The sequence below is a fragment of the Filicampus tigris genome, chromosome 12, assembly GCF_054856515.1.
Source record: "Filicampus tigris isolate MCC_2025a chromosome 12, RoL_Ftig_1.0, whole genome shotgun sequence".
NCBI lineage: Eukaryota > Metazoa > Chordata > Actinopteri > Syngnathiformes > Syngnathidae > Filicampus > Filicampus tigris.
The window spans coordinates 9855677-9999855 of record NC_141228.1 but is presented as its reverse complement, the minus strand read 5'-3'; the positions used below and the strand labels follow the sequence as shown (position 1 = coordinate 9999855).

The window sequence follows — 144179 nt, the reverse complement described above, 5'->3', positions numbered from 1 at the left end:
GTGCGGACCAACTCTGTTCGTTCAAGCCATGCAAACGGGATTTAGAATGCGCTAAATACTCCTTTGCGTCTTCTAAGAGGTGGCTTGTCAGACTAGTCGTCTTATAAGGATATGAACCTCTGGTGACTTTTTGAATGTGCTTATCACAAGTGTGTTGGATTAGCCACCACGTGAAGGCAGATGGCGTCAGCACAGTGCCTCCCTCAGTTGGGCCGCGGTAGCCGCACGGCGCCACACTCTACGGTTGGCTTTACTACGCTGCCCGTCTGTCCGCTTGCCGCCTGCTCTTCCTTGCCAGCCTTAATGAGGCTTAAATGCAAGTGTAATAATCGGTGAAGTCACGCAGAAGTGTTACTGTCGTGGCACGGGGGCCATCTTTTGGCAGCAAAACCTGGCTTCTAATGGTTTACACATTAAGGAATGAGCAATGCGCGGGTGAGGATGAGCCAGATTGTTTAGTGAGCCCAGTATCTCACACGTTCACACGTACTCCATCCCGCAATTCCGCTGTCTAATTGTGTTATGGCAGGGTGTGGAGGTGCGTGGTGGAGAGGACCTTATAAAGATTGTAATCCCGGTAGTAGAGTGGAATAAGGAACAGAGGGGAAAAAAAGATTGGAGGGGGATTATAAAAAGAAAGCGAGGGCTTTGAGGGTAACTTGAAGAGTGATGAGTTTTGATCAGTGGCAGAGAGCACTGAGGAGAGCAGATTTCTGCCAAAGATGAACAATCCTAATTTTGATGAGCACCATTTTACATACCATCAATTCTGACCACCTCCTTTGCCATGGAGATTGAGAATAGGTTACACAACTACAGTTATCACCTGCTATATTGCAGTTCAGACTTTGTGGCACCGACATGGATTTCTAGTCGCAACGATTTTTATTTCCAGATTACCCTGCTATGTCGCAGCATCCAAAGTCCACCATCTAAAGCTTTTAGTCAGTTTTATTCTTCTGAAGAGCTGTAAATGATCATCTTTACCATGCTGCACAGTGGGAATATATCTGTTTTTACGGCCGCGAAAATGTAATGTGCCAAATAGTTATTGCTGGTGCCGCAGTATGCGGGCTTTCCGCGTTACAGATATCCCATTACACCGGACAGTGGCGACATACAGCCCTCCTTAAATGCGATCAAAAAATGCTGAAAGTTGTTCAAACAAGTGTGCAGCAAATTGGCCAACAGAGCCGTCTTTTAAATGACAATGTGACGACAAGTTTCACTGGATCAGTTTGTCGTGTCAAAATCAATTACGGTAATGAATGAGAAAAGAAGCAAAAGAAAACACACCTGAATGAGAATTCCCCCCGCTGTTATGGGAACCAATTAAATTAATAATCTGAGATTCCACAGCATATACAGTAAATAAACTAAGTTGTTTAAATAGATATATTACTCCATCTTCTGATCGCATCGATGATCGGTTTTCTGTTTTTATTAACTCTGTGATCGGCTCCAAAATGCCGATCGCGTAAAACCTACTCTCAATTGACAGAGGTCCTTTACAGGCATGTGTGGTTCCCACAGTTTCCATATGATGGAGAAGCCATCTAGTAGTAACAGGTAACACTTGAGGGGAGAGACAGCAGCCAGGTGCAGCCTGAAAAACCTCCGAAAGGGGTGGGCTGACGCAGTTCACCGCCGGAGACCTTTTTTGCAACATGAGCGTGAGAAAGTCGTTCAGGCAGAGAGTGTCTCAGAACACGCACTCTGTCTGATCCACATGGCTTCATTTGTTTTGGGGGCCTTGCTCAGCCTTTGTGCAGGTGTGCAGTCTCCAACAATGAGACCTGCTGATGATGTGTTTGACAGAGGTAGCATTGTTGTACATGAAAGATATGTTCGGTTTACAGGCGCTTTGGACACCTGTACGTAGGACTTGCAGCCATACATAGACACGCTGTATGACACGTGTGTGGTTTCTGGTGTTTGCTCGAGCCTCTTTTGATGGCAATAGAGTCATATCAGAAGACAGCATTTATTTGGCATTACTTTTTACACAGAATAGATTTGAAAGAAAAGTTAATACATTACCATAAGGGGCAAATCAAGACTTGCTTTTTTTGGGACTGTTCGCATAGTCTCATCAATGATGCCAATAACATCAGTGATCTTTTGCTTCATTTTATGTACACTCATGTATTTGTTAATGCCTTTTTATAAATACAGTTTGAGTCTTAGAGTGAGAGTCAACCCAAACATATTTTTTTCCTGAATATGTTCTATGCAAGCCCAATGGTTGAAACAAGGCATTCTGATAAATATTGCGTTTGTGGGATAAGAGTTAATCCACCCGTTTTTAGCCATCTCTGGGGGCGGCCATTTTGTCACTTCTGTCGACTGAAAATGACATCACAACTGTTCAGGGCTCAGGTCACGACCTATTACAGCTCACCTGACAAAATGGTGACATAATTAAAAAGAGGTGGATTTTGCTGCTTAACTCATATTCCACAAACACAATATTAATCAGAACGCCGACTATTTCAACTAGTGGGCCTGCATACAACATATTCTTGAAAAAAATATGTTTGGATTGACTTCCCCTTTAAGTGTAGTACCACAACATGCATGCGGGCAGCACAGAGCTCTACTGGATGATTTGCGTTGTAATTAAGAGCAATTGAGGCAGAGACACTCTTATGACTCTCAAGTCGTTGTTCCCACCGAGCAAAGCAAATGCGTATACACCGGTGACTACATTATTGTTGCATCCCATCCATTCATCACTTATTCGAGCCGCTTATTTTCACGGCTGTTTGTATATGTCTTTGCTCTGTGTGTGTTGAAGTCGCAATACTTGGAATTGGAATTTTTAAAGTTACTATCAAATCTATGCACATTTCTGTTATCCCGTCTTGGGTGTTTTGCATTGTGTGTTAGCAGACATTTGTTAGATTAAATTGTATGCTGGTGGTTGATTATTTGGCTGTTTAATTATACAGTTTAATTTTATTATATGTGTCAGTTTTGTGGTAAACTTCAAATGGGAATGTCAAACAGCTTGAGGCAAGTACCTATTGCATGAGTGAGAGTCTTTTTGTTCCCTCAAAGTGATGTTATACAATAGTGTCCTATTTCTTGACAGTGAAAGAGTGAGAACAGGTTTTAAGGAATACTTTAAGAAGTGTGTTTTAATATGTTTAATTTTGTGAGAGTGGGAAAAGTATTTTTAAAATCACATCTTCTATTCAGTTTTATGGTCTATGTTACAGGAATGTACATTGTAGTGGTGTGTGATACTGCATATTTTGGTATCAATCGGATACAAAGTAAAAGCATGGCCGGTATCGGCAATGCCAATATTTTTGTCATAATAAAGCAGAGATCGTCATTCCGTCCCAGGGACGGAATGGTGGACAGACGGATGCCCATTTTGGGGATGGAGGATGAGAACTTTTTTTAAAAGGTCGGGCTAAGCAAGGAGGGAATTGGGTTTTCGGTCGTCCCTGTAATCATCCCTAACCGGGTCAAGTACCAACTAACGTGTGGTGTTCCCTGTTCCCTTCTGCAATACCACTGAGCCTCCTTTACCGTATTAACTGTATAGGGCGTAGGAGAAAGGCGGATAGCAATTTAGTTTTGTTAAAGTGGAAGTCAACCCATCAATTTTCTTTACAATAATATGTTCCAATGCGCCTCCGCTATTCTAACCGCAGCATTCTGATTAATATTGCATTTGTGGAATATGCAGCAAAACCCACCCATTTTTAGCCATCTCAGGCGGCTGCCATTTTGTCACTTGCTGTCACAGAAAATGACATCACAGGTGCTAGGTAATGACTAGGGATGTAACAAGTAATAGATGCTTTTGCGCCAAACATCATTGCGTATTGCGTTTGTGGATGGCTGTAGAACCACACTAGTGCACAGAGACAAGCATGGTAGCATTTTTTCTCAAATCGAATCGAATCGAAAATCGGGAACTGAAAATCGAATCGGGGCTTGAGTGAATCGTTACATCCCTAGTAACGACAAATGTCGGCTCACCTCTTTTCTAAAGCTAAACCATGCATACTTGGTTATTCTAATACATCTTAGTATTGATATTATCTATAATTGGATCGATCCTCCAACCACCAGTAGATGCCTTTTTCAAACGTCACTAAAGAATTACACAGACTCCTCTAGCTTCAAATGTCTACTTCAAATGACTAGTCCTTCCTTCAGTATTTGCGGTGACAGAACAAGCAGCGATAATTCACCCTATTAGCTGTGTGAATGTTAGTGGAGGGGCGAAGTTGTCATTTGTCTCTCCCCCTCCCCTCCAGAGCCACAGCCGCGTGCGCCAGGCGATCAAATCGGCGCGGCGGCGGGCCGGCGGTCGGCGACGCCCCGCGGACGGAGGCGGCAAGCCGGCGAGAGGCGCGCCTTCCCCGCGGCCGCCTGCGCGCCACGTGTCGCGGTCTCTGCGGCGACTGGAGGTGCGCTGAGAAGGGAGTGGGGCAAACCGTTCTACGTTGGCGTCTTTTCGATCCTTTTTATTACAATCGAGATTAGAATCTACGCGTTTGGAGACAAAATATACACGAAGTAACCCTGAGAAAGAGAAGCGATTAGAAAAGCTTCTACTTCTTCCAGCCGCCATAAAAGATAAGCAAATGGAATTATTAGGAAGGCTGTCTTGACGGGTGGCTGTGTGGTGGCCACAGGCGGGGAGGAAGGCGGCATCTGCGAGCAACAAATCTCTCTGCTTGCTCTGGCTCGCATTCCGATAAGGAAGCCCGGGTCCAGCTCGCTCTGGAGGCGTGGTTTTCCCAGGCTTTTAAAACAGCAGCTGCTATTTACCTTCCCCTCTAATGTAAACCACCGCAGCCGACGCCGCCGCCACCGCTGCTGCCTCAGCCACGCACCCCACCCCCTCCTCACCTCTCCCCTCCTCTCGGGCTCCCCCCTCCCCACCTCACCTCACCTCCCTCCCCTCGTCTACGGCCCGGCAGCCAAATCTCCACGCACCGTGCTCGTAAAAACAGCTTGGCACGTGCTCCAAATGCACGACTCCACGCGCGATTAAATGACAAACATCTGTACAGGCTCGCACACACAGTGCACAACTTGATTTGATTCCAGTCTACTAGTAGGAATAAAGACGCACTTGTTGTGCAGACCTGCTGATTTCACTTTATCTCACGTGTTTGCAAGTTGAATTCTGCACTTAAAGAAGCGTTCTTTTCATTTTGGGAGGTCCTTGTTTGTTTAGCAGCACATCCTCCTGTTTTGTCATGTTCTCATGGGGGGCAAAAAAAAACTTGACAGACAACACCACTATAGACAGTCACTGACTGCTGTTTAAATTATTTTGTTGATTGCATTTGATTGTATTTAATGTATTTTATGGTAACATGTGATGTGATAGATAGATAGATAGATAGATAGATAGATAGATAGATAGATAGATAGATAGATAGATAGATAGATAGATAGATAGATAGATAGATAGATAGATAGATAGATAGATAGATAGATAGATAGATAGATAGATAGTTAGATAGATAGATAGATAGATAGATAGATAGATAGATAGATAGATAGATAGATAGATAGATAGATAGATAGATAGATAGATAGATAGATAGATAGATAGATAGATAGGTAGATAGACGGATAGATGGATGGATAGATGGATAGATAGATGTAATCATTTGCGTTTAGTTGAATTAGACAGAAGACAACTTTTCAATGTTTTGACAATCAAACTAGATAAATATGTTGCCCTTTCAAGTTGTGGTTGTGTTGCGTTTGCCAAAGTTGGACAAATGACTACTTTTCAATGTTTGAAATAAAGTAGCCTGAAAACTATTTAAAATCCTTCAATTAAAAATTAAGTAAACATTAAGTTTAGTGGAACGTGCCGGCGTGTTTTCTCATGTCAAGGCCAAGTGAGACGCAGCGTGGGTGCCTTCATATCGTGTACGTGTGCCGTAATTGTTTATGTTTGCGCTCCGGGAGCGAAAGGGTGTCTCGCCGCTCGCGCCTGCTCCCGTGCGGGTGCCCGCCGTGTGATGATTGAAGACTGGAAGGCAGTTTCCCGGCTGCGCCCTCAGCCCGGGCGGCGCGCCATTGGCCGCCAGCTGCGAGCCGCCACGCAACCAATGGGAGGGCGCCGACCACGAGCCGTCCTCCCCCGGGCCGCGTGCGCCTCGTCCTGATTGGTGGGAAGTTAGTGTGGGAAAGAAAGTTTGGGAAGTTTCACACGAGCCGTTCGCGTGCGGGGCAAGATATAAATACACGCCACACGCAGACGCGCCGACACACGCAGACACACACTCGCAGCGGCACGTCGCCCTTGGATTCTAACTTGGTGCACTGACGCGGGACTTTTTTTTTTGGGATCACTTCTTTGCATCGGTGGACCATATTTTGCAGCGTTTTGAGGGATAATTGATTTTGCCGTGAAGATGCCTGCCGACATGATGGAAAAATCGTCCTCTTCTCCGGTTGCTGCCACCCCGGCAAGCATGAACTCGACCCCCGATAAACCTAAAACAGCCTCCGAACACAGAAAGGTGAGTTTATTGACATGATCCACTTCCTTATTTAGACTCTTAAGTACGCCTTTTACGCACACTTTGATGTTTATTAACACATTGCTCGTCATTTCCTAAAGTCTTCCAAGCCAATTATGGAAAAGCGGAGAAGAGCTCGAATCAACGAGAGTTTGGGCCAGCTTAAAACGCTCATCTTGGATGCTCTCAAGAAAGATGTAAGTACTCTCACGCTCGTGAAGTGGAGTTGGGAAGAAATCCCAAAATCGGACCAAAACGTGGAGATGATCGCTTGGATCCTAACTGTGTGTTCGTGTGCCTTTCTCAGAGCTCCAGACACTCCAAGCTGGAAAAAGCAGACATCCTAGAGATGACAGTGAAACATCTCCGGAACCTCCAGCGAGCTCAAATGACCGGTGAGTTTCGCTTCGACTCTTTAATCTCACATGAAAAGAAAAAAGGTGTCGGAGCACAAAGTAATTGCCCTCATCTTTTTGTGCAGCTGCTCTCAACACCGACCCCACCGTGTTGGGCAAGTATCGCGCCGGTTTCAGCGAGTGCATGAACGAGGTGACTCGCTTTCTGTCCACCTGCGAGGGTGTCAACACGGAGGTCCGAACGCGGCTCCTCGGCCACCTCGCCAGCTGCATGACGCAGATCAACGCCATGAACTACCCCAGCCAGCACCAGATCCCCCCCGCGGCAGGGCCAACGCACCCGTCGTTCGGCCAGCCCATGGTGCAGATCCCCGGGTCCTCCCCACAGGTGCTGCCCATGAGCGGCGTTCCGTGTAAGGGAGCTCCCTCTCCGGGCACTTTACCCAACTCGGACGCCACCAAAGTGTACGGCGGCTTCCAGATTGTGCCTGCCACGGACGGACAGTTTGCCTTCCTCATACCCAACGCGGCGTTCGCCCCCAGCGGTCCCGTCATTCCCGTGTACGCCAACAGCCCCGGGACGCCGGTGCCAGTGCCGGCTGCCGTCTCCCCCGGAGCCCCGTCGGGAAACACAGACTCGGTGTGGCGGCCCTGGTGAACACAACCAAGGGGCGTAAAGACTCTCAAATGACACTTTCTAGTTCTTCTCTTTTTTGCTCCATGTTAGATTTTTTTTATTATCAAATGGAAAAAGAGTATGCACTATATTTGTACAGCTAACAAAGCCAGTAAAGTTCATATTGAAATGAGATTTGTATTGTGGAAGTCCGTTCACTGCATTTTGAAAAAGATATATATACAGTTGTTTTTCCTACTTTTTTGAAGCCAAAGATGTTTCATGCGCTTATGCCGTTCTTCGTTTTGGAAGACAAATAAATTTGTTACTTCATGAACACCCTTGTTTGTTTTTGAGCTTGATTTTTTTTTTACAACTTTAACAACAGTATTATTATTCATTAGAGACGGACACGCTTGTTTTGGTCAAGTGCTTGCGAAAAGCTAAACATGCACTACGAAATGTACATGTTTAATTCATCGATGATGTGAAAATCTTCACGAGTTGGCATTTTACTTTCGAAACAAACGGATGCTGACACAAATACGGTATTTGTATATTGCAGCAAAAGTAGTGAATCATCCAAGTAAAAGTGTTTGAAATCTTAAAAGATCAGAGAGCACAATAGTCTGACTTTTGACTGGGCTACTTTGAAATGTGAGGTGTTTTTCCAGTGGTCACGTACGACATCTAGCAGCGTAAAGGCGCATTGCATCCTGGTTCTTGTGTGGTAGATCAATGTCCTCCGTAGTATCTGCCTGTGAAGATGTGTTCTCTCGATTAAGGAGTGCTCAATTCGGACAATATACTTCCATTAATGTCATATTTGTATAATTTTATTGTAGATGGTATTCTGCCCCCCCTGCCCCACGTTCTAAAAACATTCACACATTGAACAATCCAAATTGTCCATAGGTGTGAATGTGAGAGATGGATGGAATTTAAGTAGCTAAAGCACACTTAATGTAAATGCTCAAATCTTGGCAAGTGTCTTGATATGACAACATTTAACTGTCATGGCCAGATGACGTTATTATTTTCATTTTATGTTGATTTATTAGTCAACTATGTAATTGAGGCTAGGGGATATTTTTGGAAATGTTTCCACAATAAAAGGGGTAAATGGGTTGCACAGTCTAGTGGTTAGCATGTCTTCTGCACAGTTCTGAGGCTCAGGGTCGGATCTTGGCACTTGCCTTTCTGTGTGGAGTTTTCAAGTTTCTCCATGTGCTCTGACTTCCGCACACAGTCCAAAAACACGCACACAACTGAAGACGCTGTCCATAGGTGTGCATGCGAGTGTGAATGGCTGTTTGTCTAAATGTGCTTGTTTGGCTGGTGACCAGTCCACGGTGTGTCCCGCCTATATTCACCCAGACTCAACTTGCTTCAGCTCATCTGCAATCTTAATAAAGTCATTTTCATTTGTTAGGCATGCTTAATATTAATGCTGACATTTCGGCCCTTGCGTTGATATGAAAACATTTTGCTGTCTTGGTCGAATGACATCATTATTTTCATTTCATGTTGATGGAGATATATTAGCTAATAGTATAATTGAGGCTATGAATATATGTGGAAATTTTTCACAGTAAAAGAGAAAAAGCTCATCGTAAGCCAAGACTTCAAATCTGTCTCCACTGGATAGACTGTATGGAGAAAAGTACTTTTAATCTACTTGTCTGTCACGAGTTGGACGAGACTCATTATTTTCAATCTTTTTGGGAAAAGTTTAGCGAAGGTCCCTTATTTTCTGTTCCAATAAGTACTCAAAGCGAAGTCCACAAAGGCATACTTGGATGAGTGGCGTGGAAGTGTCCCTGTACTTTTGTCTGCAGTGTGTGTGAGTGTGTGTGGCATTGAGGTGACAAAAAAAAAAAAGCGGTGACTAGCTGTAGAAATGCTGACCTTGGTGCTGAATGCCAAATTGTACCACTTTGGGGACGTTCCACTGTAATCCACACAAATGCGAAGGCAGACAGAAGCATTATATTACTCTGGATATCCTATTAGAGAGGCATTCTTCAGCCTTCATGTGGCTAACAGCATCCTGACATAGTGCGCCGCCTATTTAATCAGAGCTGTGGCTGCCGTGTGATGCCAGGGAGGTTTCATGTTTAACATCCAGCCATGTGGTAGCTCTCTGCTTTGCCCAGGTGTGTGTGCCCCCTCCAGCTATCCCGGTGTGGCCCGTCTTCTTTGAAGCCCGTTTGTGTGTGTGCGCGTGTGTGTGTGCAGGTGTTTGCAATTATCAACGCGCTAAGAGGCACAAAGTGCGGATAAGTGCCATCATTTTGAATTTCCATCACACCTTTATGCGGGGGGCCATGCATCGCTGTTTGATTGTAGCCATGTGTATGCGCCGGTGTCTTGTGCTGCGTTTGAGGACGTGCCTGGCCAAAGGGCACAGCGAGGAAGGCAGTGGGGAGTTGACTCCCCAGGAGGAGGGGGGTTCAAGGAAAGGCCTACCACACAGGATAGCAATGGGCCTCCTGTGAGCGCGAGCGTCTCCGCGCAAGCAGTGACTCGCGCGCACACACATTCAACCCCGTTCCCACAGCGGCCCAGCTGCGCTCGAACGCAGCGTCGGGCTTCCTGCCCCACGAGCCCCGGGGCCACAGCTGGACACAAGACGTCTGGGAGGCACGTGGTGTGACCCGGACAACACCCAGCTGCTGAACGCCCTCCCACCCGCCTCCCTCAACATCTTCATGATTCCTTGCCGTCCGCAGAACAGCTTTACGAGCCTCTCCAATTACCCGGCGCAGTGGCCGAGCTGCCGCACTGACCGCACACATGTCACAACACGACCGGGGGGTTAGCCGCCATGCGTGTCCATTAAGTTTTCCCACACTCCGCGTGCGTGCAGGGAGCAAAGCGAGCTGGGGGGGGGGGGGGGGGCGGGGACGGACTCCTCTGCTTCCTCTTTGGCTGCTAAGTGCTACCATATGGTCCTCTCTCTCTCGCTAACTTATGGTTAGGCTGCCTCTCTCGCTCCCTCTCTCTATTGGCCCGTCACTGGGGCTGTCTTTGATTGCGGCCCAGACAAGCGAGAGCTTTATGATTTAAGCCCTGGGCTTGCTGTACCAAGCCCTGGACTCATTTCGAAGACAACCCCTCCCTCCCTCCCCCACTTTCTGCCTCCTCCTGCAGTTGCAGAGGAAGGCTGTTTTCTGGCAGGAAATGAATAGCTCCCAGATGAGCGCAGGAACCTGAGAGGTCGTGAGAAAGAGGCGAACCCCCTCCCCCCTCCGCAAGGCCCGGCCTGCTGCCAGCCGCCAGGGGAATGTGGGAGAGCGCCTCTCTGACACACGCATCAACCCCTCTGCCGTCCACCGCACCGCCTGACTGACTGGCTGCTTCCGCGCCGGGCCTCGCGCCCACAATACACTCCAAGACAGGGCGAGCGCCACCGAGGCCGGCAGCGCGGCTCGTCGGACAGCCAGCCGCCACGGAAAAGTGGGTGGGAGCGGGGAGACGGAGCTGCGTGGGTGGAGGTGGATCATCGTGTTTGAATCCCGCCCCGTGTCTGAAATGCCGCGGAAAGTTAGGAGTGTGTGAGTCGGGTTTACGTTAGCCTCATGCGTGACCCCCGCATGCACACTTACACGGTCACTCACAAGCCTTCCTCCCGCTCTCCCAAAGGCAAACACTCAGTCCCTGGCGCAGGTGTTCCTTCTCAGGAGCAAAGGGTTTTCCCCTTCACCTCCCCGTGTGCTACACTAACATTTATTCCTCGCGATGTTGACACTGTTATGCTTGGATGTGCTATGATGTTTAGCTGCAGCTGCACGGGACTACTTGAGGGTCTTTTTGTGCGTGTGTGTGTGTGTTTGAATCAGCTTACCTCAGCTTTAGCTTGACACGTGAAAGTAAAGTAATTACACAGTCAGTGACATTTTATTTTGCGGCCTTGCGACCACATTTAGGGTGGTGGTTCTGAAAACAATTAGTTTTAATAATAACCCATGGCAGCAGCATAGTGGACTAGTGTTGGGGGTAATGCACATTACAGTAATATACAGTAGATTCATGCATTAATGAAGTACTTTGTAATATAATGAGTGAATCACATTTTTTAGATATTATTACAGTTACCGAGTCCAGTAAAGAATTTTAAAATTGGGGCCACTAGTCAAACGAGAAAAGAATTTACTTTGTCGATTGCTCACTGAACTACTTACCACAAATATTGTATCCTACTGGTCAAAGACAATATGGCATCATAGCTGAATATGTATTTTAAAGAAGTTCTCTTTAGAATGTCTTTATTACTTCCATACTTAAATAAGAGTGTGATGGGCTTGTTTATTTAAGTTAGTTCATTCGATTCACCTCGACACATTTGTCTATGTAGTAAAGATAATTACAACTATTTGAAATTTAAATTGTGTTTTGTTAATTTTTTCAATGGAAAAAAAGTTGTACTCATGTCGGATCTCTCTTTATCAATAGATATTTTTGATTTTATTACACATTCCCTGTCGATCAATGGATCCATCCATCTATCTATCCATCCATCCATCCATCCATCCATCCATCCATCGTTTGGTGCATAAGCACAAACAACAGTCAAGGCCCTTCTCCCCACTTAAAGGCAGAGGGAGGCAAGCCTCTCATCCACAAGAGTGAACCCCAACAGGCTTCGAGTCGGGGACAATTACACTCTAAAAACAGTTGGGTTAAAAATAACGCTATTTTGGGTAAAGAATGGAACGATCCACTAATTGGGTCAACTTGACCCACTTTCTTGCATTGTTTTGTACAAAACCAATTTTAGGGGTTGTTTTGTACAAAACTACCCATTCTTTGCTTTTTTGTCTGCATAAACAACCCATAAAGTTGGGTCAAATTGACCCAAGTAGTGGATTGGTCCACTTTTGACACAAAATGTGTTATTTTTATGCCTACACCTGTTAGAGTATGGGTAGAGGCTATCCCGACTACGTCTAGTCGAAACCTCTCGACCTCGCACTCCAGCTCAGACCCCTTCCCTGCCGGAAAGGTGACGTTTCACTAGAGCCAGCTTTTGTCGCCGGGGATCAGGCCGCCAAGGTGCCTGTCTTCTGCTGCCACCCGGATCACATTTCACCCGACCACTATGGCCTATCTCACAGTTGGTGAGCCCATGAGAAGGATGACCCACGTTGCCCTTTGGGCCTGAGTCCAGCCACCAGACATTCTCCTTTGAGCCCTACCTCAAGGCCTGGCTCTAGGGGGCGGTCCTTGGTACCCCAGATTACTCATCATAATGGGTGTGTGAGCCATTCTTTGTCTGGTCACTCACCTAATTTAATTAATTGGTTAATCCCAAAGGTTTGTGAAGTATTTGGATATAGGATTCCCAAGTTGTCCCGCAGCTACGTCATCCAGTTATGCCTTTATGAGCCGTGCTATATCCACTAAGGCGCAGCCATTACTGGAACAAAAAAGGCCTTTTCCCAACTGTTCCCACAAATGCGTCCAAAATTATACAGCCCAGTGGATTGATCATGATTTACTGATTAAGAGGTTTTCCCTTACATGTATAATGCCTTTGCATCCACACAAAAAAAGTTCATGATGCTAACAATACTCTTTCCGTCTTCTCTTAGCAGCGGTTCGAATGACTCATTGCCCATATGCGTCTTTTTCCCAGTATTCCCAGTCTCACACAGACACACACACGCACACACACACCCCTCCACACACACACACGTTTCCTTTGTCTCACACGCTCTCATGCACGCACGCACACACAAGCGCACTGTTTGTGTGACGCTCCTATGGTAACCTGTCGAGCCAGTAAACAGGGCAAGCTGTCTATACTCCAATCCCACAAGTCGGCTTGCCCATTTTCTTTGGCTCACCCTGCAAGGCGACAAAAAGCCCAGCAGAGGCTCCCACCACCAGCAGCCCATTCAAATGTCAGCCACCTCGTTTGAAGTCGCACACTGCTATGTAAATCCACTGTTTTTCTCACCAGCACAGCCCCTTTACGCACACGCACTTAGGCGGAGGTGGTCTGTGACGTCCACGGATTGTGTCTTTATAGTCAGCAGCCTTTGCAAGTAGTCTGTATAGCGTATCCCCCCCCACCCCCCGTCCCCCAGGTTAGCGGTACGTAGACATGTTAATGCGGGCATGGTAACTTCAGCAGATCAGGATGTGGCAACCATACCAAGCTGTCATTTACCAAGTTGGCACAACCCCCAACTTTGAGCGGTGACAGTGATGACCCCATCACACTGCGCCTTTGTGTGACCTGTCCTCCAGTTACTCTAAAACTCGGGGCCAATTGAGTGGGTGGGATCCCTTTATACCTCCCTTCCTAAACCTTCACAATAAACAAACAAACCAAGCAAATAAGTTCTCACCATACCAACATCCAAACTCTCGGGCTGGTTATATTGTACAAAGCGTTCGCTTGTGAAACACGCTCTCTTTCATCTTTTTTAAGGTTTCTTTTCCCCAATTTGGCATCAAATCAAAGAAAACGATCAAAATTGAGCATATGTGGAGACCTTATAACATTAAAGTTTTAAAGCTTGCCATATTTGGATGCAATAGTGGGGTTAATATATTAGAGCTGCACCTTTTCATACAGTCATTATGCCACTAGTCAAAGGTATTCAAACTATTGCATTACAACTGTATAAAATATATAAAACAGATCCACCTGTGATTGACTGGAAAGTACCCAGCCTCATACCCAAAGTCAACTAGGATAGGCTCCAGCTCCCCCGTCACCCGAATGCGGACAAGTGGTCCAGAAAATGGATGGATGGACATTTACCTCACTTCAGGATAAAAAAAAATAACAATCTGGCCACATGAGGAAACATTTTCAGGCTGACAGTCACATCCCAAAGAAAACAACAGTGCACCAATATAGCCAAACACTCACATTTATGGAAAATGTATAATTAATAAATCAAACTGAGGTAAAAAGCAACTCATTACAAGGACAATGAATAGTAAATCTAATAAGGTCCTCAGTTTGACGCGCAATGAACTAGTTTGCTCGGGGCGTAGGATACAGAGTAATGCGGCACAAGAAAGCACGTTCAGTTACTGCCATTCTAACTGTTTGTCATTTGGCTATTCAAGATGTATGTTCCACTGGGGTTTTTTTTCGCGGACATCACCACTGCATTTGCGTAGCTAGTGATTCTTGCGTTGTGACTTAAGTATAAAGTTGTTACGTCGCAGCTGCGGATCGTTTAACCAAGCAGATTTGTATTTTAATGAAACTTGATGTACTTGTTGATCATGATGGCACAACGCTAAATCTCAAGTTTTAGGTCAATCGGAGCAGGGGTTTGGAATCTAAGACCTGCTGAATTTGGATAGTTTGAGCAAAAAGGGGCGTGGCCGCCTTATAGCTCAGAAAATACTGGTTCAATCTTCACAAAATTGCTATTTTACTCCTATGAGTGAAAACCATGACCAACTCCACAAAATGGAAAAAATTTGTGCTGATCGCTTTTTTTTTTTTTTTTTTTTTACAGGTTGCATCATCTCCACCATCTAACATATAGAACTTTTGAATTTTGAGGTTCTGTTGTATCTCCCGTGCGTGAGTGTGCTGCATGTGGACCCATGCACGAGTTTGTTAGGTCCGCCGAGGTCACGTGCTCTCCTGGCTGGCTTGACAGTAATGTTTTAAGTGTGTTTGGTGTTTGTTTGCACATACACGCAGGGCTGAGATCAATTACCATGGCCTAGGGCAGCAACACACTCAACTTACCGCGTTTGGCTGTATGATCTATGAAGCCTGCTCTCGCGTGGCCGCTTTTATTTTACTCCAGGGGCCCCTTTGAGATGAAGGAATGGGGAAAGCAGATTTTTTTGGGACTCTTGAATACATCAGAAGGTCTGATGTTCGGTATTCTTCTTTTGGAAATGAGCTGGAGGGTAGCCAGCGATGTCAGTAAATCAGATACTGACTTGTAAAATCACCCTAGTGGTGTTTAAGGTGTAACGTGGACCAAACACTCGCATGCACACATGCACCCACAGGATGCTGAGGGAAGTTTCTTCATAAACCTGATGGGTTTATTGATTCAAATTAAGAACAGATTTTCAGGCCATGAACAGCACACAATCAATTATTTTGTGCAGCGGCGCAAGAAATACTGGTACTTCATAATATGGTTGATTTTTCAAGTATTTGTACTTTACTTGAGTATTTATGTTTTTGATGACTTTTTTTTAATTGACATTTGCTGCCTACAACTGAAAATAGATTTATGTACTTTCTACTCCTTCCGTGGTCAAAATAAGCTCGTTACTTTTTTCATCCTCTACAAATGTTGAAATAATGTAAAAAAAAAAAAAAGTCACATTTAGAGCCAGGTAAAGTCAACCACGGTTGAGATCTTAATTGATTGAGATCGTAGTAATGTGGGCAGGTGCTTCAATAATAAGTAGCGAATCTCTGTCGCAGCAATGACAAAATCTGCTCTCATTTTTGTAAGCCTTTGTTTTTTATATCACCGATTGCAAAAAAAAAAAACACAAACCACACAGATGTCAAACGTAAGCCATGTCACAGACTCATTTTGATCTACGTTATGCATAAATAAGTGGTTGGAAAATTGGGTTTTAATGGCTCGGCACATTTAAGTACATTTTAGAGTGTCCTTGTTTATGTTTACTTGAGTACAGAGGTTGAATCAGTACTTGTAATTTTACCAGACTTTTTTTTAGCAATATGTTATATTGTAACTTTTCTATATACAGTATATTCTTTTTAATAATCCAAGACAGATTTTACTTTGAATTTGTTGAAATTGTTCATTGAATAAATAAATAAATAAAAACTCAGATAAAGAAAGCAAATGTAATACAACTCACATAACACAAGTCACTATAGACGTCATGTCAGCCAGCAACAAACATAAACCTAGCATGTGTTTTGTTTTTTCCTTTGACTATTGTTTAGCAACGTTACTCATTATATTTAGTTAACTGCTAGCTGTTGTTTGCGTCCCACTCCCATCATTTTTCTCAATGAGAACTCCATTTTTGAAAGATGTCTAAATAGTCAAACTTTGAGGTGCCGTTTTCTCCAGTTGTCAGTTTCATCCCAAAATGCTGCCGTTCGTGCGCATCTTTTGTTTTATTTTTTGCTTTACTTTGGACGCCGTGTGGTTCACAGCAGACATTTGTTGCATCACTCGAGGGTTCAGGGACTCAAAATGGAATTACGCCACCGCCCTCGGGTCCATCCACGCAAACGCAGCCTAAAATGTGGCGTGGACCTGCGCTTAATCCTCTTTTAGGTGTTAGCGCCACAGTGGAGCTGGTCGTCGAGATACGACCACTCCGTACAAAAAAAAGCAAGCTGCTGGTGCTCAGATTGTGTGAGGCTATACAATGTAGTCAGTCCATGTCGTTTAGCATTCAGAAAAAGCTCAAGTGTGGCTTTATGCTATCCCGTTTCTGTTATATGCCTCCCACCTCATGACTCTCTGTTGCCTCACCTTTGTGGTCTTTGTTCCCAAACACTCCCACAAAACCCTCTTTTTACAGTTTGCGTCAGAAATGTGTGTTTGTGCGTTTTGTGGTGCAAGCCTATAGGCTAGTGTCTTTTTGTCTGGGATATAGGTCCAATGAAATTAGCTCCAAGGTTTTGGAAAGCCACCAAGAGTGGGTAGAAGAAGCAGAAGAACAATTCTTTGCTGTGTGGTCAGTTCTTTCTATTCTTTTCACGTTCCTGTCCTAAAGGGGAAGTCAACCCAAACATTTTTTTTCAAGAATATGTTCCATGGAAGCCCACTAGTTGAAACAAGGCATTCTGATTAGAAAAAAACAGAAAATGTGACCCTATTTCCGCCATAATTACACTTTTTTGTCTCATATCTATGAGCGGGAAGTGTTATTCACATTTCACATCACACATTTTTACTGGTTAATGAGAGACAAGGGTGTGTTCAGACTTGGGTACAAATTCAGTTGTACATTGTTGCCGTAGGATCGGAACTTCATTGTAAAGTGAGGACCCTCATGTAATACTGTATGCATGCCCTATATTTGGCAATGGCACTTGTTAAAAAGAAACATATGCACACCAACTGCTTATCCTCAAGCACTAAACCGCATGTTGAATACCAGACATTGTGGTTTTTGTCATTTGTGAATGAGGACTTTGCTAATTTATGTGACTCCACTGGATGCAATCGTGGTATACAGTGAACCCCCTTTTACTTTGGATGAAAATCTGGGATATAGAGACCATGTAAAAAACTATTTTATACATACATATATATGTTTATACATATATAAAATCGTTTTTTACAAATCCACGTTTTAGCTAGGGTGTGAACAGTGAACTGCAATTTAGTGGAGGAACATTCTTAATGTTCATAGCGCTGTTTTGACTGTGATGCACACATGCATGCATTTACAGACTACCACGTTAAATGCTTAAATGAAGACTATAACATTTTTGTTTTCAAAAATGTAAATGAAATGGTGCTCTTTCCAACCGTTTTCAGTCAAGGCAATCTTGTATAAATGGCCGCAAACTTGTGTGTCATTCAGTCGGAGTGATTGTGATGAGCGTGTGGCATCCTTTCTTCCACACTAGCGGTTGCTGAGCGGTGTCGCTCGGCCCCCGAAGCCGTGCCTGTGCCTGACCCTCCACACACGATGTCAGAGTAATTGACAGTGACTGGAAATATGCGGCATCATTGAGCGGCGACCTGTGTGACTAACAGGGTTAGGGCCTCCCTCTTTGAGAGTGACCCCTCCTCTGAAGCCATCAGTGATATTCAATTTGTGTTAAAGCTCCCTTTGAGGAGCCCCCAGGGGCCCGATTTGATTAACATATTTTATGGAGAGCCCCCGGACGCCGGCAGTGTTTCGCTGCCTGTATTAATGATAGTCAGAAATCATTACGGCTGCCTACGTGGTGACGGTGACAGCCTGGCAGAGGCGTATGAACGCCTCTGTCGGGAGACCCGAGCGGGCAAAGCTGAGGTTGATCCCGATTTCGCTTGCGCGCGACCACTCGGCTTTAATGACGGCTCGACCGTGCCCGCTTGAAGCTAATCAAAAGTGATTCATGTCGGCGAGTCACAATGCTGCAGAGAATCGAATTTGTTTCATCTACGCTTCTCTCCATCGCTTATCAGTGGAATGAGCCCACAAATGGAGGCGAGACAATAGGCGCCGTTTGTAAGGGCACTTTTCCCACAGTTCTGTCTGTCACCAAAATGGACACACACTGACATAAGGACAAAGCGTCAGACAGACGCACACTCAACCTCGACTTCCGAGAGCTCCTACTGTAAGGGGCATTCCTGTTTTCTTCACGCCTCCATCATTGTCTGCTGCTACCGTGCCACTAACAAAAGACGCGTCCTCGCTCTCTCGTTGCCTCAGCGCCACAGAGCAGTAAAATGTAACCATGTTGCCCCATAAAGGAGAAAACTTTTTATAGCCGGTTGGTGGGATCTATATGTGTGTGGAGTCTCTTTCATTGTCTCTTGTTAAAATCACAAACTTTTTCACTCCCCGCTTCCGTCGGCCAGATCATTTCAATGCAGGGAGCCTCGTGAATCTTTGCTTTTGTTTCCAGAAAAATACTCACCCGGTAATATTCAGATGCAGCGGGACATCCTGCAACTGTAAGAACTCCATGACCACACTTTAAAAACAGTTGGGTGAAAAAATAACACAATTATCGGTCAAAAATGGACCGATCTACAAATTGGGTCAATTTGACCAACCTTCTTGCGTTGTTTTGTACAAAACAGACCAAAATTTGGGGTTGTTTTGTACAAAACTACCCAAAGTTGGGTCAAATTGACCCAAGTAGGGGGTCGGTCCTTTTTTGACCCACAATTGTGTTATTTTTAACCCAACTGTTATTTGAGGGACTATAACTCTTTAATTACTCTCACATTAAACCAGACACACGTGGCCCTGTGAAACAAGAATGTATCGGCTCACACAGTATACGGGGCCGCAAGGGTAAAATTAGAAAAGGTAAGGTTTGGCCCCCGGCCCGTAACGGTTTGAAAGACAGCCGTGACAAAAGCGAGCACAAGGAGAAAACGAGAACAGGTGGTCATTGCGACGATCCTGCATTGCTTCACTCCCACTCCCAGACGTGAAATCAGACAGAGGGTTTTAGATTTCACTGATAAAGACCACAGGTTTGTTTGCTCTGTTTATCTGCAAGATGTGTGAAAAGATGCCCAACCGCCAACTCCTCCGCAAGTTTGACTCCAGCCCAGCAAATAAAACATGCAGGAATTATTCGTCTGGGAAGACCAAACTAGTGAGAGACGTGTTTTTTTGTTCTTGGTTTCGATCTATTTAATGACAGTCTGCCTTTTACCTGAAGTCAGCAAAGATAAGCTCCAGTTCCTTGTGACCCTGAACAGTAGAAGCAATGTAGAGAAGGAATGAATGGATGGCTATATGAAGACAGTAAATTGTTAAAAATAAAACAAAAGATGTACCGAGGAGCATGCATTTTGGAGTACATGCCCACTGTTATCTTTTCCTGTTCGTCTGATCGGTCACGCAGGATGTTGGGTCTGTTTGTCTTTTTATGCTGGAACAGTTTTGCAATTGAAACAGGGGAGTTTGATGTACCGCTACTTCTTCTGTGGTTATTTGCATTGCGATGGCTATTCATTGGGCATCACCTGTCTGGAACTGGTGGCCATTTTCATAAACATCCCTTGCCATCCATCCCCAAATGTTCTCTATGGGATTTAAATCAGGGTAACATACAGGATGGTCCAAAAGAGGGATGTTATTCTCCCTGAAGAAGTCCTTTGTCAAGCGAGCATTGTGAAGCGCAGCATTGTCCTGTTGAAAAACTGCTGTTACACAGACGAGGGTCCTCAGTCTAGAGGGATGCCCGCTGCAATGTGACCAGCTCCCGTTTGACGACCCTGCGCCACCTGAAGGTTCCGATGTTCCACAGAATGGAAAAGCACCCCATATCATGATGGTCCTATGTGCCTAGTAGAAAACATCTCAGGTGGGATCTCCTTGTCATGCTAGTAACGTTGGAAGCCTTATGCACCGTTGAGGTTACATTTTGTTCTCATCAGAGAACAAAACTTTTTTCCACCTTTCAATATGCCATGTTTGATGCTCCCTAGCAAAGTCTAAAAAATACAGTTGGTCCTATTCTGCTGTTGTAATAGCTTCCACACTTCTGGGACTTTAATAGTCTCTCAGCCCGAATATTTTTGGTGGGGTTGACGTCAGGTCTCTCAGGTTCTTCCACACCAGGGGTGTCAAACTCATCTTTGTCGTGGGTCACATCGTAATGATGTGACTGTAACCAATATAACTGAATAATCACCTCATATTACTACATATTGTACAAATTGATGGACAACCACAGAGTAGTTTTGAAATCAGAAACCGTAAAAAAAAAAAAAAGCTCAACTATTACCATTATTCTATTTTAAAAGGGAGACTGTAAAAAAAATAAACGTGAAAATAGACGAATATTCGTAATTTCTATGTGTTAGCAAGAAACATGAAGCAGCCATGCACAACATGAATTGCCTTCGCGGGCCACATAATATGACATGGCGGGCCAACTCTGGCCCCCGGGCTTTGAGTTTGACACCAACCTCATGTGGACATACCTTTAGGGCCCTTACATTGTGCAATCTGGTGCAGGCTTGCTAGTAGAGCAAATTATCTTTTTCAAAACTTGGAGTCATGGTTGCATTTTAAGTCCTCCTGTGCGATATGCATCCCTCATCCCTTCATCTTAATCAAGCATAATATACTTTTTGAAAATGATGTGAAAATGCGAAAAGCAGTTTGTTGATTTGGGGTTTTTCTTGACCCGTGTTTTTGGAAATTGGTTTAGTTCTTCCTGCGTAATCACGGTGACACACGCCAACTTTGTTAATGAAGTTTACTGGAATTGTTGCTTCAGTGCGTCACTTTGGGCTGCAGACAGAAACAACAGTGAGACAATGAACAATGGTAGGCTGCAAAGAGAAAGTGATGTAGATGACTTCTGTAGTAGTCTTCTGGGGTCGGACGGTGTTAAACCGAGTATGCACGTATGTCATATACTTCTCTGTTTTAATATGAGTTTGTTTGTGTGGGGGAGGGCCGGTTGGGTATCGGCATGATGTAACTGTAGGAGCATGATGACAGACGAGTCAAAGGGGGATAAGGCTAACAGCAGGAATTCAGGTGTTTGATGATGCTGCTGATGTGGGTAGTACGTATGATTGACGGTTACTAAGCTGTTTACGTGTGTGTGTGTACACCCGTGTGAGTGTGTTGTTAGGGTTCTACTTGGGCGAGCTTGATGAATGTCCATGTGGTGGTAAAAGGAGACCCTTTCATCACGTGCAGCCCCCATCCAGTTTATTTCCCCGGCTCATTTCCTTCATTATTTGCAGGAAGCATTCTTTAGAAGAAAGTGGACACACACTTTCCAGTTAATTTAAAATTCACCTCTACCTCATCAGCCCCCACCACCAAACACCCGCTCCTGTCTCCCTGCTTTTGCAATACAGCTGTCAGTGGCATTTCACTGACACACACCGAGACCCCCGGCAGCAGGCAGGTCCTGTTGCTTTAAAGGGCAGCGTCTAATTAGTCATAATGACTTCCATTTTGTCCTGGCCTTGCGTCACTTCTTTGATGCCAAGCGCTTGGGGGGAATAACAAAGTTTTCCCCGTGGATTTCTTTGAAGGGATGGTGGGCGGGATAATGGAATGATAGTATTTTAGTTTGTTTCCATGAGTGGTAAGGGCACTATCCTTGTATTCCTGACAAAAGCACAGGAAATTGAAAGTTATTCACTGTCACTTTTTTTCTGTCAACTTTTTCCTGGAAAGCTTCAATGTAAAACTATGAGCTGCTGTAAAACATGTAACCCACCTTTAGTTATGTCGTAGACCTACCCGTGATATAAAGAGACCTTTTCAAAGATAGATATTGTTTTAGTTTTACCCTTACCACTCACCTTAAGCACATTTGAACTTATTATAACACGCTTGTTGTTGAAGTTTACCGTAAAACTGATTTAAAACAAAATAAGAATTAAACTCTATGGGTTAGGCTAACCCTGTTTTCGTAGGCAGGAACCTGTGCGCACGGCGGTAAAACGGGCGCATCTTCATTTTGGTGCATTTTGGTTCTAGTGTACTGTGTTTAGTGCCGTGTTGCGCCTCTCTGGGTGTTCCGGCACACGGAGCTGCATCGCCATCAACGCACCTGACAATTTGGTCACAGAAAGTAGATTATACTTGCCGTAAAATTGGGCGCATCTTAATTTTCGCCTCAGTACAATAGTGTGTTTGTGAATTTGGTAGATTGCGCTCGGTGTCACTGGGCGTTCTGGAGACCCAGGCTAGGTTCACACCGCAGGTTTTAAAACTCAATTCGGATTTTTTGAAAAAATGCGTTTTTTTTTTGTGTAAGCGTTCATATTACATTATAAATACGACCTCTGTCTTGTCTAGTGTATGAACACATGCGTCGTCAAAGTGGCCCGCACGTGCAGAAGAAGAGACAACGTCACACCCGACGTGTTTGCAGAAGTAAATGTGGTTCAGCTTGTCGGGGCATTTATAAAGTCAAGTGATTAGGTAGCAGGTAGAAATAAATACAGTATTTGTGGGAAATTTTGAGGTGAGGCTTTAATTTCTCATTTCATGGAAGCATCACTAACGATGACGTGGCTAAATTACTACGATCTCCATAAATGTCCACTTTATGCTTCATGTTTCAAGGTGGATTAAATTAAAGTACAATATAAAGTCTATAGTGATGCTCAAAACAACTTTGCAGATTCAATCCCCTGCTGCCTGCAGTTTCCCTCTGCCTGCGCGGAGCACATTTTGGGCTCCGGATGACGTCAATGTCGGCTATATGTGACCTGGCCGTTCAGACCGCAAATGCATTGGAAAAGATTGGATACGTATCCGATCTAGGACCACATATGAAAGCGACCCAGGTCGAATTAGAAAAAATTGGAATTGAGCCGTTCAGAATGTCCTAAAAAAATCAGATACAGGTTGCATATGGGCAAAAAAATTGTATCTGGGTCGCATTTGCCTGCGGTGTGAACCTAGCCTATTACACACCCTAGTGCATCTGCAAATTTGGTTACAAAAGGTAGACCAGAATTTTAGACTCGGTAAAACAAGGTCTGCAGGTGGTGCAATGCAATTTTGATGTATTTGATCAAGGCTCAGGCAGACAGATTCACGCTCCGTGGACGTGTGTGATGGATGTCATCAGATCTCATTCATAAATTTGACAACAGCGTGGGACAATCACTCTGAATCACTGTAGAAATGTATTCATTGAACGAATTATAAAAATGATCATCTTTCAAATATTTCCACCTTTTCAACTGCCCCTTAATGTCACCCTTGAGCCCCATATGTCCCCTGAGGATTGGGTAGATGGGGTTCATTGGCGGCCTAAAGAGGTAGATCCCTTTTAAACCTGTGAGCACGTACGCACACACACGCCCACACACTCAGGCAACAATCCTTCTACCCCCCCCCCAAGAGGGGATGGTGGAGACGAGGAAAGACGAGGCAAGAGGTAAAAGGTTGGTGAGTTTAAGGGTCCCCCTCCAGCATCCCTAAAATAGGTTTATCTCTGCCAGGGAGGTGTCTTTTTGTGTTGAGGAGGGAGAGGATGCAGGCAGAGAAAGAAAACTAGATGATGGATTCCGGGGAGGGGGGTGGGGGTGATGGGACCACCTGCGTCGCTCCCTTTGCCGGGAGATTATGCGGGCACACAAAGCGGCACAGGGAGGAGGGCAGGGGCGTCGGGAGAGCCCAGCCTTGGGAGTGAGCAGCGTGGAAAGTGGAGGTGATGTGTGTGCCAGGGGTCGGCCACATACTGTAACACCGACCCCCCCCTTCACCTAATCTCTTACCCCCCCTGCTGCATCCACTTGTAACTGCCTCCCCTTCTGCGTCGGTCTTTGCATACACAAAAAGCCAAAGAAAAAGAAATACCCACTTGCAGAGTTTGTTTCTTTACATATTTACTCAGGCGAAGTCTCTCATCTCTCGTGAGGTTTACGTTTTTGCGTGCAGTGATTGAACTCATTTTTTCCCCCCTCGAAATTTCCTGGCGTATATTTTTAGGTCAGACGGAATTGTATGTCTTCCGCACTAATAATGAAATGTTCATGTCTGTGTATCAACGATAATGCATATTTCTTGTAATTTTTTTAAATCTCTTTTTTCACATTTTGTTTTTTTATTTATTTCATATTTTATTTTTCATACTGATTTTGATTATCTGAAGCACATCTCCCAATCTGGAAACATGTATCCGATCATACTTACCCAAAAGGCCTCACATGTTGAAGTCATACGTCTTACACACGGTGTCCCCCAAACACACGACTCACTCTTTAACTGGCCATTAAATATATATTCCATTTTAATTTAGGTTGTTTGTTGAAATAGATAGAAGTGTAATGAGTTAGAGATTGTAACATTAAATTTAGGAAAACTTAATGGCATACAAGTTTTCTTTCAGTAGTCTAAACAAAACATTAGTAATAGTAAAAGTATATGGGGAGGTATTTGTCTCCAAATTATTCACACAAATATATCGGTGAAAAGACAACCGTAAATTGTTTCTCTTGAGCTTGCTTTGCCTTGACACGGAAGACCTTCTTCTTCTGCTGCTACCTCGTCCAAGAAAAAGTAACAGCAGAAGAAGAACATCTTCAGCTATATATCAACAAGCATTTGCACTTATAATCACACCATCACTGATTGGGATCTGAATGTAGGAAAGTCAGGCGAGTGAGCCACTACACACAAGTCACTTTTTTTTTTTTTCTAAGGAAGAATGGAGCTGCATTGTCAGCAAAATGAAGAGTTTCCCACTAGTTTGATGTGTTACTTGATCAGGCATTCAGTCACTTTCCTCATCCATCAGGGTACCCAGTAAAGTTGATGCATGGTGGTTAAACTACCAGGTCCCTCCTTCCCTGCGTTAGGCACAGCTGTGGATCATGATCCCCGGAGTGGACGTTGCCATCAATGATTGGTCAGGCGCCTTTGTCTTTGGCACTGTCATTGGTCAAGATAAATGGCTGTTTCTGGTTAATTATTCCATAACTGGACATTGGACTGCATCTGAACCTGCATCTAACCGCTAACTCCTTCTAGACACCCCCATTCACTGCAGCCTGTCCTGGAGTCTAATAATTGACTTAAGTTGCCTTTGTCTTTCTGCTGATGCGGGCTATTAGCAGAGCAACAAGAGCATCTTGGGCCAGGTCTGGGCCACGCCAATTTTGATGGAACTTTTAGGTGAAAGTACCCACCCCTGTCTTGTCACTTTACATCAACCTCCTCAGGGATCTGTGAGGAATCTGCTTTCCTCAGCAAATTGTCAGGGTGAAAAAGGGAACAGATGGAGGAAGAATAGAGGACTACAGAGGCAAGCTGTGCTTTTTAGGTTATTCTTATTTGAATATATATATATATTTTTTTTTATTATATCGTGGTTAGGTTCTCAGGTAAGAATGGTAAAAACATTGCCTGAACTGTTAATAAAGTTTTGATTTATGGCCTGGAACAAATGAACTTAAATTTGTATGGGAAAATTTGTTTTGAAGTTAGTACAACTTGGAAGTCAAAGAGCATCATGGAGTAGATTGTTGTTGTCGGATGTTCCATTTCACTCCAAGGGAAAATGACCAGTATGCACATCAAAGCCTAAAAAATAACAACCAATAGCCGAAGAAGGAGGCAGAGAATTTATTGACCTAGACCTGGAATAACACATTTCCTAGGCTGTTAAAGCTTTGGATTTGGTCCAGGTTTACTTCCCACAGACAAAATAGACATATCCTGTACCATCACTGCATACGGTTGCCAATAAAAAAAACATTGACATGAATGTCTCCGTCAGCCAACAGTACAAACTGATGAATACATTAGATTTTTATGGTAGGATTACAATACATTGCATTAAAGTGAAAAACTGTGACAAAGATATGATTAGAATATGAATAATACTGTTTAAAATGTTTGTGAATTTTACATGACACCAGTCACAATCTAATGGCCTTTAAAATGTCCTCACTATGGTGTATTTGTGTGCCACATGTAATGTAATTACGTATAATCCTCATTGAAGTGTGAGCATGAAAATGACCAAATTGGTTGTTAACGCCACTATGCAAGTAGATCTCCGTTCCTAATGCCCCGAGTGAGTTATCTTCGTAGCATGTCCTCATTTTAGCTGGTGCGTGTGTGAGGAGGTGTGTGTGTGTGGTTGTGACACTGACAAAGTGTGCGATCATAATGATGAGGATGAGCCCGCATTCCTCTCCTCAGCACGCTTCCCTCTCTTTCACATGGCCACCGCGCAGACCTCCTGCTGTCATGTAATAAATATTTAGGGCCATAATCAATTTGCAATGCTTGGGGAGCCTCTCTCATCATTTGGCCTATAAAGAAGCGGGAAGAGGGAAGAAGGGTCCCTGTGAATGTAGCCGGGGTCCGAGGCAAAGATGGGAGAACAGGGGGGCTATTAGGAGGAAAAAAGGAAAGTGGCTTCCCGCGGCGTAAATAGTATTCATGGATTGACAGAGTGGTCATGGAGCATAGACGAGGCTCCTCTGCTCTGTTGAGCCGAAGCTTCGTCATTCTCCGGCTGGCTTTTCTTCCCGACGCGCCTCGCCGAGGCGCTCCTTTGTGGCCGAGCAGCAGGTAGCGCTGGAGTGGCAGGTCATCTGTTGGGCCAAGCCTGCGACCCCTTTCTCCCACTGAATTCCTGCTGAGCGTTGCTGTCGGCACACCGGCCACGGACGTGGGAGCAGGAATTTTCTACTACCCAACAATTGTACTTTTAGAGCATAACCTTGCATGTGTGACTCTTTAATTTGATGTGTTGCTCCCCTTGACTGTTTTGTCTCTCTCCTGCCTGTCTGTCTTTGGTTGAAGGACAATTCAATCTTAACATTTAAGAATTAAACGACATTTGGACGACACTTTGCAGCCACTGTCCAGTATAAACCATCAGCATATTCCAACACTTCTCGACTTTGAATGGTTTCCACCTTTTCTCTCCAGTGTTTTTCTCAGTGGGTGGCTTGTAGGGGCCACCGGGTAGCAGAATAGGGTTGCCCACATAACTGGAAGCCTAAATGAATAACGCCCTCAGCGTGGTGCCCAGCGTGAGTGTCACTCCCAGAGGGGAGCTTGACCGAAGGCCACAGGTACCTTTCATTGGCGCCTGGCAGGCCAGTGCCTTTCTCTCAGTGTCCTGCTGCTCGAAATTTGTTATCCCCCTCGGAGTCTCTTTCTCGGCAGTGTCAGCCACTGGGGCCCAGGCGAGGAGATTTGTTGATATGATAACTTGATTAGACGACAAGATGGATAACGCGGCGGCAATCGGCAGCAATCATCCTCGCTTCTGCGAACGCCTGTTTGGATGCAGAGGTTGAGACTTGTTGCTCTGTAGCCCCAAGTCACCCGAATAACTTTTACTCAGCATCTCTCGATGTGTTTTTAATTCTCTCTGAATTGACGTAAACCACAAGGTTTTCATTGAATTTGATCAGCCAGTTTCAGTGTGCATGCAAGTTTAATTCCTTCCGTGACCAAGCTTGTAAGTCAATTTCCTCATATGTCAAATTAAGTTTCACCATTAAAATTAATGAAAATGCCATTAATGTGTTCCAACCCCACAAACAAATAGCACTGTATTGTCAAAAACATCCATCCATCCTCTGTACGGCTTATTCTCGCGAGGGTAATACAGGGAAACATAATAAAAGAGAAAGTAAAGGAATGAAGTGTAATAACTGTGTGTCATGTAGTTGTGCTTTAGACAGGGCAATAATGCAAAATCAATGTGTTGTGGTGGACACAAAAATACATGTTCAATTAAAAAATGTGCTCGAAAAAGTCAGGAAGAAAACCCAGACCCCGGCATTCTGTGTGTTGTAGGCACGTTACATTATGCTGAAATTTGTCTTCCGTGCGTTTGAGAATTCCACCCGTTTTTAGCTAGCTCAGGGGACGGCCATTTGGTCACTTATGTCGACTGAAGATGACATCGAAATTGCTCAGGGTTCAGATAACAACCAATCATGGCTCAGCTTCAGAAAACAGGTCAGCCGTGATTGGTTGTTACCTGAGCCCTGAGCAGTTGTGATGTCATTTTCAGTCGACAGAAGTGACCGAATGGCCGCCCCCTGAGATGGCTAAAAGTGGGTGTACTTTGCTGCTTAATTTATATTCCACAAATGCAATATTTAATCAGAACGCCTTGTTTAGACTAAAGGGCCTTCATAGAACATTTTCAGGAAAAAAATGTGTTTGGGTTGACTTCCACTTTAAAGGTGTGTCCAAATGAGTGATGTTAAGAGCTGTAACCAGGTTGGCCATGTAGTCTGTGTGTGAGCGTGCGAGCGTTGTATTTGTGTGTTTGATTGTCCTGTTTAATAAGCAGCCAAAAGTGCATCAGCGACTGTGGCTCTGCTTTCCCAAATGTCATGCCCTTTTTGTTCACTTCACTTGAGTAGCTGCGTACCTGAAGTTCACTCGCAACTAAAATTGTTCGTCTCAACACAAAGCAAAACATCGACTAAGCTAGGGCAGATCATTCAAAAAAAAAAAAAAAAAAGGTTCCACTGCAGTTGGTTCTCATTCACTGGCCAAAAGTTCAATTGAACTCTTGAGCAGTGAATGGTGCCATGCTGTGAACCCTAACTTTCTACAATGGTGTTCGCTGTCACGTAATGACGCTATTTCAACAACTGTTCACATACGATCTCAAATTCTCCAGGGTTTCATTAGCAGCCGTCATCCTTTTCCTCGCAGGTTCTCAGCATCCTCGGTCAGGACGGGCAAAAACACTTGAGGACGCACAATACCTTCTCTGTCCCTCATCCAGGTTATTGGTTACACGGTGCACTGGGGCCACTCCAGTCAATTAAGTTCACATCTCCACTTTGGCCAAACAAGGGATTGTAGCGATATGAGCAGTGCTAAAGACCAACAGTATCCTCCCCTTTCCAACCCGGGCTTTGAGGAGCAGCAGAAAAGACACCAAACAAAGGGCGGCTCCTCTGTGTCTCAATGACTCCTCTCTTTGTTGCCTTCTTCGGCCCCATAAAGGAAGAGGGACGCTCTTGTTTGCCCAGGAGGTGGTTTAATGGCTCCGCAAAGAACAATGATGCCACATTCAAGCCATGCAGAAGGGCTCATTATATGGGGTTGTCCCAAAGCGCGGGGTCCCCGAACGTTCCCACTGGAGCACTGCGTGAATGGTTGCGATGGGCGGATCGGGCCACGGAGGCCATGCAAGGGGGTAAAAAGGAGACTATTGAGGTGACAAGCAGGTTCCATCTGCCCCCAGTGCCTCCTCACCTTGTATCACGATAGCTAGGGGCCTCCCCATGCACAAAGGCTAAATTTAGTGTGTCGGGCCAGCTTAAAGCGCTCACTTTAGAAGAAACCATTGAGGCAAATATCAACACTGTAGACAACGCAGTGGTGCATTCAGCCTCTCCTGCCCCCTTCCCATTGACTGAGTTCCTTTTCCTTTCAGCCCTTTTCTCTATTGGGATCCATTCACATTCCGCTTCTCTCATCTCTCAAACTCTTCTGTCGGGGCCATTTTTCCCATACCTTGCAAAGGGGCGGACGACAAGAATTAAGTTAGTTCTGGCCCGGCCCAGAGGTTTTGTCCTCTCTGAACTGTGGCAGGTAACTGCAGCCGCCATGAGATGGATCATCAATCGTTGCTCAGTCCTCGTCTCCAATGTTGGCATCAGCGATAACGAGACTATTTTAGCCTACTAGGCCTCAGCTTGTCCAAATTCATTGTCACACTTCAGTCAGGTTTAGAGATGTGTGTGTAAAGTCACTTTCTTTGGAGGTAATCATGTGTGTGCCTTGATAAATCGATCTGTCATTCTCACACTGAAGTTACAGAAACTATATCAACTGGGTTACATCTTGAATACCAGAGCTGGGCATTTTACTACAAATTGAGCGTCCGTTATTCGTCATCGGTCTGCAGTATGGGTACCCTTCCGTCATCCGTCATTCGCCTTTTTTTCCGGGGGCAAAAAATAGTATATAGTCGCTGTCCTGTGAAAAACACTTATCTCCAATTTTGGAAACTTTTTTAATCGTCACATTAATGCGATGTCTGTAACACGGAAGCACCATTCATGTAAAAATTAAAAAAAAGAAAAAAAAATGGAAATAATTCTTTTTGCGATGATATACTATAGGCCGGTCCGCCTCTAATTTTAATCGGGCATCTGTCGGCCAATGCGACTAAAACTTTTACTTAACTTGAAATACATCTTCTGAGTGAGATTCTACTTTTGATGTGAAAGGTGTAGTGACGGATGATCGTACAAAATACACTTTGGAGAACGAGTGCGATCAGAATGTGCGGCATGACTGCCTTGTCGTTTGCGAGCTACACACGCATGGACAATGCTGTAATTAATATGTCCTCCGACCTTACGTGCATGATGAACTGCATGAAGTGCTGCTTTGGTTCGGTGTCTCAGCAGCTTAATATACGAGCGCTGACTCCGCATTATGGACATAACAACCAACACGCCGTCGCCTGCGGTTGGAAAGGTGACACAGATCCTCCCTCGGACAGTGAAGCTCATCTCCCACCTCTTGCTTGTTAAGAATATTCGGCACCGCGTTGGTGTTTAATGTCACCAAGCTGCATGTCGTGTCCCCTCTCAAACTTGAAATCACTCCTTTTCCCGGATTCTAGTGAAAGTGTAGTCGGATTCGCTCACGGAAGCCCGTTTAAAATTACAGGCGGATAGGCATATAGACGGGTACTATTTTTTCCCCGCAGAAAAAAAGGCGAATGATGGACAACAGAAGGGCACCTATGCTGCTGATGGTTGACGAATGACGGACGCGCAATTTGTAGTGAAATTCCCAGCTCTGAATATTTCAGCTCCTATTCCTTTTTCCAAGCGAAACTAATTCATTACTACCAATCAAGCCACACATGTAAAATTCATGAAGCCTTCTTTTAACATGTGATTGTTCGTCTTCAACACCACAAAACTTTTTATTAAATGTTATTATCATTCTTCCACATCTGTAGTATAAAGCTGCACAAAATGCTGTTTCATACAGACTAAGGTGCTACCAATACAGAACAGTCGTAACAAAAGTGCCACCAAAGTGCACAAAACCGAAACATTAAAGCCCACCAGTGTGCAAAACCAAGAGGTATCACACAGCATAATTCACAATAAAAAGTGAGAAGATACAATATATCAAATCGGAAGTGCATAATGAGTAACTACTAATAGAGCAATGATCATTTCAATCAAATTATAGGGATTCTTACTTTCCTCTTACAAGAGGAATCCAAACCTGAAGTAGAATGTAGTTTTATTGCTCTTTCCTTATGACATATTGGTCATTCTTAAGTCAGGGCTTCTACCTTTAAGCATTGGTTGTTACGGTTAGCTAAAATGTTTGGGAACTTCAGGAATGCGAGGCAGCTGTCTCTGTGGTTCAAGAGCATTAACCTCAACTCTTATCACAAACGACACATTTGGTTTTGCAATTACTCTCAGACGTACGAAATCTATTCATCGTTAATTTTTAGTCATGGCATTTAGTGATCCCAATGATGATTAAGCTGTCTGAAATAATTTCTCAGGACCCTTTGGGTCGAGGCCATGGGAACAAGGTTAGCAAAGGAATTGACACAATCGTCCATGTCTAAGATCATATGCCGTGGGCCTGACAAATGTTTGCTTTTTCGGGCCTGTTTGAGGCACAAGGCCTTCATGGTCACCACACCGCCCTTAGCCTTATAGTCTCCTGGACCGCATCTCCCTGACACCCCGCTGAGCTGCTACCCGCTAGCAGCGGAGCTCCCACTGGGCAGTCTCAGCAGGAGCTGTGGGCGGCGGGCAGGCTCCCATGGGACCATGTTGCAGCCGTGTGGCTCCAGACTTTTGTTTGTGTCTGCACGTTTCAGACTTTGGTCTACGACCGCACTCTCGGCACATACAGTGTACTACTTGTCGGGATTCCTGCATGAGCATCCGCATATCTGTGTATCTTCCTACTTGGCCCAAGTATGAGACGCAAGACGTCATCCACCAGATGCTTCCGCTCCCAGAAGTCGTAGCGGGGTGCCAGGGGAGTCCCGCTGGGCCCTCACAGGGGGAACCTACATCTCGCCGCGGGGGAAGCCCACCAGCCTTTAATGACCAAACGCATCAGTCTTCCTCTCAGGCCCTGTCTGACATGCCCAAGTGTCTTGGTCATGGTGGCATATCCTCGGCAAAAGAATGCATATGGCGGGGGTGCTTTATAAAGCCCTGTGGGACCCTGTGTTCAAGCTCAGCAGTGAGAGTGTTAAAGATTGTTCAGCACAGTTGGTGCAGTTTGTTCGCCTTCCAGGAGGTTGGGATCTCATTTACTTGCTACCGACTTTACTCTTTTGTTTTGCTGCTGAACACTTAAAAAAAAAAGTCCTTCTAAATGAAATTAAGGTGTTTTGACTTTGTATGAAGCACGGTTGACTTGTGGTTAGCATGCCTACTTTGTACCTTACAGTTCTTGAGGTTTGCGGGTACAAATCTTTGCTCCGGACTTCTTGTCTCTCTGTTGTCTTCTCTGTTCTCTCCGTGGTTGCTTGGGTACTGCAGCTTCCTCCCACATTCCAAAAAATGCTTGTCAAGTTAATTGAAGACTTGAAATTGTCCATCGTGAATATGAATGGTTGTTTGTCTATATGTGCTCTGTGTTTGGCTGGCGAGGAGTCTCGGGTGTTCCTCATGTCCTACTCAAAGACAGCTGGCTAAGCTAATGATGGATGTAGTCAAAATATGACCAAGATGTTAGCATTGGGAGATAATAGCTGAAAGGTCATAGAACATGAAACAACCGAATGCAATGATTTCACCAAATGAGATGAACATAAAAATGAAAGAGACTATATGTGATTAAATCACAAAACCTCAGCTTGATGGTTTCAGGGAGCCTTGTGAGGATCAGCATGTGAACTCTGTCTATTGCCCATAAGGCATCAAACTTTTTTTTTTTTTTCTATTTCAGTGATGATACTAGAGAGGCTTTCCAAAAATGAGAGGTGAATATCAGAGGTGACTTTTTTCTGCCTCTCCGGATCACATCTCCTTCCTTGTTTTGCTTAAGGAGGTCTTCACTACTGGAAGCGATCCACAGCTGAAGATTATATAACAACAAGTGGTTAACTTGTGGAGCTAAAGCACATTTGAGCACGATGAGGAGGAGGAGGAGGGCACACAGAGAAGAGACCACGGACAAGTCCAGAGGTGTTTTTTTTTTTGCATGAAAGCCTACCTCACATTCTTTGCCTCAGCCTTCCTTTCTCCTTTGTTTTTCATGTTTTCTGTGTAGAGAGCAAGCGGTGCTTCGCTTGCCTCAAGCCAGGAGGTAGACGTGAACAGCAGAGCCAGGCTGCCAAGTGATGAAAGACTCTGGCATCCAGGGACACCGTGGGCCTGGACCAAAAGCTCAGAGCAAGAGAGAAAACGCTCGCTCTTAAACTTAATGCTTTTTTTCCCCCCGCCGCGTTCCTACTCTGGCGCTATATTTTGTATGTGTCCTTTTTCCATCACTTGGTTGAGCGATTGTTGCTTTTTTTTTTTTTTTTTTGTGAGCGATTGTACCAGAGGCTTGGAGCAAGAGTTCCTTGTGGGAGATGAGTGGATGAGGGTAGTGAGGAGGAGGAGCAGCAGGAGCAGGCCAAAAGGAGCCTATTGAGTTTTGGTGTGGGAGTGTGTATGTGTGGATTGCATGGGGATGCAATTTGAACGTGGGTGTGCAATTCTTATTACTGGCAATTCTTACTTGCCGATACCCCCTACCACCACCACACACATACCCACAGCCCTCAACAAATTGTTTTGTTTCAACATAGTGCTTTGTATCCAGAGAAGAGACTGATCCTTGGTTGTAATCGCCCCGTGCTCTAATCCAAAAAGAGCTGGCGATACCAATTGCTTTTTTTCTTGTTGATGACATTTGATATGATCTATTGGCACATCTGGCCAATACACCTCCAAGACATATAAGATCACCGCCACCCAACTTGCAGCTTTGACAGCTTCCATTCTTCTGTGAAGACTTTCTATAATATGTCACTGCAAAAATCAGCTTTCTAACCTAGACTTAGAATCTCAATAGAATCAAGCCAAAAAGTCTTTTTGATCTTGTTTTGAGAAGAACATACAATGCAAGAGCAGAATGTGTAAGATTATTATTGTTTTAAGATTATTTGTCTTTTATTTCTTACATAGTTTGTAGATCCTAAAATCGGTTCATTTACATGCAAAACAAGATAAATTACTGTCAAAGTCACAGTTTGATAAGTTTTTGATGAGACCTCTAGCTGTTAAATTTTGTTTCAAGAAGGCATGGTATTTGACTGGTTCTCATGTCCGCCTCACAGCTCAGAGGTCATGGGTTCGAATCTGTCCCCGGCCTTCCCACGTGGAATTTGCATGTTCTCCCTGTGCCTGAGTGGATTTTCTCCAGGTACTCTGCTCCCCCTCATTCCAAAAACGCGCATGGTAGGTTAATTTCAAATTTGTTTGACCTAATATAGTTCTTGAAATTAATGTATCAGCACTTCTTTTCAGGTATTTCTCCCTTTTCAAAAGCCAAGATCATTTTTCTTATTTCAAGAAATCTGACCAAGTGTAATTATCTTACTGCACTAGCAGATCATTTCACTTGATTTTAGCCGGAATCCTCTCAAAACGTGTATTTATTTCTTAAATTTAGACAGTTGTTTTTTGCAGTGTCTGTTTTCATCCCAAAAATCATTTGTGACATAAGAGGTCACTTGATGACTCGCATGCTCTGATCACTTTCAGCCCAAATATGTTTGATCAGTTTGTTTCCACATTGCGAATGTTTTTTTTTTTCCCGTCCTTGCTTTGTGCAGTCATGCTGTCCAGTCATGCTGAAACAGAAAAGGGCCTTCGCCAAATTCTTCCCAGAGTTGGAAGCATACTATATGTCTTTGGAAGATGTCAATTAAGATTCATGAGGAACTAAAGCAGACATTTATGATGGAGTAGTTCATTTGTCTGATTTCCATGAAGGCATTGCAGGTTCAGTTCCCACTCAGTGATGGTTTCAATGTGAGTATTAATAGTCAGTTGCTGTACTGTATGTGCCCTGAGCTTGTCTGGCAACCAGTTTAGGGTGTCGTTTGCCTTTCACGCAAAGTCAGCTGAGATAGGGTCCAGTTCAGCATGACCGATGATGATGGGGGAGGAGAGAGAGAGGTTGCCGGTCGGTGGCATGCCTGGCAGCCGAGCTAATAGGTGGGTGATCACAGAAAAACAGAAAAACGTCATTATATATCATCAGAAAGACAGAAATCTCAACAATTACCCTTGAGTTCGACGAGCCGAGCCAAGTCCTTATACACTTAGCTGCTGTGCAACAGAAGACTTGAACGGAAGTGACAAAAGCTACAGCTTTGTTGGAATTTGCTAAAGCTTTGTACAGTTGAGCTTTATTCCGGTTTGTGGCGACTGTGTGCTTGAGACAATGCTGAATTCAAACACACAGAAACAATACGCCAATCCTCGGGTCAGGCTACGAGCGCCCCGCCAAGACTTTGGTCTCCAAACATAATCCTGTCTCATACGGCATGGAAATGTGACGCAAGGTGTCAGTAACACCATCAAGATTGTGTGCGCTTTTCTTGTCTTTTTTTTTAACAGTGCAGCTTTTCTGAATTCCATCTAGGGGTGTAATCCTCCATCTTGCACTGTTCTGTCTATTCATCACACTCCATTTTTCATATTGGTGTAAAGAAGCCAAGGTGAGGAAACTGGAGGAAAGACTTCACAGTGTTTATATCCGAAAGAGAGAACACACAACCAGAGAGGAGACTCAGTGGAGGAGTCGGATCAGAACACACCGCATCTGCTTTGGTGTCCCTGCTGCTGGAGACGTGAACACCTCTAGACACACACTTTCAGTCGACGCAGTGTGTGGGTCATCTTGTCGGCTCCGTTTTGTTGGATGTTTCCTCACGCTCATGTAGTCCACTGCCTTTGGTCATGCACACATTTTTACCGCGCGTGTGTGTGTATGAGTCTGTGAAATAAGAGGGGGGAAAGTCTTGGAAAAAGTCCAAAATCAAATCAATCTCACATGTGGAGGCCGAGTGCGTTGGCGGTGCTGATGCTGATAGAGGGTCCGGACAGAGTGTGCAGTATGTGGACGTGTTTGCTTGGGTGTGACTGGGCCTGTTTATGTACCTTAAATTGGAGCCGTGCTGCAGGGGATTAGGACTACGCTGCAAAAAAACAAAAAAAAACACCCTGCCCTTTTCTTTGGAACTAAACTTATTTTATCGTAGGTCCATGAGTCTTCAAGATTTTGGAATCAGAAAACCAGGCAGCAGTAGCTCATCTGTAAGGCTTTGGAAGTAGACGGGCATGTGTGATGTCTGGTTGTGTACGGTGTGCAACAAAAACACCCTAACCAGTATAAAAGAAAACAAAATAAAAAGAAATAGAAATACTGAAAGGACATAAATAATGTTTTTACTATTCCTCATGTACAAGTAAGTTAGGGCCATACTGAAAAGAAAAAGAAAGAATAATATGAGGGTAAAAAATCTATTTGGTTAAAATACATTTAATAATAACGTCATTATGAGTTTGTAGTATCAACTAATCATTTCCTGTCATTTGAAAGAATTGCAAAATAATTTTTGATCATACAAAAGATTTTATTTTTCAGCAACACTAATAAATAATAGTTTCCCTTGAGATCATGTGGCACCATCTTTATCAGGTTGAGTTCAGGTCTCTTACTGGGCCACACCGGGAAAGGATTTTTTTTCTGTTCAAATCATGTGGTTGTTGATTTTCTTCTGTCCGATGGCCATTGGGTCTTAAGTTGAATCATGATGAAATTGGGAATGTGTTTTTCTGTTGATGATAGCAATGCGTCCAGGCCCAGAGGTAGTGAAGCAGTTCCAAACCATGATGCCGCCTCCACCATGCTTCACCATTGGGGTGAAGGTTTGATGGTGGTGTGCATTGCTACGTTGCTACGTTCAGACAACAGGTTTTAATGCTCATTTCAGATTTTTGCTGTGCATTTGCCTGCAGTGCAGTCTGAACGTTACCCTAGTGTTTCTTTTCAAACAAATTAAACTTTCCTCACAATAGTTTACCGGTCCCGCCGTGGAAAGGATATTTTTTTTAGCTCAATGAGCATTCTGCGCTGTGCTCTTGCAGTCACGGCCTGTTTTCTGAAACTAAGCTGTGATTGGTCATTATCTGAGCCCTGAGCAGCGGTGATGTCATTTTCAGTCGACAGAAGTGACAAAATGGCCGCCCCCTGAGATGGCTAAAAAGGGGTGAATTTTGCTGCTTAACTCATATTCCACAAACGCAATATTAATCAGATTGCCGTGTTTCAACTCGTGGGCCTGCTGGGAACATATTCTTGAAAAAATGTGTTTGGGTTGATTTCCCTTTAAGCAGTCAAATACGGATCGTTCCACTGGTTATTTCTTACTTGTAACACAAGCAGCCTCAAATAACGTTTTGTGAAGAGCAAAAGCATCTGACATATCCTCTCAAGCAAGACATAATTAATCGCTCACCTACCGCAGTGAGTTGGCTCCAGGCCAAAATTTCTAGTTTGGTGGTCTTAATGCAAACTTTCCACGTGTACGTGAGTGGAGCGCGTCTCTCCCTAATCACTTCTGACAAGGTGTGAGAATGGCTTTCCATGAACAAAAATCATTTGGTAAATGTAAAGCAGGCATCATCTGTGCATGTTGACTTTGTGAAAGCATAGCTTTGATGACTTATTCGTGAGGGTCAGATTTATAGAAACAATTTTTCACAGAGTAGCAAGACCAAAAGTATTATATGTTATTCATAATCAGACAAAATAACTTGTTTTGACAAAATCATGAATGAAAGGTTCACAGGTCTCCATTTTATTTAGAATATATCTATATGTTGCGTGTAAATAACGTTACGTAAATAACGAACAAAACATGTCTTTGTTTTGGTTTGTTTTGTTTTTTTAACTCAATACCTTCGTATTGGTTTCCCCCGTATCTGTTATGGAGGTGCACATCAGATGTGGATGGTCCCAAAAAAAAAAAAAAAAAAAAAAAAAAGAATGAAATGTTCAAAAGGTTGAGAGGCAGCCAGGCAGCCAATGAGCCCAGGCTGAAAAGATCCCAGTGCAGCCCGCCATGTGTGGCGGATGTTTTCCACACGCTGATCAGCCAGCTTGGCCACAGCTGTCCAAACCGCAGACCCCGGGAGAAGTGGAGGGGGAGGCAGCACAGGAGTGGGCTGGGGGCGGAGGGGCGGCGGGCTTGGCAAAGGTCAGACAGGCTGAGGCAGCCGGGAGTGTGGGAACTGTCCGGGAAGGCATGTGTGAAATGCTCCGAGATGAGGTATCATCTTACAGCCAAAACCACCTTAGGGAAAGTACGCTGTGCCTGCATGTGTAAGTGTTTTTGCGCGTGTGTGTTTATGCCTTGTGTGTGCTCACATTTAGGGGGGATCTTTTGGGAAATGACGCTGAGCGGGGAGGGGAAATGCCGTGAAAGATGAAAAGAAGAGGAAGTCATTTTATGAATGCTGAGAGAAAACCATTCATACTAATGCTGTTTTGTGTCCCCATATATACAGTATACATATACATGTATATATATATATATATATATATATATATACAGTATGCATATATATATATATATATATATATATATATATATATATATATATATATAGATAGATAGATAGATAGATAGATAGATAGATATATACACAGTATGCATATATATATATATATATATATATATATATATATATATATATATATATATATATATATATATATATATATATATATATATATATATATATATATCTCACGGCTGACTTGATTTCTGAAGCTGAGCCGTGATTGGTTGTTACCTGAGCCCTGAGCAACTGTGATGTCATTTTCAGTCGACAGAAATGACAATATGGCCACCCGCTGAGGTGGACAAAAAGGGGTGGATTTTGCTGCTTAACTCATATTACGCAAACAGAATATTAATCAGAATGCCATGTTTAGACTATTGAAGGCGCCTAGAATAATTTACTGCAAAGAACATTTTTGACTTGACTTCCACTTTAAATGTTGAGTTAAGGGCAGCACAGTACCCTAGTGGTTTGTATGTCTGCCTCACAATTGAGAGTTCCTGTTCACAGGAGTTTCGGTCACACTGGAAAGGAAAAAAGAATTATGTTACCAGGGATGAATATTGTAATAAGAATTATGAGAATAAATTTGTAGTATTGGAAGAACATTTTGTGAATGTTATGAGACTAAAATAATTTGAGGATAAATTGAAGGGTTGTAATAGTACAAGAAAAAAATATGTAAAGCATAAAGTGATAATCCATCCATCCATCCATTATTGACACCGCTTATCCTCACAAGGGTCGCCGCGGGGCGTGCTGGAGCCTATCCCAGCTGTCTTCGGGCGGTAGGCGGGGGACACCCTGAATTGGTTGCCAGCCAATCGCAGGGCACACAGAGACAAACAAACATCCGCACTCACAATCACACCTAGGAGCAATTTATAGTGTCCAATTAACCTACCAAGCATGTTTTTGGAATGTGGGAGGAAACCGGAGTACCCGGAGAAAACCCACGCAGGCACGGGGAGAACATGCATGCTCCACACAGGGAGGCCGAGATCGAACCCACGACCTCTGAACTGTGAGGCAGACGTGCTAACCAGTGCTAACCCATAAAGTCATAATATGAAGGGAAATATATAGTATAGAATATTGTAAGACTTTCTCTCAAAAAAGGGTTGCAATTTTTCCATGTGACTGTAATGATACGGTATTCTGTGATACATGCAATATTGTTTTTCAATTCTATCTGCCAATTTCTGCATTCGGCCTCTCTCAACTCTTTCTAAGTAGTACTAAATGCTATGCTGGACAAACACATACGCCCGTCATGTAGCGGAGTACTGTTCTTCACGTGTCATGTGTGTGTCTGTTTGTGTGCGTGCGTGCATAATTTATGGCAATTTAACTGCCTCATGTCTCAGAAATTAGCCCAATTCACTGTTATTATGGTTGCGGTTGGAGGTCACGCGCGGCGTGTGCTGTGTTGTCTGTGTGTGTTGCAATGCAGATTCCTTCACATTCGGGGGGAAGCGGTCTTCGCAGTGATCCATGTTTGTCTGCTGCAGAGGGACACGGATGGTTTTAATGAGACACAGACACCCTCAGTTGAACTTTTTGTGCACTCAAACTGCAGATAAGCGGTTTCCATGTGCACGCACACACACTCTCCCGCACACACACACTCGCACTTTAGCGAAGTGACGCGTTCTCCTGCTGTCGATTGCCTCAACATGTTATCTTCCTTCTTCCTGATCCACCTGAGGCCCACACCTCACTTGCGGGGCTGTTCCATACATCATCCAAGCCTTCCGTGTGTACCTTAGCGTCATAACAGATAAGATATGTATGTATTGCTAACCCCCACCTTTGTCTGCTCCTCCTGCTTCCATCTTTCTCATGGCCGACCCTTTGAAGAAGCCTAATCCGCATTATTTGCTTTCCCAGGCTTGTGTCGGATCCCGCTGTGAATTGACTGTGGAAAATACACTCCAGTGTGCCGGCCGCTCCCCGTGTCCTTGATTTATCCCAATAGGATGTGGCTGATGGGCGCACATAAAGAAGTCTGAATGGTGGGTAAATATGATCTCTTCAGCACTCTTTTAGTGTGGAGGGCGACACTGTGGCTGCCGGTCAAAGAGCTTTATGTTGCCTGACGTGCATTCAGAGCGTGTTTCATTCAACTACGCTAAATTTGAAGTCTCCAAAGAGCACTTTGCTCACAACGGGGCCCCACTTCATTACAGTAAATAACAGTGGCAGCCGCCGCATTGTCTCCTCGGTGAACGTTGATTCAGCACGCTTTATGGGGAATTGTTTTAGCGCCAATGCAGCTTCCTCTCCCAGGGTAGGAGGAGGGGGTTGATGGCTGTGTGGCGTTTTAAATGGAGAAAGGTCAGTTTATGGGATAATGAAAGGAGGAACTCACAAATGGGAAAATAGAAATACAAACTATAAACTAAGAATACATTTAATAAAAACATTAGTGTTTTCTAAACTCCTTTTTCTGCCAAATGTTTCCCCCTCAGCCTATAATGCAATTGAATACATTATGTGTAAATACGGTATGGGTAACAACACGAGAGGTCACGAACCACGACCTTTTGTTTAGAGGAAGGTATTTTGGAGGCCTGCATGGAAAGCGTGGAACTCGGCTCTAGATCAAAGATTGCTTATGTAAAAAAATTTCATCTAGCTATTTCCAGGACTGCGCCCTGGATTGGTGATCTGGCCCTCTGGAAGAAAAGGAGAGGGAGAGCCAGGCAGGGTCCTTCTTATGAAATAACTTTTGGAGATTTCACCTTTCCTTTTCACAACACTCAATAAGCATTTGGGATCTGAGGACGCTAATTGTTGAAGCCCTTTAGCTGGAATTTTTTTTCCCATTCTTGCTTGATGTACAACATCAGTTGTTGCGCAGTCCAGGCTTTCCGTTGTTGTAATTTGCACTTCATTATGTGCCACACATTTTCAATGGGACGGAGGTGTGGACTGCTGTCAGGCCAGTTTCGTACTCACACTCTTATACTACAAAGTTGTAACACGTGCAGAATGTGGCTTGGCATTGCCTTGCTGAAATAAACGGGGACATCCCTGAAAATGTCATTGCTCGGATGGCAGCAAATACAGTATTGCTCTAAAATCTGAATGTACTTTTCAGCATTAATGGTGCCTTGGGCACTAACACACCCCCATACCATCACATACTGCATGCTGGCTTTTGAACTTTGCACTAACAATCTGGATGGTCCTTTTCAAATGGCAGCATTTCTAAGTGTTGTTGATGTATGGCTTTTGCTTTGGATGGTAGAATTTCACCTTGCATTTGCAGCTGTAGCAGTGCACTGTGTGAACTGACAGTGGTTATCTCAAGAGTTCCTGAGCCCACGTGACAATATCCTTTACACAATTTATAATGCAGTGCTGGCTGAGGAAACAATGGTCCCTGGCATTCAGCGTTGGTTTCGGCCTTGCCGTTTACGTGCATAGATTTCTCCAGACTCTCTGAATCTTGTGTTGTTATTATGGACCAAAGATGATGAAATCCCCAAATTCCTCGCCATTTTACTTTGAGTAACATTGTTCTTAAGATGTTGGACTATTTGGCCATGCAGTTGTTCACAAAGGGTCTCTCCCATTCGCGCTTTGGTCAATTCTTTTATGTGCCTTTCTTTCGCGCTTTCAAGGCGCGGCAATTCTCCCGTCTTGTCTTCTGACACACCCATAATGTGTAACCGGTGAAAACTCGCCGAGCCACACAAGAGGTGGGACACATTAAATATTGAGGATGCCTGCAAGTCCCTGATTGTGGAGATTTTCCTGAGACATGTATGTGAATTCCATGGCGATCCATTTGGAATATATGTCACACTTTAAATATGAAACTAACGTTTGATGGACCCAGTCGTTATATACTGAATTGGAGTTTGTAATATTGAACACACAGAGGTTTTAAAATTAAATGAATTGACCTTTAAAAGTCTTACATTTGCTAACTACGCTTTCCAATAATGCAAAAGTGGTGTTAAAACTGGAAAAATAAATTGCACGATCCCTTTAAAAAAATTATTTTTGTCCCAATCCAACTAACTGTATGTGTCCTACTATTTACTGTTTTACTGTGTCAAAATGACTGCTCTGGAAAATACCATTAAAACAACCCAAGGGATGACCTCAGACTCTTGCACAAGACAATCCAGTTGGATGTAATGGCGGGTGTGTTCTTCGGACACTCGCCCTCATTCAGTGTTCCGCTCTGGTCATCTTGCCTCAGTCACGCTACGGCCGTCTGTGGGTGCCTGCCAAAGCCTCTGTGGGCTCCACAATGTCGCTGTTTGCCATTTTCTGTTCCCGGGGGCTTTCGGAGCTGCAGCCTAAGCCTCTGCTCACTGTGTTTATGTCCTGCGTAATTGCAGACCTCAGCCCGAGCAGGAGGCCGGCGTCTGTCAAAATAGCTGTGTGTTCGCTTCAAGTGAGACCTCAATCACATTGACTCCCGTAGTCAGACCACATCTCCCATAACCCCCTGCCTGGCGAGGCTGGTGGGCCCCCCCCCGGGCGGTCTGATTGGATCGAGGCGGCGTGAGGTTTCACTGTGGCGGCCGCCTCTTGTCCACACACACACATCCAATCCAAACACCATTTTTCTCAGCTGCCGCGGGGCCCACGCTGGGTCCCACACCTTGAGCACGCAGCCGTGAAATGGGGCCCTGTGTGGGAGCGGTTGGCAAGCCCCGTGGAAACAGCAACAGCGCGCTGCTCGTTAGCGCCGATGACGCCAGCAAACTGGCCGTCTCCGGGGAGCGGACCGCACCGCCGCTGCCAGACAATGAAACCTTCACACACACATGATTCAATTTTGAATGTGACCTCAAACTGTACTACTTTGCTCTCGTTACAGCATCGGCAGTCATGACAACATCCGCCCGCCCGTCCGCCCGCCCAACCTACTGACCTTTCCCAGCCAGGGAGGCTTGGCCACATATTTGCGTCGACCTCTAGCACGTCGCTCGCCTCCCACCCGCTTTCTCCTCCCCTGTTGGGAGGCAAGGGCAGATCAAGGAGTGGGTGGGGTGAGCTGTGGAAGAGCGACAGGCGAGCATGAAGCGTGGGGGGAATTTGCGCAGCGCTAAATCCCTTCACATCCACCCTGGAATCAGAGAATCGGGCAGCCCACACAAACACAGCCTCTGTGACACTCCCGGAATGCTGGGCCTCCCTCTCCCTTTTTTTTTTCTTCAGGTAATTACCACAGTGGTCACGGTGCTCAGAAAAGAGAGCGTCACCCAGGGCGGCGCAATAGTGACAGGAGCTGAGGCAGCACTCCGCTTTGTGCTGGAAAAACACACCACCTTTGGTCTTTGGTGGTTTTTGCCTGCCGACTTGAGTTAGGTGTTGGATCAGGAAGAACCAACATTCCCATAGAGTGAAAATGTTCTTCAACTTATTACTTTGGCTAATCAGAGTTAACACATACGGAAATCGGGCCAAATTTAAACATGTGCACCCTCTTCCAATCAAAGTCAGCAAAGGCCAGATTATCAAATGTCTCTAAAATCATATCCTGAGTTAGTATCCTGTGATATGAAGTGTGTTAAGAGTGGCGAGAGGTGGGGACTTGCAATTGTTGGTGGTGGATATTAAGTGTGTGCTGTTTTGGTCATCAAGAGTCGGCGTACGCAACACGCTACTGTAAGAGCAGTCTGCGCACACATGAATCGTGTGGAGTACCTCGCAATTTTGAAAATTGGTTAAGATGCTAAAGATGTGATATTTGTGTACAGCGGTTGTTGGGACTCTTCTTGGCCTTTTGGGAATATCTGATCAGAAAGTAGATTAGAAATAATCAATCCATCATGATCAAATTTAATAATCGCATGCTGGAAAAGTTACGCTTGGCAAATCATACAATTTACGTGCCAATAAGGTGATGCTTTCAGATGCATTCTCCTAAATTTCATGTGTCGTTTGGTTTTTTACAAGAGTGAGGGCAAGTCAACACTTAGTAGTTCTGGCCAAGTTCTTGCCTGCAGCTATGAACTGACATAACGATAAGAGCAATATTTGCTCTTACAAATCTGCTGTGTCACCGCCCACTAAGCAAGCAAGACAGTTTTGCTTTGTTTGTGTTTTTGTTTTTTGAGGTGTGCAGGGGGGCGATGGACGTCAAATCAAGGAGTACTTTACAATAACAAACGTCCATATGGACGTTGAATCCGCAAGGGCTCTTGGTGATGTCCAGCCAGCCGTGACTATCCAGCGCTTTGCATTGTGGTGAAAAACCGTGGGTGTGTAATTTTGGGCTTAAACAACTAACATTTTTGTAAAGTTGGCGTCCGTAAGGCCCGCCACACACCAAGCGACGTGACTGAACGCTACTGAAATGGAATATCGTCAAAAAATTCAAAACAACCACTCTTTGCCACACAACAAGTGACTATGCACCACGCGTCGAACGACGCGGGACTGTGACGGAAGCTCCATGTACAATTTACCGTATTGTCTTCTTTTATTGAATCTCAAAAATAAGGCACAATTCCCATATCGTATTGGTCAGTCCCCACATGTGTCCGTTATTTTTAAGAATTCATGTTTTCATGCTTTAATATATTTGTATACAATTGTTGTCTTGGATATTATTACATTGCTGAACCCAGCGTTATGTCCAGTGCATTTACTGAGATATGGAGGGTTACCTGCTGAAAACTAAGGCCCTGTGTATCCAGTATGAGTGACATGATATGAGTCCTGACTATCCTGAGCTTCTAAGGCACCGGTGTCGATGGTATACTGTATCTTTCCAACACACATCCAAGCTCCTGACCCCTGTCTATCCACGTGTGTAGTGCAGATGTAATTTCACTGCAGGAGTTCTATGACTGTTGCATGTGAGTGTTTACAAATAGTCAGCCAGTGATTAGACAGCATGCATGCGTCAATACGCACGGATAAACATCGTGATATGGTCAAGGTGTCAAGCCAAGGGATTGTGTCAGACTCCTGGAGGGCCCTCCACCCTCCTTCCTTCCTCGTTCCTCCTCTTCCTCTTGTGCTCCCCGGTGCTTGTAATTGAAAATGTATTTATTGCAGCCCCCCAGGCTGGTCTGGGGAGAGGCAAGAGGGAGGCACTGCAGCTTATGAAGATGTGGTTGAGGTGAGGGCCGCAGGCTTTGGCTGCTCTTCAGTCTCCATCCACTCACTCACTCATACTTTTTTTTTTTTCCTCTCTCTTTTTCTATTTGCCTGTTCTCTTTGTTTGCTGACACTCGCACACATGCACACACACTTAACTCTTCAATATTTTCTCAACTTGCCCATCATTTCTTTCAGTCTTTTCCGTTTGTTTTGCCCTCTTGTCTATTGCATTCATTCAACTCCTTGGCATTCCCGAGGGTGCATAATGTTCGTTTCAGATGCAAATACTGCAGTTTGACTTGTTACAAGGCAGCCAAAAGCTTCATTTACCCCACCCCCAAACAAAAAAAGGGAAACATGTTTTTCGTAGTTGGGTGGTTTTCTGATTTAATTAATTAATTCAGTCCACTAGCATCCTGGGCTATTTAAGGTGCAGTTTGCAGTTCAAAAAAACGCGCACACGTTTTGTCATATATTTTGAAACTGTCTGTTTGACCTGAAAGTACAATATAATTTTTTCTTTCGAAAAATTGTCTCTAATTGGGCCCATCTTGTGCAGTTAATTGTATTTTTTATTTTTAACCTTGCCAAGGCACCACACCACCAGCCTATCAGAGACTGCAGTGAGAAAAAGTGTAACCGAATGGTGTGTCAATCATTTTCTCGTGCACGCTCTCGCATTCTCACACACGCTCTGTCTGCCAGCTGCCACACACAACATGGTCATGTTGATGTTTTGGGGGGCTGGATTACTTAACTCCAATTAGCAACCAAAGTTACAAAGAAGGAATTGGACAAACAAATCAAGGGTAAGAATATTTAATGGTGCAGACGGTTGCGTCGCTGGGCCTGGAAAACCACTGCCCAAAAACCACTTTTTGAAACCATACAAAAATCTACTGTGGTATTTCCATATCGGAACCCCCAAAATGTTATACAATTCAGAAAAAGACAAATCTTCAAAAGAAAAACATACCTTTAAAGTGAGTCAAAACACGCGTCAGAGAATCACACTAAATTTCACCGCACTGCACTGGAGTTAAGTTCAGCCAGCATAACAGCATTAACTCTATATGATTTCTTTTTCTTTGGCTTTTATGAGTCAGACTAAAGTGTCCCAATGAAATATCCATCTGGCATTACACATCATTTGGAAAGAGGTACATTGTTTCATGGATTTATTGGTGTGCATTATTCCCACCTCATTAGTTAGCAGTGTTTAATGCTTGTTTAATGTTTTAATGTAATACGTTTTCAGTGTTTAACTTATTCTTTACAAACGCATGATTGGTAAGTCTCTCTTTGTGTGTGTTGCCAAAGAAAGGAAGGTTGTGAAATGCGCCCTCTTGCCGCGAACGCTCAGGAGTGTGGAGGGTTGCCTGAGCGTGCCTTGAGTGCACCACCAAGGGATCATGGCACCGTAGTGACGCTTGGCTTCCCGGTTATCAGTTCCATGAATCCTCCGCCTCACAGTCACGGTGAGTGACATGCCGACGCTGAAGGAATCTGTCAGCCGCAAACGAAAATGAGAGTAGTGGAGTACCTTCACGGCACAATGGAGACAAATAAGCCTCTGCAAATGTGTGATTGGTGGCTGGCCCTGAGGAGGCATCTTGGCAGGCGCCAGCATGACAATTGCACTTCTCAAATACTGTAAGATGGAGAGCCGTTAGCATTGTCTTCCCAGCAATTCTTTGACTTCCCTATGACCAATCCCAGTAACACAGTCATTTGGCACACCAAAGTGGGCCGCCTCGCGCTATAGAAGGGTCCGGCAAGGAGAAGATGTAATGCAGCTTTTTTATGCTCATTCTGGGCTTGTGATAGCTGCACTGGCGATGGATTTGTATCCCGGCTACACTGAAAGGCCTGCTCAATTGGATGGAGCTTTAAAGTGAAGCAAGACAGCTCTGGAAAATCGGCCCTCAAAGGCACATTTCAACTGGAAAGCCTTCCTTTTAAGATGTCACTCCTTGCTGCCGACAATCCTATTATGGCACCAACTTATTGTAATTAAAAGGCCGAGGAGATATGCGGGCAAAACACCTCCATCTGACCATCTGAGACACAAAGAGCCGTGTTGTTGTTGTTGGCTGGCCAGTCAGATCGCCTTATTCGCGTTGACATGAGGATTGTCGACAGAAGCCAGCTCTCCCGCCGTCCGTCCCATCACTTAGCAGACGTTTCTCCATCCTTTTCATCCGCGCTTCTCTTTTAGACGTCACGCAAACGAGAGCCTTCAAAAGAGAATCAACTCTTCCACTGAAGTTCAAATACGTTTTGCTGGGAAATTGCTCCAGAAGCCCTCCTCTCTATGCTGCTTTTTTTTTTATGTGCCTGATAGTAAGAGGATTGTGGCTCACTCTTCTTCGCTCTCTCCACAAAGAGAAACTTTTGAAGGAGTTGACAGCCGACAGATCTCTGCTCTTTTTTGCCTAAGTCAGGTGACCGCAAGCTTGAACTAAACTGGAGAGAATGTCTGCTCAATCATTTATTAACTTTTTGACATGAAAATAATAGGACCAGTAAGATTAGGGCTTGCGCTTAAGGATCTCTTAGATCTCCACTCTCCACGTCTTCTCTGTGGACCTGTCTTGAATTACAAATGGTGACGGTGCTGAGAGGGCCACGGTGGAGAGACTGTCGAATACACGGATATACCTCCAGCAGCTGTGCTTCAGGCCCATCACTCATCCTTTGAGAGCCTGTCCGTATTGACACTCAGCAGCTGTGTCATGAATCACATTAGGGAATTGTTCTTTGGAGAAATCTCCATATAATCTTTTCAGGAGGTTCACATACTACACTAAAATTTGGAGTCATAACATTTTTTTCAAACTTCATGGAACACTTTCTACATGTTAGATTTTGTCCATATTCCTCAAGTTCTTTCACGCCACGCATGCTGCCATAAGCGACGTGGGTGGGATGGAGCCTATCGCAGCTGACTTTGGGTGAGAGGCGGGGTACACCCAGTACTGGTCACCAACCAATCGCAAGCCACACATAGACAAACAACCAGAGGTGGGCATTCCGTCAGTACTGACAGAAAGTTCGGACGGACGCCCGTTTTGCTGACGAATGATGGGAAACTTCAAAATAATGACCGACTAAGCACTGACGGAAGTGGGCTTTCGTCCGTCAGTGTAAAAACCTGCTCGAATACCAATGGACCTCTCATTCCGCCTCTGACGGATGCCCGTTTTGCTGATGACTGACGGATACGCGCCCCACCCGTCTCATGTGTTTGTTCACGGGGCTGAATACAGTAGGGTTGCTTCCATTGACTATATATGCAAATGCTTTGCCAAAAAGCTGGAATCTGCCAACGAACTCAAAAGAAGAAGAAGAAGAAGACAACTCACATGTATAGATAGGAGTAGGAGTGTGATAGTTCTATTTTTACTTAGGTATTGCTTTCAGCTTCATGAGACATGATTGCTCACTGAGCTGAAACCTCATGAGCCATGCAGATGTCTAGCATGACAGCATATACAATAGCTGTCCAAACTCTCAATTTTTGTGTGATTTAGAGGCATGTTTTTCCCTGAAATTGTACTACCGCCATGATAGTAAATTTTAATGTTCTTCTCTACTGTACTTGGAACAAGGACGCCCATCTCCCAACTTTCCCGGATTTTGGGCTCAGTGATTTACTGTACATTGTGCATAAACAATAGTGACTGCCTGTTTTTGTCGAAAGAGAGAAAGAGCCCGTAACAATTAGGAATTAAGTGCTCTTACATCTGCTCCAACCCAAAGTGCCTTGACAACTTCCATGACAACCGTAACATTCACACTCTCACACATACTAGGACATAATGGAATGCAGTCATTGCTGAGGTTTTTAAAGCATAGATGCCAGTAGCCAGTAGTGTGCAAACAGATGCCCTGTCACTGACACGCACGCTCGCAGTTCAACACATACTTTCTCAATCTGTCTGTCACTCCTACATTACATGGACCCTGACTGAGAGGCAGCCAATCTTCACTTGTGCTGACATTCACTTGTGGATGGCCAACATCCAGCTAAGCTGCTGAACATGTCACATTGTGGTAACACACACTGATATAGACACACATTAACTAGTTCATCATCATCAATCAAGGTTTGAGTCTCCCCTACGTCTTGATTCTTCATCTTAGCCAGGCATTTTGGACAATTATATGCTTCCAGCTTTGAGGGAATAGTTGATCAAAGTCCCTTTTCTGCTCCAAGAAAGGTCCTTAAAGACTTCCTTGGAGGAGTTTGGTATGGAGCAACCCCATCAAACACCACTGCAATCAAAGAGAAGCGCGTCCATGTTTCCTTTTATTTTAGTTTCCTATTCACGTACGTTGGTAGGTAGGTAGATACTTACTTACTTACCGACTTACTTACTTAGCAAATAATTTGCTTACTCAGCTGCACAAACATATTCACAATCACATCATTTTAATGGTCCCAAACCAGTGTTTGTATTGTCTGTTACTTTATTGTCTTCACAATCAAACGCATAACCGACCTAAAACTTCATGTTTTAACCAGGTATCAGCTAGCTAACCTGTTAACTTAGCTTAGCTGTCTTTGTGGGTTTTGTAATGACAAATGATGAGTTGCTAATCTTGGCAGATTGTTTGGAAAATGCATATTTTCAACCATAATACAGTGGATCCTCCAATCTCAAACGTCCCACAAGTTGTACTATTTGGAGTCTAACAAAATTTTCCAGGAAAATTCTCTTCAAAAGTCAAACAAAGCTTGAACTAATCATTATGTGATGGAACAGAAAATCTTGTGAGACGTTTCCGAGTGAGCATCAAAAGAATTACAATGTTTGTTACTGTTCACTATATACTCTACATGTACGATGAGATGAAAACATTTCTTTTTTTTATTCTAATTTTTAATTAGTTTTACCAAATATATACGATGCGCCCCGTTTTCACGCCGAGGGCAGACTGCTTCCTGTTACCAAATTGTTGGACGAGCCGGGGGCTGCTACTTCTGGTGTGTGCCTTGGCCAGGTGGGGGCAGTATAATGCAAGACACAAAGACATGAACGGTTTCACAAAGTACTCCATAAAATGTTATTTTTAGCCATTTTTTGCAAATGATGAAAAAAATATGTCAGTAATGTTGTATTGTCTGTCTACATTTGTTGGTCCACCAGTTGTGCTCAAATATCAATTGCTTAAAAATGGACTGAATAAGAACTTTTATCTTGCAAAACTGGTAAGCCGGGTCACTTGTATATCAAGGCACCAGTGTCCTTCGAAAATAATTGACGACTGGTCCACCTGCAGGGGAAAAATATCTCTCTCTGCGCCCACACAATGATGACTATGAACATAGCATCCCTGTGCTGATGCTGAGCCTGATAAACCACATCAACACACACACACAATATGCCCATCCCCACAAACACACACAAGGGCTGCTGTCTGCTTCTGGGAAAGCAAACAAGAAAAAAAAGAGGTGTGTGTTTGACTCACCTGCGTGTAGGTGTGTGCGTTTGTGGTTTGGAGGGTGTGTGAGTACATTCTAATGCTGCGTGTCCATGTGCAAAAGCGTGCCGTGACTTTGGAGGTAAAAGGGGCCAATAAATGGAAGGATGCTGTTCATTCTTTTTGCAAGGAGGGAAGAAAGATGGCTGCCCATGAGGGTTTTTTGATGGGCCCTGACGGTGTTTGTGCGTTACGAGCCAGAAGCTGCTCCAGGTGCCTGTCAGCCTGGGAACACGTGCATCATGGTTGGCCCGTGTGGTGTAGAAGCACTGTGTGTGTGCGCGCGTGCTTGCGCGTGTGTGCGTAGCCATGCGAAACCACAAGGCTGCCTGGAAAAGGAGGAAACACAAGTTGAGGGAGAGGTCGGCTGCCTTGCATTTAAAATACAGCCCAGAACTAAACACTCGTTTGTTGGCATTTTATCTCGGTATATTGTCTGGTGTTTACCACCATCACAACCACCTAATTTGTGTTGTTGTTGTTTAAGCGAACTTTTATTGCAACATCTCGTCCCAGACTCAGGTCTGTTGTATTAGCGCGTCATCCAACGATGTTTGATGTGGTGTTGAGCTCAGGCATGCTGCGGTCTGACATTTTCCTGAATGGTTAAGTGTGTGTGGAGGGCCCACTGATTCAGACTTCCTCTGTGGGAGTGTGTGTGTCACATCCTCAGGGGGGTTATCAAATGCACTACAGCGAGCCCCCATTTATCTCGGCGGATACGTTCCAGACCAACACGCAATAGATGAAAATCCGTGATTTGAGAGACCATAGACACGTTTTTTATATACAGTGGTGCCTGTGTACGAGTTTAACTCTTTCCGAGACCATGCTTGAAACTCAAAACACTTGTATCGCAAATCATCTTTCCTCATTGAAATGAATAGAAATGCCATTAACAGAGTTCCCATGCGTCCTGGAAAACCTGGAAAATGATTGACCAAAGTAGACATAAAGTAAAATGTCCTGGAAAGCTCAAACCATGTTGCGTCACCAATCCAGAGGCTTTTTTTTCATTTCATTAATTCTTTTTCTTTTTTTTAAATCCCATTCGTGTCTCTTCAGGTCTGTTAACAAAAATAGGGTGTTTCACTGACAAGCAAAAGATGCTCACTAGCAGATTTCACTCCCTAACTGCCGCTTAAAAGAAGTGTTTCCTTTTCTTTCTTTTGATCTTAGTCCCCTTTTTGCTTGTGGGAGCGGAAACAGGATGGTCCCACCTTTACAAAATAACCACACTCCTTCTTTTACAGTATTAAGTGCCAGGATATGAGCACTGAATGAAGCTTTGTTAAGTCTAAGACTGGATTGACACTCTTTGCATGGCTTATGTGACAGTGCAATTTTTTTTTCTCTAAATATTATAACTGCGATAGAGTATGGCTCATGGCAATGTAAATGAAAAAAAAATGCACATGATCAGATATTCCAGATAAGAATCAGGCCTTTTCCAAATAAATAAAAATCCTGTGTGTGTCAGATATGTGCCACTGGGAGTGTGGCGTGCATGCAGTTCTGATACAGAACAATTAAAACATACAATACAATATTTAAAAAACACACACACACACACACCTGCAGTAAAACTACACAATAACATGTAAACTTGATTCAATAGCGCTGTGCGAATCATTAAATAAGGTCAGTTATGTGTCACTTGTAGTGTCCATTGAAATAGACCCCAAAAAACTCAGATATAGGCATACATTTGGAATCAAGCGCTTAGAACTACAGTGTAAATCCATCTTAAGTCTAAGGTCTAACACAAACCATTCCGGGATGCTGGTCAACCTACGCTCCAGGGTCAAACTGTTGCCACCATAAAAACTTTATTCGTTCTACAGGCAATGTTTAAATTCTAAAACGGTTGGACAAGTGTTAAACAGAAGTTAACCACAGCTACTAGTAACATGTAAATACAATAAAACACAGTCTTAATTTCATTGCCAGAGGAGTAATGCAAAGTTTTGCAGCTGTAAGGTGATGACTAGTAACTGCCATACAGGTGTAACAAGTTAACCACTAGATATTCAGTAACAGTCTACCTTAGATGTGCTAGAAGGAATGAACACATGGTGACACATGTGGTGTATATTTTTCCGCTCTTCTCACTTTCTTCCCTTACGCTTATGTGATGGCATTTGGAACAGGAAAAAAGGACAAACACAGAATGTAGCTTCCAATCTCAATCTCTTTATCTTGGGGTTTAATGAATTTGAGTCTGACAAAAATCAAATATAGTCAGATTAAATAATGATTTTTTTTTTCTCGATTTTAATCACATCCCAGGTAATTACATGTCTGTGACATACATTTTTCAAAATAAGTTTTAAGAATTTAGAAGAGTGTATGCATCTAATGCTGTTGTGATGTTCTTTTCAGTCGACAGAAAGTGGCATAATGGCCGCCCCCTGAGATAGAGAAAAAAACGGTGCATTTTGCTGCTTAACTCATATTCCACAAACTCAATATTAATTAGAATGGTGTGTTCAGACTAGTGGAGCACATACAACATATTTTTGTCAAGAAAATTTGAGGGTTGACTTTTTGACTTTAAGGTGAGAAGGAGCAGTACAATGTCCATTGAATTGATGTAAAAAAAAAAGCCAAATTGTTGAATTCTTTACATTCTATTTAATTGCATAATTACTAGAACTTGGACTCACACCCGATTTGCTATTCCTGTTGGCAAAGGTATTCCGAATTGATTTGTATCTTTTGCACTTTTCTGGAAAAAAAACAAAAATATCACAGTACAACATATGAAATATCCAATTTGATTAAAATGGTAAACGGAGTGCACAATATAGTGCTTTATCCAGACCATGCAGTGGGTGCACAAAGAGCTTAATTGTAACTGTGGGCACACAAACGTTACGCAGGTGCAGTGATAAAAATATCAAAATTATTATTTGTTCAGCACACATGCTCAAATAAGTTTGACATCTCTCATGCTGTATCTGTTTACTCATATTAAGACCACTTCCTTAGTCACATGCATAATAATTGTGCTAAACTCTCAAGACATCGTATTTGTTGATTGAAGGGGAGGCTTTTTAAAGTGGTCCTGCCCGGCAGTAAAGATGTTGAATGCAGAAATGGAAAACCTCCAGCTGCTCAGACACCCGTGGAATGTCTTCTTTGATCCCAGTAATGAACGCGTCTATTTGTGTCGCTACCAAAAACATCCAACGGGAAGCACAAGCGGGCCCCGGTTGTCTGTCGAGTCGGTTAATATTCAGGATGTGGTTTTTCTGCAGGAATTTCATCTGTGATGATACACTCAGCCACAGACTGTCTTTGTTTGTCATTAGTCTTTTTTTCCCTTTTATGTCTTCAAATGCCGTGGGGCTATTTCATCGCCACCAGAAACTTGACACTAAGTTAAAATACCGTAATGATAACACAATATTTTCATAATCTGGAAAAAGAAACCAATGTCAAACTAGAGCAGTCAGTGAAGCGTAGACTTCCACTAAGGCCAAATAATGATGACAGATAGGTGTAGATTTCTCCCTCAGAACTAAGCAGCTAATGTAATACAGGATGTCAAAACTTGGTTCTAAAAAGGAATTCAGTGATGGGGAGTAAGGACCAAGCCGTGCCGCAAATAGCAAATAATTGGAACCAAACACCATAACTTCTGTTTTGTTTCACAAAGCTCACAAATTCACAAAGTTTAGAACCATCCATGCTTTGACCTCCTCCAGACAGGACAATAGTTTTTTCTTGAGTAGAGGTTGCACCACAGCATGTTAAAAATGTTGGGGGACAACGCCAGAATACAGACTGCTGTTGGCCAAAACTGAATGACTACTATTCGGGAGGACTTCCTTAAAATAATGAGGAAGGACAGACTCATAAGGGAAGCTGGATAGATAAACCTGACGATCCACTTCCGCTGAAAACCCAGAGGAAACAGCTCAGTTTCAGAAAACAGGTGAGCCATGATTGGTCGGTATCTGAGCCCTGAGGGTCTGTGATGTCATTTTCAGTCGACAGCAGTGACAAAATGGCCGCCCCCTGACATGGCGAAAAACAGGTGGATTTTGCTGCTTATCTCATTGTTGTTTCAACTGATGGGCCGGCTGGGAACATATTCTTAAAAAAAATGGGTTGACTTCCACTTTAAGTCTTATTCCACAAACGCGATATGAATCAGAATACCATGTTTACACTAGTGGGGGCATGTAGAACATATTATTGCCAAGAAAAATGTTGACTTGTCTTCCAATTTAGGTATAAAAATATACATATCTTTCTCACCTCCTCAATTCTGCACCCATAAGAACAGATAAAGCTGTAAACCAAAGAAGACAATATAATACTGGTGCTTCAGGAGCCAGTACCATCTCATAGAGCTGCATGTATGTGCATGGAGTTGATGCAGACGCGCAGGAGCGTGAGACATCGTTCCCTCCCTGTGTCCTCAGAAACCACAATGATAAGCACCTGGACTCCCACACGCTCCCACTTAGGCCCAATTGGTGCTAAACTGGTCAATTGGAGCAGTGGCTAGCATTACTGCGGGGAAGTGGTGAAAGAACTCTTTTCACGACTGGATGCATTCTGGAACTGAAACTGCGAGATGAACAGATCCTTTATGTACACATGAGAGGAGCGCACACGCTGGACAGAGTGCGGTTGAAAATGGAAGGGCGCTTTTTCTCGGGCGATCTAATACACTCGCACGTGTCTGGGCCACACACAGACACACACGCCACATGTGTCCGTGTTCACCCCTCATCCTAACATCTAGCCTTGGCCTTGGCGCTCTCAATCCGGGCCACGCTCCTCGCCGACTTTGTGCAGGCTTTATTTCTTGGCGTGTACAACAATAATCTTCTTCACCCCTCCAAAAGAGCGGGCCGGGGGAAGAAAGGCCCTGCTCTCGACGCTTTACTTTATCTGGTGCCCCCGAAATGCCTGAAAGCTGAAAAGAGACCAAATCCCTCTCGTATGCAACAAAACAACACTGTAGCCCTTTCAGATTGCCGGCCCACATGGAAACAGTCCTTTCTGTCCTTGGCGGACTCTGTGTCTGTCTTTCCATGTGCTCACCACACATGTTGACACTGTTTGTTGTGGGTTAAGATGCCCTCTATAGAGCATTGTTCCCCTTGTAGCTTCTCTCTTATTGAGTTTTTCCTTCGTCGATTGGTGAGCTCGAGGGGAGCGAAAGCACTGAAAGACCCCCAGAGAGCAGTCAGCACTCCAGGGGGCCGTTCTCCCCGCAGAGCCCTCGCCAAAGGCCTTCATTGTGGGTCGCAGCAGGCAGCCGGCGAGGGCTGCGTGCTGGAAGTATTGTGTCGCCGTATGACCCACGTCACTCTCAGCAAAAGGGTCAAAGTTGAAGCCCCACCTCCTCGCGGGTTGCTCTGTACCTGCCCTTTCCGTCTTCTTCCATTTCGTCCACGCAGAGACACAGCCGTACACAAAGAAACACAGCAGCACACCACTAATCAGACTCTTAACGCGGAGAGGTAGCAGAGCAGAGAGGCTAATTCGGTGCACATTTTCACAAATGGCTTATACAATTAATGGAGGGACTAACGAGCAGAGCAGGTCACAAGCTCCTGTGTGAGATTTACCAGCTCTCAGCACTCGAGCGGGATTAAAATCTTATCAAAACACAAGAATAGCCTTGATGGCAACCCGTCTTTGTTGATGTGGGTTTATGAATCACAAGCGTGTATGCGTGTGTGTAAATGTGCACGTGTTAGATAAGTGAGATGGTGAAAGAGCTTGTCAAACATTTGCATCTATGCTGAGCCAGACCTCACCCCTATCTGCCATTCTTTCTAGGCACCCTTGTGCATGGAGGGAATGCTGGCTCTCATGCCTCCATGCGCAATCAGCATAAACACACGAGTACAACACAAGCACTGAGAGACAAGCATCAAGGAAATACGATTGCCTCCTCTAAGAGGGATATATACTGTAATATAACCTGTAACCAGTCAAAAGTTTGGAAGTCCATTCCGTCTTTCAAGGTTTATATTTCATGGGCCACATTTCAGTTTTAAAAATGGGCAATTATTATACCCTTACTTTGCTCCATATATTTGAATATACTTTTGTAGCACTGCGGGTCCTAGTCATGAATGGTGCCCATTTTGACAAGTTACATAACTGCTTCATAGACAGCATTTTGAGTATCATCAAGCAAGAACTCGCTGGTTGAATACCAAAACATTGCTTTTGATTGTATTCTGTCATTCTAATTCAATTTTACAAACATTATTTGCCAATGTTTATGGCTAATACAATGGCCACATCCAATATGGCGGATGCTCTGACATCTCGCTTCGAATGAGCCACCCGGTTCAAAGGGTTTTTCCCACACATGTACAGATTTATGCCACGCCGTGCTCCAGACTTCTGCTGGGTGAGTATAGAGATCTTGGTCTTAACTTTCCAACAAATGGAAGGTGAGTATGTCACTTGTGGGCCTTATGCATCACATTTTTTCTGAATTGTCATACAAACGTAAAAAAAAAATTAACACTTCTGACGGTCTATTTTCATGCCCAACGTAAATCTTGTGAAGCAGTTAGACCCAATTTTAGCAATGTCGCAGACAAGCGCAGGCCGACGTATCTGCGATAGGGAGGGGTGCGGCGCTATTGCAGGGCCTCACTTTTGCAGCCAACTTCCTTCATGGCCACTCAAAGCGGCTCCTGTCATTCCCTTTAAATGCAGCAAATTGTTCCTCCGGCAGGTGCATCTCCAAGACACTGCCAAATTGGCAAGCACGTCAGTCAAGCCTTGTGCTGATACAAAAAATAAGGATGTGACGGTATTTGTGTCATGGTGCAGATTCGCACGGTAAGAAAATAGTCCCTGGTGTCTATTTTTCTCTGTCTACCTTCATCATATTTGCTACAACAAAGAAAAAGAAAAACCAAGGTGTTTTTTTTCCCCCATTTTTTTCTTTTATATTATGATGTTGTTTTGTTGAAAAATAAATATGACATTCTCATAAGATTAAGACTATTTCATTGTAAGATTATGACTTTTTTTTTGTCTGGCTATGCTAAGACTGGTAAAAAAAAAAACATATATTAAAGGGAAATACAACATGCGACACACATTTTGTCTTGCACCAGACAAGGACCACAACATTTACATGAGCTGACAGATAATAAAGAAAATTGTATATTGAAATATAATTACGGTGCAAGTTTTTCCCATTCTTTAAGAAGTGTCTTTCTTCATTTCCTAGGTGTTGTTTACACTTTCATATCCACTATCCAGATGTGCACAGCTAAGGGAGCTCATTACACCTTTGACACAGGTTACATCATTGCTAAATTCCTCCTGTTTTTGAGTGCACTTCTTCATTTTGAACATTCCTGAGTGCACAAAGGCGACTAATGTCACTAAAGCACCAGTGTGGTGTTCAGGACAGAGGACAGCAATCAGAGATGGGTGCTGTCAGTGGTGATGTATGAGTGTGACCTCACATTAACAGTACATGAGCCTCTTAAACCCTGACCCATGTCCCCTCAAACCACCACACTGGGCCTTCAGTCAACGCTGTCCCCTCTGCAAGATGCGCGTTGTGCTGGGAAGACCCATTGTGTGTGTGCATGCATGTGTGTGTGCAGCGCTAACTCATGTACATTCCCCATGCTAACCTCTTGGCCATGTCCAGCGCCTGAGGCCAGGATTTGGGACTCACTATGAGAGGGATCTCCCACAGGGGGCCAGTTCCTGTCAAGCCCCCCTGGACGACCTTCCGGGTGTCCCGCTGGTAGAAATGTGTTGCCTCCTCTTGGTGTCTTTTTAGGAGTATCACCCCTTCGGGCCCCTGATGGGACATTTGTTGATATTGATAACTTGATTCAGCTTCAGGACGGATGACATTTTGTCCTGGAGGCCAATTTGTCATCTGCTCAGGAGCCCCAAATTAGGGAGAGTGATTGGAAAATGAGTGCTGACACTAACCCTTTCTTTTTTCACACAGTGGCCAAAGAAACATAGTTGACCCTCCGAAGTTGTGGGTCATACTATGTAAGTATAAATTTGAAGACTGTTCATCCATTTTCTATACGGCTTAAATGCGTTTGTTTTTTAGCACGTACTCGGGCTGCCTCCCACATTCCAAAAACATGCATGTTAGGTTCATCAGTCAGTCATCAGTCACCTAACATGGCTAACAAGTCAGCTGGCGTAGGTTTCGTGCAAAACAATAAGTGGCACACTATATGGATGGATGAGTTGCGTTGTATTGAACAGTCAGGCTCTTTCCTATGTTCTGTTTCTGGTTCTTTGGTTATCTTCACAATTGTACTTTTTGCCATTGCTTTGTGGAATAAAAAGCAGAGTTAATCCTTTAGATGCTCACTAAACTGATGTCACAATTCCAGAAATTTTATTCAGCTCCAAATGATTTAGCCGTTGGAGCTTTTTACTTTGGAGGTTCCACTGTAATCAGCAAAGCATTCAGTCCTGCCACACCACATGCATTTATTATTATATTTTATTTTATTTCTGGGTACAAATTTTGGCTACCTGTGACAAATGGGCTTCACAACTGAAGGTTGTTATTCTTGCACCTGAACATCAGAAGCCAGGATTCAATTAATGCAACCAAGGTCCACATTTCAAATGTAGCCTGATTTGCATCATAGAAAGCCGACTCAATAATTGACCCTGACAGCCAGATGAAAAAAATGTTCATGCTGGAAACAAGATGTGGCCCAATGTCACCTTATACAATAGCAGAGTGTGCTTGAATTTTTGTATTATATTATGCTTTGTACTGTCAGCTGTCTATCACAACACATAACAACAGGAAGCGAAAAAAGTTAATGACTGTATTTGATTGACAGGAAAATAGTAAACCCATTGTAAAATTATAAGGGATTTTGCAGCTCCTTGCCTACTTAACATGGTAATTAAATAAACAAATGACATATAACAAAAATAATCATCTCAGCATATATCTGAGATCCATGCTACACTCAATAAAAAAGGACACACTTTGCATTTTGTACATTCAACATAAAAATGTTAACTCTGTCCATCATTAACGTGAAAAAAACAAAATGTAGTTGTGTGGAACAGCTTGATGTAAAACAATTAAGTAACGTCAGTTTACAGCCTTGGACCAATTGGTTCCCTGTATCAGTACAAAAGAATACAAATGTGTAATAAGAGTACAGTATATCTTTTTTAAACAACAAAATGGTTTAAATAGTATTTCTTCAGTTACTAAAGTTCAATTTTACTTCAAGAGGAAGTCAACCCAAACATATTTTTTCAAGAATATGTTCTATGCAAGCCCACTAGTTGAATCAGGGCATTCTGATAAATATTGTGTTTGTGGAATAAGTGTTAATCCACTCGTTTTTAACCATCTCAGGGGGCGGCCATTTTGTCTTCTGTCGACTGAAAATTACATCACAACTGCTCACAACGACCAATCAGGGCTCAGATTCAGAGAACTAGTAAAAATGTATAGGGATTGAAAACTTGGAAGTGTTTCAGTTAGTGTCCCATTGTAAAGGATAAATGCACATCATTTAAAAATGTAATGGTGAGGACAGTATAAAGCTATATGATATTTGCGGTTATTGACTAGAATGGATTAATTTTGTTGTCATTATATTGTGTACAGCAAAAATCGTTGAAGTCTTTCACATTGTGAAGATCAACAATCTAGGCAAAAATAATTTTTTAATCCTCATTAGCATCGTGGTTGAGCCTAACAAGATGCATGTTTTTGGAAAGTGGGTGGAAGCCGGAGCACCGGGGGAAAACCCACGCAAGTGCAACAAAAACACTGGAAGGCCAAAGCTGAGATTCAAACCCAGAATCTCTCAACTGTGAGGCAAACACGCCATCCACAAGGTCATCGTACTGCCAGTAATAATACTAGGGCTAATAACAAAATTTCCAACACTCACAAAACTATATTTTTGATAAGTAGATTTTGAATTCAATGACAACACCTCATTTTCCTCAGGACTGTGCATCTTGTCGGCTCCGTCGTGACCTCTGACCAGGCATGGAAGGTGGGTTTCATGTGACGTATTCAAGGTTTTGCCATCTGTGACAACGCCCCCCCACACACACACACACACAACACACGTCCCACCGTTACTCGCACTGAGCTCTGGTGTCTTTTAAGTGGACAAGTGCTCTGTGTCCACATTCACTGTCCTGGAAAAGTTGCTTATACTATGTACGGCTTGTTTGTTTGCTTTTGGTCTATGGGGCTGACTGCAAAGAGCCTGTTGGATGCTCTATGCCTTTGTTTTTCTTTTCTTTTCTTTTTTTCTTTTCTATGAGTTCACTTTTTACACAGTAACCTTACAACAATACACGTTTACAACTTAATTTGTTTGTTTCCCCAGAACACAAACACAATTTCCAGACTAAGTCAGTCTCTCTGTCAAAACCATCTATCCATCCTAATTGAATGCCTTTTGTTCTGCAGAGACTCCTGAAGATATCCCGTATGGACACAGAGGGGCACCCGTGGCACTTTACAAGTGAGACACATTTTTACAGCTCAGCTTATATTTGATAATAGGATTCTTGTCACTAGCAGTTACAATGTTGAGCTCATCAATTATTATGAACTCATCATAAATATTCAAATGGTTCACACATAAAATAGTAATGGTAACTGTCACTGAAGTTTTATGTGATAACATTTCACTGAACACTTTGAACACTCTGAAAATTAAAATAAAACAACTAAAAAAACACGATACAGTTGATGGGACACTGAGATTTCCTAGGAATGTTGTAGAAGTGGTCATTTGAAACTGTAAACATGCATAGATTTATAGACGTGGTGCGTATTGATATTTATCTCTTGTTGAATCATTAGTGATAATTATTGTGAGTAATCATTACCATGATCAGTGTCTTCAGATAGATGGATATCATTGATCAAATTTATTATTTCAGACCTTTGTATCAAACCTTTTCTCTTTGCATTATTCAGTGAGCAAGTTTGAAAAAGGTTAGTAACGTCTGTTCTCAATTGCCCATAGCACGAATGTGTTTTTGAAAGCTTATTTGTCTATATGTGCCCAGTGACTGACTGGTGACCAGTCCAGGTCAGCCATTACGGATAGATGGGTGGCTGAATTTCAACCTCTCAGCCCGTGCATCAGTTGTCAAACCGCCTAGTGAAAATAATACAGGATTTAAACTGGAATGAAGCAACACACATTTTTAAAAACAGTCCGATGGATGGATAAATTGAACGTGTGTTATTACTTTCACACCGCTATTAATAGAGATGTGCTGCCACCTAGAGAGTATTAAAGACAAATCAAGTACACTGACTTTTCCCCCTCCTCTAATTGTAGTGTTCTAGCGTCATCTAGGGGAAGTTTTATGTTTACCCAAACACAATTTCAATACATAATATTACATTATGATGTACTGGTATGGCAAAAATTGTACATCCTCCCCCAGCACAATTTTATGCACTCACATGTGTAATATTTCCAAGTAAAGTGATCACACAGCTTGTATAACATTATTAGGCTATGTGAGAAATTGTATTTTAATGATTTGTACAGGGGCACGGTGGTCGACTGGTTAGCACGTCCGCCTCACAGTTCAGAGGTCGTGGGTTCGATCCCGGCTCCGGCCTCCCCGTGTGGAGTTTGCATGTTCTCCCCGTGCCTGCGTGGGTTTCCTCCGGGTACTCCGGTTTCCTCCCACATACAAAAAACATGCATGGTAAGTTGATTGGACTCTCTAAAATTGCCCCTAGGTGTGATTGTGAGTGCGGATGTTTGTCTTTGTGTGCCCTGCGATTGGCTGGCAACCAATTTAGGATGTCCCCCGCCTACTGCCCAAAGACAGCTGGGATAAGCTCCAGCACGCCCCGCGACCCTTGTGAGGAGAAGCGGTATCGATAATGGATGGATGATTTGTACAGAAATAGTTGTGTCTCTGGAGTACCTGCCTCAGATGTATGTAGTGGATGTATCCAGACGTGAGGAGCAGAATTTGGACCCAGAAGGGAACATGACTCGGAAGTTGAAAAATAAAATTAAAATTAAAATAAAAACATTCTGGGCGGCACGGTGGTCGACTGGTTAGCACGTCCGCCTCACAGTTCAGAGGTCGTGGGTTCGATCCCGGCTCCGGCCTCCCTGTGTGGAGTTTGCATGTTCTCCCCGTGCCTGCGTGGGTTTCCTCCGGGCACTCCGGTTTCCTCCCACATTCCAAAAACATGCATGGTAAGTTGATTGGATACTCTAAATTGCCCCTAGGTGTGTTTGTGAGTGCGGATAATTGTCTCTGTGTGCCCTGCGATTGGCTGGCAACCAGTTCAGGGTGTCCCCCGCCTACTGCCCAAAGACAGCTGGGATAGGCTCCAGCACGCCCCGCGACCCTTGTGAGGAGAAGCGGTACAGATAATGGATGGATAAAAACATTCTCTGCGAAAATACAAAGTAACTACAGAGAGAGAGCATGGTTGGATTCAGAAGACATAGTTGAAAGCTGACATTCTGACTAGAAGAAATCTTGACATACTGACGTGTCACTGAGTTACCTGAGTTTATATACTGTACAACATCAGGTTTTTATGACAAAAAAAATGTGACATATTAACTCAGTCAGTGCCAGACATTCTCAGACCCTCTTTTACAATAACATTTGAAAAATATTCAAACATATATAAATCCTGGGATTGAATGGCTGGACTGTGAAAAGACAAATAAATATCTCCCCTGCAGTGAATGAGTTAAATAAATATTGATTGATTATCTCATTCAATCCCAAAGACAAATTTCTACGTCAAGACATATAAATATAAGGGACCAAATTTTGGCATAAAAGGACCACAGCCGCTTCATAGCAACTGATGTTGGCGGTGCCAGTCCGGTGGGCGTCGCGAGGGCCACACATGAGGCAAGGATGCCAGGACTTGCTTTGATGAAGGCATGCAACAGACATGACAAAAGACATCCATCCATCCATTATCTGTACCGCTTCTCCTCACAAGGGTCGCGGGGCATGCTGGAGCCTATCCCAGCTGTCTTTGGGCAGTAGGCGGGGGACACCCTGAACTGGTTGCCAGCCAATCGCAGGGCACACAGAGACAAACATCCGCACTCACAATCACACCTAGGGGCAATTTAGAGTATCCAATCAACTTACCATGCATGTTTTTGGACTGTGGGAGGAAACCGGAGTGCCCGGAGAAAACCCACGCAGGCACGGGGAGAACATGCAAACTCCACACAGGGAGGCCGGAGCCGGGATCGAACCCGCGACCTCTGAACTGTGAGGCGGACGTGCTAACCAGTCGACCACCGTGCCGCCATGACAAAAGACATGTTATCAAAACTGAAGAAAAAAAATGCATATCTTTCAATTCTCAGTTTTGCTTTAGATATGGCATTAATAATATTGTATTTGTATTGTTGTGTAATATAGAGATTTTAATAGATGATGTCAGGGATTATCTCTATATATGTATTGAAAATGGTCTTAATGTGTTGTACTGTAGTAGTGGAAAACAGTTCTTTCCTGTCAATAGTCAGCCCTTCCCTCTGGCTAAAGCTTTGTGCAGCTGTAATTTCAAACCTATTATTTCCATCGCTGCCACTTGGGATTTCCAAGAATCGGACAGATTGTCACGTCCCACACTTTTTAATCTGCGCCACCACTGCGACTTGTGCTTTCCTGCTATGACAAACAGGAAAGATTGTTTAGGAGTTTTTCCAACATGGAGTGTTGTTGTCTTTGCTTGCTTACTTTGGACTGATTGTGTTGGTAAGTCAGAGAAAGATGCAGCTATGACAGCTACTATATATATCTTGCAAAATTCTGTGCTCAAAGGTCACATTAGAATTTTAAAATAGCCGGACACTCTTAGGTGTTTATACCTTTAATAGATTGAAAATGTTCAATTGTGTAAATATATGGTCCTTTTTCTACAGCATAGCACGCTAATGACAAGCCATTGTACCCCTCAATGTGCTCCATGTATGTTTGGATTCTCATTTTGTTTTTTCAATGAAATTTTGCAACACAGGGAAACGTATTGCGTGTGTTGGGTGAGGCTTCATGGTTTTACATTTTTTGTTTTGAGTGTCTACTGTTCACCAAATACCTCCTCGCAGGTTTCGGGGAAGTCATGCCGTGGAAACAAACTTCTCGGTGGCCATTGGAGGAGAAAATGCAAGTGCAGAATTCTTTGATGACAGGTGGTTATTATTGTATACGTGTGTGTGAATGAAAAATACACAACAAGGATTAAAATGACTGTATGATAACATTTCTTCTGCTCTAGTTTCCAGATCCCATGAACATGACAGAGGAGAGCATCTCCAGAAGAGGAAGAAGAAACGTGGCCTCAGCTTGAACTCATTCTGTGACTTCTGGTGTCTTAGAACAAAAACAAAAGTGTTCAACTTTTCTTTCTGAGCTCGTTATGATCTGTGTTGGGCAACTTACGGGCACGTGATGTCAAAGAAGAGAATTGACAAGTGTGTGACACGTGATGAGTGGTAGGACCAGAAACTGAACTCGTTGTGATGCAATGCTAGCATAGCTTCTCTGTCCAAGCTGCTCAGTACAATATGGCAAAATCAAGTCAAGTGAGCTTTTTACTTGTATGACAGGTCAAAGTATTAAAATGTTGCTTAAAAGATTGCATGTACAGTCAACAATGGTTTTATGAACCATTAGTTTCTTGAAAATAATATTGTTTTATCATGCTGCTATTGATAGATTGATAGTGTTGTTTTTGTTTTCCACCAGTTTGTCTGGGACTTCATGTCACTGTTAATGCTCCAAGAGGCGTTGCTGACCCTCAAATGTTGGTTTAAACAAGGGGGTCAGTATATGAACAGTAAGCACAAACACATCAGAGACTTTGGAAACAAACACGGGTCACTCAACTAATCAACATTGGTCCAAAGGTTACTATTTGTTTTAGGTATTTGTTTTGGTCAGACCTGCAGACTAGCATTTATTCATCACTAGTCGTGAAGCTTTATGTGAAGTGTGCAATAGTATTTCAGGCTGACATCTGCACCTTTTTAACGAAGAAAAGGACATTTGTGGATTAACGGATTAGGCTCTTGGGAACTCTGCAGAGGGTTTTTTTTCTTTCTTTTTTTTTAATCATAATGGAAAGTCAAGGGCGGCTTTAGCTTTTCCCCGCCCTTCTGCATACAAGTAAGGCTCTTGAGTTCAAGTGTTGCTTTGGTTGTGATTTTGTCTCTTTTCACCACAAAGGCTGGCCTCTACAGCATAGGAGGAAAGGCAGGACTTTTTTCCGTGCGGATACACAATGTCAAAAGAGTGACTTCTGCAACGTCAGATTTCAGCTTCCAAACTTTATACCGCTTTTTATTACACCACAACGTGTGATTCAACTTGTTGTTTGCACACACTCACACAATTTGTCTTTAGTTACAGACATGAGTTGTTTTACTAACTATTAAACCTTTATTTCGTGTTAGTCCCATTAAGACCATCGAAGCCTTAATGAGTGGATAAGGCGGCTAAGGCCATTGCTGCGGTATGTCAGCACGCCTGCCATATTGGATGTGGCAGATTGCGGTATGTATGTATCTGATGATGATGTATGTCAACTACTTATGTTTAGGATTTGTATAAGCACTGAACCAACTCATGTATTTTTCTAATGTTTTCAGAAATGTTTACAATATCAATGTATGTTATACTAATTGTGACAATCAATTGTGGCAGAGTGGTACTACGCAGCATTGGTATTGTGTCCAACTATTTCCAAGATCAGCAAACCAATGATATATACTGTAGCACACACTGTACACACAACATGCATCTCTGACAATGTGGAAGAAGAAAGAACTAATACAAAGCAAGAAACGACAACGGAACACAGTTAGCTAACAAGCATGCATGCAGTACAGTTGCAACACACTATTTGAAAGCACATATCTTAACACCCCCACTTGCCCTCACATTGTTCATCATTAATACTGAGGTAGTGTTTCAGTTTACCCAAGTCTTTCATCTTGAATTTTGGTTTTGTGGAGACGCAGTAAATGAGCCACAGACAGCAGTGGTCAAGCGCTAGGACTGACTTGAGCGGCACATTGATGTCCACATGAGCAGGTTTGAGTCGGTCTATCATCCACTCTGGTTTACCTCCAGTGTCCACCACAAAGCTTTTACCCCCTCAACTCACGACTCACAAAGCCCGTTGCCTTGTGGGTCGCATGCTGTAGCGTGGTGAATGTTCACCCTCAGACCCTCAGCGATTGCCGTCCACAGAGCTAATGTGAACTGCAAACCCCTGTCAGAGGTGAGGTCAGCTGCCATGCCAAAGTGGGCAACCCAGGAAGCGAAGAACGCCCAGGACACCTCAGCTAAAGTCATAGATGACTATTTGCTGGTCATCTATGGTGGTCCTGTCTACCATGGTGAGGAGGTGAGTGAAAGCTTGGGGCATGGCAGGGGTCCCACCAGGTCCACGTTCACATGTTTAAAACATCTTTCCGGAACTAGAAACGGTGCCAACGGTTTGGTATGGTGTTGTACCTTGGCCCGTTGGCATGCCATGCAGGAGCCAGCCCACATCCTGATGTCTGTCCTGAAGCCCAACCAGACAAACTTGGCCCCCACCAGTTTAGTGGAGGCCCTCACACTCAGGTAGGAAATGATGTCAAAACACAGTGCTGCCATCCAGCAGGCACCATGGGCCGCGTTGACTGATGGAGACATCACATATAAGTGTGGTGTGGCATTATCAGATGCCATGTCCTACTGATGCAGTCCAGTGGGCACGGTAGGCTTGAATGTCAGAGTCGGCACCGACGGCCTGATCGGCAGTCATGAGGAGGAGGAGGAGAAGCAGTCGACAATATAGTTGTCCTTGCCAGTCACATGCTGGATGCTTGTAGTGAAATCAGAAATGGTGGTGAGCTGACGTTGCTGAAGACTACACAATAGCTCCAAGGTGTTGGCCATGGCAAATGTCACCGGCTTGTGGTCCACGAAAACAGTGAACTGCCAGCCCTCTAAGAGAAATCTGAAGTGTCGGGTGGTGAGGAAGAGGCTGAGGAGGTCTCTGTCAAAAGTGCTGTACCCACTGTGAGGTCCAATGCGTCGGTCGCGAGGGCAACCAAGGGGGTGGGAGATGGGTACGTTCATCGTGCTGTTTGGGTCAACAAAACCTTGGTTGAGTCAAAAGCTTTGTCTATTCCCAGAACCAATCAACTTCATCCTTTGGCCCTTTGCCCCGCAGGGCCATGTACAAAGGCCACATTTATATTGAATGGGAGTCCAGTTTGATAAAGCAAAGTCTGCAAATTCTATATTATCTATAAAATTATGTCATAATGGTCAAGTATATTCAAAAGTCTATCATTATTCTATGATTATTGTTTAGTCTGAATCTCAAGAGATCTGGCTTTGACAAAAGGTACATGTCTAGCGACATTGAGTCCTCGTCAAAGGTTGTACTTTGACACATCCAATATGGCGGCGATATCCCCGTACAGTGTAGCACTCAAGTCGGAGTTAGCGTTTGTGTTTAAGGTTAACTTTCAAAACCTACGAGTTGCTGACGCCCACCAAATGAAGTAGCCAATGGAAATGGACTTTGAGCTTCGGGTTCCGCTCCTTCGCCGCGCCCACCGAGCGTGCCCCTGACAACCGTGCGAACGTGTCAGAGTTGTCTGCATGGCACGGTGGTGGCACTCACCCTTGCTCTTCTAGCGTGTTTGACCAGTCACCACACACAGCGTTGCACGCAGAGGCAGCCATGTCGGAGGAGAGCGACTTTGAGAAAACGCTCGCCTCAATCGGAGGAAAAGAGAGGATCTACTTGGTGAGCGATGCGGCAGAAAGGAATGGAGCGGGCGAAAGCGACACAGACGTAGTGCGCGAGTTTATTGGCGATTTGTTCGGCGACCGACGGCCTCCTTCCACCATCGCTGGGGGTGATCTAAGCCACGTCTGTCCTAAAGACTGCGGCGACAAGCCGCCCAAGGGCACGCCCGACGATTTAGACTCGGGAACCCGCCCGAGTGGTACTCAGAGAACAGTAGTACGGCAGGCGAGCAGCTCCAGCCGGCGCAGGGCCATCGACTGCCCCGCGATCGTGTTCCTCTTCAGGCAGACTTTCATCAGCAGCGAGGTGTGCTTGAAGGAGGTCCTCAAGGACATCAGGGCGCGCACCAGCGGCGTATTCCCGGCATTGATTGGATTAGTGCGCATCACCGCCGGGGAGGACGACGAGAGCCGCCGATGCGTGCAGCACCTGGAGACTCTCATTCGCAAGGTGTTCCCGCAACATCCGGCGGACACAATCTGGGTGGGCTCGTTCATCCCCGGCACACCAAGCAGCGTGCTTGACATCAAGAAGAACGTCTTCAGAGTCATATCTTATTCCCAAACTACAGGTGTGAACCAATTAGTACGCTTCAATCACAGTAGCATGCATTAAACACAGTTTTGTCCAGTCCTTATAAAGCAGCAACATTTTTTTGTTGCGGGGCACTCGTACACAGAAAATGTAAATATTATCACTTCGTCACGTTTACCCATGCATTTGGTTGTTGTTGATATAGCTATTTTTAACAACAAACTTAATTTGACATAGAATTCAATGAAAATAATTACAAGCAAATGTAGAACTATTGTCCAATTTATGTGTAGATATGATGGGGTGAAAATAGATTTTTGTAAACACAGTTAAAGTGAAGGAAAACGCCATTTTGGTCAACATTTCGACCTAAATGAAAATAACAAATCCATTAAGCAAGAAACATGAAGTTCTTGATTTAGGGTTCAAGCGCATGTATTTGCTATAGTGGATCACATTAAATGAAGTGGTGGGCTGCACATGTCCTAAATTAGATTTCCAGAAACCATGGATTCAAGTATTCCTAAAGTAGTGCTAAATTTTAACTTTGCGATTCAAAGGTCTTAAAATTTGTTACTGGATTCTTGTTTTACGGTCCAAGCACACAATACACCACAGGTGTCAAACTCGAGGCCCGCCACATCATTTTATGTGGCCCGAAAAAGCAAATCAAATGTGTCAACTTTCATGATGCTTGCTAAAATTGTCATATGTAATAAATAATAACGTTGAGGTATGGGAAGTATTTTCTTGTTGCATTATTACAGTAACTTGAACATTAGCTGATCAACCTATCAATCTTGACTTCTGATATCAAAACTAGTTATCCATCAATTTGTTATTTACTGGGGAGGTGATTAAACATTTACATGGTTTCACAGTAATAACGGCCCTCTAAGGGAAACTATAACTGCAATGTGGCCTGTGACAAAAAAAGAGTTTGACATCCATGCAAAACAAAGATTTCTACAGTGATGCAAAATTGAGGGGGAAAAAAACGTTTTAGGCATTGATGGTCTACATTGGCCTGACACCTCACGTACCCTTTGTAATGTCTGGAATTTAAAAGGGTCTTAAACTTAAAGTAAACCCCCCAAAAATGATTTGGAATGATATGTTCAATGTGCCTTCACTAGTCTAAACATGCCATTCTTATTAATGTTGCGTTTGTGGAATATGAGTTACCAGCAAAATCCACCTGTTTTTGGTTTTGAAGGGGCGACTGAAGATGACATCAAAGTTGCTCATTGCTCAGGTAATGACCAATCACGGCTCACCGGTTTTCTGAAGCTGAGCCATGATTGGTTGGTACCTGAACCCTGAGAAACTGTGATGTCATTTTCAGTCGACAGAAGTGACAAATGTCCGCCCCATGAGATGGCTAAAAACAGGTGGATTTTGCTGCTTAACTCATATTCCACAAACGCAATATTAATCAGAATGCCATGTTTCGACTAGTGGGCCTGCATAGAACATATTCTTGTAAGGAACATTTTGGGGTTGACTCCCTCTTTTAAAGGGTCTATGTCATGCTAAATCAACTTTTTGGAGCTTTTAGCCATGTCCAATGAGGGTGCACTCTGAGGGGGTGGGGTGGGGTGCCGGCTTCCCCGGCAACTATACTATTTACTGTTTTGTGGGTGGTGCGTGCAACAGCTGGCTTTTAGGACGGCATCATGAAAACAGAGAGGCAGTGTTTTTGGGAGCCAGGTGTCTTAATTCGGGGTTAAAAAATGGCTATCAAAATAACAAATATTTCATGAAAAATTAGATTGCCATTGTGCCAAAGGTACTATATAATCATATACATATCCCTATAGTTAAATGTGGAAATCTTAAAATGGCATGATACAGACCCTCTAAGATATTTACTGGGTACTTTATGTAGAAAAAGCATTTGATTACCAAAAATGAACACAAAAGTTGAATAGTCAATCAAGTAAATTTAGTCAAATGTCCATCCTGAAAGCAACAGTTACAAATGAAATATATCTAGATTAATAGTGCAACATGCTGCATGCAAACATGGAAACCGCTGTCATCTGTGAAAACCAAAATTGGTCAGGTAGACATATTGCAAGTAGAGTACTGTGTAAGACTCAATTCATATCCAGTATACTCACCCACAACTTAGGTAAGAAACTCATAACTTTAACAATACTTGCCAAAGCATGTACCGCTATGTCTCTTTTACGCCACTGTACTTCTTGGTACATGGTAATGGAAAACTGCATTGTCATTACAATTATTAACTGTCTTTTATAAGTGGTGAAAAGATCACATTCAAGGAGCGAACCATTTGCCCAAGGTGTTACAAGTGCACAACTAAATTGTTTCCCACTAGAAAACACTATTATAATTATTTAACATTCATTTTTTTGTTATTATTTTGTTTTACTTATTATTATTATTATTATTATTACACAGTGGCTGTCTGCTTTTGACTCTCTCTTCCCATTTGCATAGCGACAAAAGCCAGATTGTGAAATGTTAACATACATTTTTTCTACTATCTGCATCGAACCCAACATGTTTGCTTTACACTTTAGGGTCTTTAACCTGAATGAAGGACAACATGCAGCTTTGACTGCCCATCCCAAAAACAGAATACACTTTTCCTTTTCCTTGTGTTGAAGGTGATTATGTTGATTAAAGTAAAGGGCCATCAGCCATAAATTCACTAATGAGTGCTAACACCAGGCAGACAAATGAAAGTAGGTCAAAGCATGACATTCACAAGACCACTACTTCTTCCTGAAAAAAGTCCAAGAACAAAAGGAGCTTTCATGGGATAATAAAGAATTTAGGATAAGTTGTCAACTTGTTAAATGCTCATTATTGCCTTGCAGATATTACCCTGGATCGCAGGAACCTGCTTTTGTGGCCATTCCAGTGTTTGTTCAGGTCTAACAGAGGAGCAGCCAACAGTCCTCCGACAAGCAAGCGAAGAGGTTAGCACCAACATGTCAATGACAGGACTGACTGACATAAACACTCCCACACCATCTGTTTTCCAACCTTGATCCATTCGATCGCTACAACACTTTCACTTCTAAACTTATTCCATCTTAAATACCATGGGTGAAAAGCATGCAGGCAACACCCAGTTAAGATAACATGCTCTGAATCCTGTGAGGAACCTGTGTTCAAGGAGAGTAGTATGCATTTTTCACACAACAGTTTTCTTGTGTTTTGATTCACATTCAGAGAACATTACGGGTTGTGGGTGGGCATTTTCTTTTATAGCTTCCAGGTCAAAAATCACCTTTGGCTTCAACAGAAAAACAAAGAGGAAATCAAGTCAAAATGTTTTCTTTGCTATATGTTCTATGCGCCCGCACTATAAACACGGCACTGATTAGTATTGCGTTTGTGGAATTAAACAGCCAAATCCACCTATTTTTAGTCATCTCAAGGGCCATTTTGCCACTTGCTATCAACTGAAAATGGCATTGCAGTGCCTAAGGGATCAGGTAACCGCCAATCATGACTCACCTGTTAATCTGGGTTTGGTTTTGTGACGTTCACAAGATGAGCTCTTAGGCACTGTCATATGCATGTCTAGGCCTATTTTGGGGGGTGCCCAAGCACCCCTAAAGAACTTCAAACACCACCAAAATTTTAGACATATTTTTTTGTCCCGCATGTTCTTTTTAACAAGCTTCAAAATTGTAAACACCATACAATACATGGTTGGAACAGAATACTTAATACAACAAAAATACCGTACAACCCCTTTTACTTGAAAATTGTTTGATTCACCTCATGTCACCTTATGTTTTATTATCTTAGTATATCTTATTAGATATAAAATGCATTGCTTAGTTATCTGCGTTTTGCTTGATCATACAGCGAGAGCGAGACAAAGAGCATGGAGAAGGTTTTATGCACATGAGGAGACTGCCTTTCAAGAAAAAGTGGTAGAAAATGTATAAACGCATTAAAATAAGTGGTTCTCACACAGGAATCAATACAATACAATACAACTTTATTTATATAGCGCAAGCCGCCACTGTATTTAGTGACCGTTCCAACACTTGACTCGCTCCAGAGCAGGAGATGTTCAGTCTCTGCATCCGGACTGCAAATGAATGCCGCTTGCGTGAAGCCATCACTGGCGAATTTACCTGTATGAGCCCCAATCCCTATTGTTTATGGTCAACCAAGTGTCTAAATAAGTTAACCGCTAAGATGTTAAAACATGAAGGGCATTCATATTGGGTACTTTTTCGCAGCACCTTATTTATAACTGTATTTATTTTTTATTCTAGGTGACTCTGGAAGCGTAGAGGAGAGCATCCCTTTGAAAAGCAATTCCACATCTGCTGCGTCTAATGAACAATCAGTTGGAGCAGATGCCTGATGTCATGTGACCAAGAGCCCAACACTGACCAATAATGTTGGGACTCTTAAGGCAAGAAGCTGGTGTCGAGAGCCTTCAGGTTGTCACGCATGTTAATTCGTGGTGCTCAAGTTTCTCAGTGCTGAGCGAGACAGAACATCTAATACAGACTTGCCTTATCGTGACATTTAAATGCCGCCTTGCACATGTACACACTTTCAAGCAAGTACAATAGATTAGCATGCACAATGTTATTATTACCTGCTGACCAAAACTACTCGTGCATTCCGAATTTTGGGTGAAAGTTATTTGAGTTTCAGAAGACTGGATATTGGCCTTCAAAATCCAGTATCAACATAGTTATATTTTTGTTGAAAAGCTTATTTGTCCCGCGGGGCTGAATCACTTTCTTCTCTTTCACTCAAATTATTTAAAACATATTGTGCCTTAGATTTATGCTTTTCACAACCGTAAAAGTAAACTAATTTTCTCTATTGTTGTTGTATTTATTAGGTTTATAGATTGTCCAATGCATATTTGAATAAAAAATGTTCACAATTTTGGTCTTTTGTCTAAGATATTCACTTTTTATTTATGGTTGTTCTGATCCGATCGACATGATCAGAAATGGTGCCCGATCACTTTATTTTCAACTGATAGTATCGGCTGGAAAATATTGGATTTTTAAATTTCATTAATTTCTAAAGTCAGGAATAAAATATTTGAGTTCTTTACTTTATTTGATCCACTGATGATTTACAGCCGTATTTAAAGATATGGATACCTTTATTAAAAACAAACAACAAAAAAAAAAGACAATTGAGACAATTTGGATGTGGTCTTCCTTTTTCCTCTTCATTGCATTGCAGAGGTTCGGGTCTTGGTGTCTGCAGATATTCAACATCAAGTGACTTAGACTTAGGTGCAAAAAAATGGGATCGGACGATCTCAACTTTTTTTTTTTCATTCTAAGAACTTGTGCGAGGACTTCTCATCCCGAGATAGTAATTGTAACCAACGGCATCCGTTGCTAAGTGATCAAGTTAGTTTTATGAAGTGGAATATATTACTTACCGACTCTTTGTCTCTCATCATGTTTGATGATTGATGGCTGATCTTCTATGGAGGGTTGTTTGAGCCGGAATTAAGTAAAATAAGGCTGGGATAGGCTCCGGCACGCTCACGACCCTTGTTAAGATAAGCAGCACGGATGGAGGAAATTAAGTAAATTAAAATGTGAAATAAAATAATTACATAATTAAATAATATGATAATAGAATTTAACATATAGTTCATGACATTTGACATTTTTCCATAGTTTTTTTTATTTCATAGGAATTTACATAGTTTTTTAGATAATTACATTTCATATTTCGTCGGCCACATAGCATAACTGCCTTAGTCATATTTCAATGTTTTTGGAAAACAATTTAGAACAGAACACACATGGGTATTTTTTATTGAATTTTATTCCTTTTGCTTACTTGTTCACACAGCTGGTTGAGGGTTTTTTTTTTTTTTTTGTTAAAAAATCAATTAAAAAAAAACTATGTGTGTACTCTATTTTTTCCCAAAAGTTATGACTTGGCCAATTATGCTATCTGGCCGACGATTGATTAAATTGTCAAGTCAAAGTCAAAGGCACCGATTGATGAGGTGGTCACTGAGTATGTGTATCTATTAACTTGTCTTTGTATGTATTTATTAAATGTATTTAGTGTTTTGGCACAAACAGCCTCTTATGCCCATATTGAAAGGTGAAGCAACTGATGCACGGCAGCGCGTTTGTGGAAAACCCTGTCTTTCAGTCAATTTCATTTTTCAATCCCCTTCATATATTTTACCTTCATATCATTATTAAAGGTGACATATTTTAAATAAATTTACCACCGTGGAATATTTTTCAAAAGCAGAATATATTAAACACATTGCTTTTAAATTGTACTTTTTTATCAGGCTACAACAAGGGCAGCTAAAATAGAGGTGTAGCGTCGGGGAGCTCAAGCTTTGTCAAAAAGAAGTTAGCGGCGGCTACGTTGAGTAGCACTGTTTTGCATCTCCTCGCAGTTAAATTCTATAAAGAATCCACACGTTGCTGTATTGTTGAACACTTGACCCGGGAAAAAGGAGGGAATACAGGCTAACCATGATAACATCTGCCGGTAAGTAGAAATTATTTTTGATAGCCTCAAGTGTAGCTAGCTGCCATTGATATAGCTGAGTCACACAGATCACAGTATGCTGTCAGTTAGCATTTAGCCTACAAGATCTCCCAAAAGCTTATACGTATTATCTGTCAATAGTTTAAACATATATATTACCATGAAGCAAGAATATTTACTTTAAAATGTAACGCCACGTGTTGGAAATGCAGTATGGAGGAATTTCTCCGAAGCGCTACTGATGCGGATGGTTAAGATTTTACCTAATGTTACTTAACTTATTTAGGAATCTATGACTACCACTTAGCTTTCTCAGTTACAAACTGTTCTGTTCTACATCACTTCGATTATAACCCACAAAAAGAAATGTTTCCTAAGGAGTAGCCCGATGACAGATCATTCGTATTTATACAAAATTGATTAATATTATGTTCTTGATACACCTTTTGTATTGACTTTTCAAGAGTGGGAGACCCAATTAATGCATAGAAAAACACACATGACAAGTGTGACCAACCCCCCCGCCCCAAAAAAAAAAAAAAAAAAAGATGCGTAGTAACATGTATCGTTTGACTCAAAACCTCAGATTGTGGAATCAAAACATATTGTATTTCCCTCCCCAGCTGGAATTATTTCCCTCCTTGATGAGGAAGAACCACAGCTCAAGGTACGGCACATCACACAGCCCAACATTGTGCTGCTGCCTTTAAATGAACAGTCCTGTTTAAGTAATTTGTTTGAATTCTATTTGCAGGTGTTTGCGCTGCAGAAGCTTGACTACCTTGTCAATGACTTCTGGGCTGAAATTTCAGGATCTGTTGATAAAATGTAAGTGGCATACTTTTTAAAATCGCTTCTTTAGCAACCTAACTTTATAAGCCAAAGTGTGCCGTCGAACTAATAAAGCCATAATGACAGTAACATTTTTTCTTGGGGGATATTATTTTATTTTTCACCAAGTTTTTGTAGGCATGTAGTTCTGTTGAGTCCTTGGTTTAGTCCTGTTCCTGAAGTGGTAACGTAAGTGCCCTAGTCTGTCACTAACCTACATTAACGCAGTAGTAGAATCGTAATTACAGCATTGTATCAAAATAACTTCCGTTCTATAACTATCAAACAGTCAAATGAAAACCAGTAAGTATTGCATTAATCAAGCGGGCTTTGTGGTGCAGCGCTGACGGTTGCGATATGCTGATAAAGGGTATTCAATATATTTTTGTGAGATCCACTAGCACAAGAACTTGATGTGCACGCTTAATGTGTTTACTATTGGCCTCACATTGCATATAAAGCATTATCAGGTATTTCTTTGTTGCAGAAGAAAAACCTACTAGATGTTGTGCATGACATCATTGATCGTAAACCAGTATGCTTCTGCAATCCCGTTTCTTTCTTGTTTGTCTGTTGCACGTGCAGCGAGGTCTTGTACGAAGATGAGACATTCCGCAACAGAGAATTTGCCGCTCTGGTGGCCTCAAAGGTCTTTTATCATCTTGGGGCTTTTGAGGAATCTCTGAACTACGCGCTCGGTGCCGGGGATCTCTTCAATGTCACTGACGACACTGAATATGTGGAAACCATCATTGGTGAGTGATGAAAGATTATCGTTACAGTATCTCTTATTATTTAGATTAAATGATGGCGGTGGTTGGCTGTCTGTACCAGAGAGAGGAAGGTGACACCCCTCATGATTTGATATTTCCTCCTGCTAGCCAAATGCATCGATCATTACACCAAGTTGCGTGTGGAAAACGCTGAGCTGCCAGAGGATGAAGAGAGGAAAAGTATCGACCCCCGGCTGGAGGGCATTGTCAACAAGATGTTCCTGCGGTGCCTCAACGACCACAAGTACAAGCAGGCCATCGGCATTGCCTTGGAAACTCGCCGTCTTGACATGTTTGAGAAGACCATCTTAGAATCGGTAACGCTCCTTCTTACCCTTCACAGCTCATATGAGAGGTATGATTTGTGTTAATGGCTGCGAAATGAGCTATTTGTTTGCTCCCATTTCCTCCTATGCAGAATGACGTTAGTGGGCTACTTGCCTACAGTCTGAAGGTGTGCATGTCTCTCATGCAAAACAAGAAGTTTCGCAATGAGGTGCTGCGGGTTCTGGTCAAGCTCTATATGAACCTGGAGAAGCCAGATTTCATCAATGTCTGCCAGGTAACTACCAATGTTGTCTTCAAAACATCATTACCTTTACGTTTTTAGTGACGCATCCAAATCTGACTCAGTCCTACAATAACGTTCTGCTACACATGGATCAACTCAAACTTTTTTTCCTCCTACTACTCTAGTGCCTGATATTCCTGGATGATCCTCAAGCTGTCAGCGACATCTTGGAAAAGCTGGTGAAGGAGGACAACCTGCTGATGGCCTACCAGATCTGCTTTGACCTGTATGAAAGCGCCAGCCAGCAGTTCCTCTCCTCTGTCATCCAAAATTTGCGAACAGTCGGAACACCGATCCCATCAGTTCCTGGTTCCACCAATACAGGCACTGTGTCCACTACAGACAAAGACAGGTGAAAATGAAGTTAAATGAAACAGAATTTGATTAAATATGAACCAGTCTCCTATTCCGTGCATTTTAATTTTTTTTTTTTTAAAAAAGCACCGTGTTTAGTTACCTGTGCAGATGAATGGTTTTCTTTCCCCAGCGACGCAATGGAAACAGATGACAAACCTGGCAGTTCCCCTGCAGGAAAGCCAGCAGAGACGGTAAAGGAAACTGCAGTGTTTGTTTGTGTCTCTGTTGAGAAACCGCAAGTTGGCCATGAGCTCATCGTCTGGCTTCTAATTACATTCATAGAAGGACGAGCCTAAAGACCAGAATGCCAAGATGATCAAAATCCTCAGCGGGGAGATGGCCATCGAGTTGCACTTGCAGTTCCTAATTCGAAACAACAACACTGATCTTATGATCCTCAAAAACACAAAGGTAATGTGTGTGAGTCCAGAGCGCCTGTAAAAAGAGACAAATAAATAATAAGTAAATGAGCGCATACTTTTGCCACTCTGTTGTATGAGTATGTCTGTCATTCCACAAAATTAAATCTGTTTCTGCCATCTTGTCACGTATTACCTCAGCCTAAGAATAGACGTCTGGCGTACGAACGCACTTGTGCGCACACTGGATGCACGACAGTGGGTTTTAGTTTATTTAAACTTTCAATATCGATTATTAATACCTCTGAATCGATGCAGAATCTTTTTAATACGAGGAACGATGCATCGAAAAAGTGATTCTCCTTCACACCCCTAATTTTACTGTTAGAAAAAGGTTAAATAGAAATGCCTGTGTATGTGTGGATTTGCTCATATTTTAGAAAGAGTTGTTTGATATAGCTTTTTTGTGTGCAATTCTCATTTCAAGTCTCCCATCTCATTTCAGGATGCGGTCCGAAATTCTGTGTGCCACACGGCCACCGTCATAGCCAACTCTTTCATGCACACTGGCACCACAAGTGACCAATTCCTCAGGTAAGCATTTTATTGAAAATGACACATAGAGAAGTATATCTCCAATTAGTTAAATTTCTCTCATTCTGTTTTTGTTTTTACAGAGAAAACCTTGAATGGCTAGCCAGAGCCACTAACTGGGCAAAATTCACAGCAACAGCAAGTCTTGGTGTCATTCACAAGGTCCGCTAAAGAGACAGTAATCAATAGAAACCAAAGCAACCCATATTTTTCACAATCTAATATTTAAAATGAGGAAAGAAAAATAAAAAAAGTCTCTAGTGCTGCTTGTTGTTAGATTCTTGTCATTTTTTTCATTAGGGTCATGAAAAAGAGGCACTTCAGTTAATGGCCACATACCTGCCAAAGGACACTTCCCCTGGATCTGCCTACCAGGAGGGAGGAGGTCTGTATGCTCTGGGCCTCATCCATGCCAATCATGGCGGAGACATCATTGATTACTTGCTTGGTCAGCTCAAAAATGCCAGCAATGATGTAAGTTGGCCTCAACACGCTTGAACGTACAAAGCCTGACATGTAACACGTGCTTGAGGAGATGTTTTCGTGCTTCTTACATGACTGTGTGCTTCATCTGTTTTCATTCGAACAGATTGTTCGTCATGGAGGTGGTCTCGGTCTCGGTCTGGCTGCTTTGGGAACTGCTAGACAGGATGTGTATGACCTCCTCAAGTCCAATCTGTATCAGGATGATGCTGTCACTGGTATGTGGAACCAACACAAGTTGGCATGTTCTGGGAAAAAACAACCACCTGGGAGAGGCATTTAGCCTCTATTGATTGTCTTATTGTGATCTGACGACAATTTCGTTGCACATTGTTGGTATATATTTAGAATAATGTCTTCAAATGATTCAGAACAATGTTAATTCTTCTGATGAGAATTATTTATCATGCGTGTCCTTCCAGGTGAGGCTGCTGGCCTGGCCCTGGGTCTTGTCATGCTGGGCTCTAAGTCCGCTCAGGCCATTGAGGACATGGTGGGCTACGCGCAAGAGACCCAACATGAGAAAATCTTGCGTGGCCTGGCGGTGGGAATCGCTCTGGTCATGTATGGACGCATGGAGGAGGCTGATGCCCTCATTGAGAGTCTCTGCAGGGACAAGGTAAAGCTCACAAAGGGGGGGACTTGTTAAAAATGTAGAATTTTTCCACATAAAAAGAAACGTGGCGTTTATTGTGGAGGGTTTGTGACCGCATTGTATCAAATTGTATCTGCAAATTCAGACACCCATTCTCAGAGCACTGCTTTCCCTTTTTTTGACTTTTAGGACCCCATACTGCGGCGGTCTGGTATGTACACCGTAGGCATGGCTTACTGCGGCTCTGGGAACAACAAGGCCATCCGACGCCTGCTACATGTCGCTGTAAGTTTTAATTGGTTGGTCCACTTCAAAAAGCTATTCTAATATAAATGTTGAAACTTTCAGCTTCTCCCATATCCGTCCACTAGATGGCACCATCTGCATGCTAGTATCAGTAGTAGGCCTCTCATATTAGTTTTGAATAGTGGCTACATAAGGATTTGCAGGGTTTGAAGAGCTGCTATATTTGCATTAATGAACTGACTGTTTCTTTCAATTTAAGGTGAGTGATGTAAACGATGATGTGAGGAGGGCAGCTGTCGAGTCCATTGGTTTCATCTTGTTCAGGTAAGGACCAGATGGAATAAATTAAAACAGTACTGGTCAACAACCAGTTTATACTGCAATACTGCAGATTTTTTTTTTTAACTTCATGTGAGACTGAATTTGAAAAGGCAAAATGCTGTCTCTTTGCACATAATGCCATGACAGTGTATCCGTTGTTTTTTCCTGCTGGCCAAAATATGACAGCGATGTATTCATTGCCTTGCAAAAGCAGCCGAGTATGATCCTTAAAGGGGATAGTTTATTTTCAGGGGGTCACAAAGATTGTGCCATGGGCATTGTTGTGTTCTAGTGTGCACAAATCAGACAAGGGAAAAAAAAAAAGGCCTACTGAAAAATGCTGTCCCGATATTGTTTCAGTGGAATAATTATCCCATTCAACCTCTAAGGCTGGGGGTTTCAGTCAAAGCGACCAGACCTATTAGAACGATACTAAAATTGATCAGTGGGGGATGATCAGCCTATGCAATGTATTCCTGCTGCTGTTAGCATTGCCCTTTGGATAATTCACTTCAATCAGACCGAAATGCTCAAGGCAGAAGTGTCATCATTTCTGCTTTCACACGTACATGCCAAGAGCACAGTGTAATGCAAGAGTTTTATTTTTATTTTATATATTTAAAAACAACAGTTGAGTATGAAGTATTTGTCTGATTTCTTCCTAAATTTTATGCAATATGTATACTGTCCATACACATTATTGGTAGCTTTTCACATTTTACATTGTATAGAATCAAACGTCGTCGTCTGATCAGGCAAATCTGAATGTAATCCACCTGCAGAGTTCATTCTTAGTTCATGGATGTCATTTTTTAACAAGTTTGTTTCTCCTTTTAATTGAAATTTCCCAAAACTGCGTTGAATTTGGATCATTATGTGTGTATTGGAACAAAACCGTGTTCACCGTTCTGCTTGCGATGCTTTTGGAAGAGAGGTTGTTCTTTTTTTTTTTTTAGGCTGAAGACAATGCATGTCTGAATTGGTTAGTTTGGACAAGTTCTGTAAACACAGCACATACCCATCCCCCTATAGCCATTTTTCAAAATCAGAAAAAGACCAAGCTGTATTTCCAGCAACAAGGAAGATGACGTTCAAAGAGTTTATTTAACAGTCAAAGAAAATGAATGTTTCTGAGTGAAGACACAATTCAGTTTAGCAACACTTTTTATTCAGCACGTTTAGGTTCTTGGTGATGTATAACTTAAATTTATAGAGCCATTTTATACAAAAAAAAACTATTTGAGCATGTGAATACAATTTAGGCAGCACAAAATGCATGGTCTTTAGAGATGTAGATTAGAAAGGAAGTAGCTACATATGGCCTGAGATGGTTTATAGTCCAAATTAAGTGCATTTTATTTCTGTACAGTTGACAGAATGTAAACATTATAAGGATCATGGGTTGACTGGATTTTACCTTTTTAAAACCTCTCAAAGTATTTCAGCCATTATGTTTATCTCAAATGTTTCTTGACCTTTGCCGTTTTAAATACTTGACATTGTTAATTTGGTCTTTCTTGTCAACACAAGATTCATACTTTTACAGTAAATGGTTAGCTGTATGTGTTTCGGAAAGGTAACAGTGTCCTGTTTTCCTACATTTGGAGTGATGTAAACAAATGTTGGCGGTGGCATAAAATGGCAAAATGCATGATTTAGCGGTTTGGTGCTGTAACATTGTACAATTGTGGGGTCAACCCCAGTAGATGGGTCTAGTTTCAAGGAAAGTACATTGCAAAGTGCCAGTCAAACAAACCAAGTCCAATCAATCCAGCGTTTGAAATTGGTGGTGGTTCAATCATTTTGATCTGAATTCATAAAAGTAGAATTTCAGCAACATCCGAGCCACTTCCCGCTGCTTTCATGTTGATTGGATTGTTGTGGCTTCATAGGCGGCTCACATGTTCCTCCTGCTTGGCGTCGTAGTTATCGGCAAAGTGCATTGTGTCTAGCACAACCCCGCTAGATGACTGGGCAGGTGGCTGGCATCTCAGCGGACTTTGGGGGCTCACTGCCCCAATGCCGTTCCTCATGCCCCTCTTCATGAACAGTTTGGAGTTTTCGGCCATGGACGATCCGAATGAAATTCTCGTAAGAGTCCGAGTGACGTTTGCGGCCTTTGGATTTCTGTCCGGCCGCTGATGTGCGAAGGTCTTATAATTACAGGTAATGTAGCGTGTGAAAGCCTGCCGAAAGGTCTTGTTGAAGAGCGTGTAAACCAGCGGGTTGATGCCCGATGATACGTAGCCCACCCACACAAAGATCTCCATCAGCCGGGAGATGATGTTGACATCACAGCTGGTACATAGCACAGAGGTGACGTTCGTGATGAAGAAGGGACACCACATGACCACAAACAGCAGGAAGACTATGCCCAGCACTTTTGAGGCGCGCTGCTCGTTGCTTAGAGTCTGCATTGACTTCTTCCCCATGGTGGACATTCTACGGAAGGGGATTTCACCAACATTAGGAAGGTTTGCTGTATCTACATTGGGGTTTTCTTGCATCTTACAAAACCTGTCCAGCACATGAAACTGGTCAACTTGATTGGCAGTCCCAGGATGGTCCCTTTGGGAAACTGTGGACACTGCCGGGTAGCTGAAGCGCTGAATGACCTTTGATCTCAGTAGATACACCTTTTTGCGTAGCACGTGGACAGTAAGAAGGTAGATGACCATCATTATGATCAGCGGAACAAAGAATGCTGCCATGGAGCCAAACATGATGAATTCCCGGAAGGTGTCCGTTTTAAGCTGGCATGTGTGGTTACTGTTGAAGGTGATGTTGTTTCTAGGTTGGTAGTTCTGGAGCCCCTTGATTGGAATAGGGATCGCTATACCTGGAGAAGAATGAGAGATATACATTTGTATGAGACTTAAGGGCAACTCTTGCCACTGCCAGTTTAGCTTGATGTTTCAAGTAAACGTTTTTTCAAAAAAATCCCATTTGGTAATTGAAATTGTAAGATGTGAGATTCCTATTTTCTCCAGTAGATGGATGCGTACGCCTGTGGTCAGAGCCAATGAGTCTGCTTTAAATTGTCATCATTGACTCCACGAGACAGCATTGGTAACATCTTAAATGTTTGATTTTTATTTATTTTACTTGGGTTTTGCTGTTCCGGTATTGCCGAACCCACACCGTGTCCCTCCCAATGCTGCAGAGAATGTAACTGTTTATATTGCATTTGCTTTTATTCCATCCGGCCTGTGTTTATGAGCCTGTAAACCAGGTCTGCCAAGGATCTTGCATCAAGAAATGTATTTCAAAACCTTGCCAGTGTTTGAAATTTGCCATTGTCGAGATGGCTACAGAAATGAATGAAATATATGGCAAAGTGAAAGAAGATGTGAAGTGATATGCTTACAAATGGATATAAGCCACACCAGTGCTATCTTGACCATGGCCTTGGCTCTGGATTTGTACTGGCTGTGCTGTATGGGCTTCTTGATGGCAATGTAGCGATCCAGTGAGATGGCACACAGGTGCATGATGGATGCAGTTGAAAACAGCACGTCCAGGAAGAGCCAAATAGGGCAGATGAAGTCTGGAAGGGGCCAACCAGAATCTAAAGAAATAGTAGAGAATAGCAATTCACAACTGACTGGTATTTTCCCCGAACAGTAGTTCTGCCTTATTTTGGGTTTCAAGCGGTGGTCTGCTCTTGCAGTAGGAGCTGTATCACCCAACAAGGGATTCAAAGTAGCACTCAATAAGAAGATCTGTCTTTGTTTATATATGTGAGGTAGGACTGTGCTGGAAAGAGGAGTGGTCATAGGCTGTTGACGGCGCTAAAAGCTCTTCATCTAGAAGTCCCGGAGACTTACAGTAATGTTTATTTTCACTTCCAGGCATTCATTTGGCACTTAAACTTTTATTCCAGCACCTTTTTACTGTGGAGCGGGACCCTTTGAACATGTTTACGGTGGTTTTGATCTTGCTGTCCGATAGGAACCTTATTGTATGCAGTTATGGCATTTGTCGTCCTTCTACGCAAGTAAAGACGTATGACCGCACATATTGAATTCTGAATGATTTCCTTTTAATTACTAGTTGTCAGTATCTTGAATAGAAGTCAGGCACAAAGATAATCTAAGTGTCAGTTTCCGTTCATTCATACAGTTGATATTTTATCTTTGGACTTTCCTAGTGAGTTAGTGACGTTGACAAAATTGTTCTATATATGTGAGTAAATACCTCGGAACTGGGTCTGTGGAAAGCTGATTGTAAAGTATGATACTGTATAGAAGTATTATATATTGATAGCTGAATCTTGATTTGCCCCCCCATACCCCTACAAATTTGGCATTCCACACAAGAATGCAATATCACTACCAATATTGTATATTAAAGTATGCATAGCATGTTTAACATGCACTTAATACACGTATGATTCAAATGTGTGCAATTAATTTCCTGTTGGTTGTTCTCTTGCCATTCTTTTGTCAAGTGCCGTTGAGGAAGTTCTTGGTGGGCCTGTTTCACACGCGTTTGTTAGTAATCATTTTTGTCAGCTAACGTTTAACTTACTGTAGAGGACCGTGACCAGCGCAATTGGCATCACCAGGAGTCCCACCAGTAAATCAGCCACAGCAAGTGACATCAGGAAGTAGTTGGTGGCATTCTGCAGTTTCCTCTCAAGCGACACGGCGAGGATGACCAAGATGTTTCCGCCAATGGTGGGAATGATGACCATAACGATAAGCAGGGCAGCCCACTTTAACTGAACCCCAGAGGTTTCTGATAGCGAGCCGTCAGCCTCCAGTGGAGCCGCATCTGACTGGGACATTGTACTGTGAAGGGTCCAGCGGGCCTTGTTGTGGGTCTGGGCTCTGATCTCTGTGGTTTTGCAGGCTCGGTCAGCATTGTCACCGGTAGCCACTGAGAAGGGCAGCTTGGTAGGCCAAAAAGCTCAGGGGCAGTGCCCTGGATGCCCCATACCCTTGGGAAATATACTACTATTAAAATAAAAGAAAGACAGCATCTGGGTAATTTTGGGAAAAAGCTCCTGTATTGTTAATCCATAGACATGAAGTATTTCCACAGGGAGACACCAGCTGGAGTCCTCATGTTCCTTCGTTATCCACTATCCATTCCTTCCAGCTGTAAGGGCAAACAGATCCATCGGTGGAACAGCAATATATTATCTCATACTCTCAATCATATGACAACAGAAGGTGATTGTAAAAAGTGAGAATTGTTTTATAGAAGTTGGGAAAATGGCTTTTTCTTGAAAAATTGTCTACAATTTGTGTGCGTGCCTCTGAACGGATTCAACAAAGTGTACCTAACGTTGCAACTTATTTAACTCTAAATCCAGTAAATCGTGATCCATTCAAAAACAAGTCACATCCTTTAACACACAAAAAATGGTATGTATAACGCTGCAAAGGTTTCTTACCTCTCCTGAATGAGTTGCTCGTAGATGTTTCAGCTTCCAAAAAGGAGCACTGCAACATTATATTTGTAGCCCTCCCAAGTGAGAACATGAGACAATTCTCTCCATGTGCCTGATGGGCGATTGGTTTTCCGTCCAAAATGTCTGGCTATGCATCACCTCCCGTGATCGCAGCTTTAGAACTTTCAGATGATGTGGCTTCTGCCTTCCCCTTTCCTTCTTGCTCTCCAAGCCTCTAGAACTTGTAATCGCTACTTCTTTCGCCGCCTCTCTCCCCCTCCCTCCCCTCAGTCTTGGTGAGTCACTCTGTGTGCATAACATATGAAATGTCTTCATGGTGGCCACATGCCAGTGGTTCCCGGGGGTCTTTTTTTTTTTTTTTTTCCCCCAACCCAGTTGCCCCAATGTTTAGATCTCTCATTTTCTCTTCTCTCCTCGATTAGAAGTTACACAAACATGATCTGAAGTGGTAATGCATTTATACATTTGCTGTCCACTTTTTAAAATTCCATTTTTACACTATTGATCTTTTGAATTAAGCCACAAAAGTCTTTGCTGTCTCAGTCCATTTTAAAAGCAGGTGCAAGGTTTTTAAATATGTGAAAGAATTTACATTATGTTGAATGACTATTTCCCATTATGTCCTTAAAGGGTAGTCTCCGCTTTAGCCAAAATGTTTGTCTTATACATGCACAGCTTGCCTATAAAAGTCATACTATATCACGTCTTGTTTATTACAACACTGTCCAGGTGTGATCAGTCCCTATTTGAATGATCATATGTCACAGTCAGGAAGCATGTTAAAAGATCTTATCTTTGAAGTATTGCCACAAATGCATTGATAATCTGTTTTCCTGCCACTTTGGCTTACTGTCTGACGTTCCTTGCAGAGGCCTTGGATATGTAGACCAAAGGGGCGATTCAAACACAGCTGTATCAGCTGTTGGCACTCCTCTTTTGATATATTTGAGGCATGCACACCATGATTTAGTACTTAATTAAACAGGCCTATGCTACATTCAGAGGACATCACAGGTGCTATTGCAGGACGTCATCGGACTACCAGAATAGAATACTTGATCTCTCTAAATTACATCAAAAGGCCATCTTGATCTGACATTGAGCACCATGTAAATCAAGTTTGATCCTCTTGTGTGTTTGAACTTTGAGTCCAGAAGCAGTTGCTAGAATGTACAGGAAAAAAAAAAAAATCTTTGTTAATGCGCTTTCCACAACATGCAGTTAGGCAGTCCTGTTAAACGGGTGTTCAACATTTTGGAACAGTGGAAAACGTTCATTGTAGAGCTACCGTTTTAGTTCTCAAATATACCGTGGGTACGGAAAGTATTCAGAGCCCTTGAAATTTTTCGCTTTCTGTGTCGCTGCAGCTATTTGCCAAAATTGAAAAAGGTCATTTTATTTCTCATTAATGTATACCCAGCACCTTGACAGAAAAAAACAGAAATGTAGAAATGTTTGCAAATTCATAAAAGAAAAACTGAAATAACACATGGTCACAAGTATTCAGACCCTTTGCAAAAAACCTTCATATTTAACTCGCCATTTCTTCTGATCCTCCTTGCGATGGTTCTGCTCCATTATTGGAGTCCAGCTGTGTTTAATTAAACTCATTGGACTTGATTAGGATTAAGACCTTACAGCTCACAGTGCATGTCAGAGAAAATGAGAATCATGAGGTCGAAGGAACTGTCCAAGGTGATCAGAGACAGAATTGTGGCAAGGCACAGATCTGGCCAAGGTTACTAAAAATTTCTGCAGCACTCAAGGTTCCTAAGAGCACAGTGGCCTCCATAATACTCAACTGGAAGAAGTCATGCAATTTTGGGAGAAGAGCCTTAGTGAGAGCGGTAAAGAAGAACCCAAACATCACTGTGGCTGCGCTCCAGCGATGTTGTAGGTGGATGGGACAAAGTTCCACAAAGTCAACTATCACTGTGGCCCGACCTCCGAAGCCTTTCTCAGTGAAAGACACATGAAAGACCTGAAGCACACAGCTAAAATAACAAAGGAGTGGCTTCAGAACAACTCTATGACAGTTCTTGACCGGCCCAGTCAGAGCCTTAAGCACCTCTGGAGAGAGCTGAAAATGGCCGTCCACCCCCGTTCACCATCCAACTGGACAGAACTGGAAAGGATCTGCAAGGAAGAATGGTAGTGTATCCCCAAATCTAGGTGTGAAAAACTTGTTGCATCATTCCCAAGAAGACTCATGGCTGTACTAGCTCAAAAGGGTGCTTCTACTCAATACTGAGCACAGGGTCTGAATACGTATCACCATATGAAATTTCAATTTTTATTTTTTTACTAAATATGCAAAAATGTCTACATTTCTGGGGGTTTTTTTTCTGTCAAGATGGGGCGCTGAGTGTACGATAATGAGAAATAAAATGAACTTTTTTTGATTTGGGGAAAAATGGTTGCAATGACATAGAAAGTGAAAAATTTCAAAGGGTCTGAATACTTTCCGTTCCCACTGTAAGTGTAACAGGATTTGCAAATCACATTGTGTGTTTCTTAACACCAACACAGTATTTCATTTTTTTTTCCCGTCATGGTTGTGTACAGAAACAAATTCCTTCTTTTTGAAAGATGGCCCGAACAGACGTTCCGTAACACAGCTAGATCTACAGTCTGGCTTTGGAGGGTGGAGTTCATGTGACTCATTTGTTCAATTTCTAAAAGACATTCTTTAGAACAAATTGTATTGACAGGCTTGCCATACTACAGTCTCCAACATATATTTTGATAAATGTCAGTATCCAGCCCGCCTTGTGACTTTGCGTGACTCCAATACCGCCACTTATTTTGTTCTCAATTCTGTGTCGTCTTTGTGTCAGCGGCTCAGCCTCTTTTTGTTTTGTTGTTCTTTTCAGAACTCCTGAGCAGTGTCCCAGCGTTGTGTCCCTTTTGTCAGAGAGCTACAACCCTCACGTTCGCTGTGGTGCTGCCATGGCTTTGGGCATCTGCTGTGCTGGAACAGGCAACAAGGTGAGCCGAGCCGCCTAGTTGAAATTTCCCACATGAAAATGTAGGTTCAGTTGATGATCTGCATGACACTGAAAATTTGAGAACGAATGAGAAATAATCTCACTCCACGCTGATTAACAACAGACGATGTTGCTTACCACAGTTGTTAACAAAGTAAACCACAAATCCTCAAGGCCGTTTCCACAATGTCCACTTTCAGAGAGTCTTTAGTTTACAATGATCTACCTGGTTATAATCAACCAATGTAAATGATGCCTACGGTAGTTTTCATTTCAAGTTTTAAAAGCACCAGCTATAAAAGGACTGGCTGAGTGTGTATACACTGCTGCCCCATCTTATCAGGCCCTTTATTGGGAGAGTGATGGTGTTGTGGCAAGAGAAGTAGGTCACCTATTTAAAGGAATCAATTATTTGGTTGAAATTTATACAACTCGTTCTTGGCAAATTGTTGCTGTCACATTGTAGCTTTCATGCACCCCAAAAAATGTTTGTGTTTTCAGTTTATTAATTATTTGAGCATGTTTATTTTATATGCTATGCGTATAGTTAATGACCACAATGGTTTTTCTTATTTGAATTTGACTGACCCCCTTCCCTCAAGTGAACCCATGACCTAACTAACCAGTGAGGAGCACGATGTGGTCATTTGGTTTTGGCTTTGCCCACTAACTCGTCGTCACGACTCAGGAGACATGTTATGTTGTGAAGCTCCTCTCTCACCTTGACTGGACGGAGTGGTCGCCTCCCCCCCAAGCTTGTCCGTCAACATTACAGCCGTTAACGCTCAGTGAGCTGCAGAGTGAGAACTGGAAAAATCTTCTCTCTGTCTTAATGGAGCAAATTTGTGGAGGGCGGTCATCGTTTTAACTGTAACACAGTTGTCCTGGGCAACCAGATATGGATGCCACTAATCTCATTAATTAGTATGGTCTTGTTTCCTCCGTTAATAATGTTTATCCTGAACACATGTTCCCCGTGTTGCGCCAATGTGCCCGTTACAAATGGCAAATAGTATATAATGGGCCTATTAGTGACCGCCTCCCCCACTTTTTTTTTTTAAATCTTTTAAAGCCACAAAGCTAGTCAAAAAACTCTTAATTTGAAGCCAATTTGTTTTCCTTTTTTTTGTGATGGTTGTTTCTGCAGGAGGCCATCAATCTGTTGGAGCCCATGACCAATGACCCAGTCAACTACGTGAGACAGGGCGCTCTCATTGCCTCTGCACTCATCATGATCCAGCAAACAGAAGTCACCTGCCCCAAGGTTTGTCTCCACTGTTTCTTTGTCATAACTGACATCCAGGACTGCAACTCATGTCAACGAAAAAAATGTATTCAACCTGTCAATCAACAATTGCAATGGCCTCAGTGTTTTTGGATGAAAGGTTGACAAAGGGAGAAAATTGTTTGAAAGCTGAAGGCATCAGCTTTAGAAATGTCATGGCGCTACTGGAAAATAACTCGTCCTAGCATAACTTCACACACTCGCCCTGAGAGGACCTAATATATTGTCACAGACAGTTAAGAAATGCCAGACACCTTTTCAGACTGTACCGCAATTTTTTTTTTTTTCCGGAAAGCTGCGGTCCTGTGCCGAATTGTGCAAGAGCCATTTTTTCCAAACATTGGAATCTTTGGCATTATTACACTCATGACTGTTTATTTTAAGATCAAGTCTTTTTAATCTACAGATCATCTGTAGTGGCAGACAGCAGCTTTACGCCTCTTAAAAGATGGTCCAAAAAATAACTTTCAGTGCTCCCTTACTGTTAGGCTCATGGAAATGCTGATGTTGCTTTTACATGTTTAGCACAGCATGGTAGTTGAACAGCCTTATTCAAGCCAATTGTCTCCCTAAATCTCAAGAAAGAAATGAAGCACTGTTGCTTACAGTGTTCAAGCAGGCACCTATGACTTGGATATTAATGCACTTTGTGCTTTTTGTCTTCAGGTGAATCAATTCAGACAACTTTATGCAAAGGTAATCAACGACAAGCACGACGATGTTATGGCCAAATTCGGTGCCATTCTGGCCCAGGGAATCCTCGACGCAGGTGAGTGTGTGTACCATATTTATTGAAGACGCAGAGTGGGAATGTTGAACTCCCAAAAGGTTGGACAATTTTGGATTTCACCCAAAGTTTTGTGGGGGGGGAAAAGTGCCTCAAAGGTCAAACAATGTCACATAAGACATCAGCAAATCCTATGAGACTTTACTCTTTTATAATGGAATCGTAAAATTGCTTATGCAGTCAATTTATGCAGTCTTTTTCACTTTGAATTATTTTGAGCAAATAGAAAATCAGCCAGCACCACAGAACGACCAGTGTTTGACTGCCCAGGGCTGATTCCAATACAAATTGTTATTTGTCAAGGAGGCCAATAATTGATATTTGGAGCCGATATTTGTTTGGGGTAAAAGGGAAAATATTGGCGTCGAAATTTTGAGTAATATAAGCTCGCAGCACTTTTTGAAATGCCTTTAAGTACATGTTTACAAACCAGCTTTTCTGGTTTGCAACATGTTAAAAGTTTCATTTTCAGTCTTAGAAAATAGATATCCTTGTTTTAAAAATTCCAATAAAAAGGCTCAACAGCATTTTTTTACAAGTTAAATGGAAATGTCAACAAAAAATGGCTCCCTAAAGTTTTCTACAGGTGGAAAAGGGCTATATAAGTGAAAGACCATTTACAGTCAATTTTTACCGAATTTTGATGTAATTCAAATTGTAATCTTCACATATTCCTTACTATATTTTACTTCAAGTTCTAAGATGAAAACAGTGCATCCTCAACGCAAATCAGCAGTGTGAGGTGCCAGCAGAGAAATTAACGTCTCTAAACACAGTTTTTAATTGCTAATTTATTGGTTGTTGGAAAAAAAAAAACATCTGATGTCGATATCAGAATCAGGTTCTGATAATTGGCCCAGTCCATAATCGGTCTTATCACTATTTAAAAGAAGGGACATTGCATATCCACAATCACTGGCATGTTACTACTACATGCCAGATTGTTGTCACAATCTGTTCCATTCCTCTTCTGTGGGGTGTTTGTCCTTCTCAGTGGAATTCACATTGATCCACAATTTAACCTTGTGTCGTGCAGTGTAGGGGATCAAACTGTCAGACGATACTCTGTTTTCATCCCTCAGTGCATGCAAAAACGGTAATCACTCTGTAAAACAAGCACTGTTAACGTCAGTCGGTGGTTTTGTACCAGCGTCTCCTAATTTGAGTTCCTTCAGCCAACCAGAGTAAGCCTCCACGCCTGACCACCCGCGCACTGTGACTCTGGAACAGATCACATTAAGGTTCATTAGCAGCCGGCGTTTAGCGCGGCTCTGCTTCGCTCTCGGCCATGTGGCCCGCTGGTGTCCCGCTGCTATTTGTGTTTGTCTGATCGTCTCTGCCGCTTGTGGACTGGAGCGCACAAAATGGCTTTACGTGTGTGTGTGTGTGTGTGTGTGTGTGTGTGGTCTTAGCTCCGCACTCACACCCACACAGAACATGCCAATTTTCTCATGTATACACACAGCCTTCGGAAGAAGCCATATTTTTATATATACGACACGCTGCGGTGTGCACGCTGAGGCATTTTCACATTTATCGACCATGTACACATGCCTCTCAGCCTTCCTGGTTGCAGCCAAGTCATCGATCAAATGAGGCACCCTAAGTGCAGTCATCAGCGCGCCACGGTGACCTCACGTGAGAGCGTCCAGACGACGGCTGGGATCGTTTTTCACACCGTAGACGTGCTTCCCGCTCCCTCCAACTTGCAGGGATTTTGCGTGCTTTTAGGACACTTGCCATTGTGGCACCTGGAATTTAAACACATCCAAGCAGGAAACGCACTAATCCTCTTCCAGACACACTTAAAGGGGAACTCAACCAAAGGTTGTTTTTTTTTCAAGAATATGTTCCATGCAAGCCCACTAGTTGAAACAAGGCATTCTGATAAATATTGAGTTTGTGGAGTAAAAGTTAATCCACCTGTCTTTAGCCATCTCTGGGGGCGGCCGTTTTGTCACTTCTGTTGACTGACATCACAACTGCGCAGGGCTCAGGTAACGAACAATCACGGCTGACCTGTTTTCTGAAGCTGAGCCGTGATTGGTCGTTTGTTGTGATGTCTTTTTCAGTCGACAGACAAAATGGCCGCCCCCTGAGATGGCTAAAAATGTGTGGAATAATTTTTATTCCACAAACGCAATATTTATCAGAATGCCGTGTTTCAACTAGTGGTTCTGCTGGAAACATATTCTTGAAAAAAATTGGTTAATTTTCCTCTTTAAGTGCATTTTTGTTCATTTCCACTTTCACTCTTAAACATGGGATGCTGGTTGTTGATTAAACTAGAACCTCTAAGGTCCACCACAATCTGTTCCAGGATGCTGCACCAGATCCAACTTCTTTGGATTTAGATTTCCCACAGGAAAGGGTAAAAATAAGTTGACCTGAATTTTTTGTATATTATGTACTTGGAATAATCTAGTGTCTGGGGAATTCACTGGTCAAGTGTTCTTAACCTGTTGCCACATTTTGAAGAGACTCTTAAGCAGCATTCTTGGCTCTGTGACTGATTTTGGTCAGCATTCAGTCAACGGATTGGAAGAGTTTCAACATTGGGTCAAGTCACTGTGCCAGGACTAATTTAGTTGATTGACCTCAAGTCAGAGTGAGTTACCTTTATTGTCTCGGCTGATTTAATTTGAAATGGTATGACCCACGCCCTTGAACCATCAATTCTGTTCATCGTGATAGGACATGACAGAGTCATCCTGGTTCCCTCCTATCCGTCCTTCCTGTCGCTGTCTTTGCCTCTCAACTTTTTCATCTCCACCCTATTGTTTGCCTTCGATAAAAGGAGGGCGTTTGCGCAAACCTTTTTTACACTGTTGAGATACTGTACATGTAAGAAGTCTCTACTAAAGCTCACTTTGCCTGTTTTCAACATTTTACAATCCTTGCCCTTGTTGTCCCAATTATCAACATCTTTTGGGATGAGCACGAATAATATTTGCACTTTGTTTTATTTTGGGAAATAACAAATTCACCATTTTTCTTATCCGATAAATCATTGTTTTTGGACCAGTGGGCAGGCGCAAACATGCGCATGAGGCATGTGCGATTTAATGCAGGATGTCGGAGACAATGCATTCTTTGGTTTTCTGGTTTTCCATTCCAGTATGTCCGTGTTGTCTACAAGCCACAAAGTGATCAATAGATTCCTGGCCCGACATTAACCTCTCACCTCCCGTACCTTGTGCCAAGTTTAAAAGGGTTTTCTCCACAATCAGTCTTGGATCACAATGTACACAATGTATTATGGTAGCTAGGATGCATCCCCCACCCCCCGCCCCATTTTTTTTTTTTAATCTTCTTGTGGTTGTCAAGAGTTCCTCTTCTCTGTCCTTGTTGTGTTGCCGCTTCATATTCTGACGATGCGAGCGGCCATCATCCAACTTTTGATTTGCAAATGGTTGTGTTGTCACACTCGGTGTGTAAATGTGCCGTCCTTGTGTTAACTGCTCATCGCCAGCACTCGCACTTTAGTTTTCGACTATTATACCGCTGTTACGGTGTGAATTAACCCCCCCCCCCCCCCATGTCATCAAAACAGTTCCCAGGTGTCTTGCTCTGTCCAAATAAACAGAATGTTCCATGTGTCTCCTTTAACTCTGTGGTTTGTCAAAGTAGCATTTATCACGGATCCAAGCGTTGCGCCGCCTGTGTTGTAGGTGGACGAAACGTGAGCATCTCGCTTCAGTCCAGGACCGGTCACACGCACATGCCGTCGGTCGTGGGCCTGCTCGTCTTCACCCAGTTCTGGTTCTGGTTCCCGCTCTCCCACTTCCTGTCCTTGGCCTTCACACCCACCGCCATCATCGGCCTTAACAAGGACCTCAAGGTACTGACGAATCACAGAGCCCACATCACATGGGCTTTAGAGTTTCTTTCCCATTTGTCTTACTGGCACCAGGTTGAAGACTACCCATTTACTCTCTTATTTATTCCAAGATTCATAAGTAACACTTCCCGTTAAACTCAAAAGTGTTCGCTGTAGAGCGCAGGCCGAGTGTGGTCCAACAGTCTTCAGAAGCGCACGCAGGCATCGCTCATCACGGCGAGATGTTTTTCTCGGCCGCGTGAATCAAAGCTGCAGGTCTGCTTTAAGTCTAACCGCATACTTGACCTTAACAGTTCAACAACAGTGCCGTCGTGCAAATCCACCGCAGATGAGCATCGATCACGTTGTGACTAGCGTGGATTTTTTTTCCCCTGGAAAAAGGAAAACGACCACATTTATCGGCTAAGTCGTTTATTCGCAACAGATGGCAAAAAGACAAAAAGATGGCATCTGTTAGTTTACCGTATTGTATATTCATTTTAGTTGTTCATCTTCCACTTTTTCAATTGGCATGTTTTAAATATTCAAAATGTTATGAATCACAAACTAAAGTCTTTATCTGTGAGGTCTTACAACAACATGAGACCAATTGTTGCTTTTAATGAGCTGTGTGACTCAATAAATAAATCAACTTTGATGAACTAACTAATACATGAAATGTATACTGAAATCAACTTGACACAATATGATGAAATATATTTCTGGGTTAGGCTTAGCCCTGTTTAAATTTCTCCCCACACTTTGTTCATGCACAGCAATGTCATTTCTCTCAACTCCGTCTTGACCTTTCGAAACAACCTGTGAGAAGTTGTCTTGCATCTCCATTGCCATGTCGCGTACGTTGTACGCGTCCATGTCGATGCCTGGCATGTCTGAATATTCTCACATAGAATACAGAGATTGAGCGGACACATTTTCCACCTGACATTGGTTGTTCACACAATGGGCGAAAGACTCATTTGATTCCCTACTGAATTAACACGCTTGTGTTTACGATTACGGTACTTTTATATTGTATGTTTTCTATGCATTTTTGCTAGTGTGATGTCCTGTTGGACCATAACTCAAAAAACAAGTACAGTTGGAGACGGTTGTATCCCCAAGGGAAATTCACTATCAACGGGTAATTTCTTTGTAAGCAAACTTCATCAGGACATGAAATGTTAATTCACCCCACTTGATCCTGTTCAGATGCCCAAGGTGCAGTATCGCTCCAACTGCAAACCTTCCACCTTCGCCTACCCGCCAGCTCTGGAGGTTCCCAAGGAGAAAGAGAAGGAGAAGGTGGGCAAGACACACACACACACACACACACGTCTTTTGACGTCCTTTGGCATTTCGCGTCATTGTCGTCTAATAATGTGTATCCATGTTGCGGTTGTGCCCGGCAGGTCTCCACCGCTGTTCTCTCCATCACAGCCAAAGCAAAGAAGAAGGAGAAGGAAAAGAAAGAAAAGGAGGAGGAGAAGATGGAAGTGGTGAGTGCCATTTTAATCGGTGAAAACGTTTAAGACTTGTCGACTGAGACCGAGCAGCTTTTGCGGGATTTCCTTTTAGATGGGCGCTTTTTCATATGTAACCTTTCTGATTTCCTTGCCAAGTAGAACAGCCACTACAAACTGGCAGGGAAAGAAAGGCTTAACTAGTTAATAAATCTTCATTCATTCCATCGTTTCGTCGAACGACAACGATTATCTTCAGTTGCCTTTTATCGGCCAAAAGATCGGCTGCTAAGACAAAGAGAGAAAACCGAGCTCGGGCTGAGCAAGCACACTGAGCTCGTGGGTGTGTCGCGACAGGAAGTGCAGGAGGGCGAGAAGGAGAAGGAGAAGGAGAAGAAGGATGAGGAGAAGGAGAAGGAGAAGAAGAAGGAGGCGGAGCCCAACTTCCAGCTGCTGGAGAACCCGGCCAGGGTGATGCCGGCCCAGCTTAAAGTCCTCAACATGCCCGACACCTGCCGCTACCAACCCTTCAAACAGGTAAACACAACGCGGCCAACGTACACGCACAACCCGTGCCAACAACTACACGCCACTTGCGCGGACAAAAAAAAAAAAAAAAGACAGAAAAGGCCTTTGCCTTTAACGTGATCGTCCATCATTTCCTGTCTAAACGAGTGCGACAACTTGCTCTTTCACTTCCTCTGATCCGTGCTTAGTGTGGTACACACCATGTCACCAAACAGCACAGTGACTACTTGCCATGCTTTAAATAGTTTGAAAACACCTGTGATGCTAACTAGAAGACCAGTCACATTTATTGTCAAGCTTTTTGTAGGGGTGCCCTCATTTTTGTTCAGGCCTGTTTCATGAGTTTATGAAAAACAAATGACTCGTGTCAGATTCAAGTTATTTCTGTGACCGCTGTGGGTTTTTCTCTCATTATCAGAGAGGTACCAACCACTTTGTGTACATGCGTTGGAACGCAAAGATGAGATGCAGCAGCAGAACGTTAGGCCAATGAAATAGCTCCACTCTATGGTCCCTGCTCCAAACGCTCGAACCAATCGGCAGGGCAGCGCCATCCAGCAAAGAGGAAGTGCTTTTGATTGGCCCGCTCTCCTTGTAAGGCTTTGTTTTGTCATTCACAGGAAGTGAACACTTTTATAGACCTGGCTGGACATCTGCACCGCGTCCGCTGCGCTGCAAAATTAAACACTCGCATCAGCTTTCATTCATGAGTACGCCATTTTGCACCGAGTACACTGGAACACATCTGACCTCAGTCACATTGCAGTATCAGCAGAAGTTCCATCAAGTATATCATTCTGGACTAAACATTTCAACATTTGACCAACGTTTCCAAGGAATATATGCATAATTAATCGTAAATGTTTGCTTATGAGGCCATACGATAAGAAATTGAGCAACAGTGCCAGGGCATTGATTTCAGAATGTGACCAATATTTCCAGGAAATGCACACATAACATGTATAGGAAAATATACACTTTTGTGCCATGCATTCCAGCACTTGAACACCATTTCCTGAAATTCTTCTTCAGAGTGTGTCAAATTATGGAGATGATCAGCAGCCACGAGAAATGCACACCTCTGAGGTCTCTCCTTTGAAAAAATTATATTCCCGGTAATCAAACCCTCATAGACTACACGAAAGGAGACAGTATGTACCATGACACTGTTAGTGTCGATATTGGTGGCAAATTTACGTAAGAGTTTGACCTCTGTTGCTTTTGGTGTGACTTTGCAGAAAGAGGGTCAATGAGGACGGTAAAAGCCTGATTTTCATGACATGTTTTTTTTTTTTTCTTTGTGTGTTTAGCTGCACACAGGCGGCATCATCATCATGAAGGACACCAGCGAGGAAGAGGAGGAGCTGGTGGAGCCCGTCTCGGCTCATGGCCCCAAAATTGAGGAGGAGGAGCAAGAGCCTGAGCCCCCCGAGCCTTTCGAGTACATTGACGAGTAGATGGGTACGAAAAAATTGGCATCGTTTTAAGGGGGGAAAAAAAATACTTCGGGTCTCTGAATATATGGATTTATGTGTGCTTTGTGTGTGTGTGTTTTTTTTTTCTTGTCTGCAGACCTCAGAAGAGAAGAAGAGATGGTGTCCTTCTGCCCTCCCCCACTTTTTTTCCGCCTAACTTTGTCCTTCCTGGAGTCAGTTGGTCAGCCAGGGGCCATTTTACATGTTCACCTTGTATTTTCTTGTGTCCATACAATAATAAAAAAGGCGTATATACAAAGGAGAATTTTGGTTTATTTTTGACATTTGTCTGTCTTTCCATCCATCTTGGGGTCCATCCATGCTTTCCCAGTTGACTTTGGCCAAGAGGCGGGGTACACTCTGGACTGTTCACCAGCCAATCGCCGTTATTTGAGGTTCCTCTCCCCTGAAGCTGCTTTTACATGAGTCATGCCCCTTTTAAGCCTGCTTACTAGATTACGTAATGGAAGTCTTATTTCTTCAGCTAACATATCACAAGTTTGGCTTGGAAAATTGGTATCAATACAACAATGTTTATACCTCTGTAATTTGTGTGTAGAATATCATCGCATCACTTTTCAATGATGGTATTATACTCATTTGTAGAGTAGTTGTATTTCAGTTATCACTTGGAGTCGGTTCTTTTCTACCTCATTAATGATGAAATATTTCTTTATTTTCAAACTTCCCATCAAGCATCTTCATTCAGGTTTATAGTTTATTTTCATAAAATTGCATCTTTATTTTCATAAGACCTAGTCTACGTTGTCATGAAATGTTCAAATCCGTCATTATTTTTGCCCTCCCAAAACTTGCAATTTGACACATAAAACCCAATTTTGTTTTTGTAATATTTTTCCTCTATTTGTATAGAATTACAAATGCATTCTCATAATAGTCTGACTATTCACATAATATTGTGAGTTCATACTTCATAGTGTAAAAAATGTATCCAATATATTTTCCTGTAGAGTTGCACTTTCCCCCCCCTCATATCACAACTTTTTTCTTCAGGTAACATTACTTTATTCTTGTAATTTTTTATGTTCTTGTGATGGTTTTATTTTTTTTTATTATATTAATGGCATGTGCCACCCCTCCAATGAAAAAAAAAAAAAAATTTCCCTTCGGTGCTCTTGCTCTTCCATGTCAGTCAATTCCGCAGTCGACTCCACCATGTCAACAGACCAAAAACTATGCAGGAATTTATTCTATTTTCATCTCTATTTGCTTTCAACATGCCAAGTTTCCAGCTCAAGTTCGCTTGGACGAATGTGGCTTCATTTGTAATGTGGGGGAACACGAGAGACCCAATCTGTTTCCTGTGTGACACCACACATTGTTCACTTTGGACCAAATTAGGAAAAGGGCCAAAATTGTCAAGAGGTGATTTGTAGCTTCTTCCCACACAAACGTCACCCTCCGTGAATGTGTTCGTTTTTTTTTTTTAAAGCATTTTCATTATTTTGTTAACGAAAATGCTTTTTCAATTAGAGTTATTTTGTTGCTTTTTGTTAAAGAACCTGTATTGTGTACGCGCGCGCGCGCGTGTGTGTGTGTGTGTTCTACGGAATTCCTAGTGCATGTCTTGTTTTGAGCTGCTCCAAGATGAAGAACAGTGTGGCGTGGCGGAATGAAGGGACGCTCGGATGAGTTTAGTGTGGACGAGCTTCCCATCAAGCATACAAGGCCAACCGGGAAGGTCTTCCATCCCAGAAGAGTGGAAGCCGCTGAGGACTGCGACTCTCGTCGAGGCTTCCGGAGACGCTGTGCGGTAGGTGGTCCAATCCTTGGACCAAGTGTTCCCTCGTTCTTCTTTTCGTCGTCATGTCCTTGCGATCGCCAACTGAATGGACTTGACAGATGGCGTCTCTGTCTAAGGCCATGCTGAATATTCATCAGCTGATGTTATTCACTATTAATAGTTGTTTTTCCACAATTACATGAAGTTGTTGATGACAACGTCGGCCGTTTCCTTGGTGGTCAAACTTTGACTAAAATGTACTTTGATGACAGCATCCAACTGTCCTCATGTCAACTCTGGTGAAATAATTCTGAAAATGACGTCATTCTTTTAATATTAGGACTTTATTCTTGTACAAAATGTGGCTTTTATCTGTAAGATGATTTTTTTCTTGTAACATTCCCATTTTTCATTGGGATATAAATACTTAATCTTTGGTTTAAAAAAAAAAGAATGTTACAATGAAGCAAACTGACTTTTTTCAAGTCATGATAGAACTGAATATTGAATGAAGAATCAACTTTTGCAACTTTGGCACCATAAACTTTTTTTTTGACAAAAACGTAATTTTCTTTTAATGCTACTAATCTTGTGAAAGTTTCTTCTCCTTCGAATATGACTTTATTTTTGTAATATGAATACTAGTTTATTGCCCTAAAATGCTTTATTCATGTGAAATTAAAAAAAAAAAATAGTAAGACTTTATTGCCATAATTTCCTCATGACTTCATTCTCATAAAAATTACACCTATTCAGCTTTTTACCTAAATAACTTTTTTTAAACTTTCAACCAACATTTCTTGTAAAACAATTTCCCCCCTGTAATACAACTTCATTTTTGTAATACTCATGTACGTTTGGGGATAAAATTGCAACTTTATCCTCCTAATATTACAACTTGATTTGCATAAAAAAAAATAACTCTTCCAGTAAATTATTTTTCCCTCTTGTAATACACCTTTATTTTGTAAAATGATGACATTTTTCCTTCTACTATTGTCTTTATTGGCAAAATTTGCACTTTTCCCCCCCTCAAAATTTTTTTTTTTTCCCCTTTATAATAAATGTTTTTCTTTTGAATTAATTTGATAATCTAAACATTTTCCTTGTACCGGTAATCCGTTTTTTTTCCCTTCCAGCTTTTGTACTTTATTCCCATATTTTCCCCCATAATATTCCAATTTTATTCTCATTAAATGTCCACTTTTTAGGGTGATATTCAAAGTGTCTTAGGTCTTAAACCTATTTTCTCACTATTTATTTTATTGCAAGGTCATCCTTCAAGTCTGCATTTCACTGACACCCTTTGGTAAGAAAGAAGCATGTTGTGTCCATGTGTAAGGAGTCACTCACTGGTCCAGGAAAGGATGAAAGACCTTCAAGTCAACAGTACTGATTCAATAAAGTTTCACTCAAGTGTGTATGTGATCATGTCCAAGCCCAATTAAATGTTGTCTGGACTGAAAATCCAGTGAGTGATGTCTCACTTGCTCATGAAGAGTGCTGACTCGTCATCTCAGAGACAAAGTACTGCTTCTTGAGACTTGGGGTTCCTGGTGCTAAAAGGCTCCTTTTCTTCAAGTACCCTCAAGCATGGGGTTTCTTTTGGACCCCAGCAACTTAGCCCGAAACTAAATGAGCCACTGGGCATTAGAGAGGGCTGACTCATTTTGGGGATTTTTTTTCAAGTTAGGTGCAGAACTTAATCGAAATCAAGATTTCGATTCAATTTGGACGTATAAAGGGTAGTCTGTCATTGTCCTCAGCAGTTTTCCAGAATCATTTGCGCAACACTGGGCCAACTGCATTTCCAAGATGGCCACGCCCATGAAAGCAAGCTTTGCATTGTACAAAATCATCCCAGAGTGTCAGGTTCAGACACTGAAAGAAGACTCAGAAAGTAAGTAAATGGGATCATAATTATTACATATTATTTATGTATATATATATATATATATTGAGTTAGCCCACTCTATTTTTCTGTGGCCCAAATTACACAAACAATTGTTCCAAATGCACAATGGACTTTTACATGTTACTAATTCAGAAGTACAGCAAACACTCAAGTATTTGTCTTGAAGTAATGCTATTTAGCAGCAACAACAAACTGCTATGTGCTAAATGTTTTAAAGCTTGAAGTGTTGCAATTCCTTTACTAATTCAAACTTAACCAACTAAAATGTTGCCTGTATCTTTAGCATGTGTCTGAATCCTGACAGATTGTGACATAACAGTGGAGGCTGATGTTTTTTTTTAAATCCACCCTACTAATTTGAGCCACTGAGAACTACAGTGGGCTAACTCCATTTTGTCATTGGTAAGTAATGGGCAAAAATTGGCTGAATATTGGACTCTTCTTGCACTCTTCTTTATTTATCGTGTGCCAGTGCATCTGCATGCTTGTATCACTGAATGCTATCGTTTTGCACGAAATAAAATAAATCGCTCTTTTGCAAAAATGACAAAACAGAGTTCGCCCACTGTCCTCGTCATTCTGTGGCTCAATTGTAAGTTTTACTTGGTGGTATATGCTTATGAAGTGCTGTCCTCACAAGTGAAAATACAAAAGCTGCTTTTTACTTGGTCTTCATGGAGGCTCACTTTTCTTTTCACACGCTAGGCTGCTCGAGAACAAGAAGCCACCTGCTTAGTTGCAACACACACATTATTTATTGTATCGCGTACTGGCGTGTACACAGGGTGGAATCAGTCAGACCCAGCCCAAGATGAGACATTTCAACCAGAGTGAGTGTTAATCTAATCATAGTTTGTCCCAAACTTTGGACAATGCAGATTTAATGAGTCCATCCAAGCATAGGGAACATCGCGTAAAACCAATCGGCATGTGTTTGAATGCGGCTTCTCTCATCGTGCTCCCGCGAGAAGCAGAACAAAAAGTTTCCACAGTGAGGACGTTAAACAGCTGCACGGCACATCTGGAACAGTGGCAACACGCCTGTTGCAGCCCGGCCGGGAAAGCTGCTGGAAAAAGGCGGAATGCAAATGGCTGCAGTTTGAAATGATCCAGAAGGATCACATAATAATAATAACGTGCGGTCAAGTACAAGAACAGTAAATGTATTCACAGCGCACACTTGATTGTTTGGATTCTCCGCGCAAAGCCGCTCCAGAACACAGAAAGTTGAAACTTTTCAATTGACTGTGAACGCATGTCGCCTCATTATTGAGATCCGCATGTGCGCTGCAGAAACACAAAACCACCACCACCATATTGTTACACAAATTGAAAATGGGCTGTATCTTCTTTGTAGTCTTTGATAAAGCGCCCTTGGCCGTGCCCCAAAAAAAGCGCCGTTTTTTTAAATTGGAGCTGATTAGATGGACATATGCACCTGAGCTCGTGTCCGATGAGTGGAAGGATATTCCAGCGGATGACAAGTGGAAGCTTTGAGGTCAGTCAGCTCTGGACTCCAGCATGATTTTATGGAGGGGAACATCTCATGTGGTGGCCCTTCATTTCTCCACAGGCGAGCACACCGCAAACTTCCTGGAAAACAACCAGCTTGTGTGTGTGTGTGTGTGTGTGTGTGGGTGTGTGTGTGTGGGCCGACACACATCACAAGCTAACACCTTTGACCAAAGATCATATGCTCGCATGGACCTCCTATTAAAAATTCCATCTCTGTCTGAGGGAATTAATTCCATCCATGTAACATTTGTGCAACGCGTGTGTACAACATTGACAATGTTTCCCCCTTAAATTTTTAAAATCATGTTTTGCCTGTACTTTATTAAAAAAGACGAAGTCAACCCAAGCATATTTTTTTTTCCAGAATATGTTCTATGCAGGCCCACTAGTTGAAATATGGCATTCAGATTAATACTGCGTTTGTGGAATATGAGTTAAGCAGCAACATACACACACTTTTTAGCCATCTCAGGTGGCGGCCATTTTGTCACTTCTGTCGGGCTCAGATAACGACCAATCACAGCTCACCTGTTTTCCGAAGCTGAGCCATGATTGGTTGTTATCTGACCACTGAGCAACTTCGATGTCATCTTCAGGCGACAGAAGTGACAAAATGGCCGCCACCTGAGCTAGCTAAAAATGGGTGGATTTCATATACTGTATTGTATTTCAACTAGTGGGCTTGCATAGAACATATTCTGGAAAAATACATGTTTGGGTTAACTTAGCCTTTAACTCATTCCTTGTCAGACATTTTCAGACCCTCTTTTACCTGAACGTTTGAAAAAATTTGAAAAAAAAATATACATATATAAAGTTCCTGAGATTGAACGGCTGGACTGTGAAAAGACAAGTAAATTTGTCAATGGCAGTGAATGAGTTAAGGAGATATCGAGCCTTTTCAATTGGCTTGTTTTCTTCAAAACCTCTGTATTGACTGCTCTGTTTTCTTCTATTGGTGCTGATTGAATAAATTAACTCACCAACCAACCAACCTCTACAACTCAACTGAGTCATTTCTTGTGTGGGGGGACCCTCTCGTAACTGGGATGTGGCTGCAAAGAAATTAACCAATCACATTCCAATTTAAATGAGCATAAGCACAAAGTCCCTCTGATGAACACTGAATAAAGTTCAGATGTTCTTGTAGGCTTTTCCTGAAGGTTTTGTGACAACGCTGAAGAAAAACAGTTCCGCAGCATGATGCTGCCAACATCGTCACTGTTGGCATGGTGTTGAGTGGTGCACCAATTGATACCCTTTGGAGTAATGGATGAAAGGTTCAACCTTAGTTTCATCGAACTGCAACAAAATCTCCCAAAGAACGGTCCATATTCAAGTTATAGGAGGGTGTGCACAGTTGAGCACATTACTTCAGTTGTTTTTACTTCCCCCTCTCAAAAACAAATACAAAAAAACCCCCAAATGATTTGTATAGGTCGTAGCACACATTATTGTCGGAAAAGGGCAGAGGGTAGAGGCAAGCATGCAGTCCAGTCTAATGCAAGGTGTACCACGGATCTTGCCCGGTTAGCAGCTCACCTGCAATCTTAATGAGGAGATGCGCTATGGACAAAAGATGGATGGAAATGTAACATGATGGGAATCTAATTCTTAAAAGAAAAAAAAAAGTTGGTTTGAGGATGTGCACATGACAAGTACACAAGACTTTTCTTCTTCTGGACAGGCGGTCTCCCTCCTCTCTTAAAAGTTGGCACAAATGACTGTGGACGGTTGTTTACAGTCACAAAAGTATGTTTTAAAGTGTTACAGATTTAGCAAAAGACTTGATAACAAAAACTCACACTAACATTAAGTTGTTGTTTTGTTTTGTTTTACAGTATATTTGTGTTGGTTGGTTGGCCTTCATTTTACAAAGGGGACTAATGTTGTTCTCACACAAAGCAACACAATTGACTCATCAGTTTGTGTATTGAAGTCCAGCTATAATGTTGCCAATATACAGTGCCATACATGTAACAATATAAAAAGGACTACATGAGTAAAAGGGAGAAAGAATATACAAAAATTTCATTCAATTACCAGTGAACAATTTCAATGTTTATGTACAGTATTTTTTTTTTTTTTAAATCCCAACTTGTCTTTTCATTTTACATTGAACACGATATGGACGCAAAACATACACAAGAGACTTGCATCAAAATAATAAATGATGACTTCTTTCAATACTATGACACACAGGAACAAATTGTTTTTCTTCTATTCTTCTAGTCAGACTTCATTCAAACGTTTAGTTCAAAGTGTACGGCGTGGTCCTTTTCAATAGGTCAAATTTAAAAAGAAAATGACATAAAATGAATCAAATGTGAGGACAATTTCATGTCAAGAAGCCGGATGCTGTTTTCATCCGCCATCATCAGCAACATTGCACGGTCTCGAACATGTTGACATGTATGACTGGACACACACACACACACACACACACATCTTACCTTGAGGTAAACACTGGTGGTCATGAAAGACAAACACATTTGTGCAAATTAAAGTAAAAGGTTGATAAAAAGGTCCAAGTAAGGCCTCAAATAAAAGAACAATAAGTTTGTAGGTGACACGAAGCAGCTAAAGTGGCTTCAATGGCGTACCTTTCACTTGCTTGACTTAAGGTCGTCGTCCGACATTGGTCCTTCACTTTCATGCACGGCCTGTGTTTACAGGCAGGCATCACCAAATCCAAAGAATACAATTTGGTGCCAGACATCGGAAATAAACGTCTCGAGCCGCGCGGGGGGGGGGGGGGGGGGGGGTATGCGGGGTCATCCTCAGGGTCTCTGGGGGTCGTAGTGCTGGTAGCGGTTCAGCTTGTCCGGGTCGTTGGAGGCCATGTGAGAGAAGTCCTGGAAGATGTCCTGGTAGGTTTCGTCTCCTGCAACAAGCAAAACAAAAACAACTGCCTTAACAAAAACTTACATCACATTCAATGTTGGCATATTTAGAATGTCTGCATTTTAAAAGAAAGTAAGGTAGAATATGTATAGACAGCTATAGATGGTTGTGGATCACCAGGTGGATAAGTGCATCTTAATAAATTTGAATATGAGTATAGAAACAGAACTCTAAAGACTCAAAAACGATAAAATGTGTGGAACAGAAATGACACATAATTTAAAAAAAGATATAAATACAAAAACAAATGGTTAAAAAATTGACTGAATGATAGCTACAATTTTTGGTCTTCTTGGAATCGCCGGTTCCGATCAATCTCGTGAAGAACAAATCGTCTACCTGAGAACTGAGCAATTTTTGCAAGCATGTGCATCCTGATGAAAACCTTTCTATGGGTCTCAAACCCGATGCCCTAAAACCAACTCGGTAGCACCTTCTTTGCCATCTAATGTGGGCTGAGCATGGCAGCCTCTCTCACTCACTAGCAAACCCTGGAAAGTTACAAAACAAGAGTTACTCTAGACACCAGTTTCAACACTAAATTGTACGTCTATCGTGACAGGACCCACGAAAAAGTCGCAGGGACCCGTGCCATAAATTGAACAGGAAGTCAGACATTTTGCTTAGAAGCAGCCATTGTGAATGAGTTCCACGGCTCGTATTTTTGACCAAAATGAGCCCCAAGGGGAAGCTATGGTAAAATGCATTTCCTGGTGACGATGTATGTATTTCAGGGTTCTGAATACAATGCCCCAAAACCCACCCTGAAAGAACTTTAAGTCGGCGAAACATGGCAGCCAAGTTTGAAAAGCTAAGAATGGAAAAATTTCAATCGTACAGTAATTGCTCCTTACATGGAGAACTCCCTGCTGTCGTCACTGGGTGAACTATCAGCTAATATCACGCCATGGTGGAAATGACATGACATTAAGTGAGAAATGGTAAGCCAGACGGCAGAAGGGAATGGAAACAAAAAGGGGGTCACATTTAGAAGAAGCCGAAGGGAAAAGAAGAAAAAGTCAGCCATACCTGTCAGAGCGCCGGCGCGGCTGCACATACGAAAGAGAAACCAGGCCCGGAGAGACAAAAAGATGGAGCAGAAGAAGCCGGGAGCAAGCAGACACTCGCGCACACACAGGAAGATAGCTTATTGGTAGCAACTGTATTGTGTTTAAAGTGCAGCCTTGTATTGACAACAAATACAGTTGGAGCAAGAAAGAAGCAAACACAAAAAAGGCACAAACTCTGGAGTGGGAATTTACACCAAGCGAAACAACCAAAAACTCTTAATTTGCCACTCATAATTTTTTTTTTTCTTCCAAAAGCTACAATTTGTGAAGTTGCGATCATACATGTTCCAATTTGTTGATCGGGCGTCGCTGAAAAAAAACCAAAGGAAGTGATGAGGCGGCTTGTCTCGCATGAGCAGCGTCATTCATCATCTGATTGTGCGATCGGGTGGCCCTCGTCTAGCGAGAATGATGACGATGGCGTCAAATCACTTGTTTTTGTTCCCCTCTCCGTGATTGCTCCGACTTCGAGACATGCGAGCATCCAGTCACTAATCATCGCTTTCATCCGACTTTTAACAGCTCACGACAAGAAAAATACTTCTTTTCTGTCTTTGTCATAGGTCCAAAAACTCCTTATTCCAAAAGTGACAATTGATTGCTTCTTTAAAAAAAAAAAAAAAAAAAGCAGCGTGCAAAGGCATTCAACAGTCCAGCAGTTCCTTACAAAGCACCAGAGGGCGCTACAGCATCATAATCATTTAAAGGGCCAGCGTGTAGAAGGGGCTCCTCGGTTTTACGATAGCGAAAAGACCAGAGGCTTAACTGAGTGTTCACACATTTGTGTCGTTTGAGAAAAAGAATTTGGAGAAAAGCAGGCCCATGTGTGGGTGAGTAAGTGAGTGAGTGAGGGCCAATACATCCTCCTACACACTGCTCCTTTAATCAAAGTGCTTGTGCGCTGTCCAAATATTTGGGGCTGCGCGGAGCAGCAACACCAGATGAAAATGTGGTACATTGTTACAACTCACTCGCTATTTACACAATTCGACAGCACCCCCCCCCCCCCCCCCTTAAGCCACCATCTTTTCGCCATCAAAAGCTAATTACCTGTGCTGATTTGCATTGAAAAGCAACATCGCAGTCATTTCGTACAATTCTGGATTTCCTGCCGTAACATTGGACGAGCACAAACAAATCGCCCGAACATCGAGTTGATGACCAGTGAGACTTTGGTCCAACAACATCAGTCAAATCCAATCTGCTTTTCTTTCTGTTCAGTCCCGAACGTAGTAAAAGTTTTTTTGTCTGCACATTTAAAGTGTGTACACTACAGAATTGCCTGGAAACAAAATAAGACATCAAGATGGTTGCATATCAACATTGTAACAGAAAGATGCTTCATGTTTGGACATTCAACAACAAAATGGCATTGGAAGTTGAAAAGACCGAGGAATTGGGGTGAAAAAAATAACATCCTAGAATAGAGTAGAACTACACTACTTTATAAACTAGACAGTCATTTGAAATGAATATGTATTCCCAATCAGGCATCATTTTCCCAAAGATCGAAGTGAACAAGTCTCATTTTGTGGTCGAGAAATGTAATGTAGTACTTTAAGGTGGAGCTAATGGAAAATCAGCAAGTGTGGTCTCTCTGAATTTAAAGGGAGGATGCAGCCTCTATCGAATATCCTAGCGCAGCTTTTCATTGTGTTGCCGTCAGTAAATCTTTCAGCACAATGTTGAGTGTCCTGCGTTGAAACCGAATATTGCAGTAAGGTGCGGAGTCACATTCGCACTGAAGCATCCCGGGGTGCTGCTGGTCACTAACAGAGTTGGGGCTGCGATCATTTTCCATTCACTGGAACTAATAAAATGCTTCCGATTTGGAAGAAGCAACTGAAAAAGATTTCAGTGATTAATGATGGCCACAAAACTCTGTTGATAATGTGCCTTCTCGGGAAAAATACTCTACAAGCAGGCCCCCTGTGTTGTTGTTATTTTTTGAGCCTGTTTTTGTGACACGCAAGTACTGTGCATTAGGTGTCATCCAGCTGCAAACTGATAAACTCCTGCATACACTTCCTGTACTGCATTTCAGTGGGGCTGTTGGCGTTATATTGACCTGTCTGGCTGTAGGGCCCCTCCGCCTCGCGCATCTCCTCGTTCATCTTGGCCAGTCGCAGCCTGCGCGGCAGGGAGAGAGGAAAACAAAGGACATTAGAAAGATTCTTATCAGTGATCAATAATCCCCTTTCAGGCAGTGCAGCTTTGCGAATGAGGGATGATTCTGACTGGCCACTGAATAAAATATTGTGTCTCTGAACGGACAAAATGAGATAAATGTGATCATATAGTGACACCTTGTGGTCGATTCTCCTTCGTTCATGCAGACAAGGAAATTGGCAGGAGATAACCATTCACAGCTATGAACAATGTAGGGTTTCAAAGAAGCTAACATGCTAACATGTTTTCCATATGTGAGAGGGAGCCCGGGTGCCCGCAGAAACAGGCAAAGTCCACACAGGAAGGCCAAGATTCGGAATACCAAACCTCAGTAGTGTGAGGCAGACGTACTAATAACCACGAGGCCGCCACGCTGGCCCGGTGGAGAGTCATCAGATCACCTGCTCTATAAACCTGGAGATATCACTTGCCACTGTCAGGGTTTGTTTCGTGACGATGACCAGCTCACAGTGAGTCCCATCTCATTACAATGATGGAGTATCACGAAAAAAACGGGCGCTGACCGTCCGTGTTAAACAAAACTGATGAGATGTTTACCGAGCCGAAACTTGGAGACAGTTCATAAACAAACGATAAAGACTGCGATGACAGGACAAAATTAACGATACTCACAATGTAACAATATCTGCATTGGCCGCTTCCACTGCGATGGCCAGCGGCGTTTTCTCATCAATGTCTGCAGCATTTTGATTGGCTCCTCTTTTCAAGAATAAACACACTTGCCTGAAAGTGAAAAAAGTTACATGTATAGTGTGCCCAAGTTTAGTTTATGAGTCAAAGAGTGTTGATAATAACCAACCCTGTGCGTCCTAGCATGGTGGCGTGGTGCAGAGGACCTCGACCTTGAGCATCCTGCTGGTTCACATTGGCCGCGTTTTGGAGCAGAAACTCGCAGGTCACCAATGAGCCCTGCAGTGAAACATCAGTGAAATACGACTTAACAAAAAAAAATATATTTCGTATATATGACAGTGACGATATTCATACATATACATATCGTCGCTGTCCTGTGAAAAACACTTACCGGTATTTCCAATTTTTGAAAAAAAAAAAAAAATGTTCACGTTAATGCGATGTCTGTAACATGGAAACACCATTCACATAAAAATAAGAAAATTGCAAAAAATGGAGATAAGTGTTTTTCACATGACAGCGACGATATAATACATAATATATACACACTTACATACATACTGTGTATATACACACACACACATTGTTTTATTATTATTTTTTTACTAATGCAGATTTGAGTTGTATTTGAATGATCTGTTGAAGCCTGCTTACCCCCCGCACGGCCATGATGAGCGGTGTCCTCTTGTCGTCTTCCGTGTTGACCCAGTTGACTTGGGCCCCGTGGGCCAGCGCCTCAGCCATGTCGGGTAGACTGCGCGCACATGAAGCCCAGTAGAGCTGAAGACCTGAACTGTACTCCTTGGGCTCATGGAACACCGTCTCCTTACAAGGTGATGGTGGAGGCAGGGTGGCCGGCATGGGCATGGGCGGAGTCTCAGCAACATCTTAAAAATAGAGACAACATAGCTTCATTCACACTTTCCAACTGAATGAATGCATGTTTTTGTTTTTACCTGCATCGGCCAAACTACTATTAGAGGGGGTGGTGGCCAGCATCTCCCTGCTGCCCTCCGCACTATGCTGGATTCCACTGTCTGCACTTTTGACTGCGGAGAAAGAACAAGGCCATCGATAAGGATGCACGGATGTAAAACAACCTGAAAAATTATGTTTGATGAACTTAATTGTTTATTTAGTAACGTCAATGTTTTAATACATTTTGTACATACATTTTGTTTTCACTGTGTTTTTAGTGCACTAACCTATGAACATTTATTCTATCAGGAAGTCATCCCAATAATTTTCTTTACAAGAAAATGTTCTATGCAGGCCCACTTGTCGAAACACGACATTCTGATTAACGGTGATAATGCGTTTGTGGAGTATGAGTCAAGCAGCAAAATCCACCCGTGTTGATTATCATTATTAATATTATGAAGACATTTGCAATTTTATGTTCTAATTTAGTACCGATTTTACTATCAGTTGTCACCTCGTCTTATCGGTGCCTATGAATAAAACCGTGTACATTATTCTTGATATTATCATTATTCACATACACTGTAAAGACGGGATGCGTGAGGACAAATCCCGACAATCAGGTCAGGGAACCACAACTTTGTGTGAGCATCATTCCCTCCCCCAGGAAAAAGACAACATGGAATAATTCCCTTTACACAAAGAAATCCTCTATTAGTAGAGTCGGGATGAGGGAGGAGAAGGCGAGAGAGGATGAAGGGTTTTTAGGATCACAGCCTCCAATTAGCAAGAGCCAAATGGACAAATGGGATGGAGAAGCAGGCCAAACATTAACAGTGAATACTTACTGCTCCTGAGTTTGGAGGAGTTGTCAAAGTAGGAGAAGAGTGAATGAAGCTCGTCAGGACAGAAGAGAGAGTCCCGCCGGGCCTCCGAGCCACTGGCAACAGCTACGCAAGGGATGATGGGATTTGGGGAACGGGAGATTGGGTAGCACAAGGTATTGAGAGGCAGGAGGGGGTTGAGGGGTGGGCGGGAACGGCGGTTTAAGGTGGGCGCGTGGAGCAGGTATTAGTCCAGTAGCAAAGAGCAGCCAGGGGGAGGAGACAAAATGAGACAAAGGACGAGAGAGAGGAGAACGAGAGAAGAGTGAAGCAGAAATAGTTACAGTAGCTGCTCGGCTGACACTGGAGGAGACGGACTACAAGAGGCGATGGGAGGCAAACAGAGCTTAGACATATGCTGCTCACAGAGAACAGACACTATGCCAAAAGCTTGTTCACAGCAGTGCAAAAAAGCACATTGAGAGCAGGGGGACAGGACAGGCTGCGATGAGGGAAGGAAGAGTGACTCTTAGGATGTTGTGCTGGTGTAATCATTTGTGTTACCCGCAAACCTCACTACACTTAAATAGGCAAGTTGGGAAAGAGGTTTGAGACGTGCCCTCCAAATACCGGTCGGCTCTGCATTTAACGGACCGTTCCACTGACCTGACTGTCCGGAGGTGTTGGAACCGGGTCGAAGTTTGGGGGTGGGCGGCGGCGGTCTTGGGGGCAGGTGTTCGGAGCTGCTGCTAAGACTCTTCTCCTGTTTGCTGAGGGACACCACCTTGCTCCGAAGCTCCTCATCAGACGGCCTGCGCACAAACCTGCGATCCACATACTTGGCCTTGATGTAGGCTTCCACTTCATGTCTGGTATAATAAAAAGGAGAAAGGCAAATGAATAGCTCAAAACGTTCTTAATCGCTCAGAAGTTGGATTCAAAAACTGGTTGATGCATGCCGCAAGATAGCAAATGCAAAACTGGTTAATACAACCCAACATATGATAGCAATCCAAAAAGGGGCTTTGATGTGTATCATGTTTACGTCTCAATAAACATTGGATGATTATGTAACGCATTGGGGCAATGTCCTGACGTGCTTTCTACAGTTGACAAATAGATGATAAAGAATTAGTCAAATCAAAAGTCTGCATACGGAGTCAGTGAATTAGTACAGATTATCTTGCTTGTAAAAAAAATAAATCAATGAATGCAAAAATCGGTCCCAAATAAAAGTATACCTTGGGTCTCCTGGCTGCGGTTTTCTCGCTCCCAGCTCCTCTCGCCGAGCCTCATATATCTGGTTAATAACTCCATTTCCAAGTTCACACATTAGCTGTGAATGATGGGTTAAAAGAGAGAAAGAGAGCGCACTTTTGGGTTGAACAGATCCTGCAACTATTTGTTAAACATCATGAAATAAGAAAGAAAGAAAGCTTGATTGAAAATGAAGACAAAAGTAGTTAATGTAAAGGAACAGTGTATGTTAGGAGGGTCTGTGCATTTGTTGATAAACATTAAAGCGGAAGTCAACCAAAACATATTTTTTTCCAGAATATGTTCTATACAGGCCTACTAGTCTAAACACGGCATTCTGATTAATATTGCGTTTGTGCAATACGAGAAATCCACCTGTTTTTAGCTAGCTCAGGGGGCGGCCATTTTTTCACTTCTGTCGACTGAAGCTGACATCAACGTTGCTCAGGGCTCAGATAATGACCAATCATGGCTCAGCTTCAGAAAGCAGGTGAGACAACGACCAATGAGATGGCTAAAAAGTGGATGCCTTTTGCTGCGTAATTTATATTCCACAAACGCAATATTAATCAGAATGCCGTATTTCAACTTGTGGGCCTGCATAGAACATATTCTGGAAAAAAATATGTTTGGGTTGACTCTCTTTAACTCTCTTTACCTTAAGCAGTTCTGGCTCCCATGAATCCAAAGTCAGCGACCGGACCTTTGAGAAATGAACTCCCAGACTCCTGGACATGAAGAAAAATTGACCCAATGTTGATTACAAGTGGTCATTTGTTGCTGTCGTTGAAGGCCAAGAAAGGTCATTGCAATGAAGTCTAACATGTTGTTTAATGATTGATTCAACGAGTTGCAAAGGTATTAGCCTCACTACTTTCAGCTTCTAAAAAACTGCATCGGATGCTTAAAGTACTGCCATTTTGTTTCCATTCATAATAGTTATAATAAAGTAAATAGGCCTATAAAAGACACATTTTGCATGACAAACAACTAAGTTTTCTATTTGGTGTTATTAACTCCAGATAGTCATGTATTATCGACACTGGGACCGGGACACTGAACAGTTTATATTACATTTGTATGCTGCTTTGTTTTGAATGAAATAATAACATAAAAGCCTGGATATTTATTCCACTAAAGATTATGTTTCTGAAACCTCTTGAGTTTTGTCTTCACAAGACTCCAAAAGGAGATTTCCACAAAAAAATGTATAATTTGAACTTTCTATATCAAGCTATTTTTACCTGTGAATTCCAGAGCATTGGATACAAAGGGTGATGCCTAGATTGATGCTGGCCCAGCGTGGATCTGGCTGGCCGCAGTCACAGCAACAAGCGTTGCCCGGGATGGCGATGACTTTCTGCAGGGCACTCTCCCCTTTTAGTGATCTCTCCTTGGGTTCCCCACCAGAGTCTAAGCTCCCTGTTGATGTGGAAGACTTCCTGTCCAGCTTCTGTGGTGGTAACACAGTAAAAAAAACACTCGTGATTTGTTGGAATGGTCCTTGCTGAATCATGACACTTCAGGATTGTCGCTACTGTGGTTACACAAATCAACACACGCTGCTACGATGAATATCATCTTAAATTGAAAAAATATAAAGATATTATTCCAACACATTTTCCATTTTCCTTCGAAAGATTCCACCCAACGCCAGCCGTATGTGTTTTAAAAATCTAAATCTAACATCCAGTCAGCCTTGCTGCGTTTTTTTTTTCACCTCAGCGTCATCTCCCTTGTCGCGGAAGGCAGTGGCGATGCTGTTCTGGACTGCTTTGATCCACGCCTGTCGCAACTTCTCAGAGTCTGCTTGCATCATGCAGCTCCTGTTGGGAAAAACAAGCGTCACACAACTGCTGCCTGCTTAATATGCACGAGCATGTGTGCCATTGTGTGTACGTCTTGTCTTAGGATGTTGGTACATTGATACTTTTACATATTCCTGTGCTCATTAAAAGTGACAGAGTAACTAGTTGTGCCTCGAGCTGTGCTATAGACGTATTTTGATTATAGATGTCTTTTGTGTGCAGTGCGTTTTGTATGTGCACTTACTTGGTGGGTGACACCACCTCGAAACAGAAGCGTCGCTCTAAATCTTCACAGTGTTTGACTGTGCATAGCCTCAGGTCTTCCACGACCACTGTCGGGTTGTCCTGTGGCAACATAAAAAGCAGTGGGTAATCCAAATGTAAATATCTTTCGTTGGCTTTGTAAAGTGTCCCTGGTTGAACCCAGAAAAGTAACATGCACTAATTTGATCATGTGTCAAACCCTAATCCTATCATTCAAATTTATCAGCGTTACTCCCTTTCACAATGAACCTCTAGAGTTGAGAAATGGCACAATGGAGCAGTCATGCAAATAGTCAGTTTGGAATTGCAGGTAACATCGACTTAATGCTGAAACATTCTGTTATCCTCTAAAAATAAGCAACAGACATGCATGTTTAATAGTTGAGGTTAGTTTACTGTGAGTCACTTGACATACCTTGAATTTTTTCTGGTAAACCAGCTGATTGTTTTGGATGGAGAACCACCGTCTGAAAAGAGATCAAAAGATTTTTAGCAGAGGAAATCCATTCCTTTGTGAGGTTTGTTCTTTTTTTAAAGACAATGGCAAATTCGTTTTTCAATTCGGTTTACTTTGGGCCTCGAATGAATGAAGTGATCTCATTATCATATTCACTCTATTAAAACCAACTAAAAGACCAATAATCAATGTGATATAAATTTCTTCATTCATAAAGACGGGTCAAATCAAGCCTCATCTCACATCCCTTACTCTCAAATTGTTTATGTGTCGATATTCATGTTATCTGAAGTGGTCCTGTCATACCGATTCCATGTCTTGAAGGCGTTGCTGGCCCTCTTAAAAAGATATCCCTCCATGGCGATGCCATTATCTGCATCCACGTTGTATTCCAATTTGGTGTCGTCATTTGAGAAGTCCTACACAAGGGGGAAAAGGTTGGAAAGGAAATGATAATAAATAAAAAGCAACACCAATTAAGAAAGAAAAACAAAACAGTAAAATACATAATCCTTGCAAACACTCGGTGTAACTGATTGCTTTCGGGTGATGAGTGAGTCTGCACTTATGCCAGAGCCACTATTGAGTGGAACGTGACCTCTTACTATTCAGTGATGTTGGTCACACTGACCACACCGCAAAACTTTTTGAAGTTGAAGTAAAAGCAGTCTGCTGCTGTCAAATCATCGGACGTGTTGTCATGGGACCTCCACCGTGCTCGTATGACTTCAACTACCCGAGTGCTCTATTGTTACACTGTGCTAAAACCCCTCCAGCTTCATCCGCTTCAAATGACACCGAACGCTGGGATGCATGCATTGTGTGCGAGTACGTGTATCCTTGAGGACTCAGTTTACATCAAGGGCAAGCGATCTGTCAACCAATTACAGCTATGGTAAGCTACACTTCCATGGACAGACGTAAACCTGGCCGTGACATCCACCAGAAGTGACACTTGGGGAAAATATCGAGTCAGTTTCCCATCTGCAGCGTCCATTCCAAGATGGAAGATTTTCTTCCTGCTGTGTCGAGATTTTTGTCCATTCAACCAGAACATTGAAGAGGTCAGGGATCACTGAAGATTTCTTGGCCCACATCTGTCTTCATCCCAAAGCAATGGCGAGGCTTTGAATATAATTAATCGAATTAAAGGATTGTCCCAAGACTTGATTAGAAGAAAAGATTTATTCTGATGATTCTTATACTAATAATAAGGGATCTGACATAATGTGTTTTTGATTGAAGTATGACTACTGTGTATTATCAATTCTCTCTGGAGTCTACATAGTGAGCATGGATGCATGCTGTAACCTAGCTCCATGAAAGTAACCCGGGGAAGAATAAGCAGCTCAGTCAAACCACCATTTCATAAGACACGCAACGCACGGCTGAATATCATGGTCCACATGACAGACACTGGAACAACTGGGGTTTATTTTTGGGTGCACAACAAAGGTCCCGAAAAGGAAGGCAATGGGAAAAGTCCTACATTCACCTCTTACTTAACATGGGACAAAATTAATCTGCTGGTGGACCATTACTGAAAGGTTAAATTGGGCTGAATGAGGAGACTCCTCGCAAAGTAACTTTAGTTTGGGCCATGGACATGTACACAGACAGTGATATGCGCACACCACTAATTACTGAGATCAAAGAAATAAATGCATCAAGTGCAACACTGTTGTTGACTTCAATCCAATGACGCGACTTCACAGCAGAATGGCAAAAACAATGAAGCATCACAAGAAAACATGCCGCAAAATGAAGACGTCTACATGATCATGTGGAGAACTCTTAAAGAGGAAGTCAACTCTAACAGATTATTTTCAAGAATATGTTCTATGCAGGCCAACTAGTTGAAACAAGGCATTCTGATTAATATTACGTTATACGAGTAGAATAGTGTAATAGTAGTGGAATACGAGTAGAGCAGCAAAATCCACGGATTTTAGCCATCTCTGGGGTCGGCCATTTTGTCACTTCTGTCGACTGAAGATGACATCACAGATGCTTAGGTCTCAGATGACGACCAATCATGGCTCAGCTTCAGAAAACAGGTGATTGGTCTTTACCTCAGCCCAGAGCAACTTCAACGTCATTTTCAGTCGACAGAAGTGACAAAATGGCCGACCCCAGAGATGGCTAAAAACAGGTGGATTTTGCTGCTTAACTCATATCCTACATAAGCAATATTAATCAGAATGCCTTCTTTCAACTAGTGGGCCTGCATAGAACATATTCTTGAAAAATATGTTTGGATTGACTTGCGCTTTAAATGAAAGGGCAGTCGTGGGTGCAATCGGGGTACACAAACACTGCAACACAGTCTCGGTTGGTTAATACGGTAAAGGAGAGACGATGGCGAAATGTTTGTTAGGAAACGTAAACCAAACAGAAATCAATGCGGTGATACTACGTACGGAGGACGACCTCCAAGCACAAAAGTTTCGGTGGTCTGAGTCGAACTCCGTCACCTCCTAAATGTCACACAGCAAAAAGAAAAGAAACATGTACTTCTTGGCCCAAATAAAGATTTGTACCGGTAAATAAAAGAGAAAAACCAAGCTGAATGTAAGACAGAAACAAATACTGTATATCAACAACAATCATGGGCATAGGCTCACAAATTGACCAAAGATGCACACAAGCTGACTCACCAGATACCAAACATAGTGGAAACGACTGAAAATCTTCATTTTCAACAGTCCTGTCAAGTGTTTGCAATCCTTTGCGATACCCTTATGGGCTCAAGAAGTCTTCTGCATCAAACGCTTTTAAGTGTAGCATCTCTAAGCAGCATGCCCATTTCCAAAACAAATAAAACTCCTCCTTTGGCGGTGTGTGTGTGTGTCTGTCAAAACTCTGTCACAGCCACTGCTACTGATCCTCCTCATGAGGCCTTCCACTCTGAAGGTCACCTGTGTGCCTGTTTGTGTGTGTGTGTGCGTGTGTGTTGGAGATCCGATATTAAAGGGGACCGTGCTAAACAGCTCAGTCATCAAACATTTATATGCTATTGAGGTTAGCAGCCACACACTTCGCCTTTCCTCAGTACAAGCTGCCCTCATGAAAGCAGCCATGCTCTTTCCCCTGTGGCCAGAGTGTCATGGGTGAGTAATGCACACGGTGCAAATGATTCACAAGATAGTGGACGTCCTAGAAATGAAATAATATCACACGGCTAGAGACAACTACAACATACAGTATAGCACCGGGTATACAATTAACTGTTTAAAGTGGAAATCAAGTCAAAAATGGTCTTTACAATAATATGTTCTATGCCCCCCTACTACTCTAAACACAGTATTTTGATTAATATTGCGTTTGTGTCATATGAACGAAGCAGTAAAATCCACATGTTAGTATCCATTTTAGGGGGCGGCCGTTTTGTCACTTGCTGTCGACTGAAAATGACATCACAGCTACTCAGGGATCAGGTAACCACCAATCACGGCTCACCTGTTTTCTGAGTTTGATCATGTGACTTTCCAAGCTGAAATCTATTTAAAAAAAATGTCCTGACATAACTCATAATTCAGTTTTGGAGATAACGTGATAAAATTATCAAATGCAGAAATGCTATGTTGATGCTTGTATTCTACTAAAGCTTCTTTTTAAGGCTTTCTAGTTTTTTGTCCTTTGCCCCAAAAACAAATAGCAGTCTTAGTCTACGGAAAGGAAGCCAAAGTGAGGAAAAAGGCGACCAAACATCGCTTACCTGTAAAGCAGCCTGAAGTAAGTACAAGGAGAAATTGGGAAAAGAGGATTGGACATTTGGTTAGGAGAATAGAGACAGTGAGCGTTGCAGACAGACAGCATTTAAAATAGGAGGATGAGGAAGAGAGGTGTTAAAGTACAAACATGAGCTGGCATAAGAAGAAAAGCTGGACATGCAAACAACACAACTAGTGAGCCAATACGACAGAGTAGGATGAAAATGTAAATACGTGGAAATCTATACCTCCTATAACTTACCTCCACACACATAAATGCGCATAATGAAAACAATCCACTGACAGACAAATACAAGAGTTAATATGTGTTTGTAATCTTTGTATCGTAATGAGGCTATGTTTGCAAATAAAAGGCTACCACAGTACAGTGCTACCATATGAGCCACTGAAATGTTACGCCGTTTACCGTCAACATTTAATAATGCATTGGTCTGTGGTTGAGGTCATCCAGGAGTATCGCGTTACATACACCTGAGGGTGGAGTACTACCTCCATTAGCTAGTATAGTACGGTGAATGGCTGACATCTCGTCTTGTCTTGTATCGTTACTATTAGCTTTAGGGTGCTATCTCACTAAGCGGCGAACGCTTGCGCAGTAGCAAATGTTGTTTTTTTTGTCAGGGTTTGTTAAAAGTTGCAAAAGGTTGCAAAGCCGTTCACAAACAGTTTTAATGTTCGTAAGCAGGTTTTTTTGTCGACCCAAATTTTGAACAATGTTCAAGAATTTGGTGTGCAGGGGAAACATTAATGAAGAAAGGCATCATTCCTAATTGCATACGTTTCATTGGTGGTACAATTTCCAGTTACCTTTGTGTAAAATTGAATGAAATCGTTGCCGCAAATCTGTACCTTTTGCTGGATGGTGGAGTGTTTTTGCTCCATGTCCCGCTTCTCTTTGGCGGCATCCACAACCAGCTGGTCCAACTGCAAAGGACAAGAGATTAGTCAGACATGCTAAACCACCTGGTCACACTCAACACTAAAAACAACCGCTAAAAATGACAAAGACACGTTTAACAGCAAATTTTCTAATGTAATCTACAAAACTGATTAATACAATTCCAATGGAAAACAGATGCTTCATATTCCCTTTAGATTCTTGAGATGAGAACATAAACTAGATATGAGAATCCCTCTCCGACAAACAAGACTGACCGATCAGCAAAGGAGACATCTTGTGTGAAATCAGGTGGGAAAATGAATGATTCTCTTCAACCATGCATGTCGAAATTATATTCACAGAAAGAAACAAATGTTCTTCTGATCAGAGACGAAAGCAACAAATCTGCTATGTGCTAGTTTGCCTGAAGGAGTTGAGGTTGAAGTCTATTCATTATTTGTTGCCCCAATGCGACCTAAATCAGTAGGCAAGACAAAAGGATCATTCTCTGGTGACTGGTCAATGAGTCAAGAGAGCAAAATTAACAAAAGGTGAGACTTAAGTGTTACACTGACGCGTTTTATTTTTTGAGAAAAAGTTGTGTTTATTATTTTCATGTTTTATGTGAGAATGGAAAATTACTTTTTGGGGAGGCAGAGAATCCACTTTACAAATATAGGAGGAAGGAACAACTACTATTTCCCCATGCGGCGTGCATTATAAAAGTTATGTACTTAAAAGGGGAAGTCAAGTCCAAAACGTTCTTTACAATGATATGTTCAATATGCCCCCACAAGTCTAAACACGGCATTCTGATTTTTGCGTTTGTTGAATATGAATTAGCAGCAAAATCCACCCGTTTTTATTCATCTCAGTGGGTGGCCATTTTGCCACTTGCTCTCGACTGAAAATGACATCCGGGCCTAGCTAATGACCAATAACAGCTCAAACTCTGAATATTCCACAAACGCAATATTAAAGAGAATGCAGTGTTTAGACAAGTGGGGTTGCACAGAACATATTATTGTAAAGAACATTTTCGAGTTGACTTCCACTTTAATATGACAAACCCATGATATGTCATATAATGTTAATTTGGAGGAAAATACTACAAACAAAGACCTATGTAGTGTTTAAAAAAAAAAAAGAAAAAAAGCTGCTTTGTTTTTGGGGGAGTGTAGCCTTTTGTTTTGTTTGGGCAGGAAATGGGTGGACGGCAGAGCAGAAGTATGATAGCATCAGATGGGAAATATTTTCCGGCTGTCACAACCGTAACAACAAGTCCAGTCCAGTCCAGATTGTCTATCTACATACATTTGATTGAAATGCGTGTGAAGCTCCCCGCATACCTTTCGAGAGTGACTCGCCCAAAAAGTCTAATGTTTTATGCCTACAAAGTATTCTCCTAATAACGACACTGAATTTAACCAAATTCCCGACATGTGTACATACGAATATTACTGTTTAGGCCATACTAAATCACCAGATATATTTACTTAACTCATGTCCCCACCCATCCACAATAACATCCCAATAGAATTAGTAATATTTTTCTGTTTGCAGTGTAATTTCCCTGCCCTTAGTCATACATTGACAACAGACCTGTTGACAGCTCCTCCACACCTCCCTGCACAGCCGCTCCATCTTCTTCAGCTTCATGATAGACTCACTGAGAGTTAATCCTCTTGTCCTTGCTTCCCACTGTTTGGAGGCTGATTCTCCCTCCTTGTCACTTTTACACAGATCTATGCTCAGTGCAAATGCAGCTTTCCAAATTCACTCAGCGGTGTTACGCTTCATGGCTGAATTGTTCCTCTCCCAATTTTCCTCTTCTGTCCTTTGACTGTTGAAGCCACGTGTTTCCATATGTGCCTCTTCCTTCTGCGTGGATCACTATGGAAGATTGCACTCCGCCTCTCATCCTGTCCTAAATATGTGTCAACAAAAGCTTCTATTTTCCTGATACTGTTCCCTCTTGTGGAGGTTGGTTCCAATTTCAACACATGAGAGCTAAAAACCGCACTTGTCTCACCACTCCAGTTTAGAGGAATGTTGTTTGAACTGTTCAGAATTCACTCACAAATAAGTATTCTCTGTCCTTCCTACATAAACACTATTTGGTCCGTGCTTCTGTTAACAAACGCACTCCACTACTTTTTTCTTCTTTAACTCGTCAACTTTCAGAAATAGGACGTCTCATTTAGTGTTTTCTTTTCCTGATATAGCCTCTGAACCACCCGCTAACAATCCACAAGACCTCAACAAGATTCTTAGGTTTCTCCACCGCATTCTCTCAGCTGACTCGAAACTCTAGTGAGACTGACGGTGGGAAAATACGTCTCAAGCCTTCAAGCCGCCTTCTTCCTCATTCTACTGAGATCCCCATCTCAAAGTCACACATGGGTTAAGAGGTAGGACTGTTCATCATAGGATGCACACAGATTCACTTCACAGAAAACCATGAATTCAAATACTATACCACTAACTATGGACCTCATATTTTAAAGACCTCAAATACAGACAAAACCTAAATTAGTCCATGAACAGAACTGCTGTTATGATGAAACTACACCACCCCCCAAACATAATAATGAATGTTTATCCACCACACTGTAACGGTATGTAAACATTTTTTACAGTTTGTCCGCTGCTTCACTCAGGATAACTCCAAGTTTGCATGTGATCAGTTATACACACCGTTGTTGTACCTGTGTATTGTGTAAATATTACATTACACATTACGGAGCCTCTAAGGTGACATGGAAGTAAAAAACAACAACTTTGCGTTCCCTCGCAAAAATTGCGAGATAACGCAAAGTTTTTTGCGAGGGAACACATTTTGTTTTAAGTGTGTGTTTATGTACTTCCGGGTCAGTTTAGCAGCTAGCCTAGCCTAGCCTCTAATGCACGGCTGTTTGATAGACGACAGTACGTCAGAGACAAAGAAACCGTGCTTGATATCAAAAACTGATTTTAGGTCTTTGTATTACAAGCGAATTTCAAAGCAATTCCCTTAAACCCACCCATGGCTGAAAACGCTCCCTTTGTTGCTTTTGTTTACCCGGAAAATGACCCGTACGTACATAATCATTCCCTCGCAAAAAACTTTGCGTTATCTCGCAATCTTTGCGAGGTAACGCAAAGGTTTTTTTTTTTACTTCCATGTCACCTAAGGGGCTTCGTAATAGTTGCACACGTCTGCTTGAAATGAATATGTTATAAGTCATGTTGCAGTTTTCATCCAATGCAATCGCCAGTTTTTATAATATACAGGAAAGCAGAGGCAGCAAAGCAACTTGTGGAGCGTGGGAGGGTACTGTAACCATGTTGCTGATAAGCAACCTATGCTTGGATAGGCACCGCCCTGTGCAATAAGGTGTGGGAAGAAATATGTGATAAAGGGAGCCAAAGGGGGGAGGGGACTTCCGTTGCCTCTGCAGGAAAATATACCTGCAACTAAGGCACACTAATATTGTATGTCCTGTGTGTACATATGCATGTGAGTGTGGTGTACCTGTCCTCCGAGCTGTTTCATTAGTGGCTGTAACTCACTGAAGAGGTCATAGCCTTGGTGGAAAAAAGTCAGGTGGGCATACATGAAGGACAGCATCTGTGGTGAGGACAGTCATTATCCATTGAACAGCGTTGCGTCTCTCTGACTCATTAAACAGCGGAGGATACTGTACGTACAGATTTGAGGATTTCCGATCTTCTCTTGGACTGTAGCACATTAATCTGAAAAATAAAATAAAAAGTATTAAGCCAATATTGAGTGATTGTGGTTATGATGGAGGCCACAAGGAAAAAGGTTAGCAGGACCAAAGGTTCCTTGTATAGACACCAGGGGGAGCTCTGTATGATGTTAGATGCTACTGTGTCACCAGCAGCTTCTAATTCTTGCCCCTGGCCTTGTCTCGGCTTCACTCTATTATCCGCTATCCTCATATGCACCGGCCCCGCTTCTTCTTCCTTCAAAATCTATTAATGTTTTGTTTCACGGGCATTCAAAGTCACTTAAAGAAAATGCTACAGAGCAGAGCAGAGATGGGCAATTATTGTTTCATGACTTGATGTTGCAAGTCTTTTCCAAAGTCATCTTGATCGCCAAATAACAACTGCAAGTGGACTGCAACTTGACAAGATTTAAACATCCTTGATTCATTTATTGTTGCACCAAACTTACAAATGCTCTGTGCACTCTCTCTAGGGCAGAAATTACGTTTTTGCTTGAGTGACATCTGCAATAGTAAGGTAAAACTTCATACTGCTGTACTATAGACCCAAGAGTCAAACAATTTGGAGTTTAACCAAGATTTTCTGGAAAAAAAAAACAAAAAAAGAAATACACCTCAAAAATGAAACAAAACATGGAGTTCAAAGAATCATCATAGGTTAACGTTTGAAAATCAGTGAGCAGCTAAATGATTGAATTTACGTGTTTTTGCTTTCTATTTGGGCTTTTTCTGTGCTTTTGTGGGGCCATTTGTGTGAACCAGAAATGGAACTTCTCATGACATTGGAAGGTCATGAATATGATTTGTAAATGTTTTATTTTTAGTCATTATTATCGCATGCTTCATTTCAGGGTTATGAAGTTTAGCTAACTGCATATTAATACAGTTTGACATACGGTCCCAGTAAACATGTATTATGATTTCGTATTTGTTCCTCACACTACCAAAATTAAATTAACAGTAGGGCCTCGCTTCATGATGTGATGGTGCAGAATTTTATATTGCACAACAGAGAAATGTCATAAACATGGCAGGCATACAAATTCTCTCCCTACCTCCATCTTGTATGTCACTTTTCATTGTGCAATGTCCAACTACACTAAATGGCACAAAAAGAGCAGAAAAGCTCAACTCCAAGTATTAGCTGTTTCTTACATGACCCATGAGCGGAACATTTCTTTCTGCTGTGTCAGCACCTTGCCACATAGATTTCCAATATGCAGACACAAAGGCAAGAAAAACTGCCAGAGCTAAGCTTTGTCTTCGAAGAGCAATCATGTGATGAATCAAAGAAGCACACTGGCAAACCTATTTACCACATCTGCATTTTTTGCTTCGTAGTCTTGCCTTTGAGGCTTTTTAGTTTAGCCTTACACATGCCATAATTTTACTTCAAATGTGGTTGTGAGGCTTTCTGGATTAATACTCATTCTATTGCTCACTTCCTCTTTTACATATTCTTCACAATTTTACTGAAATAGGTACCGGTATGTGTATCCATCTCCTTACTATATCTTAAGCACAATTCCTCACTAGTAATAATACCAACTACAACTTTAGATGATTAAATCCCCTATCATGTGGTGGGGTGTATTACTTTGTATTTAGTGGGATCAAGCACATCTGAGGCTCATTCTTCCTTGTACCACATCAGCATGTTAAACCCTGACTCAGCAAATTAGACTTTCGGTTCTAATCTCTGACTGCTCGTACAGCATTTTAGAACTCCTGGTTAAGGAAATACGCATGTCACTACTTATTTTTGTCCTTTTCAAAAAAATAACTCATTCACTGCCATTGACAAATGTATTTGTCTTTTCACAGTCCAGCCATTCAATCCCAGGAACTATTTATATTTTTTTTCAAATTTTGTCAAACGTTTGGGTAAAAGAGAGTCTGAAAATGTCTGGCAGTGAATGAGTTAATACTGTAAATTAACTAAAATCACATGATGTGATTATTCAATTAACTGGAATAAACCCTGAAGAACACCAGCCAATTTAAGTATCGAGAGCATTTTACTGATGTTAGACCATACTGAAATATTATTTTCAACACAAAATAACAACCAATGAAATATGATAGAAGATATCCGACACTAATGCCTTCCAGAGAAAAATGTATATCATATCACTCGATTTCCTGTCAGTGAATATTACATTGTAGATAAATGAATATGCCACCCTACCTGCAAAACATAGTCGAGGACGATGTGTCGGAAGCACTTGCGCGTGGCGGTAAGGATGTTGGTAGCCTCTTCCACCTCGTGCTGCTTGTTGCGGGGAGCCTGAGCATTTTTGATCAGTGCTGCTTCCTTTTCTTCACTCACCTTGTCAAATTGCTTCTTGGCTTCTTTAAACTTACGTAGGTCGCTGGAAATTGGGATAGGGTGGACAGACAGGTAGAGTTTTAGGTGATTTTGCCAAGGTGTCGGTAAGTGAAAGTGACGTTTGAAAAGAAGCCGAGCGCTATCATTAATTTCGACCAAATGGTTACACAGCAGGGTCAATGATACATTTAATTAAATTTCATGATGCTAATGAAACTGTGTGTCAGAGTGTCTGCACTGCGCACATGAAATATTCTTGTGTCTCACCTTTGTTCTCTCATGCCTTTGGGCTTAGAGAAATGAAGTCATATTTGAATCCTGTAAGGCAGTGGGTAATTATGGAAAAACGCATTTCCCTGCTCTATCTGAGAAGCATTGTGACTACTTATGTGGGTGTTAAGCCCCGGTGAGCCAGGGGCAAAAAAAGGCTAATTCCTAAAAATCTAATTAACTAGGGTTAAGGTCCCACATCTTCTTCAAAGTACAAGCCCACCTGGAGTGCTATATTTGGAAATAAGTCTCCATAAAAAACACTTAAGAATAAATAATTTTGCATCCTCCATCCACTCTTATACTCCCTCTCTTCCCTCTCATATAATTTCTGCCTTTGCTGCAGAATGCTAAGTCATTTATAGCCATTACATAAATGATCATTCTTTTAATACTCACTCTTTCACAAACGTTTGAAGCTGGGTCTTGATTGATCTCTGGGCCTGATCGAACAGTATCTGCACAGTAAAAGATCATTTCATTTAGATGAGTCACCGTTGAATGAAGCAAGAAAAAAGAGTTCACCGACAGAGTCACAAATAGCAAGTATTATAACTGCCTTCACTTGGCAGGTGACAAGCTACTTGGAAAGTTGTGGCGCTCCGATCCATCGGCCACCGATCATGATTTCCGTGGAACTATGTGATCGGCATGTGTGCCAATCCCAAAAAACGATCACCACCAACTCGTATTTTTGAGACCATCTTGTGTGCAGTGTAGTGTCTTCAACCGCTCTTCCTTCAAACAGTGCAGGCGTGCAGCGGCAACCCAAAGAAACATGTCTGCCTCGTGGATCTTTGTGATTTCAGAGTGATGTCACGTTTGCATCACCACCAAAAGATACCTCGAGGAGAGAGAACTTTTAAAAGCTTCAAAACAACTAATGTAATCTGACATTGGAACAGCAAACACTGGGCGGAACACGGTGAGGTTTCGGAGCGGAAACCATCGAATAGCAGCTTAAGCAGCCCACAAGTCCGTATGAGCGTGACAGTTAGAAGGCGAAACAAATAATTCAATTCATCGGACTAAATGACCAGCTTTTCTCCGTGGTGACTCAGTGATGACAGTCCGCCGCCGCCGGCTACGCGCTGCCTATTGACAGGATACTCTCAGATCGAAAGTCTCTTTAAAGATGCCTCTCACATCCTCTGTAAGTTTGCTCCGATTTTTTACAAAAAAATCTCTCAACAGTAAATATTCTTGGATTTCTCTAGTTCTCTGGCGTACTCGACAGTTTTACATGAGGACATTTCAATTGACGATATCTGGTCAACTGTTTACGTGTGACATGATGTATTCTGATCTGCCGTTTACATACGCCTATTCCGATTGAAGCGAATATATGACGTGTGCGAAAGGGATATATGACCCGTGAGAACCCGAATGAAATTCAATTTGGAATCGACCCGTTTATTCCAATTGATGTGGTTTTTTTCATTCCGTTTGGTCATTCTGTTTTGTTCTAATCGGAATGCGTGGCTCCATGTAAACCTGGCTAGTGATTGTCTTTGTGTTGAATCCAAATAGGATTTGCAAACATCGAATTTTACTTAGGAAAGCAATGACCAACATTCTTCCTTATTTTTTAACATGTTACAGACAGAACCAGTAACTGAAAGAAAGTTTATGTTTGTGTATTTTCTGCACCGGCGTTTTGAAATAATGTCCTGTTTTTTAATAACAAAGGGATGGAAATTGTTCATTTTCATCTGAAATAATCTAAAAAAAAATAACTGATCGATTAATCAATTATTCTAATAATTGTAAATTGCAGCCCTAAATATATAAAATATAACAGCAAATCCATGTGATCGTATCGGTCTACCAAACGTGATTCATTGTGACACTGCTTGCTTATTTTTGCTATTCAGTCTCACATTCATTACAACCACGCAAAGATTTCTCACGAGCGCTTCACCCTTACTATGGATTCTATGCAATTTGGAAACCAGAGAGGACAATATGAGTAGTGTGGCTAGGAGAGGCGACCATTGTCAAACAGAGCACTGTTTGAGATCATGTGCTTAAAGGCCCTGATACACCAAACCGACGTCAGAGGTCGTGAAGCCTCGTGGCGTCTTTAAGTGCCGTCTAATTGGTGGGGTGTTTACGTATGTTGAATCGGCGTCGCCAGTCGTGACATTTGGTCACTCTGATTGGCTGTTAGCTAGCAAATCAGCGCTTGGGGCACCAACCGGATGTGACAAATGTGGAAAAACAGTGAGCACGCCTCTGCTGCCTTAATCTTCTTACAAGTTCAAGAGCGAGGGTTGACAATGTAAGTATTTCACAATACAGTGTCAAGAATGTGATGCTTTACTTCGCGTGGGAGTTCATCATATAGCTGAATGCATTGTTTATGTTTTTATGATCCGCCCCCGGCCAACATCTTTCCGGTTGGATTTTTCTAACAATGAGAAATAGTGACTACCGCCGCCGATGGTATGGAAGGGTATTACATCTTATGCATGCGCAGAAGGTACTTTTAATGGTCAGCGTCGCTGTCTGTCCTTGCGGTGTGTTTTGCCAGCGTGCCGTGCCGACAGCCGGCCGGACGCCACAGGGGGTAAGCGTATGTCACTGTTGGCCAATGTCGTTTTGGTGTATCAGGGCCTTAAAAGATCGCTGGGTGGCAACAACCACTCTTGAGAATCAGCTGACATGACCAGCGTTTCCTCAACAGACTCACTCTCATGCTCAACTATTGGTAGTTGATCAATTTAAAAGAACAGTGTTAAAGAATTGGGATACCTTTTTGAAACTATACTGCAGTGTTGAATAATGGACTGAAGGCTGACATGCCCATGTCTACTTGGGCAGCAGGGAACAATTGTTGAAGTTCAGATGCAGTTTCAGACTGTCATACCAGATGGGTTTTGTCATCAGACAATTGTCAACGGGGAATTCAAACACACCCCGTTTCACATGGACGAACCTACCGTGTGATAGTTGATCATCTCCTGAAGGCTTTCTGCGAACTTTGACAGACTGGACTGTGGAGAGAAAAGGGGGTTTAAGAGCAATTTTAAAAAGTCAGTCAAAATCTGTTAAAGATGACGTAAAAAGCAGTAATACATAGGCAATTTTAAAACATTGATAAGGATCAGTCAAATGCAAACTTCATCATGATATGGCGAAAGAATGGGAAGAAACACAGTTTCCCAGAATATGTAAACCTGATCTGTATTTAAAAAAAACTCAAGTGACACTTAGATAAATCAATCAAACATTTTCCAGCATTAATGTCACAAAAGCACAAAACACAAAGGAGGTGCGAGTCAAAGTTGTATTTACCTCGATGACTTCATCTTTGGTAGATTGCAGGGCAAGCTCCCGGATGCCGTTGACAAACTGTTTGTTGGCAGCATTGTAAGCTTTCCCAGCATCTATCATCCCAATACACAACTTCACCAGCTAAAGAAAGATAACATCAATAAAGCATGTCATGAAAAGGGGGTACAATTTAGGAATGTTATAATGTAGTGTGGGGCATGAGTCCAAAACATTGTTAGCTTCTTCATATAAAAAAGGAGTTTGTGTCTCTTCTGAGTCACTGGGGGGGCGGAGGGGCAGAGATAATTTCAGGTTATGTAAACAAAAACAGGGCTTGTCTATACACCATTCTCTCCCACAGAGATGTCTGAGCAAAAATGAAGCAAACAAAAAAAGCAATTAAACTGTCAAGGTCTGAAAAAAAAAATCATTCATCCAGCAATTAACAGCTTGCACTGTATTTATTATACTTATATATTAAATTGTTGTTATAGATTTTTTTTATTTTGTTGTGCCCAGGCGGCACGGTGGCCGACTGGCTAGCACGTCCGCCTCACAGGGAGTTTGCATGTTCTCCCCGTGCCTAAATGTAGTCCTGAAAAGTTTTGAAAATGCTTCTACTAGCTCAGGTACTTCTATCAACTAGATGCTACTGTATTTCAAGCTAACTAGAGCAGACTCCGATCTTACTGACTGGGTGCACGGTTTGCACAAGACAGAGTCACAAATGTTCGTTTACTTGTCATTGGAACGCGGTTATAGAGTCCCTGGTTAAAGCAAACTGCTGTTAAAATCGTGTGAAAAGCTCTGTAAGGTTTGGATACACTGGCAAGCACAGTTTACATTTACAATAAATGGACACATACACAATGAAAGCAACTGCATCTACACATTCATGGCTCGACACACTGACGAGCTGCGTCAGTATGTTTAAGAATAAACTGAATAGTCAGCAGGGAGAAAATTTAAGTGTCTCGGGAGAATTAACTAACAATTATGGGAATGTAATTATGTTGTATTGTCTTGTTTTAAGTGTGTTACTACATGTGTGAGTGGCTGTTTAAAGTCTCCGCCCATCAATACACACAAAGGCACACGCGCACGTACACGCACGCACATACACACATACCGCTAACAGACCACTCTCCAGTAGATCCTTCCTCTTTACAGCAAGAGGGGAAGTGAAGGCTGGACTGAGTCACAGAGGTGGAGTTTTGAGGAGGGGGGGAGGAGGAGGACACTATAAGTCCAGGAACAATGAACATGAATAGTTTGGGCCCAAGGTCTTTCCCTCACTGCGTAAACATACTGTTTGCTCGGACAACAGATTGGGTTGCTAAATACTGTATTATGGGACGACACAGAACCACTCAATATGGAGTATTACAGCCAGACTGCAGAGGTGAAGAAAAATAAGTAAAATGATGAAGGGGCAAAGGTGTTGTTAGTCCGATAGCATTTATTAAAAGAAAAAAAAAAAAGTCAAAATTCAAGTCAATTTCAATCCGATTTTTCGATTTATTGATGGAATAATCAATTCTAAAAATATTCAATAGCGCTTGTTGGTACTCACTTTGTCAAGCTTCGATTCCAACTCGCACACATCCCCCTCCACATCCTCTATGGTAGCTCTGCAGAGGAAAAATACAACATTTGAAAAGTCATGTTGGCGTGGGACAATACCTACTAGTCAGCTTGATATACTAGTGTTTAAGAGAAATGTTACCACATCGCAATGTGAAAATTATCAAGAGAAAGACTGTAATATACTACTTTTGTTTTTGTTTACTTTTCTATCATCGGGTCGTTATGTTAGGTTAATATGCATTATTTGTACTACTCACGGTAAAGTGTTGTTTTTAACTCATCCACTGCCATTGACGAATTGACTTGTCTTTTCACAGTCCAGCCATTCAATCCCAGGGAATTTATTCATATTTGTTTCAAATTTTTCCAAACGTTACGGTAAAAGAGGTTCTGAAAATGTCCGGCAGGGAACAAGTTAAGAAATGCGTGAGGTCAGCGACGGTCCTCTCAATGATAGGAAAGCAGTGTTTGAGAGAGTGATTCGGTGAAATTGGACAGATTAAAGCAGATGGATTAAAAGCAACTCTACTGTAACAGCAGTGAGACATTTGCCAAACTCCCTGCAGCTGTTTGTTGTTTGTCCCTTGAGCCACAGCAACAACCGCTAACATCATCTGGCATCATGTCAAAACACCGGAGGCAATCTCACACTTTTACTCAGGAAACCTTGTACACGTAGGTTTCAGAAAAAAATGTAATACAGTAAGTACACAAAGCATAGTGACCTACGGCATTGAAAATCGCCAATTTCCCCAAGATACCATTCAATTCAATTTAGTAGAAAGTGACTTACGTTTCTCAAAAATACAAGTACTGTCTACATTGTAGAAAGATTCTTGTAGACTCCACAAGAATCTTTCTGCAGTTGACACACTAAATGTGAACAGTTTGGGGACAAAACATGCTGTGGCCATTGTTCAACCAAGGACAACATGACAATGACCTCAAAGCTTGTGAATGTACTGCTGCCCAGGAATGCAGGCAAAACAGCTATCACATGTATTTAACGTGAAAAACATGCACCAGCAGCAAGTGAAGCTACAATCTGTAGACATTCCAAACCATACCGCTTGCACCTGTAGAAACTTGCAAATAAATTCATTTGGCCAACTATGTTTAGTCACTTCTTGCAAATATTAAGATACTGTATACTGAACAGCAAGTTATTATTAACCAATACATAGAACGTTTTTATTATACTAGAAGGAACAAAAACATTAAAGGATATATATATATATAAAAAAAAAAAAAATTACTAATAATAATTATCATTCTCGACCAGGTATGGGCATTTGACTACATTTCCTTGACCTTGAGTAATTACAGGATAAAATTTAAAAGAAAAGAAAAAAAAAATCAATGAAATGTTATTTGTCATGGCATATGAAAACTCCAAATGTGGTGAACGCCAGTGTGGAGATATAACGCTGCTCAAAATAGTTATGCCATTGTGGAGATTTGGGTGCAGACTAACTTTTTGTACTGGTTGTACTGGGGCACCCATTTTTTTTCTTTGGTGACTAAGACATATTTTTGACTGCATCACATTCAACACCACAGTTTTATAGGTTGACAACTTGAAAAAGATAAAAAAAAATTGCTGGTCATCGTAAAGTTCTTTATTTGAATCGCAACAGAACAAAACAGGCAAAAGTATCGTTGCTTACAACTTTTGAATACATCATTAAACTTAACATTCAAGAAGAAGTTGTCAATTGTTCTTATTGTCTTATCATCCACAGCCATTTCTACTCTATCTGTTCGGCATAGGTCACTCACCTAGGCCTGTCACTGTCACATCATTTTTTTCTACAATGATATATTTTCCCCAAAACTATTATGATAAACGATATCGTTGATGTTTTTTATGTTGCTATTATGATAAGCACGGCGTCCTAATTTTTCCCTGGTGGATGGTACAAAAAGGTCAATACTGCCTGTTTTACTTGCATCCAAGCATGTCTTATATGAAAAAAGTTTCCTTCGTGTCAGAGTAACGTTTATGATTTTTAGCGTTGCAGACGACAGGCAAAATCAGCCACAACTAATTGTAAGCAATTCATTATTTGTTCATGTTTCTATTAAAATAATCTTAAGTGTCAGCCCAAAAGAACATGCAGATGGAGAGGAGCACTTTCAAAATTGAAAGTGTAGGACACGCCTTCACAGCTGTGACCTTGAAGCACGCTCAGGAAACCTAATGAGCAAAGGAGGAAAGACACACCAACTATGTGTTCCAAATACAACTCCTTTTCACAGAAATACATCAAATGTAGAATGTGTGCTACAGTTACAGTACAACCATTCACAACTCTAACGCAGTAAGTTGATTATTGTAATAAATCTACCAATATAAGGCAAAAAGAATGCTCTATATGACAGGATTTGGCATGGAGGTAGACCCAAATGCAGGGAGGCGAGGCAGGAGGACTGCTTATGATATTTTAATGAAAATGAAACGAAACACACTTGAACGGTTATGAGGCTTGATTTGGCCAGGTGACGACAACCGGTAACTCTGTCACCATGACAGCATCAACAACTCAGACTAAAACAGCAAACGCAAGGACAACTATGACAACAGCGACTACACGACAATGACAAAAACTAGCAACGTAAATACAAGCACACTGACGCGACAACGAGAAACACCTGGACAAGAGACACGAGGTAGGAGGGAGCTGATTGGCCAACACTAGGGAATGGAAGGCACACAGGGGGACACAATAATCATGACGAGACAGACACAGAACACTGAGCAAAACGTGAAACTAAAGAAAACCCAAAACCAAAACAAACCAAACATGACACTATAGAGAGTAACACACTGAATTTACAACGGTATTTGAGTTTGCCTACATCCGTCCATGTCGTTGTGTGTTATGTAATGGACGCGTTAACGGTGTCATCCAACATCATAATCTCTCTTTTTGGGCTCATGATTCTTTGCAAATCCAATTTCATTTTCACAGTGCGGCATGGGTCCTCTAAGGACGGTGCAGCCTTTTTTATATGGAGATCATGTCAAATGGAATCATCAGAACAATAAGGTACAAATTTACCCACATTTACCAAATTGAACACAGCAAAGGGTCCGCTGATAGTGTAGTGGTACACACGCCTGAGTTGTGTGCGGGCAGCGTGGGATCGATTCCCGCTCAGTGACAGTGTCTATGTGTGCCCTGCGACTGGCTGGCGACCAGTTCGGGGTGTAGTCTGCCTTCGCCCATTGACGGCTGGGATAGGCTCCAGCAACTCCCCGCGACCCTATATAGGATAAGCGCTTTGGAAGATGACATGACATGACAACACAGCAAAGGGGGGTAATTGCAGCAACTGCGTGTTCTTTCATACGGCAACACAAAATCTCAAGAATCAGTCAACACCTGATGTGATGAATAAAATACTTGTTGGACAGCACTAATTGCTTTCAAACTTAACTGGGAATAGAAGGACAGTAAGTGTTGGTTTTTTTTTTTACAGGCAGTGTAAAAGGGCCTGTAATGAACTCAGTCATAGTTATATAGTATCAATGTAAAATGTAAACTACACTGGCACTGGGATGGAGCATCCAGATTGGGTGGCATATAATAGACTCAAGACAAAATATAACATCAGTCAGAACAGACGGAATTAATACTTTTTTAGCCTTTGACAATAGAACTGAATCATGTCATCAAATATGGACCAACACATTTTTTCACATTTATTTTCAAAATAGTTGTGAAAACAAATGCTTATCGCATCTTTTCAAAGGGACATCAATAAGCTTGCATCTGTGGAGAGCCCATATGCTGCTGTGAAGGTGGGCAAGTGATGCAGGTATTTTGCTTCAAGTGCAAAGCCTTTTTGGCAAATCATCTGACGTCTGGCTCCAGGAAAGCAAAAAAAAAAAAAACTCTCACAAGGCACAAGCTCGCAACTGACTTTGTTCTCATTTCATCACAATTAACTAAATTCAACTTTGTGATAAATGTGAAGCTACATTTCCATTTCAGAAATGTCATAGGTGAACCTTGTACAAAAAGCTAACAGCATTTTGGTGTATGCAAATTGCACAAAATACAGTCATCTGTCTACTACACCCTCAACTTGTCTGTCCGAGACAAAACAAATGTGAGAACCAAGCCATTGTGGTTAAAAAGCTGGATAGTGAGACCGACGCTAAGGCTAGATAAAGACTGAGGTGTGGTTTGATGTCGTCTACAGCCCATCCAAAGGAAAAAAGCCAGCTTTGCAAACCACATTAGCAAGGAAAAGGCCAATTCAGCATTCAAGGAATGTTTAGGTCCATGTTCTCACTGAAGAGGTATTTTTTCACAGCAGGGATGGTCCTTCTTAAAACTACGATCTTTTCGTAAAAAATAAAAAAAATACTACATTCTTTAAAATTCGTGCAAGCCTGCCTTGTTTGGACAGACACCTTCAATGAAGCGTGGTTTCACAATTTCCAACATTACCATTTTGAAGTGGAAACCAAACCACATCAGGTAAGTAGAAAGAGATAAAAACAAAAATTGTTGTTTGAATATAAGAGAGATGGCGACAGAGAAAGGAATATACACTGTGTTGCTTGCTCACAGATGATGTGAGAATTTTGTCTTGATTTTGTTTAATTCATTGGCGAGTTACATGCTGCAATAAGAATATCCACATGATATTTTTTTAAGGGAGGTAGGGGCTCTTCTGAGTGTCCCCTCCAATTAATTCTGTCTCATTAAATCCAAAAACAAGGTACAAAAGGGAATACTTTATATTTGTTCCATGTGAAAGCCAGCTAGAGAATAGTAATGACACCTGTACTTTGCTTTGTGCTGCCATGTTCTGAGTGCAAAGGTTTGTAGGGCAGCCAGAAAATGTAGTCATCCCGTAGTGTTACAGGTAACTCAAGAGCCTGCACTTCCTATGACCAACCAGCATAAACAAAGGCAAGTCTTGCATCAGAAGAAGGCCAAAGCGCATCTTACTGCAGCATCCCTGAAAAGAGACATGCCCTTCAAAGTCCTTCTACTCGAAGTTGCTGTTCAGGAGGCCGGTCTGTCAAATGCCTTCTGTATGAAAAATCAGCTAGAAAAACGTAGCTACCAACAAAACACTATTGTCAATAAAATATAATGCCACAGTAACCAAAATTGGCTCTTCAAATAATTAAGTCAAAACATGTAAAGACCACCTGCTTTATTTCATGTCACAACGCTCTTACTTTTTGAGTATTATTTTACAAAATTTACAGGCCGCTCAGGTGGGATTCTGAGTGCGAGGCGGGGGGGGGGCGTCGCTTCGGTGGCCCGTCAAAACATGTCTTTATGCAAAAGCGGTCCGTGGTGCAAAAAAAAAAAAAAACGATTGGTCACTATCGGACAATAGCGATGTAACGATATCGAAATGTTGTTATAGGATATTATCACGATATCAACCACAATACGATAATTATCACGATATTGTGGCGAGGTTGGCAAAATAATGTCAAAAAGCTCACAATACTGTATTAAAGCTCACGATATTGTAAAAAAAAAAAAAAGCTCATGTCAACACCATAATTTTGTTATTGTGGACATAAATGTGGAGAATGGGGTGAGCACATTTCTTTGACGGAGATCCTGTAATTGTTTGAAAGTGGAGCAGCGGTTCTATGGAGATGCATCCTGCTGTTGTAGAACACGCTAATGGAGGCTCTAACAACATCAACAAAATGAAATCATTATTTAAAGATCAACATTTACACATGCTGCTGGGGAATGGTGAACATTTCGAGCAGCCTGATGATATCGTGGGCACATTTTCCCTGAAGGTGCATGATTACATGAAACCTGTCAGTCCCCACTGTTAATCGCCATTACAAATGCCAATTAAAAGGAAATGGCCCGCAGCATAATTAAATGGCACAACAACAGGGCCAGCATGCTAACAAGCACACAGCTTGCCTCCCAAGAGACGCTCATCTATGGCAATATGGGCACTGCTCACCAGGTGCAGGTTCAGTGCCTGTGATCTGCTGACTCGACAACTGTCAGTGACTCAGGGGAAAGCAGGAACGTTTGACCAATTCCTTCACATAACAGAACCCACCCAAGCTCCAAATAGGCACCGCAGATATGCAAACTTCAATCATGTTATCACGATCAAGAACAAAGTGAGGAAAAGGAAGGAAGTCACTGCTTAGTGCTAATTAATTTTTACTTCAACTTTTTAGTTTATAATCTAGAATTGTTGTGCTTATTTTGTATCCTACTCGGATGCCGTAACTTGTTCATGTGTAAACTCAATGTCAAACAATGTGAAACAACAATTACCGCTAACTCCATACAAAACATGACTAATTGTGTGATATTTAAACTCGCCACTGGAAACGTACTTTCACAGGACGCTACATTAGGTACAGCTGCTCATCTGACATGGTCACACTACTAATAATAGTCAAAGGGCGCTTTGCTTGCTTAGTAGTGTTATTGGGGTAGGGGTGGTACCTGTATATGCTAGTGCCATGAGGTCCATATCGTGATATTATTGTACCGTGACATTTGGATATTGTGATATCCCTACACTTAATACATTTTAAAATTTGACAATTTACCATCGATAAATTCGCATATTATTCCGCATGTAAAAACCAAACTGTAATTCTGAGTAAGTAGTTTTGATGCTCATCATAACCAGGACAGCAAAGCATGTAGTATAGCCTACTTCATGCATCTCGTAAATGTATCAACTTAGGTTGACAAAAATAAAAATACAACATGGTTTATAAACACAAACAGCTCCAGGGCCAACATGAGGATGAGTGCAAAAAACTACAAGATTGTGCCAAATTACCACTTGAAAACAAGCCTTTCTCTTTGGGGGCTCAATATTCTCTGGCACAAAGTTGAAAGTAAACACTTAAATGGAAACAGATGTTGAGTGAATGAAAGCTGCTCCACTTTACTGGTGTGTGGATCATGTTTTCATCCATTCTCTCCTGCTTTATCCTCCTCTCTGACCAAAAACAAGATGTTGGATTGGGGGCAGGGGCGGAGCTATGGGTGGGCCTGGGTGTGCACAGGCCCACCCAGATTGACAGACTGCCCACCCAGTGAGATTCATGAAAAAATATGTACTTTAAAATTCTTTGTAAATTATTATTAAATTATTTTGGAATTTGTGTTTCATTGTGTTTTTTTTTTATTTGATTGAATATTAAGAATGACATGATTGTGGTTGACTAAGGAAGATCTGAACTTCATATTATTCAGTTTGTCATTTGATTTGAAATACGATGTATCGGGACAGGAAGATTGTGCTCAGTGAGAGAAATATTCAGGCTCACCCTGATTTTTCCAGGCCCACCCATCAGCCACGTTCTGGCTCCGCCCCTGGTTGGGGGGGTGGGAAAAAAATCCCAGTGAAACATAGTATAAGTGGAAAACTGTCCGCAAATAATCTATGACTCATCCGAACACGTGATAAGCCTGCAGCAGCGTGAGGAAAGCCAAGTGATGACTTTACTACATGGCTAAAGGTCACCAAAGTCATGGATGAATGTGGTTATGACTGCACAACATTCTGGGATGAAGTTACAGGCTGGGTAGTCTTGACAACTTCACATTAACATCACCAATGACATTAACATTAATGGGATGTAAATGACAGTTACATAAAATTATGACAGCAAAATAAAAATAGCTATTGTTGTTTAAGTATTTTATTGAACCAAAATACAATCAATTGTAGCTCCGTAAATTATTTCTCTAATCTGATAGTTTTGTCAAGTCAAAATCAAAACACCATAATACTCAAGCAATAATCTGCATCTGAACGTTAGTCACCTAACGCTTTTCACTCCCCCAAGTGCGGGAGTCAGCTGTTATCGCAGATGGGTTTTTCTCCACATTAACTCATTCACTGCCAGACATTTTCAGACCCCTTCTTTTACCCTAACGTTTGAAAAAAAAATAGAAAAAAATATCAATAAATTCCTGGGATTGAATGGGCTGGACTGTGAAAAGACAAATAAATTTGTCAATGGTAGTGAATGAGTTAATGTTAGACATGCTCAGTTACAGCCATACTTACTGTTTTCATTGGATCATAAATGTAATTAACTGCTTTCACTTTCTTTGTTGTTGAGTTGCATTATTGCTATTTTATGTTATAAGTGAAGTGCTCTGTTACAATTTTGATAGTTATTATGACTTGTGTGCTGAAGAAATTCAGGTTACATCGCATCAATAGGAAGTTACGGAACTCAGTCGTAAACTGAGAACCCCCTGTCTTTTCCAATTTTTAAATCTAAGCAAAACAGGTTGATTGACCTGCATCCTGTAATTGATTGTACACAACGTTTGATTCAACTGTATTTACAAGTGCACTGTCACACACATACGTGAGAGATGTATCACATGGTTTCAGTGGTATACTGTAGATTACTGCTTGTCTAGTGGCTTTGAGAGCTCAAATCAACACTTATGACAAGATCAAACTGACTGCAAAGATTCCGCATTTTATGTTCTGAGTGTCAAAAAAAGAATGTAACCATGCTGTTAAGAAAAGGAACTAAAAGAATCGTTTTGAGACATACTTAACAGATAACACTTTTGACCAGCCAACTCTAACAAGCACAACAGTTCAGGATCAGGACACTCCCTTTGTATATATTTTTAAAAATCCTGCAATGCTAAAATGCTCAACAAACGAGTCTTTAACATCTGTTCCTCATTTGTATGAGAAGAGAGGATGTTGCAGAATCACAAAATCGGGAGGCCAAGAAAGGAACTTTAAGAGGTGTTTCTCGGATGCCTGGGAAATGTAAAATGAGGGCAAATAAGGAGGTTTAGAGCTAAAAATCTCGATTTGAAAACACTTCACAGGTTTGAAACACTGAAAGAAACTTTGGCTACAGCCAGCGAACATAACCCCGCTTTCACGTACCAAAAAAAAAACAAACAAAAAAAAACAATTGGGCTGTGAAGTGTGTCCAGTCATCATGCAAAGATCACACCCTGATTAAATCGGATGACATCATATACGATGGGTGACATAACATGAATGGTGAATTGTGGGAATTTGAGACGCAAATGGGAGCAAAGAATAAGTGTCATTAATACGCACAGTGTGATTTCTATTCATTAGTGTAGTTAATTGCATAATTTACTGCAAGAGCTGTTTCCACCAAGTGCAGTATAATATCCATTAATTATATCAACACCATTCAACTAAACCTTAGAGAGCTGACATTAAGAGTGCTAGTGTCCATTCTGGTGTAAAATGAGAACATCAGTAAGTCACACTGCATGACTAAGATGTTTGTTTACACAAAGCCACTTGATCAGTTATTACTATATAATCTGTCTGGTCCTCGTTGCATAATTGATCGACATTAAACAGACCCACTTGCTACTATGGCGACTACAGTATGTTGCTCTGTAAGTTTGTTTCCCTGCCTGCTCGGCTGGCTTCAGCTTTCTTGGGAGACCAAAATAGCAATGTGGCAGTCGTCAAACATCTTGCAATTGACTAGTGCTGAGCACAAAGCTAGCACTCTACATTTATGTCAAACACACATTGAGGGGAAAATGGGCACATTTACGCACACAGGCACACTCCGTGAGTTGTCATGGCTCACCTGAACCGTGGGGAGTCCTTCAAACATTCCTCGAAATCCACAGTTATCTTCATTTTGCCGTGTACACGTGAACCTTAAACACCCGATCGCCGTTTGAATGTGAGGACAGTAATCCAGGTTGAGTCTTTGTGGCTAATTAGCTTGTTTGCTAACGTTGGTGTCGCGCCGCGCTGCGCTGCGCCGCGCCGTTCGACCAGCTGGCTCCTGCCTCGGTCCGTCAAAGGCTCTGCTAGCCAGCTCGCCCCAAAAGGCCAGCAGCTACGTTTCACAATCGGCACAATTGTAACCATAAACGAGTGCAAGTGGACAGCGATAACGCCGAAACCGAACGCGACTATTTCGGACACAGCAGTCGGTCACGGGAACGAAAAGTGTCCTGTAGCTCGCTCATGGCAGCCAGTGGGGGAGAGAGGATTTTCTTCCACGCACATACTATGGACTCGTACGTAGATCGTCTATACACGCAACACATGATGCGACGCAACCGAAAGCCTCAGCTACACAGCGCGCGTGTTTCAATCTTCAATTCAAATGATCGCGACGCCATTCATAAAATATATTTTCTAAAAGTAACAAATGGACAACCTGCGAGATTAGGTCACACACCAATATATCGCTTGATCGTTTTTAATTGGTAAACGGGAGAAATAAGAATTTACACAAATTGAGAAAACCAATAACAGTAATTATGTATACAGCAATGTAATAGCAATAAAATAGTTTAAATAACTACATATTTTCGATTCCACACACATATGCATTACGAGTGAGTCGTTACTCCCGGTATTTGTCATCTTTGCACCCAGTGCAGGCTTCCTGATCCGTTGGAATTACTCTTGATGAGTCCCGGGACAAACAAGCTCTTTTCTTGCCGTACTACTCGATTGAATCCATTTAAGGGATTGTCTGCATTAAATAAATATAAATCGGTCGCTTGTAATCAAGCCCTGTATGCAATCTTTTGATTGAACAGACTTGTTTCTGCATGGCATTGAAGGGAGTTCATGAATTGCAGTTTCTAGTGCATGAACTCGGTCGTGGCTTTTATCCTATTAAATTGCTAGAAGTCCGAGAGGACACATCCAATCTGCTGTTGAACAGTGCCCCCAACTGTCGAGTAGCTAGATTACATGTGTCCAGATATCACTGCAAGCCCTCAAGAGAACTGTTTTTCACTTGTTTTGTCCAAGTATTAATATTATACCTCGTTGTATCGAGCACCCAAATCCTTTCCAATGTCACAGCGGTTTCTATTTCTAGTTCCATGCTTATTGTCACGTTTTGACTCCCTCGTACCATTCTTAGAGATCATAATAAGACACAAAATCCAAAGAAAGGGGAAAATTGGACTTGGACTTTTTTAGACGCTTACTAAATTTAAGTCTTTCCTGTCGTCCAGAGTGACATTACTCATGACGATTAAAGGTCTCCCGTCTAATTTTTCAATTTTTGAGGTGTTGTACTTTGTGATGAACATGGAAACAAAACAAGTGACATCCACAGTTTTCAGACCTACTCACGACGGTAGTTCAGATCATCATTACAAAATCAGGAAAGAACAAGCAAGCAAAATACTGCAGCAAATGAGACAGTTTGTGCAAATGGTCTATGTCTTAATCCATCAATAATGGAAAAATACTAACTTCCGATGATAACAACAAACTGCAATGGTGAGTTTGCCGAAGTCACGATGTTCTAATCTATACTGCATCTCCAAAACACAATGCTC

At 42.3% G+C, this 144179-nt stretch overlaps 5 protein-coding genes and 1 long non-coding RNA gene across 12 annotated transcripts; 3 read left to right on the top strand and 3 right to left on the bottom strand.

The window, feature by feature from the left end:
• Window positions 1-6227: 6227 nt before the first annotated feature.
• On the top strand, window positions 6228-7821 carry hes1 (hes family bHLH transcription factor 1). The gene is made up of 4 exons (XM_086047268.1): window positions 6228-6512; window positions 6614-6709; window positions 6820-6907; window positions 6994-7821. The coding sequence occupies exons 1-4, from the start codon at window positions 6405-6407 to the stop codon at window positions 7524-7526; spliced, it is 825 nt and encodes a 274-aa protein (XP_085903394.1). The 5' UTR covers window positions 6228-6404; the 3' UTR covers window positions 7527-7821.
• A 58896-nt stretch (window positions 7822-66717) lies between these two features.
• Window positions 66718-75039, top strand: LOC147138305 (uncharacterized protein C2orf72 homolog). Of its 4 annotated transcripts, none has more exons than XM_086048031.1 (7): window positions 66718-66958; window positions 67246-67345; window positions 68074-68201; window positions 68279-68422; window positions 69491-70176; window positions 72989-73090; window positions 74411-75039. In XM_086048031.1, the coding sequence occupies exons 3-7, from the start codon at window positions 68152-68154 to the stop codon at window positions 74500-74502; spliced, it is 1074 nt and encodes a 357-aa protein (XP_085904157.1). In that variant the 5' UTR covers window positions 66718-66958; window positions 67246-67345; window positions 68074-68151; the 3' UTR covers window positions 74503-75039. The 4 variants fall into 4 exon arrangements, with proteins under 4 accessions (XP_085904157.1, XP_085904154.1, XP_085904155.1 ...); XM_086048028.1 differs by having other exon boundaries at window positions 68045-68201; XM_086048029.1 differs by lacking the exon at window positions 67246-67345 and having other exon boundaries at window positions 68045-68201.
• Window positions 75040-76447: 1408 nt separating this feature from the next.
• Window positions 76448-99802, top strand: psmd1 (proteasome 26S subunit, non-ATPase 1). The gene is made up of 25 exons (XM_086047859.1): window positions 76448-76643; window positions 77267-77310; window positions 77398-77471; window positions 78060-78229; window positions 78356-78564; window positions 78666-78809; window positions 78944-79170; window positions 79306-79366; window positions 79458-79586; window positions 80040-80128; window positions 80212-80290; window positions 80429-80602; window positions 80718-80829; window positions 81034-81230; window positions 81396-81491; window positions 81712-81776; window positions 90066-90180; window positions 91327-91443; window positions 92131-92233; window positions 95923-96092; window positions 97284-97376; window positions 97484-97570; window positions 97892-98071; window positions 99373-99523; window positions 99635-99802. The coding sequence occupies exons 1-24, from the start codon at window positions 76628-76630 to the stop codon at window positions 99517-99519; spliced, it is 2898 nt and encodes a 965-aa protein (XP_085903985.1). The 5' UTR covers window positions 76448-76627; the 3' UTR covers window positions 99520-99523; window positions 99635-99802.
• On the bottom strand, window positions 82970-87399 carry htr2b (5-hydroxytryptamine (serotonin) receptor 2B, G protein-coupled). Of its 2 annotated transcripts, XM_086047354.1 has the most exons (4): window positions 87175-87399; window positions 86304-86876; window positions 85141-85341; window positions 82970-84612 (listed from the first exon to the last, which is right to left on the bottom strand). In XM_086047354.1, exons 2-4 carry the CDS (start codon window positions 86560-86562, stop codon window positions 83660-83662), a joined length of 1413 nt encoding a protein of 470 aa, XP_085903480.1. In that variant the 5' UTR covers window positions 86563-86876; window positions 87175-87399; the 3' UTR covers window positions 82970-83659. The 2 variants fall into 2 exon arrangements, with proteins under 2 accessions (XP_085903480.1, XP_085903481.1); XM_086047355.1 differs by lacking the exon at window positions 87175-87399 and having other exon boundaries at window positions 86304-86913.
• Window positions 99803-103928: 4126 nt separating the features above from the next.
• On the bottom strand, window positions 103929-105182 carry LOC147138302 (uncharacterized). The gene is made up of 2 exons (XR_015089066.1): window positions 104635-105182; window positions 103929-104260 (listed from the first exon to the last, which is right to left on the bottom strand). It is a non-coding gene; the product is annotated as an uncharacterized LOC147138302 (long non-coding RNA).
• Window positions 105183-106636: 1454 nt separating this feature from the next.
• LOC147138301 (arf-GAP with coiled-coil, ANK repeat and PH domain-containing protein 2-like) lies at window positions 106637-142987 on the bottom strand. Of its 3 annotated transcripts, XM_086046690.1 has the most exons (26): window positions 142451-142987; window positions 132836-132893; window positions 131284-131403; window positions 130929-130982; window positions 128386-128444; window positions 127576-127759; window positions 125344-125388; window positions 125168-125263; window positions 121623-121697; window positions 120758-120769; window positions 119460-119516; window positions 117346-117458; window positions 116998-117049; window positions 116563-116663; window positions 116231-116336; window positions 115755-115963; window positions 115169-115238; window positions 114495-114589; window positions 113920-114122; window positions 113278-113379; window positions 112465-112557; window positions 112163-112395; window positions 111675-111784; window positions 111488-111598; window positions 110754-110815; window positions 106637-107595 (listed from the first exon to the last, which is right to left on the bottom strand). In XM_086046690.1, exons 1-26 carry the CDS (start codon window positions 142501-142503, stop codon window positions 107492-107494), a joined length of 2577 nt encoding a protein of 858 aa, XP_085902816.1. In that variant the 5' UTR covers window positions 142504-142987; the 3' UTR covers window positions 106637-107491. The 3 variants fall into 3 exon arrangements, with proteins under 3 accessions (XP_085902816.1, XP_085902814.1, XP_085902815.1); XM_086046688.1 differs by lacking the exons at window positions 119460-119516; window positions 120758-120769 and having other exon boundaries at window positions 142451-142984; XM_086046689.1 differs by lacking the exons at window positions 113278-113379; window positions 119460-119516; window positions 120758-120769 and having other exon boundaries at window positions 142451-142979.
• Window positions 142988-144179: the final 1192 nt, after the last annotated feature.

Excerpts from the sequence above, each read along its gene's own strand:
- hes1 (XM_086047268.1), top strand. The coding sequence starts at position 6,405 with ATGCCTGCCGACATGATGGAAAAATCGTCCTCTTCTCCGGTTGCTGCC. Across the intron at positions 6,710-6,819 it reads TGGATGCTCTCAAGAAAGAT|AGCTCCAGACACTCCAAGCT; the intron begins GTAAGTACTCTC and ends TGCCTTTCTCAG. Across the intron at positions 6,908-6,993 it reads CCAGCGAGCTCAAATGACCG|CTGCTCTCAACACCGACCCC; the intron begins GTGAGTTTCGCT and ends CTTTTTGTGCAG.
- LOC147138305 (XM_086048029.1), top strand. The coding sequence starts at position 68,152 with ATGACTATTTGCTGGTCATCTATGGTGGTCCTGTCTACCATGGTGAGG. Across the intron at positions 68,202-68,278 it reads CTGTCTACCATGGTGAGGAG|AAACGGTGCCAACGGTTTGG; the intron begins GTGAGTGAAAGC and ends TTCCGGAACTAG. Across the intron at positions 68,423-69,490 it reads GTGGAGGCCCTCACACTCAG|CGTGTTTGACCAGTCACCAC; the intron begins GTAGGAAATGAT and ends TTGCTCTTCTAG.
- psmd1 (XM_086047859.1), top strand. Across the intron at positions 81,777-90,065 it reads ATTGGTTTCATCTTGTTCAG|AACTCCTGAGCAGTGTCCCA; the intron begins GTAAGGACCAGA and ends TGTTCTTTTCAG. Across the intron at positions 91,444-92,130 it reads CAGAAGTCACCTGCCCCAAG|GTGAATCAATTCAGACAACT; the intron begins GTTTGTCTCCAC and ends TTTTGTCTTCAG.
- htr2b (XM_086047354.1), bottom strand. The coding sequence starts at position 86,562 with ATGTCCCAGTCAGATGCGGCTCCACTGGAGGCTGACGGCTCGCTATCA. Across the intron at positions 85,342-86,303 it reads GCTGGTCACGGTCCTCTACA|ATTCTGGTTGGCCCCTTCCA; the intron begins GTAAGTTAAACG and ends CTATTTCTTTAG. Across the intron at positions 84,613-85,140 it reads GGTGTGGCTTATATCCATTT|GTATAGCGATCCCTATTCCA; the intron begins GTAAGCATATCA and ends ATTCTTCTCCAG.
- LOC147138301 (XM_086046690.1), bottom strand. The coding sequence starts at position 142,503 with ATGAAGATAACTGTGGATTTCGAGGAATGTTTGAAGGACTCCCCACGG. Across the intron at positions 131,404-132,835 it reads TGGAATCGAAGCTTGACAAA|CTGGTGAAGTTGTGTATTGG; the intron begins GTGAGTACCAAC and ends ATCTTTCTTTAG. Across the intron at positions 114,590-115,168 it reads GGGAGCCAGAACTGCTTAAG|CTAATGTGTGAACTTGGAAA; the intron begins GTAAAGAGAGTT and ends CATCATTCACAG.